This window comes from Podarcis vaucheri, assembly GCF_965113315.1.
Source record: "Podarcis vaucheri genome assembly, chromosome: 6".
In the NCBI taxonomy this organism is placed as follows: Eukaryota; Metazoa; Chordata; class Lepidosauria; order Squamata; family Lacertidae; genus Podarcis; species Podarcis vaucheri.
The window spans coordinates 15,107,656-15,251,080 of record NC_138764.1 but is presented as its reverse complement, the minus strand read 5'-3'; the positions used below and the strand labels follow the sequence as shown (position 1 = coordinate 15,251,080).

The 143,425-nt window shown below is 45.8% G+C and overlaps 3 protein-coding genes and 1 long non-coding RNA gene across 6 annotated transcripts; 2 read left to right on the top strand and 2 right to left on the bottom strand.

Moving 5' to 3' along the window:
* Window positions 1-26,430: 26,430 nt before the first annotated feature.
* On the bottom strand, window positions 26,431-54,840 carry NUF2 (NUF2 component of NDC80 kinetochore complex). The gene is made up of 14 exons (XM_082225525.1): window positions 54,675-54,840; window positions 53,469-53,609; window positions 52,375-52,449; window positions 49,847-49,923; window positions 48,994-49,055; window positions 46,553-46,650; window positions 44,587-44,660; window positions 36,057-36,153; window positions 35,235-35,297; window positions 33,674-33,811; window positions 33,034-33,174; window positions 30,433-30,608; window positions 28,553-28,688; window positions 26,431-26,749 (listed from the first exon to the last, which is right to left on the bottom strand). The coding sequence occupies exons 2-14, from the start codon at window positions 53,589-53,591 to the stop codon at window positions 26,630-26,632; spliced, it is 1,380 nt and encodes a 459-aa protein (XP_082081651.1). The 5' UTR covers window positions 53,592-53,609; window positions 54,675-54,840; the 3' UTR covers window positions 26,431-26,629.
* Window positions 54,841-57,508: 2,668 nt separating this feature from the next.
* ADCY10 (adenylate cyclase 10) lies at window positions 57,509-132,213 on the bottom strand. Of its 3 annotated transcripts, none has more exons than XM_082225403.1 (35): window positions 132,151-132,213; window positions 131,255-131,359; window positions 127,885-127,923; window positions 126,771-126,914; window positions 122,864-123,069; window positions 121,290-121,386; window positions 119,022-119,110; window positions 117,072-117,263; window positions 114,238-114,359; window positions 112,225-112,301; window positions 109,554-109,743; window positions 109,313-109,368; window positions 108,000-108,153; window positions 106,190-106,382; window positions 104,246-104,332; window positions 98,269-98,552; window positions 96,583-96,719; window positions 95,239-95,355; window positions 94,264-94,545; window positions 90,345-90,701; window positions 89,469-89,549; window positions 86,569-86,625; window positions 86,405-86,464; window positions 86,177-86,216; window positions 81,251-81,482; window positions 79,311-79,418; window positions 76,439-76,614; window positions 73,168-73,327; window positions 70,694-70,898; window positions 70,519-70,615; window positions 67,378-67,493; window positions 65,729-65,846; window positions 59,830-60,025; window positions 58,775-58,963; window positions 57,509-57,894 (listed from the first exon to the last, which is right to left on the bottom strand). In XM_082225403.1, exons 2-35 carry the CDS (start codon window positions 131,328-131,330, stop codon window positions 57,700-57,702), a joined length of 4,929 nt encoding a protein of 1,642 aa, XP_082081529.1. In that variant the 5' UTR covers window positions 131,331-131,359; window positions 132,151-132,213; the 3' UTR covers window positions 57,509-57,699. The 3 variants fall into 3 exon arrangements, with proteins under 3 accessions (XP_082081529.1, XP_082081528.1, XP_082081530.1); XM_082225402.1 differs by having other exon boundaries at window positions 131,935-132,206; XM_082225404.1 differs by lacking the exon at window positions 90,345-90,701 and having other exon boundaries at window positions 131,935-132,207.
* Window positions 79,903-83,001, top strand: LOC309533925. The gene is made up of 2 exons (XR_014220536.1): window positions 79,903-80,272; window positions 82,322-83,001. It is a non-coding gene; the product is annotated as an uncharacterized lncRNA (long non-coding RNA).
* A 3,705-nt stretch (window positions 132,214-135,918) lies between the features above and the next one.
* On the top strand, window positions 135,919-139,446 carry LOC309534680 (leucine-rich repeat-containing protein 52-like). The gene is made up of 2 exons (XM_082226994.1): window positions 135,919-136,648; window positions 139,184-139,446. The coding sequence occupies exons 1-2, from the start codon at window positions 136,012-136,014 to the stop codon at window positions 139,438-139,440; spliced, it is 894 nt and encodes a 297-aa protein (XP_082083120.1). The 5' UTR covers window positions 135,919-136,011; the 3' UTR covers window positions 139,441-139,446.
* Window positions 139,447-143,425: the final 3,979 nt, after the last annotated feature.

The window sequence follows — 143,425 nt, the reverse complement described above, 5'->3', positions numbered from 1 at the left end:
ACTGAGGCTATACTGAGCCCAGTCTCTTGCCTCCAAAGTAGGACCATTTGTAAGTCAGACCTCTCAAAACTAAAGCATCTCAATACAGACTTGAGAGAGCCACACAAAGAAGCACCGCAAGAAGACTGTTTTGTTTTCATTTAAAAAACACACACAACATTTTAATGATGCTTTAGCAACAACCAAGGCTCTACTATTCCTATTTTACGCATAGGAAACCGAGGCTGAGGGGAAGGATCTGTCAACGACCCATAACAAATATGGAGCTTCATCCTGAACCTGCCTGCACCAATTCAACTCCTTGGCTCCTGGATGCTGCTTGGGTCTTGTCCCTTTCCTCCTTCTTCATCTGTGATTTACAGACAAAGCGAAGCTAAAACCTCAGCGCTCCAAAGGCATAAATTCAGAAAAGAGCAGCAGTAAGTCTTTCGGGAGCACCACCAGGGCTCCACTCTCCAGAGTAAGGATCCACAGTTCTTTCCGTGCAGCTCCTTACGGAGGGGGGGGGGCGGGAGGAAAGAACGTATCACGGGCTGCATTGAAATGGAAATTTGTTCAAATTATTTAGCACAAGAGAGCAGCTCCTTCCAGCCCTTTGTGCCAGAGCCGGAATGTGTAATCAAGGAGAATAAATAGCATTAGATCTTGGCAAAACACAGAGCCCCAGGCCATACATATTCAGCACCTCTCATGCTGCTTAAGACATTTCTCCTAGTTCTTCTTGTGCCAGGGCTTGGGTGCTTTCTGTGGCCCAGGAAGAAACCCAGCAATTCAGACCGTGCCTTTCATGGAATGAGTTCAATGGGACTTGCACCCTGAGATAAGCAAGTATAGCTGGTGTACCGAACGTCGCACCCTTAAGCCTCTTCACACACCCCTTTGCCACGAGATGGGGCTGTGGTTACTTTCCCCTCCTGAAAAACACCGTATTTATTGCTCTATAAGACTCACTTTTTCCCTCCTAAAAAGTATGGGGAAATGTGTGTGCGTCTTATGGGGCGAATGCAGGCTGCACAGCTATCCCAGAAGCCAGAACAGCAAGAGGGATCACTGCTTTCACTGCGCAGCGATCCCTCTTGCTGTTCTGGCTTCTGACATTCAGATTTTTTTTTTCTTGTTTTCCTCCTCCAAAAACTAGGTGCGTCTTATGGTCTGGTGCGTCTTATTGAGCGAAACATATATCCAGTAAATTGGACCCTCTTGAAATTGCTTCATTTTTCTTTTCTTTTCACTGAAATCATTATTATTAGATTTTACAAATCTAAGTTTATAACAATAATAAATCCATATCCATACAAAGAGATTTCTCTGAATCTCAAGACTTCCGCCTCATCCCCTCCATGGATCCCATTGTCAGCATTTTCAACTGCATATTATTTCATAATCTATATTTTATATCTATCCATATTGCCCATAGTATTTGTTACATTACAAGTGTAATGTTTTCATCCTGCTAATGTTTTCATCTGCTTACAGTGGTCCCCTAAATAAATTACAAACTTTTCCCATTCTTTCTTAAAGCTTTCGTCTTCTTGGTCCCTGAGCTTTCTGGTCAGTTTTGCCGTTTTGACACAAGCCATCAGCTTGGTTTGCCATTCCTCTCTAATAGCGACTTTTTCTTCTTTCCATTTCTGAACTAGTAGTATCCATGCTGCTGTTGTCGCAAACATAGTCTTTTCTGATCCTTTGGGATGTCGGTACCGAAAATTCCTAATAAAAAGGCTTCTGGGGTTTTTTACAAAACTTATTTCAAACATTTTTTTCAGTTCATTATTTTTTTCAGTTCATTATATATCATTTCCCAGAAAGCCTTTATTGACTTACATGACCCCCACATATGATAAAAGGTACCTTCTTTCTCCTTACATTTCCAGCAGGTATTTGTACTTGCTTAGTTTTTCAACAGCTCTTCTCCCAACTGCTACCAGTAGATCCCGTGCGCCTCCATAGACTCATGTCCACTGTAGAAATCATAAATTGGGCACTTTATGGCACTTTTAGCTCCAGGTTTTTGAGTCACCACCAATAAGCTGGCTTGAATTTTGCAAAGTACCTGGTGGGTCTGAATTCTCAATGGAGGTATCACTGCAGTGGTAGATCTTGTAGTTTTCTTCCCTTCCCCCTGCAGTGTGTGTGTGTGTGTGTGTGTGTGTGTGTGTGGCTTTGGGTTTGTTTAGATGTTATTCGAGTAACATGTTGTGCAAGGATTGACACTGGCACAAGGGGATTTTCCCCCTGTCTCCTCCCCTGTGCTCCGGAACAGATGCAAGGCTAAGAGATGGGGAGAATGTTCTGTTGTGCAAGGAAAAATCCCGGTGCTGATGGAACATTCGCTTTAGTGCTCTGTTGAATGCAACCCTTTTAAGTTTAGTTTCATGAGCACTTATCAGTCCCCCTTGAGGGTTTGCCTGAGTTTGTCAATAACACTTGGGGGTGCCATTGATTTTCAGAGCAAGAACAGCTACTCTCACCTATCCGTAATTTATTCTAAGCTGTGCACAAATGGACTCTCAAAATTCTCCACGCTCTTTGTGGGACAGAGACGTTCACTGGCATGGATGGGGAGAGTCATTTAAACAAATTTCTCCACGGGGAGAAGAAATTCTCCCATTTTTCTTCAGGAGCAGGGCACACTGTTAGCAGGGGCAATAGCACAGCTTTCTCTTTTCCTGAGGTCTGTTTCTTATCATGCTCTGCTGCTGCAAATGTGTTGCCATTCTTGCCCGCTGTTTTGCCTGGCCCATGGTGCCCTGGGCTTGTGGTTCCATGGTGCCCTGGGGTATTGTCATGGAGAGATGGTAGCTGCCTCTAAAACAAAACAAAACAAAACAGTTGAGAGTATTCAGAGAATACTAGAGCCAGGGCTTTCTCGGCTGCAGCTCCAATCTGGTGGAACACTCTTGTCACAAGAGACTAGGGCCCTGCGGGACTTGACATCTTTCCGCAGGGCCTGCAAGACAGAGCTGTTCCACCAGGCCTGTGGTCAAGGCACAGCCTGACTCCCTCCTCTGGCAACCTGCACAGAATTTTTCTTAACGGTTGCCATCAATTTGATTTTAATTAATTTTTATAATTGAAATGTTTTTAGAATGTTAGATTATTTGATTGTTGTTAGCCACCCTGAGCCCAGCTTCGGCTGGGGAGGGCGGGATATAAATAAAAATTTTTATTATTATTATTATTATTATTATTATTATTATTATTATTAAAATTATTCCAGGCGGGATGAGGAAAATAAAAATCAGAAAAACCTCCTGACGGGAATTTCAGCTTGGCTCTAATTTATTTAGTCCTGCTCTCTGCTTCCAGTTCTTTTAAGTTGCTACAGAGACTTGCCCTTCTATTCCACGACAGTTTAAGGTTCCTTAGGCACTTTGGGGGAGATAGTTTGTCGGGAGTTTTTGGGAAGTACAAATAAGGAATTGTTGTTGTTTGTTCACACTCCTAACTAAACCAAAGGACGAAGCAGGACTTCCTTTAAGGATGCTTTTTACCCCTTTGTTTTCTCTCTCTCTCCATGGCTCCCCACAGGGAAACCTAAGGAAATAATTACGCAGAGAGGTTGCCCCGACATACAGTTCCTTGTGCTGCTTGTTTGCCTCCCCAGAACTTCACTCTCCATATTGTCAGATCAGCTTCCATCCAACAGCACTAAATCCACTTGCAAGATTTACAGAATGTGGAAATGAAATCAATGTGGCTGTGTTTTGAGTTATGTGAATATAATAAACTCGGAGTGTCCTGCTTTAGATGCAGTTTGTGCTGCCCATAACTCATCGGCTTGTTCATTAAATAAACAAAAAGGAGAGGTAGGCAGCTGAGCTATTAGTAGACATCCCCAGGGGGGGAGGCAAAGGCAAAGGCAAAGGCAAGCAAGTCTGGCCAGGAATACCCTGGGCTCTATCCAAATCCCACCGCATTAGCATTCTGCTCTCACCAACATCCTTTGCAAGCTCAACCAAATAGTCTCCCCAGGCAGAACGGTCAAAGGGCTGTCATGGAATTCTACTCAGTATGATCCAGAGCAGAACTCCAGCGTATAGTTAGCAAAGTAAAAACTTAAACACACTGCGGGGTTCCCACCAAAAATAGACCAGAGGCAATTGTATTTCAATTGTATTTAGACCAGAGGCAAAATAGACCGGAGGCAATGGTATTTACGCGATAAACCTAGACAGCATCTTAGAAAGTAGAGACATCACCTTGCCAACAACGGTCCGTATAGTAAAAGCTATGGTTTTCCCAGTAGTGATGTATGGAAGTGAGAGCTGGACCATAAAGAAGGCTGATCGCCGAAGAATTGATGCTTTTGAATTACGGTGCTGGAGGAGACTCTTGAGAGTCCCATGGACTGCAAGAAGATCCAACCTATCCATTCTTAAGGAAATCAGCCCTGAGTGCTCACTGGAAGGACAGATCGTGAAGCTGAGGCTCCAATACTTTGGCCACCTCATGAGAAGAGAAGACTCCCTGGAAAAGACCCTGATGTTGGGAAAGATGGAGGGCATAAGGAGAAGGGGACGACAGAGGACGAGATGCTTGGACAGTACAGTGGTGCCCCGCAAGATGAATGCCTCACAAGACGGAAAACCCGCTAGACGAAAGGGTTTTCCATTTTGGAGGTGCTTCGCAAAACGAATCTCCTATGGGCTTGCTTCGCAAGACGACAATGTCTTGCGAGTTCCTGCTGGTTCCCCCCCCCTTTTTCTAAGCCGCTAAGCCGCTGATCAGCTGATCCGATCAGCAGATAAGCCACTAAAAGCCGCTAATAGCGCTAATCCGCCAATGGGCTTGCTTCGCAAGACAAAAAAACAGCTAGACGAAGAGAATCACAGAACGGATTCTTTTCGTCTTGCAAGGCACCACTGTATTCTCAAAGCTGCCAGCATGAGTTTGACCAAACTGCGGGAGGCAGTGGAAGACAGGAGTGCCCGGAGTGCTCTGGTCCAGGGGGTCACGAAGAGTCGGACACGACTAAACGACTAAACAACAACAACAATTGTATTTCATCCTGCAGAGCTTTACTGCTCCTGAAGGCAAATGAGCAGCATGGTCGCAAATCCAAAATGTTCAGGATTGGCCCTGTCCATAAGAAATCCAGTTGCAGCACTTAAACTTACATAACTTATAATAAGTCTAAACCTGAACACTAAGCATACTATGTACAGAACACCACACCAGAAGGAAAAGAGATAGAAAGAGAAAATGAAATCCAGGCTCCTTCTGGCCTTATTATCATACAGTGGTACCTCGGGTTACAGACGCTTCAGGTTACAGACTCCACTAACCCAGAAATAGTGCTTCAGTTTAAGAACTTTGCTTCAGGATGAAAACGGAAATTGTGCTCCAGCGGCGCGGCAGCAGCAGGAGGCCCCATTAGCCAAAGTGATGCTTCAGGTTAAGAACAGTTTCAGGTTAAGAACAGACCTCCAGAACAAAGTAAGTACTTAACCCGAGGTACCACTGTACAGTAAAATCTCGGCTCCCGAACGACAAAAACGTGGAAGTAAATGCTCCGGTTTTCAAACATTTTTCGGAAGCCGAACGTTCGCCACGGCTTCTGCTTGAGTGCAGGCAGCTCCTGCCACCAATCGGAAGCCACGCCTTGGTTGTCAAACATTTTGGAAGCTGAACAGGCTTCCAGAACAGATGATGTTCGACAACCGAGGTTTGACTGCAGTCAGCATAAAGGTAAAGGTACTCCTGCCCGTACGGGCCAGTCTTGACAGACTCTAGGGTTGTGTGCCCATCTCGCTTAAGAGGCCGGGGGCCAGCGCTGTCCGCAGACACTTCCGGGTCATGTGGCCAGCGTGACGAAGCTGCTCCGGCGAACCGGCATCAGAGCAGCACACGGAAACGCTGTTTACCTTCCCGCTATAAAACGGTACCTATTTATCTACTTGCACTTAAGAGTGCTTTCGAACTGCTAGGTGGGCAGGAGCTGGGACCGAAAGACGGGAGCTCACCCCACCGCGGGGATTCAAACCGCCAACCATGCGACCGGGAAGTCCTAGGCGCTGAGGTTTTACCCACAGCGCCACCTGCGTCCCTGTAGTCAGCATGACCTTGACTAAAGAGCTAACAGAGCCAGTTAAAGCCAGCTGTACTCAGCTTCTCTGAGGGAATAACCCAAACATCATGAACCTTCTGCTTGCTTCTTTCACACAGAGAAGCTTGCAGGACCCTCTTGAATTAATTAGAACCAGAAAGATCTCTCTGCACACCTCATCAATACTTTCTGTACCAAGAAATGCAAACTGCTGTGCATCAGCTGATACTTGATGCTGTCATTTCTGCAGGTCCTTAAATCTTAACAAAATGACCTCTCTTTGAATATTATGTTTAGTGAATATGCATGACTATAGCTGCACATATATTAGGGTTGCCGTACAGCAGGCTGGGCTGAAATCAGGAGAATGTCTGGGGAAATCTGGACATATGGCACCCCATGTTGGCAGTGCCATATTTCCATAAAAATACCGTATTTTTTGCACCATAACACTCACTTTTTTCCTCCTAGAAAGTAAGGGGAAATGTCTGTGCGTGTTATGGAGTGAATGCCTGCGGGTGGCAGGGGGGATCTGCTGCAGTCGTGAGCAGAGGATCCATGGTTCCCCTTCCTTCCCTCCTCCGTGGTTACAAAGCATGGATCCACATGGATCCTCAGGATTTTTGCATTGGGCTACTCCAAACTCACTGTCAGGTCACATGTCTGTGGCCACAGCATGAACCACAAAAATCATATATCCACTATTTCGTTTAGAATATTTTTTGCTTATTTTCCTCCTCTAAAAACTACGTGCGTGTTATGGTCTGGTGCGTGTTATAGAGCAAAAAATACGGTAGTTGAAAAAACAGCTTTTTGTGATTTTGCCCCCCCCCCCATTGCTTCAGGTGGGAAGAAAACTTGCTAAATTAGGGTCTCTGGGAAGTATGTAGGTTGCAGTAAAGTGCCATTGATCGAGTTGTGACCGTGGTCCGAATTTCATTTTGGAGCCCAGTACAAACATGTAATTTGGGTCCCCTTTCACAACCCCAATTTTCCACAAGTCTGAAATCATACCATACATGGGGTTTTCTGCTATGCCCCCTCCCCCGTTTCTTTTCTTTTTGCTGTTTTTGTAAAACATAACAGTCTGTTTGACTGTTTGGTAACATTTTCACTTACATTAATAAAGGTATTGTCCTGTTGGTGTTTTGATTTTTAAAAATATCCTTATTATAGATGGACATGACTGCAACCTGCTTAGAAACAGATCACTTTACTTCATAGCTTGATTTTTCTGGTCTTTTTCATTTCATTTCTTTCCGCTTGTTCTTCAGCTTAAAAGATGGTCGGGTAAAAATAATGAATTAGCCCTCAAAGTCGATCTCCTTTGCAAGTTCACATTTACTAGACAAAGTAACTTGGTTAATTGCTGCCATCAGTCAAGCACCAGCAATTTGAATTGCACTTGGAAACATACTGGGAGCCAGTGTAGGTCTTTCAGGTGTTATGTGGTCTCGGCGGCCACTCCCAGTCACCAGTCTAGCTGTCGCATTCTGGATTAATTGTAGTTTCTGCGTCACCTTCAAAGACAGCCCCACGTAGAGCGCATTACAGTTGTCCAAGTGGGAGATAACCAGAGCATGCACCACTCTGGCAAGACAGTCTGCGGGCAGGTAGGGTCTCAGCCTGCATACCAGATGGAGCTGATAAACAGCTGCCCTCGACAGAGATTCGACCTGTGCCTCCATGGACACCTGTGAGTCCAAAATGACTCCCAGGCTGCACACCTGGTCCTTCTGGGGCACAGTTACCCCATTCAGGACCAGAGAATGAGATTCCAAAAACTATCAAGACCAATACTCATTCAGTGTGAGCTCTTCTTTCTTCTCTTCTTCCCTTTACTATGCATTTTCCTCACAGATGAGGTCGCTTGTTATTCTGCCTTGTTCCCCACCTGAGCCCCATCGTTGCCTCTTCCCCTCTTGACACAGCAACCAGCGGCTGGTTGTAAACTGATTAGGTATATTAGTAGCCATTTAACATTCAACACTTAGACTTCATAACTCTTCCCACGTTGTCATTCTTTATACTTATAAGACATCTGGCAAGTAATTGATCCTTGGTGGGACCTGCTGGTCATTCGTATTGGCGTATCTTTCACACAACGGGGCAAACCAGAGATTTATAGCAGCCACTAAAGGTTGCTTCCAAAAGTACAGTCTCTCTCTCTCTCTCTCTTCCCCTTTGTGTATATGCTAATTTCTAATAACTCTTAGGCATGATAGCAATTACTGACAAGAGCCAGCCTCCGTTAATAGTTTATCACAGTTCATCATACATCCTTTGTCAGTGGAAGCACTTTGACAAGCCTGGGGTTAATTAAAACCAAGAAGACAATAAAATACACCTAATCAAACATTACAGGTACAGAAATCAATTAGCAGATTTATGGTTCTTTGGAACTTTCTATAATGTGCCAAATTCAAAGAAAACTGTCAGCCCCGTCTCCCCAAGACAGTGTAATTGAATTTTTAATTGAAACTACCTTTCAATGAGTAACACAATCTAGCAAAGTTTGGTTTGCATAAAGGGAGGTCTACAGAGGCCAAAAGAAGCCCAAAAGAACCTGCATCCCCCAAGCTGCTTCCTCATTATAGCATGATTTCAAGTGTTTGGAATCAATACGATGTAGAGGAATTGCTTCTGATGGATCTCAGATGGTGTCAGATCCTGGCCAGGAAAGCTGAACTGTTCCTCAAAACAAGTGCTTGGAAGACTCACCCCATTAATGCAAACACACTAATCAATAATTCCTATGCCAGACCTATATGATAGATAGATAAAACTTTATTCACATTAGCCAATGGCCATAGCAACAGTAAAACATTACAGTATACGCAGAAAAGGAAATTTGATATAACAACACAATTTAAAGTCCTGATTCAGCCGTCAGTTAGTGGCCCTTATTCTGTTATCTGCTCATTTTGATCTGATAGAAGAAAGGACATTGTGGCAGTGGTTGAGTGGGATGGTTAGTACGAGTGGGGTGATGATCTCGCTCCTCAGGTCTTTGTAGAGAGTACAAGACAGGAGGACGTGAGCCGCTGTTTCGGTGCAACCATCTCCATAGGGGCAAAGACATTTCTCAGGCGGGATCTTTTGGAATCGACCCTCAAATACCGCAGATGGCAAAACATCCAGACTTGCAAGTGTAAAAGCACGTCTGTATTTTGGGATAATAAGTTTGTGCAGATATGGGGCCAAAGAATGAAAATGGAGAGGTGGAAAATGAACATACCAAGGGCAGAATTTCCTTATAGTGGCCAGGTTGTTCTGATGCTCGATATCTTTTAGACATTGACCAATTAGACTGTTTGCTTTGTAGGCTGATCCAGACCTATATGGATTAATGATCAACAGGCTTTCATTCCTCTTGCCCCTTCTGATATATGGCATAATGAAGACTCCATTTCCAAACAAGAACCCCAAAGCTCAGGGCAGTCTCAGACTTGCACCGCCAGCTCCTGACTCTCCTGTCCCAAATATGCGGAGTGGAGACCACTTCTGGTAACTTGATGATGAAGGAAAAGCACTTGGTATTTGCTGAGGGCACTAGTGCTTTACAGGAGATGCCAGTGTGGTGTAGTGGTTAAGAGCGGTAGACTCGTAATCTGGTGAACCGGGTTCGCGTCTCCGCTCCTCCACATGCAGCTGCTGGGTGATCTTGGGCCAGTCACACTTCTCTGAAGTCTCTCAGCCCCACTCACCTCACAGAGTGTTTGTTGTGGGGGAGGAAGGGAAAGGAGAATGTTAGCCACTTTGAGACTCCTTAAAGGGAGTGAAAGGCGGGATATCAAATCCAAACTCTTCTTCTTCTTCTTCTACTGGATCTGAGTATGAAAGCTGGTGCCAAGGTTAATGCTTGGCTCAAATTAAGCCCTGGAAGGACCAAGAGTCTGGCCGGTTTGGAGGGAGCATGGTGGGGCAATATGAAGAAGAAGAAGAAGAAGAAGAAGAAGAAGAAGAAGAAGAAGAAGAAGAAGAAGAAGAAGAAGAAGGTGAAGAAGAAGGTGAAGGTTTATACTTCACCCATCTGGTTGAGTTTCCCCAGCCACTCTGGGCGGCTCCCAACAGAATATTAAAAACACGATAAAACATCAAACATTAAAAACTTCCCTAAACAGGGCTGCCTTCAGGAGTGAAACAGACAACGTCGGGGTTTTTTTTTGGCAAAAACGTGACCCAAATTAGACCCAAAGTCTAATTTTCTGGGGTGCTGTGAAACATGGGGTTTTCACTGCCAAACATTTCAGGGGATCTTTTGCGAGAGTTTGGCATCGCTTTTGACTGAATCCTACAACGTTGGGTTTTCGGCGAAACTGTGACCCTTCAGGTTTGGGCGTCGAGGGCTCATTTTGTGGGGTGCTGTGAAACTTGGGGGTTTTCTGAAAGCAGAAATCTTGCAGTGGAATCTGACTAAGTTGTTTTCAAAGTGGACCCCCAAAAGAAATAAGCAGAGTTAGTCATTATGATGAAGTCTATTGATTTCAACACATCTACTCAAAATATATCATACATTGGAATTAATGTTCCACTGCTCCATGATGTCACAGAATTATTAAATCTTTTAAGCTGCAATCCTAACCCCAATTACCTAGAAGCAAGACCATCTGAATTCAATGAGACTTGCTTCTGGTTAGATATGGTGAAGCTTGCAGCCTTGCTTGTATATCCCCGCCAAGCTTTCACAACGAGGGTGGCTAAAAATCTGAACGACTTACACCCTTGTGCAAATTAATTGAAATAAGCAATGTAGTTTATTGTACAAAACTCACATATAAGTATACAAAACTCACATATACGTACATTAATAATGACCTCTGCTATTTTTAAGCAGCATTTGAACATGGTTTGGCATGGAGTCTACTAGTTTCGAAAAGTCACTGTTGATTTTCGGATCCCTGTACCACACTTGAATCAGCGCCTGAATGAGCTTCTCCATAGTCGTACAGTCTACAGCACGGAGGCGACTTTTGCATATAGCCCACAAATTCTCAATGGGATTTACGTCCGGGGAATTTCCTGGCCAATCAAGTACCTGTATTTGCTGCTCTGTCATGAATTGCTTCACCACTTTCAATGTGTGACAGGGGGCTAGATCCTGCTGCAATATCCCTTTCGTAGAACCTCAATATATTGTGGTGAGCGCATCATTCCTTCTATTGGCTGCAGACTTCCGACACCATAATGATCAACTGACTTTTCGTGTTTGTTTTGAGTACAGGATTACGAGTAAGATAGAAAACATGCTTTGTTTCAATTAATTTGCACAAGGCTGTAAATGTGTTTGGATATGTGTAAAAGTAAAGAGAAAGGGAATAAGAGCACAGTGCAGTTTGAACAATTGCCCTGTCCAAACAAAGAGTTGCAATTACCGTTTTTAAAGGTGGTTTTGCCAGTTCACAAGAAAGTTTTGGGGAAAGGACTGTCAGAAGCGTGAATATGTTTCAGCACTAGATTTACAGTGTCAGCATTATATCATAGCAAATATTGGCAACTACTGCTTTTCTTTTTTCTTTTTAAAATTTGTTTATTTGGTTTTCAAATCAAAATTTTACAATAACGTATCCAAATATATAACCTAGAAACAAGATTCCAAGGAAGCTTCTGGACTTCCCCTTTGTGGGTCCTATTGTTAATCATTTCCTTCTACATAGAATCATAGAATCATAGAATCCATCTTTTATAATAAACCAAATATTTTACATCTCCATTATATCCAAAATTCACCATTGAACTACAAGTGGTATTCCAGTCCTGCTAACAGTTTTAACTGTTTACAATGGTTTTTAAGATAAGTTGTAAATTTCCCCCATTCCTTATTGAAATTTTGGTCTTCCTGATTTCTGATTCTTCCGGTCATTTTGGCCAATTCAGCATAATCCATCAACTTGATCTCCCATTCTGGTAGGGACTTTATCTTCTTTCCATCTCTGGGCCAATAACATCCACACAGCCATGGTCTCATACATAGTCCTTTCTGCTCCCTTGGGATTTCGACAGCTAAGATCCCTAAAAGAAAAGCTTTGGGGTTTTTTAGAAAAAGTTAGTTTAAACATTTTTTTCATCTCATTATAAATCATTTCCTAAAATTCAACTACTGCTTTTCAACACATTTAGTATCAATGATGTGTTAGAAATATACGGCAACGGCTTGCCGAGCTTAGGGTCAGCCTATGTTCTGTGAGAGATTTGCTAAAGGAATGTGGGCAGGTGGGGGAAAATGGAGGTGCTTAACGGGTTCATAAAATCGTAAGATTGAAGAGTTGGAAGGCTCCCAGGTGATCATCTGGTGCATCTGTTTCTCTGAGGTTCTGGACTAGCATTACAAAAATTCATTTTAGATAGAGAATGGTTTAGATCCTTCCCAATCATTATTTTTTAAACACCTATTTAAAAGCATTTATAGAATGCTTAAGATTTCAAACATCATGGTATTCCCCACACAAACGTTTATGGGAAGAAGAGTGAAACAGGCTATTTTGGAAAGATCTGCCTGTAGACATGTTTTTTAAAGAACCAGACAAAGATGGCTAAAAAGACCCTTCTGCTTTGGCAATCCCTCGTAGCCATAAATTCCATAAATGACTGTGGAGGCGAATTCTGGATCCACGTGTCCTTCCATAGTGGAGACATAGATTTCCGGGCGGGAGTTGATCACGGTGAGGGTTTGCCAAGTGTGCCTTCCTCTTAGCACGTTTCTTCCTTTCGTCTTGAGTTTGAGAGTCTTCAAAGCCCATGACACCTTTGGTAAAGGCTGTTCTCCAACTGGAGCGCTCGCAGGCCAGTGTTTTCCAGTTGTCAGTGTTTATACTACATTTTTTAAGATTTGCCTTGAGAGAGTCTTTGAACCACTTTTGTTGACCACCAGCATTACGCTTTCCATTTTTAAGTTGGGAATAGAGTAGTTGTTTTGGAAGAGGATAATCAGGCATCAGCACAACATGACCAGTCCAACAAAGTCGGTGTTGAAGAATCATTGCTTCGACACTGGTGATCTTTGCTTCTTCCAGTACAATGGCATTAGTTCGCCTGTCTTCCCAAGAGATGTGTATAATTTTTCAGAGACACCGTTGATGGAATCTTTCAAGGAGTTGGAGATAGTGTTTATAAATGGTCCATGTTTCACAAGCATACAGTAAGGTTGGTATTACAATGTAAACAAGCATTTTGGTTTCCCTGCAAATGTCCTGGTTCTCAAACACTCTGCACTTCAATCGGGAGAAAGCTGCACTTGCAGAACTCAGGCGATGCTGGATGTCAGCCCTTGTGGAAAGATAACTGCCCAGGTAGGAGAAGTGATCAACACTTTCCAACGTTACACCATTGAGTTGGATTTGTGGCGCTGCAGAGGGGTTATTTTGTGCTTGTTGGTGCAGCGCTTTGGTTTTTTGGATGTTGAACGACAGGCCAAGTTTTTTGTAAGCTGCTGCAAAGACAAGCATGGTATTAGATCAGGTGGGAATGTTAGGCAGTTGGCAGGCAGGCACTGAATTTGCAGCTGAATTTCTGTTAAAGCAGAATTTTTAGATGAATTTAGAGGTTTTTGTTTGAAAGGAATTCCAAGGAATTTTGAGCAATGCAAAAAGAAAAATGATTTGTTACGACGAGTGAGATTCCTGGGGCAAGGTCCACACATCCCTTGACCATGATAAAAGGGCAGAGTAAAGTTGGGTGTGTTTTGACTCTGGCTCCAGAAGGCTGCCCTTTCCTTCCACTCTTTAATGTGTTTTGCTTAGAAGTCTGCATCTTTTGTATATCTGCAATTTATTCATGTTCCTTTGCAGTAGATAAAATTACTTGAATGCCATTCTCTGTGCTCGCAATAATGAGATTGAAGAGAAAATGCTTCTCCCCTTTCACCCTTCTACTTCCTACATTAAAAAAAAACCCGACTCGCAACCCAGCACTTCACAAATATTACTCATGTCATTTGCGTGAAGAAAAGGGGAGCTGAATTAAAAGTGTTCAAACTGCACACAAGGAACATTGTTTGCATTATCAGAAAAATTAATCTCCATAGAAAAGCACGAGAGCCTGCAATTCAAAAAGCAAAGAATTAGGACAGCCCAGCTGAGGAAAATTTTCTAGCCAGTTAATTTAATTGCATAAATCATTCCTTTGTTAGCAATAAAGAGATATAATTAAAATGAGATTGCTTCTCATTTCTATTCTCTGGAAACTAAAGGAATTGATTCTGGGGCACGCATTCCCGAATACCACATTGGCAAATTACACACACCTTTTCAGAAAGGCTACACCATCTTGTGCCAATATTGTGGAGAGGTTTAATTAATTATAGATATGCCATATGATCTTAAAGAAATAATTTACTTAATACCTACTGAACTGAAGTTTGCAAATGTGTGCGTACCCTTTGGACAGAAGGTGCTCTGATTTCTACAAACGGGTTAGGAAGTCTAACTGGTAGATGTCAAGGGAAATGCAAGGAAGCACAAATTAATATAATGGTAACCAGGGGAGGAAGCAGCAGCCAGGAGCTGCTTTGCCCTAAATGAGACCAATGGTCCATTGCATCCCCATCGGCTCTGTTAAGTAGCAACTGCCCTTCGGGGTTTGCAAATTACAACTCCTCCATCTTCATACGACTGTTTGGACCATCTGACTCAACGAGCGTTGGTTTTGCTGCATCAACTTTTCATTTCAACTCGCTAAGAAATGGTGATCCAAAGCGTTTCGAGGATCTTCAAAGATTTAGCAGATTAAAATGGAAGATGCGTCAGAGAGAAGCGACGAAATACCAGCTAAAGAACAACGGCAAGAGAAATTGATGGGATGTGCTGAAATGGCAAAGTTAACTGAAAGACTTAGAGATAAAGACAAAAGAGACTTTTAAAAAGACCGGGAACCATCTACCGTATTTTCGCTCCATAAGACACACCTGACCATAAGACCCGCCTAGTTTTTAGAGGCGGAAAGGGGGAAAGCCCCGTTTTTTTGAGGATCAGCTTAAAGTTGTGCAGCTTCTTTTGCAAAGACGAAAAGCCCCGTTTTTTTGAGGATCAGTTCAAAGTTGTTGAGCTTATGTTGCAAAGGGGGGAAATCCTGTTTTTATGGGGTTCAATTCACAGTTCTGCAGCTTCTTTAGGAAAGGAAAGGGAGCTGTTTCTACAGTTTCCAGACAGATCATCTAATCAGCCAGTCACATGTCACTGGGGAAACAAACAGCCTCCATCTGCAGAACATTCAACAGTGGAGGCCTGGGCCAGAAATGGAGCCAGCGATTGACCACACATTCACTCCATAAGACGCAGAGACATTTCCCCTTACTTTTGAGGAGGAAAAAAGTGCGTCTTACAGAGCAAAAAATACGGTAGGTTGCATTTACAGAATCAAAGTAAAGAAATGGACTCACTAGTAGGGTTTCAGTAAAGACTTACAAGACCAACATAGAAGCTATAAAGATGAGGTTAAAGTGATAAGAATACCACAACATCTGATTCAAAGCACATAATTTTGTAGTATAGTATTGCAAGCAGGGCAAGTTCATACATTAAAAAATCCAGAAGGGGAAGTTGAGGGAAGTCACGGGGGGGGGGGATTCAAATTTTTATTATTTGTTATGATGTCATTGTGACAAACATGCAAAACACAATAAAAATATTTTAAAAAGAAGATATGTCAGAGAAAATTATATGAAAATGATATATCACTGAGTGAACGGGCAAAAATGTTGAAATAAAAATAAAAATTAAAAAATTGTCCAGTAGCACCTTAGAGACCAACTAAGTTTGTTCTGGGTATAAGCTTTCGTGTGCATGTACACTTCTTCAGATACACAAAAACATATAAATCTAAATCAAATAAGTGTTTGAAATGTAAAGAGAAAGAAGGTTCTTTTTAATCATATGTGGTGGTCTTGCAGTAAGGTTAAAGCTTACTGGGAAATGATATATAATGAAATGAAAATGTTTAAAATAATGTTTGTAAAAAAACAACAATCAGAAGCTTTTCTCTTGGGAATTATAGGGACAGAACTACCCAAATTGTTTGGAAACTTATTCATGTATGCCAAAATGCAAAGAAGCAGAAGTCCCAGCAAAGGAAGAATGGCTACAAAAGCTTATGGAACATGCAGAAATGGCGAAACTTACCAGAAGAATAAGAAATCAAGACAACAAACTTTTTATAAAAGAATGGAATGGTTTATTGAATATTTGCAGATAATTTGTAAACAGATAAGAACATTGGCAGGATTATTGTAAGAACCTGCAGTTTGATAAGAGTATATATTAGAAGCTGCTTTCCTTCTCAATATTCTCTGGCTGGCCTCTGTTATTTTCTCCTTCCGACAGGGAACCTACGTAAGGAATCTGTTCGGGCTCTTAGATACCCCTTAAGGGAAAGGGAGCAGTATTTTTCTTATAACACCTACGATGTAATTGTTGTTACCAGAATCTCCATAAAAAGCATGAGAGCTTACTAAGCATGTCGGCAGCTACCGTATTTTTCGCTGTATAGGACACACCGGACCACAAGACGCACCTAGTTTTTAGAGGGGGGAATCTAAAATCTGCTTCTCCCAGAGCTTCTCGGGGCTGCAGGGGAAGCCCGGGTTCCCCAGCCCCAAAGAGCAAAGAAGCCAAGACAGCGAGCGGGATCCATCCCGCTGGCTGTCTTGGCTTCTGCCATAGCCGCGCAACCTCTCCAGCCGGGAGCTAAACCTCTCCAGCGCGGCTAAAGAAGTGTAGCTAAAGAAGCCAAGGCAGCAAGCGCGATCCATCCCGCTCGCTGCCTTGGCTTCCTCTTTAGCCTTGCGCAGCTTCTCCCAGCTGTAGAGGCTGCACGCGGCTATGGCAATTCCCCCACCTCACGCAAAAGCCCACAGGAGTGTGCGGCTCCTGTGGGCTTTTCTACGAGGAGGGAGAAGGGACTGACTGGCTGCGTCAGTCCCTTCTCCCTCCTGGGGAAAAGCCCCCAAGAGACGCGCGGAGCTTGTGTGCGGCTCTTGGGGGCTTTTCCTGCCTGCCTCCCCCCTGCATTCGCTCCATAAGACGCAACACATTTCCCCTTACTTTTTAGGAGGGAAAAGCTGCGTCTTATGGAGCGAAAAATACGGTACCCATAAGACTGGCGGTTTTGGAAATGCCATAATTTGTGCCGGATATCTAGATAGCCAGACCTTTCGTATCTTCTAATGTTAATATTATTACTTTAATACTAGGCTCTTGAACTAAAAGCAGCATGTGTGCTAAACAAAACACTAAAATTAAAACCACTTTCAATCTATTTTTAACTATGGTCTTCTACTTCCTCCATGGAAACAGAGACTGTAGCTTTCTCAAGCACCTTTGCAGAGGTCCAGCTCCCAGCGTTCGGAGAATTTCAACTGCAAATACTTTTCCATTGCAACATGTGTCAAAGTGGACAAGAAAAAACCCAACGGTCAGTTTAACATATAGAATAAGAGAACAAGAAGAACATATGTTTAAAGAAGATTGGAAAACGTTTATTGAATATATGGGAAATAATTGTGTACACCTGAAAACGCTGGCAGCATTAAGATAAATTCAACAGTGTACCGTATTTTTCACCCTATAGGACGCACTTTTTCCCCTCCAAAAATGAAGGGGAAATCTGGGTGCGTCCTATGGGGCGAATGCAGGCTTTTGCTGAAGCTTGGAGAGCGAGAGGGGTCACATTCGCAGCCTAGGCAGCCCTGTGGGAGGTCCCGCAGGGCTGTCTAGGCTGCGGATAGCAGCCTGCCGCCCGGCATGACGGGCGCCCTGAAGCAGAGCGCCCCTCACGCCGGGCAGACATCTGCAGCGTGGGGAGCCCTGCAGGAGTTCCCCGCAGGGCTCCCCACGCTGCGGATAGCAGCCTGCCACCCGGTGGGCAGGGCGCCCTGAAGCAGCGCACACCTCGCGCCGGGCAGACATCGGCCAGCCCCACAAGCTCAGGGGACAGCAGGGAGGCGCAGCGCCGCCATCCCGCTGTTCCTCGACCTGGTTTGATTTCCCCGACCTGTTTTTTTTTGCGGGGGGGGGGGGAATAAAGGAATTTCCCCCCCTTTATTCCCCCCCCAAAAAAACTAGGTGTGTCCTATGGGACGGAGCGTCCTATGGGACGAAAAATACGGTAAATAAGTTTTGATGGATGTACTAATGGAATACTGAAAGGTATAGTTTCTGTAAACTATTCAGGGATTTATGTTATGCAGAATGAACCATGGAAAAGAGAAGAAGGGGGGGTCATTGATATCTTAAGGATGTAAAATGAGTATTTTAAATTGTAAAACAGAAAAATTAATAAAAATTACATACAAAAAGAAAACCCAACAGTCAACATTTGACTTCAAATGAGGAAACATCTAAAAAGGAGGAGATTGGTAAAACAAAGCTGAAAGGGACAGTCAAGAATTCAAAATCTTCCCAGAACGCCAAAGACAGCAAAATGTCTTCAAAATGCGGCCAAGAAGCTTTTCGAAGCAAACACTTCTGCTGTGCTGATAATTTCGGCTGGTTTGGGCTGTGTGAGTTTCACCATTTGCCGTGGGAAAGGGATGCAAAGAGGCTGTTCACAAAAAGTTCAGACGTTTGTGTGCACATTTCTGGCACAGGGTGTGTGCTTTGAAGGTTTGTATACTCTTGATCTTGCTTTAAAATCACAAGGTGTCAAAACAGAAATGAAAACAGCATTGCACCAGCTTCTCTGCCTCCTGTACTTTTAAAAAAATGCCCATCTTGATGACATTACACCAGAACCCCATATAAAGTAGCCCTCTGAGAGTCCTAAGATCGGGGCCTCTGGGCTTCGGGTGAGAACGAAGAAATAGCTAATGGGGAGGAGATGCTATACAGAGAATGCAGAGATTGCTTCTAATATGGCAGCAGTTAAAAGGGTAAAAAGGTAAAGGGACCCCTGACCATTAGGTCCAGTTGTGGCCAACTCGGGTTCTGGCGGTCATCTCGGTTTATTGGCCGAGGGAGCCGGCGTACAGCTTCCAGGTCATGTGGCCAGCATGACTAAGCCGCTTCTGGTGAACCAGAGCAGTGCACGGAAACGCCGTTTACCTTCCCACCAGAGCGGTACCTATTTATCTACTTGCACTTTGACGTGCTTTTGAACTGCTAGGTTGGTAGCAGCAGGGACCGAGCAACGGGAGCTCACCCCATCATGAGGATTTGAACCGCTGATCTTCTGATCGGCAAGTCCCAGGCTCTGTGGTTTAACCCACAGCACCACCCTAGTTAAAAGGGTACCAATTTATTAACTTGCTGAAAAAAGCAAAAGCCATCCAACGTCACAGAAGACTCAGCTGAAACTCATACATCTCCAAGCCTGTGATATGAATTGCACAATAGGTGTTTGCACCGACTTTTACTCAGTGGCTATTTTTTGTTTTTAACCTTAGCTGCTTGTACAATTTCAAGTAAAAAAATTTAACTGAGTGTGGTTTTCATCAGAATCCGTTGACGGCCCAATTGCTTCTACTTCCTTCCTGCCCACCCCGTCCTTTTTTCTCCTCCTTTAGGAATTTATTCTGCAAACTCCCGCTGCCTGTACCTTGTTACTCCTATAGAGCACTGTGCATATCAATGGTGCATTATCAATTATACCCATAATTGCTTAGAAATTACAATAAAAATAAATTGAACTGTTGCGGGAACCTTAAGACTCTGGATGGCCTTTGGCTAGGACAAATTAAGTTTCACTTGGAAGGAGCTACGTGTCACAGGAACTCCTAGTTTAAAAGAAAATTAATTGACTTAAAGGCTCTTCTCATTTGAGACACGCTGGATGCAATACACTTCGTTTTTAAAAGTTGCCTTTTCAGGTGGGGGATTCAGCAGAATTTCAAATCTTGCTAGCCCCTTTGCTGGAAGTTCTGAGAGGCTTCCTACATGAGACATGGTCCCCTCCCAAGAAATCCCATCGTCCTAGAACAGCAGTGTCCAGAGAGCCAGCGTGGTGTAGTAGTTAAGAGTAGTGGACTCGTAATCTGGTGAACCGGGTTCGCGTCTCCGCTCCTCCACATGCAGCTGCTGGGTGACCTTGGGCTAGTCACACTTCTCTGAAGTCTCTCAGCCCCACTCATCACCTCACAGAGTGTTTGTTGTGGGGGAGGAAGGGAAAAGGAGATTGTTAGCCGCTTTGAGAGTCCTTAAAGGGTAAAGGGACCCCTGACCATTAGGTCCAGTCGTGGATGACTCTGGGGTTGCGGCGCTCATCTTGCTTTATTGGCTGAGGGAGCCAGCGTACAGCTTCCGGGTCATGTGGCCAGCATGACTAAGCCGCTTCTGGTGAACCAGAACAGCGCTGTTTACCTTTCCGCAGGAGTGGTACCTATTTATCTACTTGCACTTTGACGTGCTTTCGAACTGCTAGGTTGGCAGGAGCAGGGACCAAGCAACGGGAGCTCACCCCGTCGCGGGGATTCGAACTGCCGACCTTCTGATCGGCAAGCCCTAGGCTCTGTGGTTTAACCCACAGCGCCACCCTTGTCCCTTGAGACTTCTTAGGGTAGTGATAAAGCGGGATATCAAATCCAAACACTTCTTCTTCTTCTTCCAAGCTTTTTTCAAAGAGGGCCAGATTTGATGAAGTGCACATGCATGAGGGCTGACCATTTTGCCTGACATTATTTGATTGTTCCCCCAAAGCTGTTGGCATTTTTTAAGGATTGTGCAGGGTCTCACAATTCTTAGGAAATACTTTTTGGAATAGCGGAAACTAGGTTCACAGGCAGAACAGGGCCGAACAGCAGGCGGCAGAGCAAGCAGGCAGTGATCTAAGGTGAATGGCTGCATGCGGGAAGGGGAACAAAGATTCCAGGGGCTTCGGCGCCTGATCCCCGCGGGTGGCAGCTGCAGAGCTGCTGCTGCAGAATTCCCTTCTCGCTTCGCCTTGCCAGCTTCATTCGCGCCACACCTGCGCGCTGAGCTCCCGACAAATGGTGCAACAAGAGCAGCACTGCCCAAGCGATTAATCACGCAATGCCACCGCTGGAAATGCACCAATCACAGCCCGCCCTGCCCACCTCTAAGGTTCCTTGGCAGAGTGTTGGCTCCAGGGAAGAGCAGAACAGAAGGTGCTCAGGGGCAGCAACAGATTTACTTTTCAAATCGCCTGTGGGGCTGTTTTAAACCAGGCCGCAGACCGGAATTGGCCCCCCTGATGGACTTCGGACGTGCCTGTCCTAGCACAAGTACAAATATCTGCTGGAAATGTAAAGAGAAAGAAGGTACCGTTTACCGTACATGGTGGTCGTGTAAGGTAATAAAAGCTTTCTGGGAAATGATATATCACAAACTGAAAAAAATGTTTAAAATAACTTTTGCAAAACCCAGAAGATTTTTTATTAGGAATTCTAGGTGTTGATATCCCAAAGGAGCAGAAAAGACTTTTTATGCAATGACAGCCACACGGATGCTACTAGCCCAGAGATGGAAAAAAAGAGTCCCTACCAGAGAAAATGGCAAACCAAGATGTTAGAATACGTCGAAATGGCAAAACTAACCGGAAAACGCAGGAAGCAAGAGGACAAAAACTTCAAGGAAGAAAGGGAAAAGTTTATAATTTATTTAGGAGACCACTGTAAGCAGATGAAAACATTAGCAGGATTTTAATCTCACTTGTAAAGTAACAAATACTATGGATAATATGGATAGATATAAAATATAGATATAATATGCAGTTGAAAACTTTGACAATAGGACCCATGGGGGGGGGAAATCTCGATATTCAGAAAAATCTATTTATATGGGAATATAAAGAGCCCGCAGACAGTCTCGTCAAAGTGGTGCATGCTCTAGTTATCTCCCGCTTAGACTACTGCAATGCGCTCTATATGGGGCTACCTTTGAAGGTGACCCGGAAACTACAACTAATCCAGAATGCGGCAGCTAGACTGGTGACTGGGGGCGGCCGCCGAAACCACATAACACCCCAAGGCTGTTTGTCTCTTGCCCTCTCTATCCTCACCGCACCCCAAACTCAGGACTTGTGCTGGCCCCGGGGGGGGGGGGAGGTACTAATACCGTAGCCGAAGTTCAGTCCAGAGTCACTAGCAGGGTAGACGAACACTGGATGAGACGTGAGGTCCGAAACAGGAAGCCAGGCGGGGAACAGGAACACTGGTAGAGCAGAAGCAGGGAGCCAGGCAGGGAACAGGAACACTGGTGGGTCAACAGCGGGCAGCCGGGCGAGGAACAGGAACACCGGAGAGTCAGGAGCAGGAAGCCGAGCGAGGAACAGGAACACCGGAGAGTCAGAAGCAGGAAGCCGGGCGAGGAACAGGCACACCGGGAGTGCAGGTCTAGGTCTGGGTAAAGCAGGTACTCCACAACGACGTTGCTCCCGCAACCTGGGACCGGGCTGCCTGACCTTTATCTTCTTCTAAGGCCAGGGGCGGTCCTGGCCCCCAGGAGCCCCGCCTCTCCTGGCCTTAAGGCGAGCACTCCTCCTGGGAGAGACCAGTTCCCTTCGCCTCTCTGCCCTAAGCCTCTGCAGTTCAGGAGAGGCCGAAGGGTTACTGGGCCCCGGGGAAGGCTCACCTGTAGCCACTGAGTCCTCCAGCACCTCTGGGGCCAGAATGGTCTCACCTGATGCCTGCCCCCGAGGATCTGGCACAGGTGCAGGCTCCTCAGCATCTAGGCCTTGCCCCAGTTCAGCCGGCCCTGGAGGCGGGGACTCCTGTGCCAGCTGGGATTCCTCCGGTTCACTCTCAGACTCGGAATCCCAGGCCATCACAGGACTCTTTTTTCAGTTTAAGAAAAACCGGGTAGCAATTCAAAGTTTGCATCAACTATAACCCAGCATACTTTTTGCTCTGCTTCTGCATGTTAATTTAAGAAATTGGTCACAGGCATTTTGACTAAACCCCTCTGGATCACCCGCAAGAGCATATAAATGGGCAACGGAAGCATGCAGGCTTTTTGGAGCAATCACGGTGACGTGCAGGTCTAGCGGTGTTCAAAGCTTCCTTTTGAGGAGCTGGCAAGAGGATTCACCTTTGTCCTGGAGGGTGGAAATAAAGATTTGCTCAGCTCTTGCCGAATATAAATTTCAGGGTGCAACAGTGTCACCCAGTGGACACACATGGAACTTATTTGTACAGGGACACTTCCTTATTCTATCTATGCTAGAGAATGCAAAGGGAGGTGGGATATCACAAACATAAAAACTTGGGCATCCCAACAAAATGTAATAATGCAACATTCTTAGTAGCACAAGTGACCTACTTCACAGCAAATAAATTAATTCCAAGATCCAAATTCTATTTTCACCACTGAATAGATTTAGAAGAAATAATATATAGCATCTACATAGTGGCGCTGTGGTCTAAACCACAGAGCCGAGGGCTTGCCATTCAGAAGGTTGGTGGTTCGAATCCCCGCGACAGGGTGAGCTCCCATTGCTCAGTCCCTGCTCCTACCAACCTAGCAGTTCAAAAGCACGTCAAAGTTCAAGTAGATAAATAGGTACCACTCCGGCAGGAAGGTAAACAGGATTTCGTGCACCGCTCTGGTTTGCCAGAAGCGGCTTAGTCATGCTGGCCACATGACCTGGAAGCTCCCTCAGCCAGTAAAGCGAGATGAGCACCGCAACCCCAGAGTCGTCCGCAACTGGACCTAATGGTCAGGGGTCCTTTTACCTTTACACATAGCATTTTCTGTGAATTACCGTATTTTCCGCCCTATAGGACACACTTTTTCCCCTCCCAAAATGAAGGGGAAATGTGTGTGCGTCCTATGGGGCGAATGCAGGCTTTCGCTGAAGCCTGGAGAGTGAGAGGGGTCAGTGCGCACCGACCCCTCTCGCTCTCCAGGCTTCGTGCAGCTCTCCACAAGCCGTGGGAGCCCGGCGCTGGGCTCCCACGGCTTGCGGAGAGCTACCTGTTCTGTGGGCTGGGGTCAGGGGAAGCTCGGGCTTCCCCAGCCCCACGCCTGGGGGGGGAAAATAATTCCTCCCCTTTATTCCCCCCCCCAAAAAAAACCTAGTTGCGCCTTATGGGCCGGTGCGTCCTATGGGGCGAAAAATACGGTACATGCACTCCACAAACACGCATCACAGTAATCTTACATCAGCCTCTCTCTTGCAGATGAGGGACTTGGGCTCCTTTTTATTGTGCTAATGGAATTCTAAGGTCTCAAATATAGAATAAATGTTGATAATTTCACAAGGTAAACACACGTATATAACGGACGTGTCTAAAATAGTGCAGGAGAGCAACCCAAAAGCCATCTTGGTTTTTCTTTACTCCGCCTCCTTAATCCCCCTTGCCTGAGAACACACAGGCAGATAGCAGTCAGTGGGAGTTCCTGAAAGGATTCCTCTCCTATATCTATGAACCTCCCTGGTATTGTTTGCCCAGATCCTCTGCATTGAGGGATGTCTGAGGGGGATCCTGATTGTCTTATCAAACGCTAATGTTTTGTGTAAACTGTGTCTAGAACTATATGAAATTTGCTAAGTCCTCAGGAATATCACACCTCAGCCTACCTGCGCCAGTCACTCCACCTTAGGTGGGATGTAATTTCTGACTGTTCATAGAGGGGAAAGTCCTCCTTCTCCATGCCATAAGGCAAACCCTTCAAAGAGATGTTTCTTCTTGGTTCTGGGTCTCTCATGCCTCCTTGCAAGGAGGGGAGGGAACTCTGTTGCAACAGAAAAACAAAGACCTGCCTTGCTTTCATTGCATCCTGCCTCCATCCAATCCTCTCTGACCAATCATGGACTTAGGGGACTCGGTGTCCCATGGGGAGTTGGTCAGCAAAAGCCGAACACCCCTATTTTTCTACATCAATAGAAAAAGGCCTCATAGTTAAAGCTATGGTTTTCCAAGTAGTGATGTATGGAAGTGAGAGCTGGACCATAAAGAAGGCTGATTGCCGAATAATTGATGCTTTTGAACTATGGTGCTGGAGGAGACTCTTGAGAGTCCCATGGACTCCAAGAAGATCAAACTGATCCATTCTGAAGGAAATCAGCCCTGAGCGCTCACTAGAAGGACAGATCGTGAAGCTGAGGCTCCAATACTTTGGCCACCTCATGAGAAGATTCCCTGGAAAAGATCCTGATGTTGGGAAAGATGGAGGGCACAAGGAGAAGGGGACGACAGAGGACGAGATGGTTGGACAGTGTTCTTGAAGCTACCAGCATGAGTTTGACCAAACTGCGGGAGGCAGTGGAAGATAGGAGTGCCTGGCGTGCTCTGGTCCATGGGGTCACAAAGAGTTGGACACGACTAAACAACAAAGGAAAAGGCTGGGGAGGAAGCAGTCTGGGGAAAGGGCAGCTTGCACAGAATAGCCTGATCTCAGTCACAACACAGAGAGAAACCTAGAATCCTAACAGGTACCTCGTTTGTCGACTCCAACACACCCAAACCCCTGGGAATGCTAGGACAGAGCACTCTACACAGGTAAGGGGGAACACAAGCCTTATAGGATAACCACCGCAACCCCCTCTCCTATATTCCCCCAACCCCATCCCTGTGTTACATGTGAATGCTGTGAAAGTGTGCTGCCTAATCCTTCTCTCTCCCCAAAGCAGCGAACAGTGTCCTCCAAACAGTGGGAAGGCACACCCGTTGCCTTATGCAGGCAAGCCCTCCTCCACCTCAGCTTTTTTCTTCTTTGGCGATCACTCGTAGCTGAGTAAGATTGTCTTCCATGAACACAGTCTTAGCAGTGAGTCCATAAGTGACCAAGGAGGCAAATTCTGGATGCACACATCCTTCCACAGTGGGGACATAGGTTTCCAGGCGGGAGTTCATGGTATGGATTTACCAAGCATGCCTTCCTCTTAGCACGTTTCTCCCTTTCATTCAGAGTTTGAGCGTTTTCAAAGTCCACGACACCTTTGGTAAAGGCTGTTCTCCAACTGGAGCGTTCGCGTGCCAGTGTTTCCCAATTGTCAGTGTTTATACTACATTTTTAAAGATTTGCCTTGAGAGTTTTAAAATCTCTTTTGTTGACCACCAGCATTACACTTTCCATTTTTAAGTTTGGAGTAGAGCAGTTGCTTTGGAAGACGTGGCTTATACCAGATATAGTGAACATGTGCGTGTGTCAAGAAAATATTGGGGGAAATGGTTTCAGATTACTGTACTGTAATAAAGAAAACTGATTATCTCCATTTGTATTAAGCTTTACTGCATACATTAATTTTTTTAAAAAAATAATGGTTCCCAGTTGTAGCGACAAAATCACATGCTTCTATTTTCAAGTTGTAGGTAGCTTCCAAAGCTTACTAGCAGAAACTGACATGAACTGGAGCTTGCATTTTCTGACATCAAGGACATGGCTTCTTTGCGCAGCACAGCCATTCCTTAGAGAAGACCAAGCCTACCACTAAAGATCTGCAAATGCTAGAATGGTTGTAGCATAGGAACAAAATGAAATAGCAAACAGAAATAAAGTACAGATGGCCTGAACAAAGCACTCCAGCAGGATTTATTAGTTGGTACAGCTAGGTCTAGTTTTGCTCCCCTTCTGCGCCAATCAAGGCCAAAAGAATGCTTATTTTACCATTGATCACGTGCAGCTGAAATACAACCTTAAAGATGAACGAGACAGAACAAAATATGTACAAATCAGTTGCAGAAATATGAACTCAAAGCAGTTTAGTTAACTTGGCGATCTTCTCTTCTCTTCCAGATGTCGTCTTTTCCACTATACTTGCCAGAAGTTCATGGTATTTATCCAAGCCAACCCTCAGGCTAAGGCAAATCTCCTTTTGGGGTCAGGGTGGGGGAGAGATAGGTAGAGTTACTTGTTACGAGCGAGGAAAAAACATGCTGGACAAACCTATAGGTGTCAATATCCCTCTGCTATAATCTATATAGCTCAGAATACTTCTGACATGTGCTAAGCTCATCAGAGCTGCACAAAACTGGACCGCTGTCTTCAAAGCATTACATATAATGGTATCATCTGCAGCCTCATCTCATCTCTGCCACATCAATTCGAGGACTTTATATGACTTATCACATGATGCATAGTGAAGCTCTATAAATGACAGCCGGTGTTTTGTTGCTGGCCATTATGGAATTCTGGGACGCGGGTGGCGCTGTGGTCTAAACCACTAAGCCTAGGGCTTGCCGATTGGAAGGTCGGCGGTTCGAATCTACACGACAGGGTGAGCTCCCATTGCTTGGTCCCAGCTCCTGTCAACCTAGCAGTTTGAAAGCACGCCAGCGCAAGTAGATAACTAGGTACCACTCCAGCAGGAAGGTAAACAGCGTTTCCGTGCGCTGCTCTGGTGTCGCCAGAAGCGGCTTAGTCATGCTGGCCACATGACCCGGAAAAACTGAGGGCAAATGTTGGCTCCCTTGGCCAGTAAATGAGATGAGCACTGCAACCCCAGAGTTGTTCGCGACTGGACTTAACTATCAGGGGTCCTTTACCGTCACCTTTATTATGGAATTCTATACAAACTGCACCACACTTTCTGAGCTGGGTCCTAGTGCTTCAATGATATTTCCCAAAATTTTAAGCGCATAACTCGGTCATTTATCTTGGCAAAGGCTTTACCAGCATACCCACCATTTTACAATCTTGGAATAGTAATAATAATAATTATAATTTATTATTTATACCCTGCCCATCTGGGCGGCTTCCAACAAAATATTAAAATACAACAATGCGTCAAACATTAAAAGCTTCCCTAAACAGGGCTGCCTTCAGATGTCTTCTAAACGTCTGGTAGTTTTTATTTTCCTTTGACATCTGGTCAGAAGGCATTCCACAGGGCGGGTGCCACAACCAAGAAGGCCCTCTGCCTGGTTCCCTGTAACTTTACAGGCAATGAGAACATGTTTTATATTGGGAACCTAAATATGTTCAGGGCCATTGGCATGTGTGTTGTGTGTGTAGGAGGATGTGTTGATTTCAAGCAGAAAGAAACCTCTATAAAAATGTTTCACAGGTTCCTCTCTGGGTCCACGCATGTTAAGTACTAGTGTGTACCTCTTCTCACCAGCAGAAGCCCCATCAGCATGACCTACATTGGCTCCCAGTACTTTTCCAAGCACAATTCAAAGTGTTGGTGCTGACCTTGAAAGCCCTAAACGGCCTCGGCCCAGTATATCTGAAGGAGCATCTCCACCCCCATCGTTCTGCCCGGACACTGAGGTCCAGCTCTAAGGGCCTTCTGGCGGTTCCCTCACTGCGAGAAGCCAAGTTACAGGGAACCAGGCAGAGGGCCTTCTCGGTAGTGGCACCCGCCCTGTGGAACGCCCTCCCACCAGATGTCAAAGAGAACAACAACTACCAAACTTTTAGAAGACATCTGAAGGCAGCCCTGTTTAGGGAAGCTTTTAATGTTTGATGTATTATAGTATTTTAATATTTTTTTGGAAGCCGCCCCGAGTGGCTGGGGAGGCCCAGCCAGATGGGCGGGGTATAAATAATAAAATTATTATTATTATTATTATTATTATTATTATTATTATTATTACTACCCACTTGGCTTCTGTGAAGTTTGACCTATTCCACTTATGCATGTGTCAGCATCATGTTTAATCTTTGCACTCACCTGAGCTTTCAACTTCTCTTTCTCCGCATTGTAATTCAGCTGCCGAATAGCACTTTTGAGCTGCTTGATTTCTGCATGAGTTGCTGTTAACTTCTCACAGACAGCTCCTCTCTTCTCCTGAAATTTGTTGCAGTACCTAGAAAATAATTAACTAGTTATTGTAGCACTAATCGCAAATAAAACCACATAGATAAAAATTGTAGTAGCAGCAAATGTCAGTTCACATACTGGCAATTCACTACATCTGGGTTTTTTTTCATGCTTCATCTTGAAATAAGACAAAAGCAGAACTGGGTTTCTCTACTCGTGAATGTTTAGACCAGTTCCCCAGACTTGGTTCTCCAGCTGTTTTGGGACTGCAAAACCCATTATTCCTAGTTCTATTAGGTAGTAATGATGGGAGTTGTAGTCCAAAAACAGCTGGAGCAGCTTCTCAAGTTTGGGGAACCCTGGTCTAGATTAATATTACTCTATTCACAAAAAATACCGTGGAATGAGGATTTTAGAATATGAAACATATAGCTGAGTTTACTAACAATGTCAATTGTTTCTGAAGTTTTGAAAATAACTTTGGGAGAAGTTTTGCTTGAATTCAGTTCTATTGGCATGGCAATAGAGCTACCTTATTTTTTTATCATAGCTATCTTTTTTAAAAAGCTCCTTTTTCCAAAGGAGAACAGTTGTAAGGATTATTCTTGCTTCTCCTATTCCGTCCCTCCATGAGCTCTCCCTGTCACTACTGCCCAAATTTACCAATTACAGTGGTACCTCAGGTTACATACGCTTCAGGTTACAGACTCCGCTAACCGAGAAATAATGCTTCAGGATGAGAACAGAAATCGTGCTCCAGCAGCACGGCAGCAGCAGGAGGCCCCATTAGTTAAAGTGGTACTTCAGGTTAAGAACAGTTTCAGGTTAAGAACGGACCTCCGGAACAAATTAAGTATTTAACCAGAGGTGCCACTGTACATAGGTCCGGTCGTGACAGACTCTGGGGTTGCAGCGCTCATCTCGCTCTATAGGCCAAGGGAACCAGCGTACAGCTTCCGGGTCATGTGGCTAGCATGACTAAGCCGATTCTGGCGAACCATAGCAACACACGGAAACGCCGTTTACCTTGCCGCCGGAGCGGTACCTATTTATCTACTTGCACTTTGACATGCTTTCGAACTGCTAGGTTGGCAGGAGCAGGGACTGAGCAAAGGGAGCTCACCCCGTCGCGGGGATTCGAACCGCCGACCTTCTGATCGGCAAGCCCTAGGCTCTGTGGTTTAACCCACATCCCACAGACTTTTGCTTATTTACTCAAAGACCTGCTGCTCACCTTGAGCCTCCAATCCCCTTTCTGCCCTGAGGGCTGAGATGGAGAAATAAGAATGGGCCTTGCATTCTAAGTAACTCGGGAGCTAAACTGCGTCAAAGTCCTAATTCCTTGGAGGGGATTGGAACTGTGATGCGGCAAGTGTTGCCATATGAATCTGCTGCAGCAGAAAGAAGAAACAAACCAACGAACAAGAGATGTGTTGCATCTCTTTCGGAAACAAGCACAAAAATTCCCTACAGGTCTCGAGATTCTTGATAACCAGAAGAGGCAGAAAATTATGAAAGATTCATGAAAGGCAAACGGACTTTCGAGGGAGCCTTTGTGGCTTTTTTACAAGAGAAAGAAAGAAGCCTTAAATGAGGACTGTGCTCAAAGTCAACTTGCATTCTGACAAACCACCTGCCAGAAGCAAAACTGTTTTCACAAAGCAGCAGAACCCCTTCCCAAAGGGTGTCATAAACATGTATGCTTTTGTCAGAATGCAAATTTTGAAGCTGTATGATGATGTTTTAAGATACCAAGCAAAATAAGAACAGAAATATTAACTCATTCTTACTGAGTTATTGCTTGCTTGCGCTGTTCAATATCCTCACATGTCTTTTTAAGTTTGATTTCAGCAGTGGTGAGTTTCTCCCGCTTCACAGTCACTAGTCTCCTCAAGGTTATTTCCTCCATCTTGGCATTCTTTAATTCACTTTTGTTGCTCTCTATCTGGTCCTCTAGGGTTCGGATCTGATATGCAAAAAATACAAACAGCGGTTATATAGAGTCACTTCACAGTATTGTTGAGCTACTGAGTTATGTTTGGAATTTGTTTGTTTTTTTAGAAAAGAGCGTACCTGCCCCCACTCACATCCGATTGGCTAGGATATAAGCCAAGCTATTTATGGTCAAATCAGCAAATAGGTCAGTTCATTGCGCAGAAATGTTTCTTGTCTTGCTGGGGGTAAGAGGGGAATAATTCTTCCTCAGTTTAGATATTAACCCAAACTAAACTGACTTTGGTGGAGAGCCACAGTAGAAATGTTAGTTCCCAATTACATTAACATTTCTTATTCTCAGGCAGAGGAAAAATGCCTCTATAGTAATAAGCTTAGCTAATGTAGACGTTCTGATCATAGAACAGTCGAGTTGGAAGGGGACTCAAGGGTCATTTAGACCAACCCAGGAATCTCAACTAAACTATCCAAGAAATATGGCTGTCCAACCTCTGCTTTAAAACCTGCAAGGAAGGAGTCCACGACCTCTTCAGACCGTTCCACTGTTGAATAGCTCTTATTGTCAGAAAGTTCTCCCTGAGGTTTAGTTGGACTCTTCTTCCTTGTAACTTGAACCCATTAGTTCGTGTCCTACCCTCTGGAGCAGGGGAAAACAAGCCTTTTCCATCTTCCATGTGACAGCCCTTGAGATATTTGAAAATGGCTATCATATCTCCTATTATGCAAGGCTGAACATATCCAATTCCCTCAACCGTCATTCAAAAGCCTGGATTTCCAGAGCCTTGATCATCTTCGTCTTTCCTTTCCACATGCTCCAACTTGTCAATATCCTTCTTAAATTGTGATGCCCAGAACTGGAAACAGTACTCTAGGTGTGGTCTGATCAAGGAAGAACAGAGTGGAATTTGCTCCTCTCGATCTGGACACTATACTTCTGTTGATTGCAGCCTGTAACAACGCCAGCCTTTTTTGCTGCTACATCACATTGTTGACTCATGTTAAGCTTGTGGTCTAAGACCCCTAGATCCTTTTCACATGTACTACTTCCCTGTCTTACATTTGTGCATCTGGTTCTTCCTGCCTAACTATAGAAGCTTTATCCCTATTGAAATTCATTTTGCTAGTTTGGGCCTAGTCTGTTAAGGTCTTCTGCGGCATTAGCTACCCCTCCCAGTTTGGTGTCATCTGCAAATTTGATGAGGGCCCCATGTGCATAATTCCTTTGTCCAAGTCGTTTATAAAGACGTTGTACAACAACAGGCCCAGGACAGAACCCGAAGCACCCCATTTGTCACAGGGTGATGAGGGACCATTATGGACTGGACCAGTATGCAGATGATACCCAGCTCAACCTCTCATTTGAATTGGAACCAGGCACACAGGCAATGTGAGTTTCTGGATGCGGTTGGAGGAGGGATGGCGTTCAATGGATTGAGGTTGAATATAATACTACTAATATAATGAATATAATACGACATAATACTACAATTCTGGGGGCATTAATTAAACTGAATGTTGAAAGATTCAAGAAAGTCAAAAGGAAGTACTTTTTCACACCGCTTCATAAAAACTACATTTGCTCTCACAATATGTAGTGATGGCCACTAACTTGGGTGGCTTTAAAAGACAAAATCACAGAGGACAAGACTATCAATGGCTACTAGCTACAATGACCAAGTTCTACCTCCAGTCTCAAAGGCATCTGAATACGGCAAAGGTAAAGGATCCCTGGACACTTAAGCCCAGTCAAAGGTGACTATGGGGTTGCGGCATTCATCTTGCTTTTAGGCCGAGAGAGCCGGCGTTTGTCCGCAGACAGCTTTCCGGATCATATGGCCAGCATGACCAAACCGCTTCTGGCGCAACGGCACATCGTGACGGAAACCAGAGCATACAGAAACGCCGTTTACCTTCCCGCCACAGTGGTACCTATTTATCTACTTGCACTGGCATGCTTTTGAATTGCTAGGTTTGCAGGAGCTGGGACAGAGCAACGGGAGCTCACCCCATTGCGGGGATTCGAATTGCTGACCTCCTGATCGGCAAGCAACCTGCAATCTACATCTGAATACCAGAGAAGCGCAAGAGGGGAGAGCGCTGCTGCACTCTGGTTCTGCTTGAGGACATTTCATAAGCACAGGGTTGGCCACTGTGAGAAGGTTGCCGGCCCAGCAATTTCCTTATGTCAGAAATATATGGCTGTGTGCTGCAAAGATTGCTCTAAGTCCACAGCCCCTTTTTGACTTTGCCCTTCCTCTGCACACACACAGGGACTGCCACACGATGCGTCTTATATTTCTCATTTCCCCATCCAGTCCTCCATCTTGGTACCAGGAACCTACAAGGAATTAACCTCAGAGTTGTGCTAATACCAAAAAAATAGATTTAGCAACAGTTCCATAGCTAAAATGTAAGGGAGAGAAATTTGGAATACATACCTCTGCAACTATATTTGACAGTTTAGCCACATTGGCTACTTGGGTTTCCATTTTTTTCTGGTACAACTGGATCTCCTGCTGGCACGGTGGTAAGATTTCTACCAGGTCTCTGTAACTTTCATACTTCTTAATCACTTCTTGCTTTATAAATTTTTGAAAAATTGAGCAGAATTTTAGCATCCCATGCACTTTGTATAGCAACACTTTTCAGAAAACCTACCATACCTGGCCACTTTCAAGAACTTAGCACAATTTTCTGAAGGATTTGTATGCATTTATTATTTATTTAATAAAATTTATCTATAAAAGGGAAAAGAATAAAATGAAATTATTAGCAAACGCCATTAAAAGATTCAAAAAATTAAAACAGCAATAAGCTATAAAAACACATCAGCATTCTAGATATTCTAGGTAGATATTCTATTATACTTTTTCCAAAGGGTGCAGAAAAAGCATTCAATTCCTCCTCTGATGCAATCATACAGATAAGCAATCATAAGGCAGAAAAGGAAGATTTTCTGCATGTGAAGCATACAACAAGCAAGAGGAAAGTTGTTTTTGCTCACTTGTCCAGCGGGCTTAATTGCTGGTGATATATAAAATACAAAGAGGGGAAAGACAGGGTAGCAAGAGGACTCACCTTGTCTTTCTTGAGTTTTTGAACAGTCTGCTGAAGTTGTTCTTTACGATTAGCCAGCTCCTCTGGATCCTCTGCGATTTTGGACTTTAGTTGTTTTTGTTCTTCTTTTAGATTACATAGGATTAGTTTTTGCTCATTCTAATTAGCAAAAGAATATAAATATTCTTAATGTTACCACAGGTTTAAATTAGATATTGAACAACTGTTTTGAAGCACATCTTTTACTGGACTGAAGTTAGTGACGATTAGACTTTTTTTGCTTACAAAACAAAACAAAGCCATTTCACTTGATTCAAGTAGTCAAGGCTTTCATTTCCATGCACAGCACAAGGAGTACAACATGCAGCCATTTCTGAATTTCCAAACTTTGGAACCTGTTCTACAAGGAGCTGCATGCCGGTAATTCTGCCTTAAAGTAGAGGAGATGCCTTATTCAACACTATAAAGAATGGTAAACAGCTGAATACAGAGGTTATCAAAGTTTTACTTTACAAACTAATAAAAGGTATTGGCATTACAGTGTCCATGATCACATGCTAATTTAAAATATAACCTCCGAGATTAAAAGGGCTGTTGCTGTAAATTAGGCGCAAAACTACCTCATGTGAACCTTGGGTCACTCAGAAGAATGAAAGTAGAAACCAAAACCATGAGATATTTCAGGACTTGTGGAATGTTGAGAGCATATTGTCCAGAGAAGAAACGTGTGGCTTAATGCCAAACACAGAAATTCCTCTCTTTGCTGCTACACTTTGTCTGGGGGGTGAGCCTTGCTACTGCTCTATCACAATAAACACACAAGACGTAACTGGCTGTACTTTTGAATAAATAAAGTATACTATTCATTGTATCAAATTGTAAATTTCAACGGAAGTCTCAAAGTTCAACGAAAAAAGTAGACAACCCAGTGGATCAGTTCATTCTCTAACAAAGAATTTCTATCTGTGATTTTCTTAGAAGGACGCACTTTAATTCTTGATTCATCCACAAAAAATTCTAGATGAAGAAAAGGTAAATGACGTGGGTTTGATGGATTATTGGACTCCAGGAACAGACAAGTGGAATAATAGACACGTATGGACCTTATGCATGAACTGATTAGAGAATGAACTGATCCACTGGGTTGTCTACTTTTTTCGTTGAACTTTGAGACTTCCGTTGAAATTTACAATTTGAGACAATGTATAGTATACTTTATTTATTCAAAAGTACAGCCAATTACGTCTTGTGTGTTTATCAAGTACGTTTCACGTAACCATAGGTTTGTTGTTGTTTTGTTACTGCTCTGTCACAAGCATCACGAATCTTGGGGGGGGGGAGGGGAATGAAAATTTGTAAATGCTAAGAACAGAATTTACTCCATTTTTCAGCAAATCTGTTGTCGTAAGCTGCTGATGGTAACCAATAACAAAAACCTCTCAAATGAAAATTTCAGTGACAGGCATTTCTTAAGACTACTTTAAAACTAAGGATTCCCATATCAAATATAGCTATTGGAGATCAATATATGCTGATATTTCTTCAAGACTACCATTCCGGCTCCCCACTGAGCTCCACTTACCAGCTTCTGTGCTTTTTCTGCAACTTCTGTTTTCTTCTGGGAGATCTCTTCTTGCAAAATAGCCTGGTATGAAAGAACAATCACTTTTGCTAGTCAAGAAATGAAATTTGAAGGGGCTCATTCTGAACTCTAGAAGAACCTAGACTTTTACCTCACATGTCGTCCAGATTATAGAGGCGTTTTGTAGAAAGCTAGGGGAATAACATACCCACAGGACCATAGATGAAATAATGGCAGTAGGTAGATGCCCAATGCAAAGTAAGCTGGTCTCTTTCTCTTTCTCATATTGCTCCTGCTTTCCTAAGCCCCCACTCAAATGAGAGAGATGCCAGCATGTTTCTATGGCTAGCTCTAGTAATTCAGAATTATTCCTGGAATCAGTTACCTTTTATTTTCTTGCTCTTATCTACAGCAACACAGCATAATGAGCAAGAACATGGAAAAGAAGCAAGATTTTCCAAACATATTTTGTTAATAAAAAAGTGAATAGATTTTTCCATATTTGAACCATTTTATGTTCCCATCTCTTTTTTCGGTTATTTTGGAGGTGGAAACCATTTTGCTCAGCTGCACCTCTAGCAACAGCCATTTTGTGGCTGGTGCCCATCATCTTAAAATTCCAAATGCACCCCCGAAAAGAGAGGCAACCACTCATGCCATTGGCTTTAATGTTCTGCAAATGGCAACAAGAGAAATTTAAAGGACAAAGTGTTCAACACTCTCTAGCAAAGACAAAAACAAAACAAAAATTATTTAATAGCAAATTTTAATGGCAAAGCAACTTTGTATCCCCAGCTGACTTCTGTGAGAAAGAACACACACCGTCTTCTGCCGATATTCATGGTTCAGTTTTTGCTCCAGCTCTTGAATATCCTGGGAGAGCTCCTTGAACTCTGCCTCTTGATCTGCAGGAACAGTACTGCACATACAGAGAAAGGGTATTTGTACTTGCCATGCATGTTCACAAAGACCTACTTGTTTTCACTTAGTTCTAAAGCTCATTTTAATGCAATTGCCTTACAATCTTAGGGGTGGTATAATAATAATAATAATAATAATAAATTTTATTTATATCCCGCCCTCCCCAGCCGAAGCTGGGCTCAGGGCAGCTAACAACAATAAAATAGTACAACATTCTAAAATCATTTCATTATAAAATTAATTCAAATCAAATTGATGGCAACTATGAGGGGATGATTAGCTGCTTGTGCTTAAAATTGTGCCCCCTCAGAGTTTGTGCGGCTCCACAAACCTCTGTGTGTGACAGAGCTCCTCAGACATGTCTGCTCTAGTCACTCGTAGAGTCTGACAGTGGCTGCCTGCGGAAGCGTTTCCAGCAAAGAAGCTCCTTAACGGAAACGCGTCTCCTGGACTCACGACGTGGCAGCTTCCGGCGAAGTATGGGTCTCCCTACGGTTGCTTCTGACACCTCCCCGCTGTTTTCGCTGGACGTGTCTCTCACCCCTTTCTCTCCCCTGCTGGTTCCTGCCTTGGCTGCTGCGTCTCGCTCAGCATTACTGAGATCCTCCTCCAGAGACCCCTCGCTCCCCCTGCTGGTCCCTGCTTTAGCTGCTGACTCTCTCCCAGCCTCTGGGAGCCCTACCACCTCCCTTTCCTCTGATGTCAGTTCCCTGACATCCACCTCCCCTCCAGGGCCCCCTTCCCCCCCGCCCCTACTCTCTCCTCTGGGCGGTGAGGAGCTAAAACCCCGAAAAGAATCCTCTTCATCTTCAGACGTCTCGAACATTTCCCTCCATCGGTCTTCGTTCCGGCTCGCTGAATACTCCTCCGCCTCGGAATCAGAGAACCCCTCCAACTCTTCTTCTTCGTCGGTGGTGGCGAAGTATTCCCTCCGGAACCTCGCCACTGGCTGAGGTTTACGAGGGAATCTCTGATGAAAAGTTTCTATCAAAACCTCGTCATCTACATCCTCTGCCATGACCCAGGTGTTTTCCGACTCCGGCTCCCCTTCCCACATTACCAAATACTCTACTTGATCTCCCTTCCACCTGGAATCGAGAATCTCCGCTACATGGTAGCTGTGTTCTTTTTCCTCCATAGCTGGTCCCCTATTGACCCTCCCTTCTCTGTCCCCTTTATACGGTGACAGCAACGACCTGTGGAACACTGGGTGCAGCTTCATGTGGTTCGGTAACCGGAGTCTGAAAGCCACTGGGTTGACCTGCTGCGTGACTTCAAATGGGCCCAGCCTTTTGGGTCTTAACTTCTTACAACCCCCTTTGAATGGTAACCCTTGGGTGGACAGCCACACCTGGTCCCCCACCCTGATGCTTTCCCCTTCCCTTCTGGTTTTGTCTGCCTGCCTCTTATATTCCTCCTTAGCCCTGTTTAAGTTAAGTTGGAGCTGGCGATGGATCGCTTCCATTTCTTCAACGAACTGTTCTGCAGCTGGAACGCTCCAGTTCTCCCCTTCCCCCCCTGGGAAGGCTCAGGGATGACACCCGTGATTAGCCAAAAAGGGGCTCATCCCCGTGGACACGTTCTCTGCATTGTTGTAGGCAAATTCTGCCAACGCCAGCTTCTCCACCCAATCATTCTCTCTGTCATTCACATAACACCTCAAATATTGCTGGAGGACACCATTAGCTCTTTCCGCCTGCCCGTTGGTTTCTGGATGACGGGCAGTTGAGAAATTCACCTCTACATGCAATAAGCTCATGAGCTTCCTCCAGAACCTGGAAGTAAATTGTTTCCCTCGGTCAGAAACCACCCTCAAGGGGGCGCCATGCAGCCTAAACACATTTTCCACAAACAATTTAGCGGTTTCTTCCGCTGTGACCGCATGTGAGCAGGCTATAAAGTGGGCCATCTTGGTTAACAGGTCTACCACAACCATGATGGCTGTTTTCCCTCTGGACCTTGGCAGATCAGTCATGAAATCTATTGCCACTGCCTCCCATGGTCTTTCCGGCGTGGGTAGTGGTTCTAATAAACCTGCCGGTGCCCGCCTCTCCCCCTTGGCTCGTTGGCATTGGTCACACCCTCTCACATACTCCCGCACATCTTCCCTGACCTTGGGCCACCAGAATTCCCTGGCAAGCAGCCACATGGTTTTGTGTTGCCCAAAATGCCCTGCTGTGGGGCTATCGTGCAGTTGCTTGAGTACCTTTTCCCTCAATTCCCCTTCAGGTATATATAACGCTCCCTTGTAGTACAACGCCCCGTTACTCTCCTCAAAACCCCCGGGTTTGTCTCCCTCCCTCCTGAGACCCCTGAGTTTGTCCTGGGCGTATTCATCCTGCACCGTTCCCTCTACCAGTTCCCTTTGCCCCACCAATGCCGCCCCACACACCCAGCGGTCCTCTGGAATGACATGGGTCTCTTCGGGTGCTCCCTCCCCCTCCAAATATTCAGGTTTGCGTGAGAGAGCGTCCGCCCTAACGTTCTCTGGGCCTGGCACGTAACAAATCTCAAAGTTAAATTTGGAGAACTCCTGGGCCCATCTCAACTGCCATTGGTTGAGCACTCGCGCAGTTCTCCAATACTCTAGATTCTTATGGTCCGTGCACACTTGCACCTTATGTTGTGCACCAATTAGCAGGTGCCTCCATCTCCGGAAAGCCTCATGAATCGCAAGAAGTTCCCGGTCGTACACCGTGTAGTTCCTCTCGGATTTGTTCAGCTTTCGCGAAAAGAAGGCACACGGTCGCCACTCTGACTCCTCCTTCCCCGGCTGCAGAAGAAGCAGCGCCCCTATGGCTCTGTCAGATGCATCTGTTTCGACCCTCAGCTTTTTTTGTAAATCCACATGCAGAAGTTGTTCATCAGAGGCGAAGGCCCTTTTCAGTTCCTCAAACGCTCGCTCCGCCTCCGCCGTCCAAACGAACTTCTTTTTACTGCTGAGACAGTCCGTGATGGGCGCCGTCAGGTGGGCGAAGTTTCGGATGAACTTACGATAAAAGTTTCCAAACCCTAGGAACCTCTGCACATCCTTCTTGGTTTTGGGTGTTTTCCATTCCAGCACTGCTTGAACCTTGCCGGGGTCCATGGCCAACCCCTTGTCTGACAAGCGGTACCCCAGGAATTCCACCTCCTTGGTATGAAACTGACACTTCTCCAGTTTCACCCACAGCCTGTTGGCTTGCAGCCTGCTCAACACTTCTGACGTCTCTCACATGTTGCTCCTCATTCTCCGAATACACCAACACATCATCTAGGAAGGCCACGCAATTCTTGTAGAGCAAAGGCCCCAGTACGTGGTTCATGAATGATTGAAAACACGCGGAGCCTGTTTGTAATCCAAAAGGCATCACGAGGTATTCAAATGCCCCCAAAGGGGTGAACATGGTGGTTTTCCATTCATCCCCTTTCCTTATACGTATCAGGTTGTACGCCCCCCTTAGGTCCAGCTTTGTAAAAATCTTTCCCTTCCGCACCCTGGTCAAAATATCATCAATCCTGGGCATAGGAAAAGCCGCCGGCTCTGTCACTGCATTTAACCGCCTGAAATCACATACAAGTCTCGGCTTGTCCGTGTGCTTTTTATCCACAAAAAACACTGGGCTACCCCCCGCTGCCTTGGACTCTCTGATGAAGCCCCTCTTCAGGTTCTTGTCAATGAACTCTCGCAACTCCTGCATTTCCCTGTCTGACATGGCATACAACTTGCCTACAGGAAGCTGTGCTCCAGGGAGTAAATTGATCTGGCAATCAAAGGGCCTATGCGGGGGTAGTTGGTCAGCTTCCTTCTCGCTGAACACGTCGCTGAGATCAGCATACTGTGGTGGCACCTTCCCCTTCTCCATTACTTCAGTCCCTGCCAGGGTGGCTTGGGCCCCTGCTGAACCCTTTTCCCCCCTGCAGTGTTCTAAGCAATGTGCTGAACCGAAGGAAACCACTCTTTGATGCCAGCCCACCAGCGGATCATGTAGGGCTAGCCAGCTCATTCCCAAAATGATGGGAGCGCCTCCCAAGGTGGCCACATTAAACGCTATCAGTTCTGTGTGCCTTGCCACCCTCATTATCATTGGGACGGTCTGCAAGCTGACTCCTCCTCCCAACAGTTCCCTGCCATCGATCGTGGTCACCTGCAGGGGGTTGCTTAAAGGGATCGTCTGTATCTGGTGTTCAGCAGCAAACTCCTTGCTCATAAAATTGCAAGAGCTGCCTGAGTCCAACAGCGCCTTTATTTTTAGGGGGTGTCCATTTTGCAGCTCTAGCGACACTTCAATCACTAGAGCAGGTCGAGGAGCTTCTGGCACGGGCACTTTCACTGCTCTTTGGCCTGGCTGCAGTGCCCTGACGGTGGCAACCAGGCGTTGGCTTTTACCTGCTCCGTTTCTCCCTGCTCTTCCCCCTCAACAGCTCCCACCATCCCTTGCCATTCCTTCCTCTGGGGGCAGACTCTGGCAAAGTGGCCTGGCTGTTGGCAGAGATAGCATTTCCGGGCTCCTTTTCCCTCCTTCTTAGCCCCCTCACTGGGCTTTGAAACTGCGCGCGCGCGCTGTTCCGATTTCCATCGGCTCTGCCGGCGGGAAAGCTGGCTCAGGAATGTCTGGAATGCGGAACTCCTTCCAACGTTCCCCTCTCCCTTCCCGCCTCTCCAAGGCTCTTGCCTCCTGGCGCGCTCCAATGGTCAGCGCAGATTTGGTCAGCTGATCCATAGACACCGCCCTGGGGCTCCGGGACAGCTCGTCTTTCACAGCCGAAGAAAGACCTTCTTCAAATAGCATCTGAATGGGTGCCGCCGATAAATCCCACCCCAATCTGTGAATCAGCATGGTAAATTCAGTCCAGTACTCACAGACAGATCGGCTTCCCTGCTTGCAAGCCATTAGCTGTCTGCGCACCACCCCTTCCTCAATATCGCTGGAAAACATGATATCCATTGCACGAAAGAACTTCATAGTGTCCTTTAGGATATCATTGTGCGTTGCCATCAGGGGTCGAACCCAGTCTCGCGCCCCCTTCTCAAGATGCCCAATTACGAAAGCAACTCGCGATTCCTCATCAGGGAACTCATCAAACTGCACATTAAGGGCATATTGCATCTCTGTCCTAAAGGCATGGTAATCCTTGGGGTCCCCCCCAAACTTCTGCACCAATCCTGGTACCTTTCTGGGGAACTGAGTGGTTCTCCCCTTCGTGTCTGCATCCTGAGCCCTTCTCTCCTCGAGCCTCGCCGTCTGCAGCGCAAGTTGGATCTCCAAAGCTTGATACCTTTCTTCCAAGCTTGGACCAGCTCCAACCCCTGCCTCTCCGGTTCCGGCTGGGTTGCTCATGATGCTTTCTCCTGCACAGGCAGCGTACAAAGACTGTCAGACTGCTATGAGGGGATGATTAGCTGCTTGTGCTTAAAATTGTGCCCCCTCAGAGTTTGTGCGGCTCCACAAACCTCTGTGTGTGACAGAGCTCCTCAGACATGTCTGCTCTAGTCACTAGTAGAGTCTGACAGTGGCTGCCTGCGGAAGCGTTTCCAGCAAAGAAGCTCCTTAACGGAAACGCGTCTCCTGGACTCACGACGTGGCAGCTTCCGGCGAAGTATGGGTCTCCCTACGGTTGCTTCTGACACCTCCCCGCTGTTTTCGCTGGACGTGTCTCTCACCCCTTTCTCTCCCCTGCTGGTTCCTGCCTTGGCTGCTGCGTCTCGCTCAGCATTACTGAGATCCTCCTCCAGAGACCCCTCGCTCCCCCTGCTGGTCCCTGCTTTAGCTGCTGACTCTCTCCCAGCCTCTGGGAGCCCTACCACCTCCCTTTCCTCTGATGTCAGTTCCCTGACAGCAACCATTAGGCTAAAGTTCTGTGAAGATTGCCAAAGGAGGGGGTCAGACTGTGCCTTGGCCAAAGACCTGGTGGAATAGTCTTGCAGGCCCTGCGGAAAGGTGTCAAGTCCCACAGGGCCCTAGTCTCTTGTGGCAGAGCGTTCCACCAGATTGGAGCCACAGCCGAAAAAGCCCTGGCTCTAGTTGAGGTCAGCCTAACCTCTCTGTGGCCTGGGACCTTCAGGATGTTTTTGTTTGAAGACCGTAAATTCCTCCGTGGGACATACCAGGAGAGGCGGTCCCGTAGGTACAAGGGTCCTAGGCCATATAGGGCTTTAAAGGTTAAAACCAGCACCTTAAACCTGATCCTGTACTCCACCGGGAGCCAGTGCAACTGGTATAGCACCGGGTGAATGTGATCTCGCAGCGAGGACCCCGTAAGGAGTCTCGCCATGGCATTCTGCACTCGCTGGAGTTTCTGGGTCAGTCTCAAGAGCAATATCCCACCAAAGGCTCTGCACGCAGCTGAGCTTTCCCTTGCCCATTCCCTATATCTGGTGGCAGGGAGAGCAATGTAGGAGAGAAGAGAGGGGACGTCCTGGTGGGTGAGCTGAAGTTCACAAGTGCAATGACTTCACTGGATTCACCCCCAATTCTCACAACATACAGGATGCTGCTAAATTTAGGATTTATTTTTAAGCGTATAAATGTGAAGCATTCTCTCAACTAACGTCTCTCAGATAGATTTGCTTAAAAGACTTGTCTAAACCAAATGTAATCCTACTGCATATGAGCTGTCCAGTCTTCTTGGTAGTGGCGCCCTCCCTGTGGAACTCCCTCCCATCAGATGTCAAGGAGATAAAGAACTATACAACTTTTAGCGGATATCTGAAGGCAGCCCTCTCTAGGGAAGTTTTTAATGTTTGTTATTTTATTGTGCTTTATATATGCTGTGAGCCGCCCAGAGTAGCTGGGGAAAGCCAGCCAGATGGGCAGGGTATAAATAAAAAAATTATTAGTAGTAGTAGTAGTATTACCACCGCCACCCATTCACTCAGTTTAGAGAGGTTTTGAAGCTCTTCGAAATCATCATCTTTTTTTTAATGACCCTGTACAATTTAGTCCCAATTTTGGGAAGCGAGTGGCGCTGTGGGTTAAACCATAGAAGCTAGGACTTGCCAATCAGGTCGGTGGTTCGAATCCCTGAGACGGGGTGAGCTCCCGTTGTTTGGTCCCTGCTCCTGCCAACCTAGCAGTTCGAAAGCATGTCAAAGTGCAAGTAGATAAACAGGTACCGCTCCGGCGGGAAGGAAAACGGTGTTTCCGTGCGCTGCTCTGGTTCGCCAGAAGCGGCTTAGTCCTGCTGGCCACATGACCCAGAAGCTGTATGCTGGCTCCCTCGGCCAGTAAAGCGAGATGAGCACTGCAACCCCGGAGTCGGCCATGACTGGACCTAATGGTCAGCGGTCCCTTTACCTTTACCTACAATTTAGTATCATCAGCAAACTTGGTCATGTCACTGTTCACTCGTAACTCTAGGTCATTTATAAACAAGTTTAAAAGCATAGGTCCCAGTGCTTGCTAGCACGGTAACCTATTAGCATGGTCAGCAGACCTCTGCCTGCAGATTCCTCTGATATTGCATATAAATTCCCTCCCACTTAGAAGACAGAAGTATTTATGCACAAGGAGAAAACAGAACAGTCCAAAAGTGAGCTGGAGATTAGGCTTTACTTTACTCTCCTGTAGGCAGGGGCTGACTTCTGTGGGAGAAAGGTTAAATGATTCAATCTGACAGCACCCCCTGAACTTGCTGTCTGTTACTCCCTACCAGAGAAAAAGAGAGTTACAATTTCCTTAAAGTTTGTAGGTTCAAGAATGCATTGGCACACTGGAATTAATGTTCAGCACTGAACAATTCAATCTAAGGTTAGTTGGCACATCAAACTAGCATGGCTTTATATGCAGCGGGATGTTAAAATGTAGTGGGAGGAACGAGCTGCATTGGCCCTGGCCCTGTGAGGCACCAGGACGGATGCAATTTGTTCCTCCTTTAGCTGCCGTTCCCACCTAGGGAAATGAGGTGGTTTCCCTCCGTTGCCTTGGAGGGACAGAGATTGCACAGAGGACAGATAAGCACTGTTTATTCTTGCCAGTTCCAAGTAAGACTACAGATTGTATGGAAAGGCATGTATGTCTTAAGGCATAATTCATGTATTTCCATACTCTGGAGCCCTAGGAACTGTCCCTTAAATTCCAAAGGTTGCTTTAAAGCATGGGTAGGCAAACTAAGGCCCAAGGGCCAGATCCGGCCCAATTGCCTATTAAATCCAGCCCACGGACCATCCAGGAATCAGCGTGTTTTTACATGAGTAGAATGTGTCCTTTTATTTAAAACGCATCTCTGGGTTATTTGTGGAGCCTGCCTGGTGTTTTTACATGAGTAGAATGTGTGCTTTTATTTAAAATGCATCTCTGGGTTATTTGCGGGGCATAGGAATTCATTCATTCTTTTTTTCAAAACATAGTCCGGCCCCACACAAGGTTTGAGGGACAGTGGACCGGGCCCTGCTGAAAAAGTTGGCTGACCCCTGCTTTAAAGTGAGGTATCCAACCCTTAGTTGACTTACTCAAGTTTCTCCAACTTCAATGTTGCCTCCTGAATTGCTGTTTGAAGTCGCTGCTCTTTTTCCACAGCTGATTTCTGCAAAACAAACAAAAAACAAAAACAAAAACGGTTTACATTGCATGCAACTCAAAATGTGCACTTGGGTCTACAAAACAGTTTGATCTTACAGGCCAGAGAACTTGCATATTACCTGGGCCTGTGCTTAGGTCCCACTGAAGCAGGGACTGTTTTTAGCCTATAGTACTGTACTTTATACACTCAAGATTCCACGACTTTCTGAAGACAGTTGAATGTCATATAGAGTGATGACTGTCTGCAAGGTTCATTAACCTAGAGGCCTATCATGCTGGGGGAGTCAAAACCATGAGTGGCTCTTCCTAACTCCCACAGTGGAAATAGGAGCACTTTCCATACAGGGAGAATCGCTGCCGCTGCTGCTACAAAAGTAAGGTGTTCCAGCCCCCAGAGGTAAGAGGGCTGATTGTCTGAAGGGAAGGCAGCTGGGGAAAATATTTATTCACTTTCTTACATTTATATACTGCCTTTCTTCCACCATGGGACCCAAGGTGGCTAGCAAGGAGTTCACAGACATTCATGTACCCGGGCACTAACTGCACCCAGACCTGCTTCGCTTCAGCAAAGTGGCATTTCAGCCCCATCAGACCACATTGTGGTAGGCATATTTAGCAGAAGCATGAGGAGAAAGGCGCTGCAGTGCGGTACCTCTAGGTACAAGAACTGGGAAGAAACTCCTGCTGCCAGCTAGGGCTGGGGGATGTCTGGTTTTCAACATCACGATGCATCACCAGCCAAACATTGTGGTCTGGCAATACATTGCACTGCTGCATTGGCCCCAGCCAAGGCACTTTTCACCCCGGTGCCTCACCGCTGGAACAACACAGCTTGTTTGCAAGGCACAACTGGGGAGAGGGAGGGTTCCTGCCCCCCAGCTGAGCGAGCCCTGTACCTCTTCAGCTTGCATGTACATTGTACCCCCAGTGGTACGTTGCAGGTGAAACCACCGCCGAGTCCCTCTGCTACCAGCAGCCCGATGTTGAAAGCAGCGCTGGTAGCAGAGGGACTCAGGAGCAACATCAGTTTCACCTGCAATATGCCGCCAGGTAAAGCTGCCATCAGTCTGCCCCTTATACCGGTCCTGGGCGATGCCCCGTTACATCGCCGAGGCCTGCTACCAATTCTACTAAGCCCTGTCTCCAGTGACTGATGTGAGAACTCACATTGGATCTCCTCCTCCTGTTCTGAAAGAGAACCAACTGGGTAATCATCAGTCTGTGAAATTCAGATCCCCATATCCTTCCCTCACTGCCTTTTGGGTTTTGCCACACTTGTTAGTCTTTATATCCAGAGTCCTGTATCTTAACTAAAAGGTTGTTTAAAAGGGAATAATTTCATTAGGTGTGGATTTTTCTCTTAGTTCTGGCAATAAATAAATAAATAGGTGGCATTCCAAAAGAACAAGAACCCACCTGGCAATCCTGTATCTCCCTTGGCTTCCTACGCCATAACCACCAAGTCCCTAAACGTTGCCTCTGAAGTCCCTTTCTGCTGTCACCTATTACCCCTCCTATCTCTGTCAGAATCTTTTTCCCCTCCTTGACCTGCCTTTTGTTGAAACCCATGCGTCCACCACCCACTATTTCTCATAGTTGCTGTTGAAAGGAAGATTTGAGGTGTCCTGTAGAACAAAGAGCTGGTAGAGAGTTAGGCAAACTAAAGGAAGTAGGATCAACTTTCTAAACTGGGATATTTTTATCTTGCCTCCTGCTGTCCCACTTTCTGCCAAACTGACCTTTATTCAAAAGAAACTGAAATACTGCATATATCCTATTGCCCACAGCTTCATTTTGTCAGTACTAGTCTATGATTCTATGAAATGATGTTATAGAGTGATCTTTGTGTTGTGACATGCAAAGTCTAGAAACCCCAAACCCTGTAATTAATCTTACAAACGTGCTCTGGATTTCCAGGTAGACCTCACGACGCGAGTCACGGAAGAAAAGGAAGTTAATGAGGCCACTCAAAAAACGAGCTGTCCTCTTGGCTTCTGGAAGAGCAACATAAAAGGAAATGCTTTTGTAAGACATATGGGGCATACAATTTTTCAAATTCAAAAAGCCGCCTGAAGTTTAAACCCACAATAGATGGAATCTACCACATACAAATGATACGTAGAAACTCTGGAAGCCATGAATATCGTGTGCGGGGTACAATCAAGGGAGTTAATCATAAAGTTTCAGAAGAGAGATCCCCTTTGAGCTGGCCACAGCATGTCTAATGGAATATTTTCAGGAACTGTACATGTAGTTCTGCTATTGTTTTTTCAGACTTTATCCTAATGCTGTTGTTGGAAACTGCAATAAGAACCGGAAAACTGAACTTTCACAAAAAAATTCATCACAACTCCCGCCCAGTGACGTAGCGTGGGTTGTCAGCACCCGGGGCAAGGCAAGTAATTTGCGCCCCCTAACCCGTGGATTTGCGCCCCCTAACCCTAACCCCCAGATGTTGCGCCCGGCCCCCCCCGCACCCCCCACGCTACGCCACTGCTCCCAGTATCCCAATTCAACAGCCTAAAATTGTGGGAGGTGGGGTGGGTGAGTTTTAACTATTATCATGCAATCTTGCTAACCTTACTGAAAATCACCCAGAGATCAACACTAGCAGATCCTGATCAATCTCTGCAATAAACAATATGGCTCTTTTTGCACTTAGCACCAAGCCAAAACCAGGGCTTTACACAAATGCACAAGTTCCCAGAAATAAGAACGGCACCTATGCATTCTGCCCCCGCCATCTCCTGCTGCCATGCTACTAGAGCTAAGCCACGGTTTGGCTCAGTGTGTCATCCAAACCTGGATTCATAGTTTGCCCCCTCCAGACAAATCATGAATTGTAAACCAAGAACGAACCTTAATTACAGCTAAATTACTAAAAAAATGTGCAAGCTAGTGACTCTTATGGGCTCATTTATGTATTAAATATCTGTACTGCTTTTCATCTGAGGATCACAGGGTGGTTTGCAATATGAACACAAAAACACATAACACAGTAACTAACAAAACAATATTTACAGGGCTGTTGTAAAGATCCATCAGGAAAATGAATTAATTAAAACTTCAGTTTTCACGCTGGCGGGGTCGTAAGACGAGAGGAACATACTGGCATACATGGGGGGATGTATATATGCCATGCATGTACACAATTTCTAGAAGCAGGCTGCTATGGAGATTGGTATTATTGTTGGCAGGCAGGTCGCCTTGGACGCTAAGGCATGTCTCTTATCCGTTTTTGATGATAAAATGTTAAGGGAATAAAGTTCAGGACTTGTTTCCTCCTCCTGTAGCAAGATGCGCCTTCCGCTTGGCTGCAATTCTACCCTGTGACGGCAACAATTGTAACCGGAAGACCTGACTGGCCCAAGGTTCCCCCGTGATCTTTACAGCTTAACCAGCGATACAATAATCTTTATTGTCATTGTCCCATACAGAACGCCGAAACTGAAAATCTACATCAGACATTCAGAAACCAACTAGCCTGCTATCCCAGCCTGGTTAGCCCCCTAAAAACTCTGATACCCCATAATTAAAAACAATATACTCCCATAGAGATTACCTTTAAAGGTAAAGGGACTCCTGACCATTAGGTCCAGTCGTGACCGACTCTGGGGCTGTGGTGCCCATCTCGCTTTACTGGCCGAGGGAGCCGGCGTACAGCTTCCGGGTCATGTGGCCAGCATGACTAAGCTGCTTCTGGCAAACCAGAGCAGCGCACAGAAATGCCGCTTACCTTCCCGCCAGAGCAGTACCTATTTATCTACTTGCACTTTGACATGCTTTCAAGCTGCTAGGTTGGCAGGAGCAGGGACCGAGCAACGTAAACTCACCCCATCGTGGGGATTCGAACCGCCAACCTTCTGATCGGCAAGTCCTAGGCTCTGTGGTTTAACCCACAGTGCCACCCGCGTCCCTAGAGACTACCTTACACTGCGTTTAAAACCAAAATCGCATTTGAATAGAAACTGTTTCTCAGGCGGCTAGTCCTAGTCTTTATAACCCTGTACCTTCTTCCAGAAGGCCAAAGCTGAAAGAGATCATTTCCGGGGCGCACACTATCCTGCACTAATTTGAACCTGGGCCTCAGCAGTCCTAACAAACTGTAGGACAGGCAGTCGTGCAATAAAAATCCATGACTGCACAACACATCCTGGGTAGTGCTAGTGCGGAAATTCCCCCAGACGAACCCTTGCTGTGGGGAACACCGCAACTGCGAAACAGAATCCCAACCAAACTGCAACCAGTGAGCCCTCGGTGGCAATTCCCTCAAGATGAAACCGAGAATTGTCCAAGACACAACACATTAGAACACACAAGAGACATTAAAAGCTTACTTGGATTTAGAAGGTCAGCAATCTGGAAGTCGTTGACACGGCAGAGCGGAAAAAAGCGTTCCCTGTCAATTGTACAAAACATTAAGCATTTTTAAAATAGACTCTACATATACTTATAAACTTATAATTAGGGCAAACGATTAGAACCTGACAGATCTTTTAATGGGGTTACTCCCTAGTAAACATGTTTAGGATTGCAGATTTTATCTTAGCGCTCTGAATCCGAAGAATTAAAATTTGTTGTTTTTTAAATAAAGATATCTAGCAGAAACATGTGCTTAACTCTATGAAACACATTGCATGTGACACAGCACTTTGAAAAAGCTGTGGTGCAAAGCTAGGCTGAGTAGAACTTTGAACTCAGCTTGCAAATTTAGCAGAACAAGATCAGCCATTACACAAGATTTATGTATTTGAGAAAATGTATGCCCTGCTCTTCCCTCACTATTACAATGCCCAGTGTAGCTTCAAGAAAATTTAAAATTACAAAAATGAGTCATGAAAACAGTACAATAAAAGCAAGCAATGGGCACAACAGATTAAAAACACACTGAGGACGAAGGATCATTAAGCTATTAAAAACTCAACAGCCACAGCCTGCTGGAACAAAGAAAAGTTTTTTTTAAAGCATCAGGAGGGGCTAGATAGATCTCCTGAGCTAGGCAGCTCCATAACCCAGGCACAGCCACAATATCTATACCTGAACTCACAACACCTGCAACAAATTTAATGTCTTACTAGAATAAAAGATGAACACAATGAAAAAAATTGAATCAAACCATACAAAATACATTTGCAGATCCATTTCAAAGGATAAAAATGAGTTTACAGAATGTGATTTCAGCATACTCACATGTTAGTAAAGAGATTCGCTATTGGCAGGAAGCCATCAAAAATCTGGGGATATGGAGTTTCAAAGGACACTGGCATCTAAGAATATAACAGAATCAGTAAAGAGATGCAGTTTCTTTACTTAATTCTTCAGACAATCCTGCCGGAAAAAAATCTTTTTGTAACATTATTATCCGCTCACCCTCTCCTGGGGTGATGCGGCTTTTGCGGGCCAGTACCTTTACTGCCACCATCTGCCATACCGCTGTGGGTCTTGCTTCCGGTGACCAACAGGAGCCAAATGTCCAATCATGTGTGGATAGAGCATGTGGGCCTAAGGCTGACTCTCAGGAGTCTTCAGGACTCCCGGCATTTAAAAGCCAGAATGGCCCTCACTCAACACTTTGTTTTTCAATTGCCTTGCACCTTTATGGACTTTGCTGCGGTCATTACTGTCACCATATTTGGGTCCAGGCAGGAATTTCTCCCATCAGACAAACTGGGCCCGTCTGTGGGTTTCACCTTCCTTGCGGTGAGCCAGTGTGGTGTAGTGGTTAAGAGCGGTAGTCTCGTAATCTGGGGAACCGGGTTCGCGTCTCCGCTCCTCCACATGCAGCCGCTGGGTGACCTTGGGCCAGTCACACTTCTTTGAAGTCTCTCAGCCCCACTCACCTCACAGAGTGTTTGTTGTGGGGAGGAAGGGAAAGGAGATTGTGAGCCGCTTTGAGGCTCCTTAGGGCAGTGATAAAGCGGGATATCAAATCCAAACTCTTCTTCTTCTTCTTGCAGCCATCGTCACAACACAATGCCAACAGATATGGCATTTGGGTTGGTTCCTAGTCATTGGCAAAGAGGGAACTGGGAGCCTCTGCTTCCCCCTCCAGGGTGGTGGGGTATCCCATTAAAGGAATCCCAGGGAAGGGGCTTCTGTCCATAAGCCACAAACTTGACATGAGCCAACAGTGTGACACGGCAGCTAAAAAAGCCAATGCAATTTTGGGCTGCATCAATAGGAGTATAGCATCTAGATCAAGGGAAGTAATAGTGCCACTGTATTCTGCTCTGGTCAGACCTCACCTGAAGTACTGTGTCCAGTTCTGGGCACCACAATTCAAGAAGGACACTGACAAACTGGAACGTGTCCAGAGGAGGGCAACCAAAATGGTCAAAGGCCTGGAAACGATGCCTTATGAGGAACAGCTAAGGGAGCTGGGCATGTTTAGCCTGGAGAAGAGGAGGTTAAGGGGTGATATGATAGCCATGTTCAAATATATAAAAGGATGTCATATAGAGGAGGGAGAAAGGTTGTTTTCTGCTGCTCCAGAGAAGCGGACACGGAGCAATGGATCCAAACTACAAGAAAGAAGATTCCACCTAAACATTAGGAAGAACTTCCTGACAGTAAGAGCTGTTCGACAGTGGAATTTGCTGCCAAGGAGTGTGGTGGAGTCTCCTACTTTGGAGGTCTTTAAGCAGAGGCTTGACAACCATATGTCAGGAGTGCTCTGATGGTGTTTCCTGCTTCGCAGGGGGTTGGACTCGATGGCCCTTGTGGTCTCTTCCAACTCTATGATTCTATGATTCTAAGCCCAGGCAGGGGCTGAGGGCCACAGCACTACACAACGCAGCAAGACTGTGGGGTCGCATCCACTTGATGTATGTCATGGGTCAATCCTAGATTCAGCCTTGACCCCTGGTATCCCTCCAGCCTGCCTGCTGGATGGTGACTGATCCAGTGCCATGCCAAACTCACTGACATTTGCAATCAATAAAGTTGTGGACCAATTTTAACCCATAAAATGTAGCCTGTGGTTTTGGTCTACTGAGATGTCCTGATGTTCATGGCACCAAGGCACACAAAACTAAGCCGCTTCTGGCAAAACCAGAGCAGCGCACGGAAACGTCATTTACCTTCCCACTGGAGCAGTACCTATTTATCTACTTGCACTTTGACGTGCTTTCAAACTGATAGGTTGGCAGGAGCTGGGAGCTCACCCCGTCGCAGGGATTTGAACTGCCAACCTTCCAATCGGCAAGCCCTAGGCTCAGTGGTTTAGACCACAGTGCAACCCTTGTCTGCTATAACTCTGCATAAATACACAAGAGCTTCAAATTAGCATTATCTCCTGCGTTATGAAAATGACTGACTCTTCTGAGTGGGGAAGCCATGTTTGCTGTAATAGGCTAAGAATGCTGAAGACTCCTTAAGGCCTAATGTTATTTCTTGCCGCCTAAGCCAAACAACGGCTGCACTCACACACCACAGAAAGCCCTAGTGTGGATCCCAATAAACAAGGATCCCTGGTTTGGATGCAACACTATGTCACAGATTGTGGCTTGCTTTTCCTCCAACGTGAAAAAGGAGAGGCTAAATGGGCATAATTTGCTTGTGAGTGCTGAACAATTATTTATAGTTTACCACGACTGGCAAATATAGCAAATAAATTTGTTGTTTTTTAAGGTGCCCCAAACTCTTCACTAAAAATAACCACGGTTCCATTATACTCTGGATTCATTGCACTTTTCCCCACGTCCTGTTTATATACTTACCATATAAAAGTGTTCCAGGCGGATTCCATACACAACTTGCAAGGCTCTCATGAAGATCATCTGCAGCACTTCAGGCTAAGAAGAGGCGAAATTTTATTTGCCATGGCAAACCAGACTAAGTTTAGATTTTATTTATTTCACTTTCCACTGCCAGAGGCAATTTTTTTAACAAATGCATATATTTAATAATGCATTATTATTATTATTATTATTATTATTATTAATATGTTTAATAATTAATAATAGTATGTTTCTGCACAATAGCAACATTTGAATGCCACACTAAACCATGGGGAATGAGCTACAGGAAGCCTCAGGTTCACACTTCACCCTCATGACCACTACAAAAATAGAACATAAGAAATTTTAAAAACAGCCACAGATCTTAACTATGGCTAGTTGAAAGTCAGCTTGGTAATCCACAGTCTGACGCTGGTTGGTTTCCAAGTAGCAAGTATTAACATTAACCAGTTTGTTGGTCCAGATGATGCAACAAGCTATGGTTAAACAAACACAGAACAAAATGCTTCGAAACTCCTCCCTGAAGCGTGGGAAGCGGGTTTGTGGGTGCCAGTCCAATACTTGCTGCATCTCATTGATATTACACTAGCCATATGGAAGATGGAGCAAGCTTATTTTTTTCCTGATCCAGAGGCTAGAACACAAAGAGATTCAAGTAACAAGAAAGGAGATTCCAACTAAACATCAGGGAGGTCTTTCAGAAAATAAGAGCTATTCAACAGAGGAATGGACTCTTTAAGAAGTTGCTCAACTCCTTCCTTGGAGCAGAGGGTGGATGACCACCTGCCACGGCTGCTTTAGGTGAGATTTCTGCATTGCAGGGGGTTGGACAAAGATGACTCTTGCGGTCCCTTCCAACTCTACAATTCTACCCCCTGAGCTGGGTCTGTTTTGCCATACAGTCATACACAGCACTAGCATAGCGGTGAGTTAAAGCGACATATATTTACATGCAAACAGCTACTTTGGCTAAATTCACTCATTCTGGGAGGGAAAAATCAAATGCGTATTTTACCCACCACAGTGCTGCACTTTGATTCTGTGCCATAAATCCACTCTCTTACAGCACTTACCTTGACGTTTGGAAATAAGTCACCCTTGGAGAAGGTTTTGGCCTCGTTTGCTGTGAGCAAGCAGCTGCGGATGTGTGTGATGATGTCATTCTCACTGTACCTTGGAAAGGTGCAGTTATCCATCTTGTAAGGCGGTCTGCTCTAAAAAGAAAGTCAAGTACAACTTTTAAACCGCTGCCAGGTGGGGAGGTGGGAGGAATCAACAACCAGTTTCTGCAGTCCCTGCCCAAATTCTCTCATCAACCTTTGTGAAATGTATGTGTGCAAAGGGGTTGATACCGAACAGGTGATTGCTTATTTTTAATTTCAGGGGTTCTTGGAAGTGGGAGCTATTGGGGGGGGGCGGTTAAAGGTTTCCCTCCTGCCTGCTTATTTTGCCCATGTTGTGTGTTTCTTTTCTTTTCTTGAATTTTTATGCTGCGATGTTGGGACCGAGAGCTGCCTGTGACTTTAACTAATACAGTGGTACCTCAGGTTAATTACTTAATTCGTTCCGGAGGTCCGTATTTAACCTGAAACTGTTCTTAATCTGAAGTACCACTTGTTTAGATAAGGCTGGGCAACCAAAACAAAAACAAGGCAACCTCATTTATCAGTGTCATGGAATTGTGTTTAAATGTTAGTGTATGGTTCTGCTTCATAGCAGCACTTTAACACCATTAAACACTTAATAAAGAAAAAGAAAAGTTTCACTGGAATAATAATAATAATAAACCTTGTTCAACAAAAAGCCAAAAACAAGGTAGCGTCATTTAAGCAGTGCAGTGGAATTGTGTTTAAATGTTAGCCTATGATTCTGCTTCATAGCAGCACTGTAACACCATTAAACACCTAAAAAAGAAAAGTTCCACCGGAATATTAATAAATCGTGTTCAACAAAGAGAAAAAGCAAGGTAGTGTCATTTAAGCAGTGCAGTGGAATTGTGTTTAAATGTTAGCCTATGGTTCTGCTTCATAGCAGCACTGTAACACAATTAAACACTTAAAAAAGAAAAAAGAGCTTCACTGGAATAATAAGAAGCAAAATAAAATAATATGAATAATAATAATAATAATAAAAACCCAATATAACAACAGCAGCAGCAGCAGCAGCAGCAGCAATAAACTATGTTCGCGGTGGGGAGCTATAACAATAATACTAATAATACTAATCCATGTTTTTGGGGAGGGGGCCTCTTTCTGGCTCCTGCCGAAAAACATTCCTACCCGGAGGCCTATGAAGTCGCCGTTTTATCCTCGCCTGTCTGTTTGCCGCAACCGAGCAGCGGAAGTTCCTCTCTCGGGAAGCGCGGCCTCCTCGGCGCTGAAGCCTCCCTTCTTCAAGCCCGGACGAGCCGACGCCTCCTCTTCGGCGGTTTGAATTTGGCGGGTAACGCCTCGCGTACGCGCGCACAAACACCAGCCCGGCGTCTCAGATGACGTCACGCCCAATCAGCGGCCCGGCTCGTGTCGTTCCGCTGCTTCCCTCGCTCGCGCGTGCGTGCGTTTGCGTCTTGCCGTTGACGTCACGCCCAATCGGCTGCCGAGAAGCCTTTTGTTTTCTCGCTTACCTTCTCTCCTCCACGCCCCCTCCCCCGCTATTCGGTCCTTGAAAGTAACACGTGTCAGGATTTCTGTTGACCGCCCTCAGATTTAAAAAGGTTTTTTTTAAAAAAAACATAAGTTAAAAAGAGTGGAAGTTACGAGACAAAGGGGGGGGGAAGGAGGTGGGGAAATTTCTCCGCTCTTTATTTTCCTGACGAAGCTGTGTTCATTCTACTCAGCTGCCAGGAGGGTTTTCCTCTCTTGCCTCTGGTGTCATGGCGGCGGAAATTCACGGAGTAGAGTGACGAAAAGGTCAAAGGGAAGAGAGCAGTGCTCTGAACACTGAATTCCCTTCCTGTTTTCATTTATTTTATCTTCCACCTCGCGGGGAACAACAACAACAACAACAACAACATAAATTAATAATAATTTTATTATTTATACTCTGCTGAGCAACCTTGGGAGCTTACAACACATAAATTGTAAAACATTAGACATTAAAAATTTCCACACACAGGGTTGCCTTCTGATGTCTTCTGTAAGTGAAATAGGGGAGTAATAATAATAATAGAAATAAAATTTTATTTATATCCCGCCTTCTCCAGCCAAAGCCGGGCTCAGAGCGACTAACAACAGTAAAATAATACAACATTCTAAAATCATTTCATTACAAAATCCGTTCAAATCAAATTAATGGCAACTATTGGGCTAGAGTTCTGTGAGGATTGCCGAAGGCTGTGCCCTGGCCAAAGGCATAGTGGAATAGCTCTGTCTTGCAGGCCCTGCAGAAAGATGTCAAGTCCCACAGGGCCCTAATCTCTTGTGATCTTCTCTGATTTTTATATGTATATAATAGTTGCTGTAACTGAGACTGTTAACCCTGGGAATGCCTTTCCCACCTCCTGTCTGGGTTTGGGGGGGGGGGGCTTTCTCCCCTTCCTTATTTAATTCCCACAACAACCCTGAGATGTAGATTAGGCTGAGGGGATGACTGGCCCAAAGTCGCCAAGTGAGCTTCATGGCCAAGCGGGGATTTGAGTCCTGGTTTCCCCAAGTCCCTGTCCAACACACTGAGCGCCACACTATGCTGACTCCCTGTCTATTTACCTGGGGAAAATATTCCAAAACAAGGCTAGATTTAAGATGCTACAGCCACAGGGTGTCACTGTTGTATTTTTTCAGTGTCTATCCACTTGGCATTTGGGAAGACAGGCAAACTAATGTCAGTGTACTGGAAGAAGCAAAGATCAGTGTCAAAGCAATGATTCTTCAACATCAACTTCGTTGGACTGGTCATGTTGTGTGGATGCCTGGTTATCATCTTCCACAGCAACTACTCTATTCCAAACTTTAAAATGGAAAGTATAATGCTGGTGGTCCACAAAAGAGGTTTAAAGACTCTCTCAAGGCAAATCTTAAAAAATGTAGTATAAACACTGACAATTGAGAAACACTGGCCTGCGAGCGCTTCAGTTGGAGAACAACCTTTATCAAAGGTGTTGTGGACTTTGAAAACGCTCAAACTCAGGATGAAAGGGAGAAATGTGCTAAGAGGAAGGCACGCTTGGCAAATCCTCACCATTATCAACTCCCGCCCAGAAACCTATGTCCCCACTGTGGAAGGATGTGTGGATCCAGAATTGGCCTCCACAGTCACTTACAGACTTGTTGTTATGTTCATGGAAGATGATCTTACTCAGCTACGAGTGATCGCCAAAGAATCCACTCAGAGGCAGTTAGTCTTGGGGGAATCTCTATGACTTCTTCTGGTGCCACTCCAATATAAGATTTGGAGCCACAGGGAACAACACCCTGCTGCATATGTCTTGCATATGTCTTGTCAGGAGGCAGTTGGAGGATGGATGGCGGCGAACAAATGAAGGTTGAATCCTGACAAGACAGAAGTACTTTTCTTGGGGGACAGGGTGTGGGTGGGTGTGGGGAACTCCCTGATCCTGAATGGGGTAACTGTGTCCCTGAAAGACCATGTGTGCAGCCTGGGAGTCATTTTGGACTCACAGTTGTCTATGGAGGTGCAGGTCAATTCTGTGTCCAGGGTAGCTGTCTACCAGCTCCATCTGGTACGCAGGCTGAGACCCTGCCCGCCCGCAGACTGTCTCGCAAGAGTGGTACATGCTTTGGTTATCTTCTGCTTGGACTACAGCAATGAGCTCTACGTGGGGCTACCTTTGAAGGTCACTTGGAAACTGCAACTAATCCAAAATGCGGCAGCTAGACTGGTGACTAGGACTGGCCACCGGGACCATATAACACCGGTCCTGAAAAATCTTCATTGGCTTCTAGTACGATCCCGAGCACAATTCAAAGTGTTGGTGCTGACCTTTAAAGCCTTAAATGGGCCTCGGCCCTGTATACCTGAAAAAATCTGCAGGACTGAAAAAAAGGAATCTGAACAATCAGTTTGTTCAGAAGCACCCTCAGCCAAAGGCAAGCAGTACATGTAGGTTTTGGGTTTTGTGGAATGAAAGCATGCAAATATGCTTAAATAGATATCGTCTCATTTCGAAGTTTTACTGAAATCCACATTGAAGAAGCTGAATTTCAGTGTTCTGTTGCAAGGTTTTATGGGATGCTATCTATTTGAAAAGATAAAGTGACGAGGAAATGGGACGGACAGGCTAAATATTAGAGTTTAGCAAAGGACGAAAGGATTTGCTGAAGAGAGTTGGTGCACTTGAGAATTATCTCAGCTTATCTCATCCTCACTCACTGAGTCTGGGAATGGATTGTCTATGTCCAGCTCTGGTACATTCAGCAGATACTTGTTTTTATGGAAGGCTCCCACGTCTTTTTCTGCCATTCCTACTTCCCATATGGGAAAATCAGGAGCCGTCTTTAACCAGTAGTCTTCCATGGGACTTTTTCCAGTGAACCACCACTCCTAGGAGAAATAAGGAAACAGGAACTGCTCAGAATGTTACTTGAGAGAGTCCATTTGGGATAGAGAGAGAGGAGTGGAGAGGAATCCATCTTTTGCCTGGTACTATCTCTGCACCTTAGAATTGTGACACAGTTGTGAAAGAGCCACTTTCTGGCTAGCACACCACTCTGCTTGGTGGGAATTGACAAGGAACATAGCCGGTGCTATTTTTATAGGGAAAGAGGTGTCAGAACTCACCATGAACTCCTTCCTTGCTGGGACTGAGTTCTGGCAGAAAAAAAGGTTCCTAGCATATCACATGGAAAAGAGCAGGCTGCGCAAGATATGAAGCCACTCTGATGTTTAATCATGTGCAATTGAGGTTTTTCAAAGTTGTTGCCTTTTTATTAAGAAATACAGATCAGTCAAAATTCCGCGCCAGCCATGCCATTCTGTATCTAGTCATTTCCCAGGAATATTGGTGCAATCTCAGGATTGTCCCATTTATATCTATATCTATATCTATATCCCCTATTTCATTTACTCCCAATCTGTTACATACCACCATGTTATTCTTGGGCATCACTAATAATAATAATAATAATAATAATAATAATAATAATTTTATTATTTATATCCCGCCCATCTGGCTGACTTTCCCGGCCACTTTGGGTGCCTTACAACATGTCTAAAAACATAATGAAAACATTCTTAAAAACGTCTCTAAACAGGCCTGCCTTCAGATGTCTTCTAAAAGTCAGATAGTTGTTTATTTCCTTGACATCTGAAGGGAGGGCATTCCACAGGGCGGGCGCCACTACCGAGAAGGCCCTCTGCCTGGTCCATCGTCCATTGTCCCTGGAGAAATATTTTTTACTGACTGGCGATCTCAAGACTTTACCTTGGTAATTTCCAGCCAGGATTGCTCCAAATGGTTTCCATACATCTCGCTGTCCTTGAATGCCTTCTCAAGGAAGCTTTGGCTGTTTTCGTCCTGCCCAAGCATGAGTTGGACGTAGGCCTTCATATGGTAAACCCTGGAATAGTAGACGGGGCTTGTGGAGCACTGCGTAATTGCTTGTTCCAAATTCTAATGGGAGCAATAGGAGAATCATGCCAGGCAGAGTCAGAAGAACGGCGAGGTTGAATAGGAGAAGAAGGTTGGGAAGCAAAGACAAAACACGACTTCTCCCTTTTTAGTTCGCACAAGACAGGGAGCCAAACTGCTGTCCAAACCGTGGCTTGCGATGAAGCCCTCACCTCACTAAAGACAAACTGTAGCCAAGGTTTGTTCTTGGATGCAGCTCAGGGTTAGCGAGGAGATAGCGTAACCGCAGGTCACAGCTCAGGCAATAAACCTCAGCTTTGCTCAGTATGGTGAGGAGCAAAAAGCCAAGGAGAAGCAACATAGCCCATCTCAGAATCAGCTGTTTGGTGGCCATTATCTTGTATTTAATGCCTTGCAAAAGTATAGTCTCAAGAGGCTAAGGGAGACAATACATGCTGTGACTCCTATACTGTAAAGGTAAAGGGACCCCTGACCATTAGGTCCAGTCGTGACCGGCTCTGGGGTTGCGCCGCTCATCTCGCTTTATTGGCCGAGGGAGCCAGCGTTTGTCCGCAGACAGCTTCCGGGTCATGTGTCCAGCATGACTGAGCCACTTCTTGCAAACCAGAGCAGCACACGGAAACGCTGTTTACCTTCCTGCTGGAGCGGTACCTATTTATCTACTTACACTTTGTGCTTTCAGACTGCTAGGTTGGCAGAAGCTGGGACCGAACAACGGGAGCTCACCCCGTCGCAGGGATTCAAACTGCCGACCTTCTGATCGGCAAGTCCTAGGCTCTGTGGTTTAACCCACAGCGTCACCCGTGTCCCTTGGCGTACTGTAGGGGACTCTTAATTTCAGTACTTAAGACAGAGAAAATTTCCAGAGCCCACCTCCAAGCCCTTACCTTTGTGATCTTGTTGCGCATCTCACGAGCCTTCCCGGGCCTTTCCTCGATACATTTCCTCAGCAGCAGAGCCTCACACTCCACAAACTTGCAGAATCCATGGTTAGCATAAAGCGACGCGCTCGTTCTCCTCACCAACCTTCTCGCCTGTTCAAACAGCTCCATAAAGTCATCCCACTCTTGAAGTCTGCCACACCTGCAAGACGGAGCGATGTCGGTTACAGGTCAAGAGGAGAGTCCTCTTTCTAAAGCTGTAGACTCTAAGCTCCAATTTCCAGCACAAAAGGACAATACAGTGGTGCCTCGCAAGACGAAATTAATTCGTTCTGTGAGTTTTTTCATCTTGCGAATTTTTCGTCTTGCGAAGCACGGTTTCCCATAGGAATGCATTGAAACGGTTTCCCATAGGAAAAGGAAACAAACTTGCAAGACGTTTTCGTCTTGCGAAGCAAGCCCATAGGGAAATTCGTCTTGCGAAGCAACTCAAAGAACGAAAAACTCTTTCGTCTTGCGAGTTTTTCGTCTTGGAGGTACCACTGTAGATCAAAAATACTGTCAGAGGCGGATTTAGGGCAACGCAATCAGATTCCTCACAAAGGGTTCAGAGGCCAAGTGGACGCCTTTCCGCCATATTCCCAAAGGCCAGTAAGCACTTGCTTTGGGAAGGGGGACTACAGCGCGAGGGTGCTGACATGTCCTAGAATCCCCCCTTCTTCTTCCTAAGAGGCACCGGGACACCACTGCTGCTGCTGCACTGTGAGTTGGGAAGGCCGCTCCCTCCTCAGGCTGATTCCACCAGGCCCAGGGGGCGGGGCCCAGACTGACTCATCACCGCCACAGCTTAAGAGGCCTCATGAGGCACCGGGACACCACTGCTGCTGCTGCACTGTGAGTTGGGAAGGCCTGGCTTGTGTGACGGAGACCTGGGTGCGCGAAGGGGAAACTGTTACCTTTCAGGGCTCTACCATCGCCATCGATCCCCGGCATTGAATGTGTTGGCCTAGTGTGGGGCTCCAAGGTGAGCTTGGCTGTCTGGCTGGTGTACCGGCCACCTAGCGCACCAGCAGCCACCCTGTCAGGCCTGTTGGAGGCGGTGGCCGACTGGGCCTTGGAGTTCCCCAACCTATTGGTACTGGGGGACTTCAACATCCATGCTGATGCCATTCCCTCATCACAGGCTTTGGACCTGGTGTCTTCCATGGCGACACTAGGGCTCTCCCAGTTTGTTTCGCGCCCCACACATAAAGCAGGCCACACGCTGGATTTGATCTTTGGCGCCGGTATAGATGTGATCATGTCTCCTTCGATTAAGGTGCCATGGTCTGATCACTACACTCTGAAAGCCAGGATTGACTTTCCACCCCCACCCCACCCTGCTTAGGTGGCGAGCCGATTTGGGCTCGCCCGCAGAGGCTGATGGACCCTGATAGATTCCGCCAAGCCTTGCGGGACCTTGCTCCCCCTGGCGACTCATTGACTGAGCTTGTTGAGGGCTGGAATATCCAGCTCCTAGCAGCCATCGATGAGATCGCACCTAGGCGCCCTCTGCGACCCCGCAGAAACCGGGCTCCCTGGTTTACCGAGGAGCTTCGGAAAATGAAGCGGGACCTCAGACGGCTAGAGCAAGTATGGTGGGGTGCCCGTGACGGAGCTTCAAGAACATCTTATAGGGTTTTTATGAAAACCTACGAGATGGCAGTGAAGGCCGCTAAGAAGTCCTACTTCTCTGCCTCCATTGCCTCCGCTAGCTCTCGCCCGGCGCAATTGTTTAGTATAATTAGGTCTTTAACGTCCCTTGAAGGACAGCCAAATTTAAATAACAATTCGACACACAGTTGCGAGGCATTTGCGAGCTTTTTTGCGGAGAAGGTCCTGTTGCTCCGCCATGACCTCCCTGCCAATTTGGATACAATAAAGGAACTGGAGGCCCCTCGACTGTCCTCGGGTCCAGTATTGGACCACTTTGACTGGATATCCCCAGCCGATGTGGACAGACTCCTCCAAGCTGGAAAGTCCACCACTTGTCCTCTTGACCCGTGCCCGTCCTGGCTGATTAGAGCGTGTCCAGACGAGGTGCGGGCCCCCCTGGGTCATATCATCAATTTGTCCCTTGGCACTGGGATATTCCCAGGGGAACTGAAGGAGGCAGTGGTGCGTCCGCTCTTAAAGAAAACATCATTAGATCCTTTAGATCTATCCAATTACCGCCCGGTTTCGAATCTTCCATTCCTGGGTAAGGTGATTGAGAGAGTGGTTGCTGAACAGCTTGGTAGGTTTCTGGATGAAACATCTGCTCTCGATCCATTCCAGTCCGGCTTCCGCGCTGGTCATGGGACCGAGACGGCTCTGGTCGCCCTAACAGATGATCTCCGCAGGCAGCTGGATCGAGGCGGGTCGGGGCTGCTGATTCTTCTAGACCTGTCAGCAGCCTTCGACATGGTCGATCATGAACTTCTGGACCACCGCCTTGCCGACGTGGGGATCCAGGGCACAGTCCTTCAATGGCTGTGCTCGTTTCTTTCCGGTCGGGGACAGAGGGTGGCGCTTGGGGGGGAATTGTCATCGCGCCACTCCTTGGTGTGTGGAGTGCCTCAGGGTGTGATTCTCTCCCCGATGCTTTTTAACATCTTTATGCGCCCCCTCGCCGAGCTTGTCCGGAGTTTTGGGCTGGGTTCCCATCAGTATGCCGATGACACCCAACTCTATCTGTTGATGGATGGCCATCCTGACTCGGCCCCAGATACACTGACCAGATGTCTGGAAGCTGTGGCTGGATGGTTATGTGGGAGCCGGTTGAAGTTAAATCCTTCGAAGACAGAGGTCCTCTGGCTGGGACGGAGCAATATGGGATTGAGGGGGCAACTCCCATCTCTTGCGGGGGTGCAATTAGTGCCAGCATCATCCGTTAAGAGTTTGGGTGTAATCTTCGATACCTCCCTCTCTATGGAGGCGCAGATTACAGCTATAACAAAGGCGGCATTTTTTTATCTCCGCCAAGCTAAGCAGTTGGCTCCTTATCTCTCTCGCCCTGACCTAGCCACTGTGATCCACGCGACGGTCACCTTCAGACTGGATTATTGTAACTCGCTCTACGTGGGGCTGCCCTTGAGACTGACCCAGAAACTCCAACGGGTGCAGAATGGGGTCTTCGCTGCGAGATCATATCCATCCGGTACTATACCAGCTGCACTGGCTCCCGGTGGAGTACAGGATCAGGTTTAAGGTGCTGGTTTTAACCTTTAAAGCCCTATATGGCCTAGGACCCTCATACCTACGGGACCGCCTCTCCTGGTATGTCCCACAGAGAAATTTACCATCTGCAAATAAAAACACCCTAAAGATCCCAGGCCACAGAGAGGTTAGGTTGGCCTCAACTAGAGCCAGGGCTTTCTCGGCCACGGCTCCAATCTGGTGGAACGCTCTGTCACAAGAGACTAGGGCCCTGCAGGACCTGACATCCTTCCGCAGGGCCTGCAAGACAGAGCTGTTCCACCAGGCCTTTTGTCAGGGTGCAGCCTGAACCCCTCCTCTGGCAATCTGCACAAAATTTTGCTTGATGGTTGCCATTAATTTGATTTTAATTTGATTTAATTAATTTTATAATGAATGTTTTAGAATGTTGGACTATTTTGATTGTTGTTAGCTGCCCTGAGCCCGGCTTCGGCTGGGGAGGGCGGGATATAAATAAATTTTATTATTATTATTATTATTATTATTATTATTATTATTATTAAGACCCTCCTAGAGCTGCTGCTCCTCCTACCCAAAGCCCAGCGCCCTGCTTACTGTGCTTTGGGGAGGCAGTGGATAAGGGGCATGTCAGATTTTGGCCTTGCGGAGGGTGCCCTATTACCAAAGTCCACCCTTGATGCTGTGATATTTCTAAGGTTGCAAGCACCTTGCATTATCTACTAATAACAACAGCAGCAGCAGCAGCAGCAGCAGCAGCAACAATTTATTATATATACCCCGCCCATCTGGCTGGGTTTCCCCAGCCATTCTAGATGGCTTCCAATAAAACCCTAAAATACAATAACCTATTAAACATTAAAAGCTTCCCTAAACAGGGCTGCCTTCAGATGTCTTCTAAAAGTTTGGTAGTTATTTTTCTCTTTGACATCGGATGGGAGGGCGTTCCATAGGGCGGGGGCCACTACTGAGAAGGCCCTCTGCCTGGTTCCCTGTAACTTGGCTCTCACAGCAAGGGAACCGCCAGAAGGCCCTCGGCACTGGACCTCAGTGTCCGGGCAGAATGATGGAGGTGGAGACGCTCCTTCAGGTATACTGGACAAAGGCCATTTAGGGTCAGCACCAACACTTTTAATTGTGCTCGGAAACATACTGGGAGCCAGTGTAGGTCTTTCAAGACCAGTGTTATATGATCTCGACGGCCGCTCCCAGTCACCAGTCTAGTTGCCACATTCTGGATTAGTTGTAGTTTCTGGGTCTCCTTCAAAGGTAGCCCCACATAGAGCGCATTGCAGTAGTTCAAGCGAGAGATAACCAGAGCATGCACCACTCTGGCAAGACAGTCTGCGGGCAGGTAGGGTCTCAGCCTGCATACCAGATGGAGCTGATAAACAGCTGCCCTGGACACAGAATTGACCTGTGCCTCCATGGACAGCTGTGAGTCCCGAATGACTCCCAGGCTGCGCACCTGGTCCTTCAGGGGCACAGTTACCCCATTCAGGACCAGGGAGTCCTCTACACCCGCCCATCTCCTGTCCCCCAAAAACAGTACTTCTGTCTTGTCAAGATTCAACCTCAATCTGTTAGCCGCCATCCATCTTCCAACCGCCTCCAGACACTCACACCTTCACCACCTTCATTGGTTCCGATTTGAAAGAGAGGTAGAGTTGTTCGACAGTGGAATTTGCTGCCAAGGAGTGTGGTGGAGTCTCCTTCTTTGGAGGTCTTTAAGCAGAGGCTTGACAACCATATGTCAGCCGTGCTCTGATGGTGTTTCCTGCTTGGCAGGGGGTTGGACTCGATGGCCCTTGTGGTCTCTTCCAACTCTATGATTCTATGATTCTATGATTTCAGAGCTGTGCAACCAAAAAGCGCAACCTCAAACACTGCCCCCTCCAAACAGAGTGGCAAATAAACATAGTACTGTATTGCCCCTAGAATAAATGGCTAAAACATGGAAATTAGTGTGTTGCTTAAATATTTTTCGGCCTTTATCGCCCACGACATTTTGTTTCTTTCTAAGAAACAAGGCAAGTATTGCAGGGATGCCATCTATGGGGCAGCCCCCCCGCAATTCTTTCTCTCTCTCTAATTTTTATTAGATTTTCTGCTTTGCAATTTAAAAAATTCGTTTTACATCCTTAAAATATCAATGACTTCCCTTCTTCTCTTTCCATGGTATTTTGCATATCATAAATCCCTGCATATTTTACATAAACTATACCATTCAGTATTTTGTTATTGCATCCGTCAAAACTTATTTACACTGTTGAATTTATCTTAATGCTGCCAACGTTTTCAAGTGTACACAGTTTCCTCCCATATATTCAATAAACCTTTTCCAATCTTCTCTAAACGTATGTTCTTCTTGTTCTCTTATTCTATATGTTAAGTCTGCAAGCTGCACATATTCCATCAGTTTAAGTTGCCATTCTTCTTTGCTCATTTTCCATTTGGGGGCTAACAAAACATGGGCCACAGTAATAGCATACATAAATAAGCTTTTCTGACACCTGGGAATTTCAGTCCGAATTATCCCCAACAAAAAGGACTCTAGGTTTTTTTTTTTTAGGGGGGGCGTTGAAAAGTACTTTTAAACATTTTTTTTTAATTCATAGTGGATTATCTCCCAATACTCTTTTACCCTTTTACAAGTCCACCACATGCAGTCTTAAGATTGAGATGAATAACACCGAGTGCTAAACTTTACCAAATCGCCAGAGAAGAATACAGGCCAAGCATGATGCTGTTTTGAGACATAAGGATGCAGTTCATTTGCTGGTTCAAAACAAAGTCCAGGCAGAACTCAAAGGACTTAAATGAAAAACCTGCAAAAGGAAAGACACCTGTAAACAGGCAGCCTGCCTCTGATCTCACAGGGAATGAAATAAACGTATGCAGTGCTTTTTCTGGGGGTACGCAGGGGTACGCATATCCCTAAACATTCTGTGAATTTAAGTTTGGCCTCATTGAGGGGCAGTATTTCAATATGAGTAGGAAAATGAGAGTACCCCCTAACAATTTTTTTTATATAGAAAAAAAGCATTGAACGTATGGATTTCAATTCTGAAATGACATCCTCTGCATTTATGAAATTTCATCGTGAAATTCAGTTGGGACATTCCAAGTATTCCCCAATGCAGAGAGCCGGCCCGCCCATGAGGCAGGGTCATGCACCCGCCTCAGGCAGCGGAAGTCCAAGAGGCGGCACTCTGTCTGCCGCACCGCTTTCGTAGTCTCGAGGGAGGTGTTGCCTACAGAAAACGCTTTTCCAACTTGAAAACATGCCCTTTGGTACAAACCTCATCCTTCTTTTCCTCCAACCAACTCCTTACCAGCCTTAACAGCTGTACATTTTGAGACCCATGCTTTCCAGTTACAGTGGTACCTCGGGTTACAGACGCTTCAGGTTACAGACGCTTCAGCTTACAGACTTCGCTAACCCAGAAATAGTACCTTGGGTTAAGAACTTTGCTTCAGGGTGAGAACAGAAATTGTGCAGTGGCGGTGTGGGAGGCCCCACTAGCTAAAGTGGCACCTCAGGTTAAGAACAGTTTCAGGTTAAGAACGGATCTCCGGAACGAATTAAGTTCTTTAACCCGAGGTACCACTGGACTTGCTTCTCTTCTTTGGCATTCCTCTGTTTTCTTCTTCTCAAGATGCCTTGAGAATATTTTGCTACAAGGTGGGCTATCGATGTTTCAGATAGCGACTTGTTTCTCGGAAGTCACACGCAGTGCTATTTTTCTAGAAAAAGAGGTGCCGGAACTCACCACGAACACCTCCCTTGTTCTCTTGGAATGGCAATGGCGCTGTGGCGTTTGCCTCCTAGGTGGGTCATAAGGAAAGGGTTAAATGAGTGTGAAGTGATTGGCCGGTGGGAACCCAAGGGGAGGAGTTAGAGTTGGAGCTGTGTGGAAGTCAGCTGGGAGTTGGAGAAGGAAGAGGGAGGATAAGTCTGTGGGTTGGTGTAGTTTTAATGTGAGAGAGTGAGAGGACCTGTTAGGTGGAGTCAGATAGATAGTTGGGATAATCAGTTTGAAGTTGTTAGGAACGTATAGGTCAGTAAAGAAACTAAGATTAAGAAACTGCCAAGAAAAATGAACTGAAACCATAAACTTGTTCATGCTTATAAAATAAATTGATGATTTGTTCATATTAACAACTGTCTGGACTCGTGTGTACCCGAGAGAAACGGGTTGGTGGCAGCGAGGAGGCAATCACAGTGGTGGCACAGGGTCAATAGATCGTCAAACGTCCAGGGACCCTGTGTGCCCACCTGAGAGGTGTCGGAAATAAGTTCCAGCGAGTTCCAGCTGAAAAAAGCCAGCCACATAGTGATAAGTGCACAGTTCTTACCAGCATAAAGCATGAGATCGAGACAGCCAGTCACAAAGCAGGCCTGCCCAATGACATTATCATCTCGCATGGATAAGTCCTCCAGCCAGCTCAGCACATGCACAGAGTCCTGGTATCTAGAGAGAAGCACAAGGGTTGGGGGGAAAGTCTCTCCAGGTAATTCTGGTAAGGTACTGCAGTTCTTCCCAAGGCTGGCTTAGTTTGTTGCCAAAACTGTTAGAATTCCTGCTCCGTGGTTGCAGTCGTGGGATTTTTGTATATCACATGACGGTACAGTGGTACTTCGGGTTACATACGCTTCAGGTTACATACGCTTCAGGTTACAGACTCCACTAACCCAGAAATAGTACCTCGGGTTAAGAACGTTGCTTCAGGATGAGAACAGAAATCGTCTTCCTGCGGCGCGGCGGCAGCAGGAGGCCCCATTAGCTAAAGTGGTGCTTCAGGTTCAGAACAGTTTCAGGTTAAGAACGGACCTCCGAAACAAATTAAGTACTTAACCCGAGGTACCACTGTATATGTTTTGACTCCACAGAGTGGGAAGTGACAAAGACAGGATATTTGTGTTCCTGTGTTCCGTGAAGTGGGACTACTGTCCTTTGTTCTTTTTCTCTTTGCTGTCTGATGCTAGAGAGAGAGGGAGCCATGTTGCAGTGCTTTGTGTGTATTTATATTTAAATAAAGTAGATTAGCCAAAATGCTGAGAGGCTGAGGTCTGTTACGCAACTGCGCAAACTCTGTGGATCCCTAAGTGTGCCGGTGTCGGTTCGCATCGGTCGCTGTGATGTTCGGGCTGAAGAAAGCTTTTGAAGCTCCCGAACGATCGACCAGGAGGGAGGGAACATGCTAGTCGGACATGTGTCTCTGCCAGGGTCCTACTCAAGTGTAGGCTGACCTCCTGACAGCAACATGGTGGATGTGCATTTTTCTGACCATACTAGGCAGCCGCTAACTTATCATAGCTATGCACTTCATGTAGGTTTTCCAAACCGTTTGTTGCCCAAAGCGTTTTGTTTGTGAGAATGCAAAAGCTGTGTTGTCCTCCTTGCAGTGCCATTCACAAGAAATAGCATGTGAGGGGCTTAAAGGTGACTTGAACCCAGTGCCGGCTTTATGTATAAGCTAAACAAGCTATAGCTTAGGGCCCCCAAAAAAAGTTAAAGGGGAAAAAACCCACTATATGTACATTTCCAAAATATAAGATAAAAAACAAACAAAATAAAACCTACATACAGCAACAGTGTTTTGCGTTGTGTAGGCTCCTATGATGTAAGTAATGGGGGGCCTCTGCTTGCCTGCTCCCTAAAATATCACTGGTTTGCTCATTTCTATATACAGTGGTAGCTTGGTTCTCAAACTTAATCCTATTTGTTATGTGCAAATGGCTTTAGATACCTATTAGGTCCATAAATTACAGTGGCACCTCGTGTTACGGACGGGATCCGTTCCGGAGGCCCATCCGTAATGTGAAATGCCCACAACTCAAAGTGCTGCATCTGCGCAGGCACACAGTGTGATTTGGCGCTTCTGCACATGCGCAGAGCATGATTTAGTGCTTCTGCGCATGTGCGATTGGCGGAACCCAGAAGTAAACTGTTCCGCTACTTTCGGGTTGCTGTGGGACGTAACGCGAAAAGACGCAACATGAAGCGGAAGCGAGGTATAACTGTACCATATAGCATATATTCAACACAAAAAACAGTGACAATTTGTTGTCGACAAAGGACAGCTGGACATATAAAGGGCCCCATTACCTTCAGTAGCTTAGAGCCTCATCAAACCTACATCCGGCCCTGATAGAGACTCAAGGATGAAAGCACACTGAGTTGTATCTACACTACAAACTGGTGTCAACACGGGGCTTGAAAGATCTGTGCATAACATTCACCCGTAGTATTGTTGCTACAGGAAACATAGGTATCCCTCACCAGATAATGTCAGTGTATCCCACTGTAATTCATGTTTCTGCATAAAGTGTAGAGCTACTTTTTGTGGTTAAGAAAGTCAGGCAGCCTACTGGGCATTGCGATTGGGCTTGATTCCTTCTCATCTTAAGGGAGGAGGGTCGTTCTCTGCGACAGAAACTTTAAAACTGCCGTTTTAGTGTATGGGCGATCTATCTGGAAGATAAATTGTACTTTGAGGAGTTCGTGATCTTCCTGCCTCTGTTCCTTCGGTTCTTTGATGGCATGAAGAACAGCATTTAATGCCCTAATCGGTTGGAAGGAAGTAATAGTGCTGGGTACTGTTAAGTTGTGGGTGAACATATCAAACGACACAGCGATTCTTCAAACAGCTCTTGTTTATTCACAGGCCAGAACAGAACTGAACTGAAGGGTTCAGCCAGCCTGCTTATATAGAGCTCCACTAGAACGCAACAGTAACCATTTTCTGTAACTATCCAATAACTGAACGTCACTTTCAATCCCTTATTTGCATATGTGGACCTGAGTGAAAACTATCTACAGTATCCCCCTGCTGGCCCAGGGTGAGAACTTCAGTACATAACAGGTACCTTCTTTGATGTTGGACATTGTTTTGAGAAAGTGGGGCATTGGGAGAGGGTAGCGGAGAGGGTAGCTAACGAATAATCTGCATGTAACCAATAATGAATGATCTGCGCATAGCCAGTCGGGCAAGCCACACAAGCTAGCTAGCTATAAATCAGATGATTTTGGGCAGTCTTTAGAGAGAAGCTCATGAATGGCAGTTGTGTAAACTGAGGCTACCTGGGGGAGTCACTTCACCGCTTCTTGAGAGCTTCCAAGTGGCAGATTGAAGTGCTTGCTTGGTTTTCAAACAGCTTAGTTTTCTAACGTTTTGGCTCCCGGACGCCACAAACCTGGAAGTGAGTGCTCCAGTTTGCAAATCATTTTTAGAAGCTGAACATCCAACAGGGCTTCTGATTGGCTGCAGGAGCTTCAGATGCCACGCTTTGGTTTTCGAACGTTTTGGAAGTTGAACGGACTTCCGGAATGGATTCTGTTCGACTTCCAAGGTACGACTGTATATTGCTTGCTGTTTAGAATAAAATCTTTAATCTTCTCACTCACTTGTGTTTTATATTACTTCTGAGTCTCATTTTAAAAGAACCACCTTCATTTGGCAAGACAACAATGGGAGATGCACGAGGCAAAGTACCTTGTCCTGAGAAAAAGAGCGTTGAAAAGGTCATTGAGAACAATGCAGTCGAGTTTGGGCTTCTTCAGTTGAACACACAGCTCGTGCGCCCGGTAACCTGAAAATAAATCAATGCATAAAATTGCCTCTCTTTCAATCCCAAAAGTCATATTTGGGAGCCGGCCAGCTGACTTACCAAGCTGGACAGCTAAAGGCAAGTTCCCCAAGCAGAGCTTCATGTAGGCTAGTGACGTTGCCAGCTTAGCTATGATTAAGAGCTCTTCTCCAACAACTCGAAGGTGTGTGCTACGTTGGATAGCCATTAACTCATATTTCATCCATTCATGCTGGTAGCCCATCAGCTGACAGCAGAGTGAGAATTCCATGTAGGAGGAGATTATCTATGGCGATGCAAACAATAAGACAAGTGAACTTTGTCGCCTATTGAGAGCTCTCGATCACAGAGCACTCAAAATGGATTTAAGGAAGCATCTTGAGAGATCAGAAGCCCTCTGAACTGATGCTGTTCTTCCCTTGATAACTATAACTGTAATTTTCAATAAGGCTATGATTTATGTTTGTCTGTTTTGTGTGTTCGTTTGTTTATAATATTGTGAAAACTAATAAAATTTTTGGGAAGATGCTATTCTTCCTTTGACCCTTTTCATTTTTTAAAATTTTTATTATTAAAATAATTCAACATTAATACATACATGTTACGAATATACAAACATACAAACATACATTTCGTACAATCCTTAAGAACATTCATACATACCTACACTCAATCCCACAAATACTTCCTTTTCCCACCACCATCCCTCACCCCTCACCCCACCCTTGTGATAAACTTCCAATCTACTCAATTGCAATTTCTTTCCACTTCTATTACTTTCTTTCACATACTTTTAAACAAGTTTTCTGCTTCTTTTTCTGTTACACGTTGTTATCCATCTTATGTAGTATTTCAGTATTTATAATGGAACTTGTTTATTCTAATAGGAGTTTTGATTTTTCAATATAATTTTGCAAGTATCCTTTAAACACCTTCCAGTCCTTGTCTATCTTCTCTTTTGAGATCCTTCCAATTTCTCCCATTGTTTTGGTTACATTGCAATACTCCAATAATTTGGCAAGCCACTCTGTTTTTGTCGGTATAATACCACTTTTCCAATTTTTCGCAATCAATAGCCTTGCAACTACTGTTTCGTATAAATATAATGTCTTGCCTTCTTCCTTTAGACTTCCTGGTACTAGGGGAATAGGAGCCTTTTCATTCTGACTTCCACCCCAGTGAGAGGGCCAAGGGGGGAGTCAGTGACTCTGGTGGGTGGGTAACATTTCTCTGGAGATGACCCAAGTTTAGGATCCTGTGCACACTCAGCCCAGGAAGAATAAAGGGCCAGTGACAAAATATGAATCTCAGGGGGCTCCTGAGGTGCACTAATGCAAACACATACACACACGCTTCTGGTGGCTGGGCAGCTGGTATGCCTTCCTGGACTTGTTCTCTGAGCTCGACTGTTGGTAAGGTAAAGGACCCCCGGACGGTTAAGTCCAGTCAAAGGCAACTATGGGGTTGCGGCCCTCATCTCGCTTTCAGGCCAAGGGAGCTGGCGTTTGTTCACAGCTTTCCAGGTCGTGTGGCCAGGAGGACTAAACCTTCTGACACAACAGGGGACCGTGACGGAAACCAGAGCGCACAGAAACGCCATCTACCTTCCCACCGCAGCGGTACCTATTTATCTACTTGCACTTTCGAACTGCTAGGTTGGCAGGAGCTGGGGCAGAGCAATGGGAGCTTACCCCGTCGCAGGGATTCGAACCGCTGACCTTCTGATCGGCAAGCCCAAGAGGCTCAGTGGTTTAGCGGCAGCTGTGCCAGGACTGTTGGAGCAATGGATGGCAATGTCTACACTACAAAATCCAGTACCCTCGTCTGACGGTCTAGCACAGACCCCTCACCATCTTCCAGCTCTGGCACAAAACCCCATAAATCTCTACTCCCTTCCCCTGCATCGGCCTCCTGCCCCCCCAGCTAATCCTGCCGCTCCTCAGAGCCCTGCTATTCCCTGACATTTAGAGGCGATAAGCCTACTTCTGAATGATGTGGTCGGTGTGACCTTTTGCTTTGCTTTTGGAGAAATAAAGAGCTAGGTGTGTCCTTTTTGGGGGTCTCTAATTGTCACTGTGGGTTAAACAACAGAGCCTAGGGCTTGCCGATCAGAAGGTTGGCGGTTCGAATCCCCACAACGGGGTGAGCTCCCGTTGCTCGGTCCCATCTCCTGCCAACCTCGCAGTTCGAAAGCATGTCAGAGTGCAAGTAGATAAATAGGTACCGCTCCAGCGGGAAGGTAAACGGCGTTTCCGTGCGCTGCTCTGGTTCGCCAGAAGCGGCTTAGTCATGCTGGCCACATGACCCGGAAGCTGAACGCCGGCTCCCTCGGGCAATGAAGCGAGATGAGCGCCGCAACCCCAGAGTCGGTCACGACTGGACCTAATGGTCAGGGGTCCATTTACCTTTACCTAATTGTCCAGGAGGCTTTCCCCTCTTTTAGACAGCTTAGATTTTGCTATGCTGGTCGTGCCAAGGGCTGCTGCACACCTCACGGGCAAATTTCCCCATGAAGGAGCAGCCGGCAAAAAGTCGGGAGCAAAAGCTTTCTGTACCTGGGACTCGTCTTGAGATTCTTCTGCACAGTTCACATTCATGAGAGCCGCTAAGCGGGAGAACTTTTTGCTGCTGCTGGCAAGATCCAGGCTGAAGAGCTGCCACAGCAGGGAAAGGCAGTGCCCTTGCTGGTACAGAAAAGCTAGTTTCTTCTCCCTGCTATAAAAGATACCATAGGAGTGCAGGGGGTCAGAAAGCCTCAGGCTACCCGCTCTCCTCACAACCCCCCTTCCTATCTTTGAGATAATCCAGGAAGTTCCAATTTACTGGTGCAATAAGTCCGTTTACCTGCTTTGGTCGCAGGGCAGCAGAGGCTCACCTGGGACCCCAACGAGAGAGGCATGGCCTCAGTGCCCCTTCTGGAAGGCCGTAAGGTTACCAGACGTCCCCGTTTCCTGGGGACAGTCCCCTGATTTACAAATCAGCCCCCATACAAAATCCATCGAAGTTGAAAAATGTCCCTGGATTCATTGGAAAAAATCTGGTAACCTTACTCCACCACCTATCAGGAGCCGGATCCTATCCTGCACCCCACTTTGGCGAATGGGGATGCAGCCTCGGACATGGGCTGTGCCAGGGGGCAGAGCTGCGGAGCAGGAAGGCTTCCCTCGGGTCCGCCCCCTGGCCATTTAAATAGTCCTCACCCAGGGCCCTGCCAACTTTCCTTTGTTGGGTTCCCCTGCCCGCCCGCCCTAGGTTTAAGCTGTTAGTCAAGGACTTTGCTGTGGCTACAGCGGTCGCCGTTTTATGGGGCCGGGTAGGAATTTGTCTGATTGCCAAAGAATTGATACTTTTGAATTGTGGTGCTGGAGGAGACTCTTGAGAGTCCCATGGACTGCAAGAAGATCAAACCTATCCATTCTGAAGGAAATCAGCCCTGAGTGCTCACTGGAAGGACAGATCCTGAAGCTGAGGCTTCAATACTTTGGCCACCTCATGAGAAGAGAAGACTCCCTGGAAAAGACCCTGATGTTGGGAAAGACTGAGGGCACAAGGGGAAGGGGACGACAGAGGACGAGATGGTGGGACAGTGTTCTCGAAGCTACCAGCATGAGTTTGACCAAACTGTGGGAGGCAGTGGAAGACAGGAGTGCTCTGGTCCATGGGGTCACGAAGAGTCGGACACGACTAAACAACAACAACAACAACAACAACAGGAATTTGTCCACTGGGCTAATTGGCACTGTGAGCCGCTGGTTTTGCCTACCTCATAGCAATCGTCACAACTGATTGTGCATTGGGGCAATCCTTTGTTTTGGATGGAGGGGAGATTGTAGTCTCCGCCTGCCCCTCCAAACGCTGGGGTATCCCATTAAAGAGATCCAGGGGGAGTGGACATGTCCACCTGTCCAGGCGGGGCCAGGGCCAAAGGCACTCCCCCAGACGTCGGTCCCTCTGGGGGTCACCCTATTGATGTAAGTCTTAGGAACCCCCACCCTGGATTGACCTATGCGTCATAGCTGATGGGACAGGTTGGAATTACAAGGCTGCAAACTGACCTGTCTTGCACCAGGTGATGTGGGAGCACAAACATAGGTGCAGATGCAGAGAAAAATGTACAGTGGTACCTCTGGTTGCTGATGGGATCTGTTCCGGAGCTCCCAGAGGGACCGATTCTGCACATGCACGCGGCATGGTAGAGCGCTTTTGCGCATGCATGTGCTGTGAAACACTTCCAGGTTTGCTGCTTTTGCAACCCAAAGTTTACGTTACCCTGAAGAAGCGTCTCCACCCCCATCGTTCTGCCCGGACACTGAGGTCCAGCACCGGGGGCCTTCCGGCGGTTCCCTCACTGCGAGAAGCCAAGTTACAGGGAACCAGGCAGAGGTCCTTCTCGGTAGTGGCGCCCTCCCTGTGGAACACCCTCCCACCAGATGTCAAAGAGAACAATAACTACCAGACTTTTAGAAGACATCTGAAGGCAGCCCTGTTTAGGGAAGCTTTTAATGTTTGATATATTACAGTATTTTAATATATATTTTTGGAAGCCGCCCAGAGTGGCTGGGGAAGCCCAGCCAGATGGGCGGGATATAAATAAATTATTATTATTATTATTATTATTATTATTATTATTATTATTATTATTACCCGAGGGTAGCATAATCTGAGGAGGTACTGTATTTCTCATCTTCTCTAAGAAGATGAGAAACAATTGTCCATCCTATGCATAGTGACTGGGATAAAATCCAATCCAAGGCCTTACTCTAAGGTAGGTCCCAGCTAAGTATATTATGAGAAAAGTTTATGGCCCAAGCAGCAGTTGAACAGAACAATATGCTTCCTAGAGGGGGACAGAGTTGGAACAATTCCTCGACTTGAGAAGCCTTCCTACTAGAGGCTTGACAGGCACCCAACTCTAATAATAATAATAATAATAATAATAATAATAATAATAATAATAATAATAAATTTTTATTTATATCCCGCCCTCCCCAGCCGAAGCCGGGCTCAGGGCGGCTAACAACAATAAAACAGTACAAAAGTACAGCATAAACAACACTCTAAAATCATTCATTATAAAATTAATTAATTCAAGCCGCTGGCAACCATTGGGCCACAGCTCCGCGAAGATTGCCGAGGGAGGGAGTCAGGCTGTGCCCTGGCCAAAGGCCTGGTGGAACAGCTCTGTGTTGCAGGCCCTGCGGAAAGATGTCAAGTCCCGCAGGGCCCTAGTCTCTTGTGACAGAGTGTTCCACCAGATCGGAGCCACAGCCGAAAAAGCCCTGGCTCTAGTTGAGGTTAGCCTAACCTCTCTGTGGCCTGGGACCTTCAAGATGTTTTTATTTGAAGACCGTAAGTTTCTCTGTGGGGCATACCAGGAGAGGCGGTCCCGTAGGTACGAGGGTCCTAGGCCGTATAGGGCTTTAAAGGTTAAAACCAGCACCTTAAACCTGATCCTGTACTCCACCGGGAGCCAGTGCAGCTCGTATAGCACCGGGTGAATGAGATCTCGCAGCGAAGACCCCGTAAGGAGTCTCGCTGCAGCATTCTGCACCCGCTGGAGTTTCTGGGTCAGTCTCAAGGGCAGCCCCACGTAGAGCTACAATAATCCAGTCTGGAGGTGACCTTCGCGTGGATCACCGTGGCTAGGTCAGGGCGAGAGAGGTAAGGAGCCAACTGCTTAGCTTGGCGGAGATGGAAAAATGCCGCCTTCTAGGTTACTTGAGATCTCGGCAGTGGACCTGTTGATCCACAATACTCCTTTCAGTTCTATAACTCAGCAGCACATCCACTCCACCTTCTAAAAACAATTTGCCAGAATCACCATACCCATTGGACATTTGCCAAGGAACCTGCTTCTTCTGATGAGACAAGTGTTTGGAAGTTTCCACCATGGACTTGAAAAAGACTCCTATAATAGTCATTGGGAAGCTTCTCTTCAATAAACGCAAAGCCTTCTTCACCAGTTTTTTTGCCAAATTGATTTGACCCATGTTGTAAGAGACCTACAGAGACGTGCGGGAGACAACAATGCAATGGTTATTGGCGAGTTCTTTAGTATCACCTGATAACTTCGCTTCTCGCAGTGAGGAAACCACCAGAAGGCCCTCAGAGCTAGACCTCAGGGTCCGGGCTAAACAATGTGGGTGGGGATGCTTCTTCCGGTATACTGGGCCGAGGCCATTTAGGGCTTTAAAGGTCAGCACCAACACTTTGAACTGTGCTCAGAAACGTACTGGGAGCCAATGTAGGTCTTTCAGGACCAGTGTTATATAGTCCTGGTGGTTGCTCCCAGTCATTTGTCTAACTGCCACATTCTGGATTAGCTGTAGTTTCCGGATCACCTTCAAAGGTAGCCCCACGTAGAGCGCATTGCAGTAGTCCAAGTGGGAGATAACCAGAGCATGCACCACTTTGGCCAGACAGTACGCGGGCAGGTAGGGTCTCAGCCAGCGTACCAGATGGAACTGGTAGACAGCTGCCCTGGACAGCTGTGAGTCCAAAATGACTCCCAGGCTGCGCACCTGGTCTTTCCTGGGCATGGTTACCCTGTTCTGGACCAGGGAGTCCCCCACACCCACCTGCCCCCTATCTCCCCAAAACAGAACTTCTGTCTCAACCTCAATCTGATAGCTGCCATCCATCACCCAGCCACCTCCAGACACTCACACAGGACCTTGACCGCCTTCACTGGCCTCCCCCTGAATCCCAGACACCTTGTTTAACGCATGAACCTGCAAGAGAGCCTCTTGGGCACATCTTTTCATGGGGGTGGGTTGATATGGCGCAAGGAGTATTGCATTTGTGCAGCAAGACTCCAATGGAGATAATGTTTGCCCATGATCATTCATGTTGCCTACGCAGCGATTGGGAGTATGTGCCTACAAGAGGGGCTGCTGCAAGAAGCAGCGTGAAGTTGCTCATAAAAGTGAACACCACTACTTAATTTTTGCAAACAAAATCATAGGGTGTGCACCAGCTCTGCTCACCACACAGCAGCAATGACTTCTGTAGGAACTATTGTAGCCAGTTTTCCCAGAGGGGGTGAGAAAAAGAAGGAGCTTACTCTCAAGGGGTGGGAGCTGAAGGTTATCCCAGTGTGGAATGCCCAAGAGATGGGTTCATAGAATCATAGAATCATAGAATCATAGAGTTGGAAGAGACCACAAGGGCCATCGAGTCCAACTCCCTGCCAAGCAGGAAACACCATCAGACGGTTGGTTACCCTCAACCACACCACAAGGGACAGATCAGTTGGTGGAGCACAAGACTCTTAATCTCTGGGTCGTGGGTTTGAGCCCTGCATTGGACGAAATATACCTGCTTTGCGGAAAGTTGGACTAGATGATCCTCACGGCCCCAGAGCCATCTTTCCCATAGGGCTTAGTGGTTCGTTGCGCCAGGGCGTCGGCCTCTCAGGGGCGCCCCAGCGAGTGGGGGAGCTGCGCGGCTTTGCTGGCGGCCTCCCCTTTCCCTGCACGCCTGCCAGCTGCGCCTCGCCAACTATACGGCTGGTGGGCACGCAGCTTGCCTCCCAAGCCTCCACGGGAGGAGAGCGATCCCTGCAGAGGATTAGGATGGAAACTGCACCCCGCCAACTATATGGCTGGTGGGCTGGTGTGCAGCTTACTTCCCAAGCCTCCCTCCCTCCCTCACCCCACACCCCCAGTCTTCCCTCCGTGAAAGTAGCAAGATGAACATTTGGGGGTGCTGGGCAGATCTTTGCACCCCGGCACCACATATGCTAAAGACGGCCCTGCATGGCCCCTTGCAATTCTACAATTCTATGATTCTATTATCTGATTTTGCCTTTGCAGGGTCTTTTTCCTGCCTTCATGTGAATTAGTGGCTCCATTAGTTCCTATGGGGGTGGAGAAACAGCTTGTGGGAGGAGCAAAAAGGTTAAGCCACCCTCGCCAGTCATCCACAGGGCAGTGGCTTTCTGTCTATACTGTCCAGTATTAACCAATTTGATTTTTAAGAATTGAGAAGGTTGCTATTTTTAAAACCCTTCATGGCTTAATGAATAGTAATTTCAATTTTAACAAATAACTTGAGTGGAATTTGCATCTCGGCCTGCACAAGACTTCTGACAGAGCAACTGGGTAGGAAATGATGGATGGATTTAAAAATAGAAATGTGAGGAAAGGGGTCATACTTGAGAAGAAAGGGAAGCCCCATAGCTCTAGCCCTCAGGCCATCTCTATGGGCATGTGTGCACCAAGTGATAAGGTGCACATTGTTAGTCCTGATTGCAGACCAACCATTAAAAGCTAATAGAATAGAATAGAATTAAGGGTGTGTTTGTGCATGTGTGTAAGATCTATTAAAGCCATAGAAATAAATGCAATTTAGAAAGCACAGTGTCAGCCCCCCATTAAAAGCAGTCAGCTCCCAAAAGACTGTTGGAAGAAGGAGGTCTTCACCGACTGATGATGCGACAGCAAGGAACGAACAAGTCGGGCATCTCTAGGGAGGGAGTTCAAGAGTCTGGGAGTAGCCACCGAGAGGGCCCCCACCCCAGGGTGCTTGTGAGGGTGGCAGGACCAAGAGACAGGTCTCCCCTGAAGATCTCAGAGCACAGGGAGGATCCTATGAAGGAATACAGTCTTCAAGAAAGCCTGGACCCAATCCATGTAGGGCTTCGTACTTTGAAATCACCACCCTCCCCGTATCAACCAAATCCAGCAGGTCCTCTTACCTCTCCCTTGAGGCTGTGCAATACTGACTCCTCAAACAAGCTAATGTTTCTTTGCTTGGGACTTACAGATTTCAGCATGAGCTCTGCTGTGTTCAGATACGTAAAAGCCTGAAAGAAGAACAACACAGAATAGAATATTTACGTCATTGGTCCCTGTTTGCTCCCATCCCTTGCCCATATTCCAGTGCATCTGGGGTTGAGCTCAACGTTCACACACTCCATTCATCAGAGGAATGCGGGGAAACGGGCGAGGGGACAAGATTTCCTCTTTGCCTTTCTGACAAGTCCGCTTACTCCTCTTAGTGCCACAGCATCGCGGGACGGCAGAGGCTTCACTGGAGCCCCAAAGAGGGAACTGGAACTTCAGGGCCCTTCCTGATAGGTGGTGGGAGCATAAGCCCCCTTCGCCTATCAGAAACCAGATCCTAGCCTGCATCCTGCTTTGGCAAATGGGGCTGCAGGCTGAGATTTGGACTGTGCCAGGGGGCAGAGCCAATGGAGCGAGTGGGCTTCCCTCGGGTCTGCCCCTTGCCCATTTAAGCAGCCTACACCTGGGGCACTACCAGTTTGTTCCTTCACCAGGTTCCCCACCCACCCTAGGTTTAAGGTGATAGTCAATGATTTTGCTGTCGTTACAGTCATCACCACTTTATAGGGCCAGGTAGGAATTTGCCCACTGAGCTAATTGGCTTTGACCTGGTGGTTTTGCCTACCTCATAGCAATTGTCACAACTGATTAGGCATTGGGGCAATCCTTTGCTTTGGATGGAGGGGTGGTTGTAGTCTCTGCCTGCCCCTCCAAATGCTGGGGTATCCCGTTACAGGGATCTGGGGGGAGTGGCCATGTCCACGTGCCCTGGGGGGGGGGGCCCAGGGCCAAAGGCACTCCCCCAGACGGCAGTCCCTGCAGGAGTCACCCTATTGGATGTAAGTCTTAGGAACCCCTGCCTGGATTGACCACGGTGAGCGGGCCAGAAGTACTGTATTTTTCGCTCCATAAGACGCACCTGACCATAAGACCCACCTAGTTTTTAGAGGAGGAAAACAAGAAAGAAAATATTCTGAACGAAACAGTGGATGTATGATTTTTGTGGTTCATGCTGTGGCCACAGACATGATATGTGATTTGATGGTGAGTTTCTCTCCTCATTGCTTGCTTTAGTATTCCTGTTTCCCCCCTTTGCAAGTTCGCTGTCTTTACCTCCCCCCTCTCGGGCAGCCTCCTTTATCGCCTGAGTCCTTTATCTCCCTCCCGATCGCTTGCTGATCAGCTGCTCAGCGGCTTTGTTTCAACACCCCCTCCACTCTTTCTGGAAAAAAAGCACAATCTGCTTTTTGCCCCTGGGCAATTTGGCTCCAGGGACCACACACTCACTCCATAAGATGCACAGACATTTCCTCCTCCTTTTTAGGAGGAAAAAAGTGTGTCTTATGGAGTGAAAAATACGGTATTTAGATTGCCCCATGCCCATGCCAAACCTCTTTCATCTGTATCCAATAATGTTGTGGCCTGTTTTGACCCAAAACCAGTCTTATTGGACTCTTATTTATATGGGTTGGGGTATGGGGAGCCCAGTGCCTGGTTGGTCCTACAAAGCTTGAATAGTTGCCCAAGCCATTTTTGTCCATTGACAAAACTGACCCTCTCACCCACTCAGCCAACAGAAGAGAGGGAGCAAACTCGCTGAGCAGGGGAAACTGCCCTGCAGTAGGGTAAAATAAAACTAGCAACGGTTCTGTTCCCCACGTGGAACTACAAATAAGAGTACAAACTTCTACCATACACAGTTTTGCCCTACCACTATCCTGCAGCTTGGACTTTCACAAAACTTGACACATACAATGTTGTGCGTTTAGGGTAGCCTCTGACTGTGGAGAAGGAGAGAGGGGTGAAGGACATGGGCAGCTGGAGTGGGGAAGTTTGAGTAGGTCTTACTCACCATATAATTGTTGGAAAGGTGGACATAACCACATGCAGACTCCAACAAGTAATAAAGGGCCCGAGGTGTATCTTCCACAGCCACGCAGTGTTGAGACAAAGGTATGATGATGTACTCCACAATCGCTTCACATTCACAGGAGCTCAGGTTCTTGATTCTTTTCTTGCCCTTCTCAGTAAGCATGATGATTTCATCCATCCTCTCTAAAAACTTCATTTCTATATCTTCCGCTCTGACCAAATGGGGACAGTGGGGGGGGGGGAATCTCAGCAACTTCTAACGTATGCTTGGCTCCTCACCCCAGGACAGAAAGACTTAAGGCTTGTCCACCCTTACCTTTGCTCCGCATTTCTGATACAGTGGTACCCCGGCTTAAGTACTTAATTCGTTCCGGAGGTCTGTTCTTAACCTGAAACTGTTCTTGACCTGAAGCACCACTTTAGCTAATGGGACCTCCTGCTGCTGCCGCTGCGCCGCCGGAGCACAATTTCTGTTCTCATCCTGAAGCAATGTTCTTAACCCGAGGTACTATTTCTGGGTTAGTGGAGTCTGTAACCTGAAGCGTATGTAACCTGAGGTACCACTGTATTTAGAATATACTGGAGCCCATTACGTTTGTTTAAAAAAGGACTACCTAAAGCAGGCATGTCCAGAGTCTGTTTCGGGGGCCTAATCCGGCCCGCTGGTCGGTTTAATCTGGCCCCTTTGGCAGTTTATTTCCTGGGGTAAAATCCTTAAAAAAGCCACCTCCATAACTTCAATCCTAAAACAAAACCCCCCACAACTTCAACCCTAAAAGAAGCTGAACAACCCCAATCTTAAAAAAAGTTCAAAAACTTTGCGGTAAAATCTTAAAACAGCTCAACAACTTCAATCCTTAAAAAGAGGTCCACAACCTTGGCTGGCCTTTGGTCGGCCCTCACAGCCTTTCACTTCATCAAATCTGGCCCTCTTTGAAAAAAGTTTGGACACCACTGATCTAAGGTATCTAACTGCTGGAGATGCAATAGGGATAATGCTTCTCTAAAATGTATGTCTTTTGATTGTCCTATACGGAAAGATTTTTGGCAGAAGGTAACTGAAACCATCAACGGAAGTGTACGGAACAACCTTACCTTTACAGAGCAAAATATCCTTTTGAATTATATGCACATGGAAGCATACAAAAGGACAATGTGTGTGGATTCTCTGTGCCCTTACCACAGGCAAAAAGACTGATACTGGTGAGTTGGAAAAATAAAAGTGCCGCTCCCCTTCTACGATTGGATTGAAGACTTCTACAAACCCTCAACATATGAACAACTTGCATATAAAGGCAGACTTGCCAAGGACAAATTCAATGATATTTGGAATTCACTTGTCATGGACACGACAGAAAATCGTGAAGAGTAGCCGGAGCTAGAAAGCAGGCAGGCAGAGGAAGGACAGGAGACTGACAGATTTCTCAGGCAGCAAGAGACAGGGGGTGAATGCCTCCCCTTTCTGAAGCTGTTAGGAATGTTGCTTATCAGCAGAGCGAAAGCGGGCTGGATGAGAGCCAGCTCTCTGAACCTGTCAGTCCCAAAACTAGGTGAATGGAAAGGGTCAAAGACAGAAGGAAAACCAATAAACGTAAGGGGAGAAAGTTCAGGATATTCTGCAGTAGCCGGAAGTATTCTTCAGAAGACTCAACTTGATTGTGATTTATGGACGCTCTGAGAGAGAGCAGCCAGAGGCTAATTGCTTGTATGCAATAAATCTTCTGTAAATTACCGCTTGCATGTTGTTTTCTCAAGCCGGCAGCTGGCCAGCTCCTGACACCACTCTTACAAATACTGTAATAGGTTGAAATCTGGTGCAGTACAATAACAACTTTGTAAAGTATACAGTTTTTTGGGGGGCGGCGGTTTCCCCTGCCCCTTTTATTTTCCCTTCTACACAGGTACTGTTCACCCCTCTTTTATTTATGTCTCATGATGTTTAGTTGTACTTTTTGAACTTTTTTGAAAATTAAATAAATAAATACAACCTTTGCTCCTCATTTCTAGGCACAAGTCCAAGTTTTTCAGGTCCAGGTCCGAGAATCCTTTTTATTTTTATTTTTTTGCCCCAATGCTTTCCCCATGAAAATCAGCTCTTTACGACTGAATTGGAGCAAATAGCAATCGGTGGAAAATCCAAGTTGCTGTTTCCTCCAGTTAAAAGAATCTCGTGAAAATTCATCAGCCTTCATGCACAAATTTCTCCTAATCAACATTCTTATTTGCGCTTTTGCCTAATATATACATTTCTGTATGATATTTGCACTAATATAGCCAGCTCCTTCAACCGTTCCTCATAAGGCTTAGTTTCCAGATCCGTGATCATCTTAACAGCCCTTCTCTGTAAACATCCCAGCCTGTCAACATCCTTCTTAAACTGTGATGCCCAGAATTGGACACAGGACTCCCAAGTGTGGTCTGACCAAGGCAGAAGAGCACTATTACTTCCCTTGACCTGGGCACTAGACTTCTGTTGATGCAGCCTAGAATAGCATTAGCTTTTTTGCGGCTGCATCACACTGTTGACTCATTTTAAGCTTGTGGTCCACCAAGACCCCTAGATCCTTTTCGCATGTACCGCTAGTAAGCCAGGTGTCCCTCATCCTATATTTGTGCACCTGGTTCTTCCTGTCTTAAGTTCAGAGTCTGACATTTGTCCCTACTGAAATTCGTTGTGGCTCAGTTCTCTAGTCCAAGGGTAGGCAATCTAAGGCCCGAGGGCCAGATCCAGCCCAATTGCCTTCTCAATCCGGCCCGCAGACGGTCCGGAAATCAGTGTGTTTTTACATGGGTCGAACGTGTCCTTTTATTTAAAATGCATCTCTGAGTTATTTGTGGGGCCTGCCTGGTGTTTTTACATGAGTACAATGTGTTCTTTTATTTAAAATGCATCTCTGGGTTATTTGTGGGGCATAGGAATCCGTTCATATTTCCCCCCCGAAATATAGTGCGGCCTACCACCACTGACTGAGGGACAGTGGCTGAAAAAGGTTGATGACACCTGCTCTAGTCTGTTAAAGTCCTTTTGAATCCCGATTCTGTCTTCTGCGCCATTAGCTACCCCTCCCAGTTGGGTGTCATCTGCAAATTCGATGACCGCCCCCACAATTCCTTCATCCAAGTCATTTATTAAAAAAAAAACCAACGAGCCCAGGACAAAACCCTGTGACACCCCAATCCAGACAACTGCTTTGGAGCAGAGCAGGAAGTTAATTAACTGTCACAGATAGAGAGAAAAAGAGGGAGCGCCTGAGAAATGGGGCTTCAGGGAAACCATGAAGAAACAGGGTGAGGTGGGGAGGGGGAGATGAGGAGATGAAAAAGTGAAAAAGTACAGAACTAGCAGGGAAGCTAAAGCATTCTAGGGAAGGGAGAGAGGGAAGGAAAGGGGGCAGTGGGGTTCCAAAGAAACCTGTGGAGAGGGAAGTATATTTTGGGGTTATGAAGAATAAAGATGATTAATAGAGAATGGCTTTAAAAGAAAACATGGGATTGAAAAATCAACAAAATATTTTACTATATTGTGACTGAACCATCTTTTGAGTCAAAATATAAAACTGGTAAAGGTAAAGATAAAGGGACCCCTGACCATTAGGTCCAGACGTGGCTGACTCTGGGGTTGCGGTGCTCATCTCGCTTTATTGGCCGAGGGATCCAGCTTCTGGGTCATGTGGCCAGCATGACTAAGCCGCTTCTGGAGAAACCAGAGTAGCGCATGGAAATGCCATTTACCTACCCACCAGAGCAGTACCTATTTATCTACTTGCACTTTGATGTGCTTTCGAACTGTTAGGTTGGCAGGAGCAAGGACCGAGCAATGGGAGCTCACCCTGTCGCAGGGATTCGAACCGCTGACCTTCTGATCAGCAAGCCCTAGGCTCTGTGGTTTAGACCACAGCGCCACCTGTGTCCCTATAAAACTGGACCTCAGAGCAATTTCAGTTGAAAAGAGCTGAGTCCCCAATTCTAACCTCTAAGGAAGCTCACTGTGCCATATTTATCATGACATAATCATATCATGAGTTTCCCCATTTCTGCTGCACGTAATTACAACTTGGGGGAAAAACAGGGAGTAGCAGTGTCACATCAAGTGATGAGTTGCACCAAATTATGGGGAGCAGACTGCCCTGTGTCTCCCAGATCTTTAGTTCTGCCCTAAGCTACTGCCCTACACTGGTGGCACTGTGGGTTAAACCACAGAGCCTAGGTCTTGCCGATCAGAAGGTTGGCGGTTCGAATCCCCACAACAGGATGAGCTCCCGTTGCTCGGTCCCAGCTCCTGCCCACCTAGCAGTTCGAAAGCACGTCAAAGTGCAAGTAGATAAATAGGTACCACTCCAGCGGGAAGGTAAACGGCGTTTCCGTGCGCTGCTCTAGTTCGCCAGAAGCGGCTTAGTCATACTGACCACATGGCCCAGAAGCGAGATGAGCGCCACAACCCCAGAGTTGGTCACGACTGGACCTAATGGTCAGGGGTACCTTTACACCTTAAGCTACTTTGCACTCTTTGGAGAAAGGGTGGTGAAATGCAGTCAAGAAAACTGAACACAGAATCTGCCAAGATACATCGGATATGGATTCACGGATGGCAAAAAGCCCTGCCTGTAAACTCTCTATTTTCTGACTCTTAGTAGACAACCTCTGGTAGTCTTCTGATCGTGACAACTATCAGTGGGCTTCTTATTTAATCCCCTGCATTATCTCTAAGCTAAGGGCTCTCAGGTGAACAGAGCTGAAAAAGACCCCCAGTTGATCAACCAGATATAATAACAAATACCAGCCAACGTTTTTAGTACCAGGTAAGATGAACTATTACTCTGATTTCATATAAGAGAAATTCTTAGACCCTTAAAGTACCCCAGTCATAGCAGAATGCCAAAGAATATAGAAGTTCTTTTCATCAAACCTAAAGGACTCTTGCAAGCTGGGTCTCCCCTGAAGCTCTTCTAGAAAAGGAAGGGAAGAATGATAAATGCATTGCTGCAGACATTATGGTTTCTTGTTAAGTAAGAAAAGGAATGGAATTCATAGGTATAAATGAGACTAAACCAAGCACTCATTTGTGTGTGTGTAAACATGGAAGCATCATATGGAGATTTTTCAGTCGTGAGCTGTTAAATACGGTTGAGCCTACCTTTGCTAAGATTGCGTCTTGTGATTCTATTTTCCATCCCGGTGTCAGAAACAAGAATTTCTGAGGGAGGGAAAGAAAGCAAAGGAAGATGCATCTGATACGATTCCATCATTCAAGAAAGCGGTTAATTGTGTACATCTGGGGTTTCGGTGAAATCCGTTTACCGTTACTTGATCCTAGAAAACGCTCTGAAGGACACGGTTTAATCCTGGTTAGGTATGCTGTAAAGCAAACAAAATTCAAGAATAAGTCCAGTGTTAAGCCTGCTAGCATCTCTCAGTACCTGCATTAACACCACTGTTTCTTGGTTATGGGTTTCTTGGTTTTCAATCCGTTTATTGTGCATAACCAAAGGCTGCTACAATGCATAGCAGATGGCAAGGCAAGGCTTTCCCCTGAAATCGCATGATAGATATACCCTATAAAAAGTTTACAGCATAAAACTTTAAAATTAACATATCAAGAACAGAGCTTCTTGGGTGTCAGAGCAAATTTGGCTACCAGGTGCATAATCTGTAGGTCTTTATCAGCTAGGAGCTCAAGCATCCCCTCCTGGGGTATAAGGCTGCCGCAATGTACACAGAATTATTTGACAATTAAAAGAAAATATACTGAATTGATACAAAAGACTTAAGACATTTATATTATCAAAACATTACGTACTCTAAACAGAGCTATAAAAGTACCCCAATGTACAAATCAAGACATTAAACAATAAAATTCATAAGCTAAAATCATCGCATGGCCACTAATGTTAAAAACAATGTCAATTAATACAGTTAATACAGTGTGCAATTTATACTCAGAGTTTGGTGACAAAGATAGAGCATAGCCTGAAGTAGATAGATAGGATCAAATAAATTCATCTCCTTTACAGTTAATGGCTACCTTGGCTATATAATTTGCTCTAATTTTCCTAGCAGCAGTTGCAAAAAGTGCTACCCGCCAGGTCACATACTTATCTGTGTCTGCAAGGAGATATAACATCATGTCAAAGGGGTTCTGGCCAGGGGACCTTGTCATTATAGGTACTAAAAATCTTTTTCTTGCATCATTATATAAGAGACAGTGCAAGATATAATGCATAAGGTCCTCTACTTCAGAACATCCCCTAATGCAAACACGTTCGTTTTTTGGTATGCCTCTGTGTCTCCCATCTCTATAAGCAGAGTTTATTGTATTTAGTCTTAACTCTGTAAAAGCTTTCCGAAGTTGTGCAAAAGTCAAGAGAGACAGTCAAGAACAGGGGATAAAAAAATTTCTCTGGGGATTGAATATAAGGGGCAAAGTAGCAAGTAATGCATGACACTCTTAACCTGATTGCATTCATAAATGCGCTTGCGTTCCATATGGGCAATTCCGAGGTATTTCCCCTCTAAATACACTGAGGACATCTGTTGGAACCTTAGTTCAACAAATGCCCCATGCAGCTGCAGTAAGTCAGTGTCTCAAGGTAATGAGGCTTTAAGTGGTTCATCTTGATTTGGGGGTACCAAACAGAATAACGGGCAGCCATAATGAATGCCCTATCTTGGTGGGCATCCTGACCAAAGATCCAGTTTCGCATGGACTGAGGGCTAACTCAGGGCTAAGCCAGGTTACAGGGAACCAGGCAGAGGGCCTTCTCGGCAGAGACACCCGCCCTGTGGAACGCCCTCCTACCATATGTCAAAGAGAACAACAACTACCAGACTTTTAGAAGACATCTGAAGGCAGCTCTGTTTAGGGAAGCTTTTAATGTTTGATGGATTACTGTATTTTAATATTTTGTTGGAAGCCACCCAGAGTGGCTGGGGAAGCCCAGCCAGATGGGCAGGATATAAAGAATAAATTCTTATTCTTATTCTTATCATCATCATCATTACTATTTCTCCATTTAGAGATTATAAACCCTAAGCTTATCATGACACTTTTGTGCCCAGCCACCTGTCCTTAGTCGCTCTGTCCAGCAGAGCTTAGTAAGAACATGGTCATCTGAGACATTTAGTCTGTGCCAGTATCAGGGATGCTGGTGTGGGCGGCTGACATGCTCTGAGCTGTTGAAAATTCTCAAGTTGCTCAGCAGAGGGACCAAGAATCTTGGACTCTTCTCCGTAAGGGAGATTCAAAATAGTGACATTACTATACTCGAGAGGTTGGGTGAGCCCACTGTTTAAGATCAGTTATCTATTATGTTCCCATCACCCTGCATTCCATCTGCTGTTGCAATAATTTTAAGGTCTCAAATATAGAATAAATATTCATAGATGCACACATATCTAAATATATGAACCATGTGCCTGAAATAGTGCGGGAGAGCAGTCCTGAAGCCATTTTGTCTCTCCCAATGACCTCAAATATTCCTCTGCAGTAAGGGAGGCAAATGGGGAAAGCCTTCTCATTGTCTTTTCGCTTACAAATCCTGTTTTAAGGGTGTATTTGTGTATGAATAAGGTGAGCCTGTGACCTGGATTTAGGAGCTAAAGTATTAACCATCACCAAAGAATGGCCATGCTGCCCAGGTAATGCAACCAGCCCCCTTTATCAGGTATCTTGGCAGACAGGGTTTCTGCTGTAGACCTGCCTCCTATGCTGCATGTATGATGACTTTGGGGTGGTCTTTGGCTAAGGGGGTTGGGCAATGTCCAAAGTCTTTAAAGGTCCCTGCACACTTTTGCTCAGGGTCTCTCTCTCCTTGCAAGGAGGGGAGGGAACTCTGTTGCAACAGAGCCATAGCTGTCAACCTTCCCTTTTTTTTGCGGGAAATTCCCTATTCCAGTGCCGTTTCCCGCTGCTTCCCGCTGCCATCCCAGATTGTTAGATATCCTGTAGACTGTCCCTGGGACAGGTGAGGCTGCTAACCCCTTATGTTCGAGGCTGATGATCCCTTATTTTCAAATCTGAAAGTTGACAGCTATGAACAGAACAACTTTCCACTGGGTCCTGCCTCCATCCATTCTTCTCTGACCGATCATGGACTTAGGGGAGCCCCATGAGGAGTTGGGAAGCAAAACCCAAACCCCAAATTTCTACATCATGCAATCCCATTCATCAATCAATATAAAACTTCCAGAAGGAGTTTTACCTGTTTCTGATGTTGGAGAAGATCCTGCAGTGCTGGCTGAAGATTGGAACGGAACAAACATTGAGGCATCTTCATTCAGATCTGCAGTTAAAGGGAGACAGGAGCTGATGTGAACACTTCTTGCATTTGTATTTACCATCAGTACAAACTCTGGGCTGCACTACAGAGGGGTGGAGAACCTTTTGCTCCTTGGGCGACCATGGCCCCATGAGGGTGAAGCAGGGCCACAGCACAAGCTGGTGGACCCAAAGCACAGATAATAGGCATATATCTCACACAGCACATAGATATGTTTAACATATTAAAGGTAAAGGGACCCCTGACCATTAGGTCCAGTCGTGACCGACTCTGGGGTTGTGGCGCTCATCTCGCTTTACTGGCTGAGGGAGCCGGCGTACAGCTTCCGGGTCATGTAGCCAGCATGACTAAGCCGCTTCTGGGGAACCAGAGCAGCGCAAGGAAACGCCGTTTACCTTCCTGCCGAAGTGGTACCTATTTACCTACTTGCACTTTGACGGGCTTTCAAACTGCTAGGTTGGCAGGAGCAGGGACCGAGCAATGGGAGCTCACCCTGTTGCGGGGATTTGAACTGCCGACCTTCTGATCGGCAAGTCCTAGGCTCTGTGGTTTAACCCACAGCGCCACCTGCGTCCCTTATGTGTATATATAGCTCACAATAAATATACTGCACCGAAGAACCTGGAACTCTGAGCGTTTCTGCTAAAGCGCTGTGGAGAATTCACGACAGAGTTTCCGTCCGTTACAGATTACTTCCTGCCCTCTGGGCTCTCTGCAAAGTGACAACGCTCGCACCCAAACACTCCCGTCCTTCAAGCATCACCAGAGTTTCGCACCTGCTAAGGCCATGGCTTTTACCTCCTTGATCTGTTTGCTCCAGTTTTTTCAGCGTTGCGGAAACGATGACGGAGGCGGCCTCGTTCAGGATGCTTTCCTTGCTTCGGGTCGCTTTCGTTCCCTGCGGGTCTATGTTGTGCAGCATGCCGTCCACGGCATAGCGGTGGAAGGGAATGAAGTCTCCTCCTCCACAGCACAGGCATCGGTGAGCCTGGCTCTCCAGGTAGCTGGCGCATTTGAGATGCAGGGCTCTCTTCTGGCTCTTAAGCCACAGCTCGTAGGCTGCTTCTTGCAGCAGCGGCGTGCAAAATCCCATCACCTTACACTGCATCACGGACTCCTCTTGCTTCAGCCTGTTGGCAACGACCATTCCAAGATCTGAAAGCCAAGGCAGGGTTTGCGCTCAGCTCTATTATTATTATTATTATTATTATTATTATTATTTTGACTATTTTATTAGTTGAATATAAGAACAACATATAATCAAATACAGTGGTACCTCAGGTTACATATGCTTCAGGTTACAGACTCCGCTAACCCAGAAATAGTACCTTGGGTTAAGAACTTTGCTTCAGAGTAAGAACAGAAATCGTGCTCTGGCGGCACAGCGGCAGCAGGAGGCCCCATTAGCTAAAGTGGTGCTTCAGGATAAGAACAGACCTCCGGAATTAAGTACTTAACCCGAGGTACCACTGTACAGTCATACCTCATGTTATGTCCGCTTCATGTTACGTTCTTTCAGGTTACGTTCCGTGGCGACCCGGAAGTACCGGAAAGGGTTACTTCCGGGTTTCACCACTTGCGCATGCGCAGACATGCAAAATGATGTCACGTGCATGCACAGATGCGACGAATTGCGACCCACGCACATACGGACGCGGGTTGCGTTCTGCTCATGTTGCAAAAGGGACTCCGGAATGGATCCCATTTGCAACCAGAGGTACCACTGTATTATTATTATTATTATTATTATTATTATTATTATTATTATTGAATTATTATTAATATTTCATTAGTTGAATAGAAGAACAACATATAATCAAATACAAGCAATCAAATACAGTTTCCCCCCTAACTACCCCCTCCCAAAACAGCCTCAACTACAGCCAGGTAATTACATTAGTAATATAATCAGAGAAAAAAATATTTCTACAGTTGCTGGTTTAAAAAATATCATTCCACATGCCCCCCATGTGTCTTAGGTGGTTTAAATGCATGCTCTTTCTTTGATGCATATGCAATAAAGGAGGACCACATTATGTAAAAGTTATGTAGTTTCTCACGTTGATTTCTTTCACGTACCCTTTCTGTTAACTTTTCCATCAAAATTAATTTTATTATTATTATAACATCTTTATTGAAAGTTCAAAAGTACATAATTATATGTGCACTAAACATTGTGAGACGTAAATAAAAGACAGGAAAAGAGAAACAGAACCCATGTAGAAGAGGAAATAAAGGCGGGAGTTGAAAAAAACCCCAAACTATATTTTACAAGGTTATTATTGTACTTCACAGGACCTTAACCTATTACAGTTTTTGTTAGAATGGGTTCCAAATATCATTGAATTTGTCCATGGCAAGTCTGCCTTTATATGCAAGTTGTTCATATGTTGAGAGTTTGTTTAAGTCTTCAATCCAATTGTAGAAGGGAGTCACACTTTTATTTCCCCCATTCATCAGTATCAGTCTTTTTGCCCATGGTAAGAGCATGGGAAGTCCACTTATATTGTCCTTTTGTAAGGTTCCATGTGCTCTTAGCTCTTATCAAAGCACAGAATCCCTCCCACACAAAACTGCCACGGCTAGAATTTCAACAGTTCTTAAACAGTAAAAGGTAAAGGGACCCCTGACTGTTAAGTCCAGTCACAGACGACTCTGGAGTTGCGGCGCTCATCTCACATTACTGGCCGAGGGAGCCGGCGTACAGCTTCCAGGTCATGTGGCCAGCATGACTAAGCCGCTTCTGGCGAACCAGAGCAGCGCATGAAAACGCTCGTTTACCTTCCCGCCGGAGTGGTACCTATTTACCGTATTTTTCGCTCTATAGGACGCACTTTTTCCCCTCCAAAAATTAAGGGGAAATGTGTGTGCATCCTATGGAGCGAATGCAGGCTCCTTGGCTTCAGCGACAGCAACGCGAAGCCTCCGAAGTGCAGAGGGAGCGCTCCCTCCGCACTCCGGAGGCTTCGTGTTGCTTTCCCTGAAGCCTGGAGAGCGAGAGGGGTCGGTGCGCACTGACCCCTCTCGCTCTCTAGGCTTCAGGGATAGCCGCCTGAAGCATTTGGAGCGCAGCGGGACCTTGCGCTGCGCTCCGGAGGCTTTGGGTTCCTTTTGCTGAAGCTGAAGGGGCGCTGAGCAGAGAGGGGGAGATTTTTCCCCCCTGTTCTCTCCCTCCTATAGTCCAGTGCGTCCTATGGTCCGGTGCATCCTATAGAGCGAAAAATATGGTATCTACTTGCACTTTGACGTGCTTTCAAACAGCTAGATTGGCAGGAGCTGTGACCGAGCAACGGGAGCTCAACTTGTCACAGGGATTCGAACCGCCGACCTTCTGATCGGCAAGCCCTAGGCTCTCTGGTTTTTAGACCACAGCATCACCCATGTCCCTTCTTAAGCAGTAAGGTAAAGGTAAAGGTACCCCTGCCCGTACGGGCCAGTCTTGCCAGACTCTAGGGTTGTGCGCTCATCTCACTCTATAGGCTGGGAGCCAGCGCTGTCCGCAGACACTTCCGGGTCACGTGGCCAGCGGGACAAAGCTGTATCTGGCGAGCCAGTGCAGCACACGGAACGCCGTTTACCTTCCCGCTGGTAGGCGGTCCCTATTTATCTACTTGCACCCGGAGGTGCTTTCGAACTGCTAGGTTGGCAGGCGCTGGAACCGAACGACAGGAGCGCACCCCGCCGCGGGGATTCGAACCGCCAACCATGCGATCAACAAGTCCTAGGCGCTGAGGTTTTACCCACAGCGCCACCCGCGTCTTAAGCACTAGGACCAGCTAAACTCATGATTGATTAAGATAATTAAAAGCTGGTGTCTAACACCGAGTAAATTGGCAAAATAATAATAATGTATAAATCTAAATCATATAAGCATACGGCAGGTCAACAGAATAGGAACTGTCCGTGTGAGTATGTGTTTCAGGCTCAGAGAATCAGGTATTGCGAAGACATCCCTGCTCTCATTTCTGCTCCCTCTCTGGTGTGTTCTGCAACAGGAAAATGCATCCTGAAACTCAGCAAGGGAAAGCAGCCTCACTGTGTTTTAAGCCACTAATACATACAGAGCTTAGGACTCCTTAAATACCGTATTTTTTGCTCTATAGGATGCACCCGACCATAGGACGCACCTTGTTTTAGAGGGGGAGAACAAGGAAAAAAATTCTCCCCCTCTCTGCTCAGCGCACCTTCAGCGAAGCGGCAGGAGAAACGGAGCCCCTTCCATTTCTCCTCCCGCTTGGCTGAAGGGGCGCCGCATAGCTCTCCCTCTCTGCTGAAGCCAGGAGAACCTGAAGCCTTTGGAGTGCAGTGCGAGTTCCCGCTGCGCTCCGGAGGCTTCAGGTTCCTTTTGCTGAAGCCAGGAGAGTCTATCCCTGAAGCCTGGAGACCAACCCCTCTCGTTCTCCAGGCTTCAGCGAAAGCAACGCGAAGCCTCCGGAGGGCGGAGGGAGCGCTCCCTCTGTGCTTCGGAGGCTTCGCGTTGCTATCGCTGAAGCCAAGGAGCCTGCATTCGCTCCATAGGACGCACACACATTTCCCCTTAATTTTTGGAGGGGGAAAGTGCGTCCTATAGAGCGAAAAATACAGTACATATACAATACCAGTTCGACATGAAATGCACATATAGAAACACCCAAGATTTTGTGAAATCACCCTTTTCCTTTTGAGTAACCGACTTGGAATATTCTGGAAAGCATCAGTTTCCTAGGAATGTGCTTACCGGACTCTTGTCCCATTGATTTCACAGCTTTGGGGGAGAAACAGAGCTCATTAGAAAGTTCATCCTGAATTTGGTTGGTGTTCATTTCTTTCCTTTCCCCAAAACACTTGAAGATGTGAGATTCCACCAGGGCTGCCAAGGTCTGGTTCATCTTCATTTTGGTCCATTCAGGGAGGATGTGAAACAGCAACTCTGTAGAGAAGGTCACACCAATAATAGCTGCACATTTCACCACCATCTGCTCAGAAGGGTTCATGTTGTCCAACTCAGCCAGAGCAATCCCTAGACAGGGGGGGGGGGGAATTAAGTCATGAAGTGAGAAAACAGGTCAACATTAAAAATGCCGCCGAAGGATGAATAGCACAATCAAATGTCAGCTTTATCAGAGAGGAAAGCTGGATATTCTGTCTAAAATCCTTGGACTTATCTAATTTGTACAAAGATACTCAGCTGGCTAAAAACCCCTCTCAGGGAATTTCCTCCATATGTGGTGGACCTGTTCTAAAGTGAAAGCCTTCTGGGACACAATATATAACAAACTGAAAAAGGGTTTAAAATACAGTGGTGCCCCGCAAGACGAATGCCTTGCAAGACGGAAAACTCTCTAGACGAAATAGTTTTCCGTTTTGGAGGTGCTTCGCAAAACGAATTTCCTATGGGCTTGCTTCGCAAGACGACAATGTCTTGCGAGTTCCTGCTGTTTTTTTCCTCCCCCCCCCTTTCTAAGACGCTAAGCCGCTTATCAGCTGATCCGATCAGCAGATAAGCCGCTAAAAGCCGCTAATAGCGTTAATCCGCTAATCCTTCAATGGGCTTGCTTCGCAAGACGAAAAAACCGCTAGACGAAGAGAATCACAGAACGGATTCTTTTCGTCTTTCGAGGCACCACTGTATAACTTTAATAAAAAGCCAAACGTCCCATGCTGTACATACTTCAGGAGGAAGGATTTCACAGAGACAGGCCCAATGCCTCACCTTTTAATGTCGGAGGGAGCATTATGTTGTGCATCTTCACATTCTGTGTGATGGTGCAAATGTATGAATCCGACTCACTGGAGGTCCTGGAGGTTTGAGTCTTGAGAGCAGTAATAGCTGCACGGAGAAAGAACAATGAGATAACAGGGTTTAAATACCGTGTTTTCAAGGGTTTGGGGAACAAATATCACAACTGGAGAGAGACCTGTTGGAATGTAATGCAAAAGTGCTGTCTAAAATGTGTAAAATATTATTGGAATGGGGGACAAAGGATGAGCAAGTAAAATCCTCAATGAAACATTGGGCAATAGATATTGGTCATAATATAGACATGGAAGCGTGGGAACAATTGTGGAATAGGGATATAAAATTTACAGCATATAATAATCAGAGAGAAAATGATATGAAAATGATATACCGATGGTATCTAACACCAAGTAAATTGTCAAAAATGTATAAATCTCAATCAAATAAGTGTTGGAAATGTAAAGAGAAAGAAGGTTCTTTTTATCATATGGGGTGGTCTTGTAGTAAGGTTAAAGCTTACCAGGAAATGATATATAATGAATTGAAAAGGATGTTTAAAATAACATTTGTAAAAAAACCCAGAAGCTTTTCTATTGGGAATTATAGGGACAGAAAGACAGTACCTAAACTGTATAGAAACTTATTCATGTATGGGTCTACAGCAGCAAGAATGTTACTCTCCCAGAAAGAAAGAAGCAGAAGTCCCAGCAAAGGAAGAATGGATATAAAAGCTTAGTCATGACTAAGCAGTGTAATAAAATAATAACAATAACAATAACAATAATTTTATTATTTATAGCCGCCCATCTGGCTGGGTTTCCCCAGCCACTCTGGGCGGCTCCCAACAGAATATTAAAAACACGATATAACATCAAATGTTAAAAACTTCCCTAAAATGGGAAGTTAGACCGGACTTCCGGTTGGCTGCGCGATTAATGGCGGGTGGGAGTTCTTTCGGTTGAAAGAACCCCAGCGCTTTGAAGATTGGGGTGACCGCGAGAGTGTCGTGGAACCCCGAAAAAACCTCAGATTGAGCATTCTGAGGACCTGGTGTTCCTGAGGGTACCCCTTGTGACTCCCCTGCTCCCCGGTAAGCAGTGACTCCTCTTGGATTTCCTTGCAAAATCTGCTGGTCTGCGTCTTGTTGCACGGCTGGCTCCTGCTGCCGTTGCAGGCCAGCTGTGTGTCATTGAGCCTTTCCTAAAGGAGATGTTAGGATGCTGCCAAAATGGGAGAGCCATCACTAGCACTGAGCGCCGGCCATTCTACAGGAGAATTGGCACAGAAATCCACGCCAGTTAATAAGCGGCCACTTACTGAAAAGGTTGTCCCATTCGTCTTCTCTCTCTTCGTCTTCCTCTAGCATGTGGAACTGAAGGACGTTGTTTAAGTGGAGATTCCGCAGGAGTTCTTCGCAGTACAATGGGTTCCCATGGCTTCTTTGTATTAAGAACCTGGGGGCAGAGAGTCACAAGTGAGTTCTAGGATAAGGTTACCAGATTTTTTTGAATGAATCCGGGGACACTTTAATTATTATTTTTTTAATTTGCATTTTATTTATTTGTTAACTTTCTTATATAAAATCAGTACATGTTGTCACATTACATTACAGGACTTACTATAATATAATTTCCAACATGTATACAAAAATTATATACAAATTTTATATACCTAGAAAGAAAATGAAACAAAAAAGAAAGAAAGAACAAAGAGAAAAAACAAAAACAATTCCCCCCAAAAAATCATATACATACCAACACACTAGACTTCCTGTCTTTCCTGTTGTATATTCCTTTTTTACAAATGAATGTACTCTTATTACAGTATTGTATATTTCTTTACATATTATCTAATACATGCATATATCAATATGGGCTCTTAGTCTCAGGTTACATATGCTTCAGGTTACATACGCTTCAGGTTACAGACTCCGCTAACCCAGAAATAGTGCTTCAGGTTAAGAACTTTGTTTCAGGATGAGAACAGAAATTGTGCTTTAGCGGCGTGGCGGCAGCAGGAGGCCCCATTAGCTAAAGTGGTTGTCAGGGAACTGACATCAGAGCTAGAGGCGGAGGGAAGGCTCTCAAATGATGCTGGAGAAGGGCCCAGCAGGGAGAGAGACAGCTCCACAGATGGGGAAGCAAATCAGCGCAACACCAGGGATATAGAGGGGCTGATGGGGGAATCGGCGAGAGGGCTCCAGGACTCTTCACCGGACACCAGGGGGGAGAGCACGGGTCCTCCGCTACCCATGCCCACCCTGCGCAGAAGACTTCCGCGCAGAGAGAGTAGGAGGAGACTGGGTGTCAAACAACTTTTATGTTGGAAAAGATTTAAGAAACGCCCACTGATGGATTCTGCTAGCGACTGAGGCAGCCACGAAGTGAAGGGCTGCCCAGACTGAAAGGTTTAGCAAGCAACAAAGCCTGGAGAGGTGCCAACTTACGCACGAGCAACCCATACACATTACAGTGGTGCTTCAGGTTAAGAACAGTTTTAGGTTAAGAAAGGACCTCCGGAACGAATTAAGTACTTAACCCGAGGTACCACTGTAGTGATGTATGGAAGTGAGAGCTGGACCATAAAGAAGGCTGATCGCCAAAGAATTGATGCTTTTGAATTATGGTGCTGGAGGAGACTCTTGAGAGTCCCATGGACTGCAAGAAGGTCAAACCTATCCATTCTTAAGGAAATCAGCCCTGAGTGCTCACTGGAAGGACAGGCTCCAAGACTTTGGCCACCTCATGAGAAGAGAAGACTCGCTGGAAAAGACCCTGATGTTGGGAAAGATGGAGGGCACAAGGAGAAGGATGAGATGGTTGGACAGTGTTCTCGAGGCTACCAGCATGAGTTTGACCAAACTGCGGGAGGCAGTGGAAGACAGGATTGCCTGGCTCTTCTGGTCCATGGGGTCACGAAGAGTCGGACTAAACGACTAAACAACAACAAAATGGTTCAAGAGAAAATTTTAAAAGATCCACTGGACAAGCACTTCCCACTTACGTCTCAAGCTCCCTGGCAATGCTGACCACCCCAAGATCTTGGCAGGCCTTCTGAACGATGACTGAAGGGGTCAACTCCCTTAGCTGAACGTAGGTGGTGTCTTCGCTGCTCATGAGCCGCGCTGCAGCAGCGCAAGGCAGTCTCCCCTTGCGGGGTGATGGAGACAACGACATGACCACAAAGATGCCGATATCGCTTAGCAAGTTCTCCAGGAAGTACCACGAGGCCGGGTCCATGAACTGAGCTTCATCAATGACAAAAATGAGAACTTCTTTCATCACTGCCTAAAATGACAACAAACCCAACAAAAAATGAAGTGATAACTCCTGCAGGGAGCTGTACTTTTTAACTCTTCCCTGCATTACCAGGAGTTTTTATCTTAGATGGTTCGTGTCTGGTACGCATTTTAAATTGTTTCATTTTTTCTTTACATTGCCTGGAAGGCATTCTAATAAATAAACTCACTGTTTAGCCTTTGATTTAGTCACTACATATATTTGTTGTTGTTGTTCTTATTTTATTACTTATCAAATTTATAGCCCACTCTTCCAAAGAATGTACCTAGAGGCAGAAAACTGAATTTCCTTAATCCAGTCTGCATGATGCTGCTGGTGGTTTTTAAAAAAGCAACTGCAATATTTTCAAAACCACCCTGCAACCTGATGGTCCCCTCTCTTTCCTGTAGTTACTACTATTTTTCCTAATACTGTACCAGTCATTGTAAAACTAAAAAAAAAAAAATTCCCCCTCCTTACAGCTGAAACTATGACCAAAGCAGTTTCCACACCATGATTAAAATGTGTGTGGCTGTTAAGAGAGAATTACATGAAAATGATGTATAGATGGTATATTACACCAGTGAAAATGGCTAAGATGTTTAGGAAAGAAAATAATAGATGTTGGAGATGTAAGGAAAAGGAAGGAACTTTTATCATATGTGGTGGGAGTGTAAATGTATTAAAAACATTGGGAAATGATATATAATGAATTGGAAAAAATGTTTAAAATGAATTTTGTTAAACATCCTGAAGCCTTCTTGTTGGGTATTTCAAATCAAGAGCTGCCAAAAGAAAAATGGACACTGTTTATGTATGACACAACAGCGGCTAGAATCTTAATTGCACAACACTGGAAGACAGAAGAGATACCACCAAAGGAACAATGGCAAGAAAAACTGATGAACAATGCACAATTGGCTAAGCTAACAGATAAACTACAAGAGAAGGACAAAACGGACTTTAAAAGTGTCTGGGAACCATTTACAGTCTATTTGCAGAAAGAACAAAACAGACTGGATTCATTGGCAGGTTTTGAATAAACGTTCCCAACTTTATTACAATAACATATACAGTGGTACCTCGGGTTACATATGCTTCAGGTTACATACGCTTCAGCTTACAGACTCCGCTAACCCAGAAATATTACCTCAGGTTAAGAACTTTGCTTCAGGATGAGAACAGAAATCGTGCAACGGCGGCACAGTGGCAGCAGGAGGCCCCATTAGCTAATGTAATGTGTATGGGTTGCTCGTGCGTAAGTTGCCGCCTCTCCAGGCTTTGTTGCCTTGCTAAACCTTTCAGTCTGGGCAGCCCTTCACTTCGTGGCTGCTTCAGTCGCTAGCAGAATCCGTCAGTGGGCGTTTCTTAAATCTTTTCCAACATAAAAGTTGTTTGACACCCAGTCTCCTCCTACTCTCTCTGCGCGGAAGTCTTCTGCGCAGGGTGGGCGTGGGTAGCGGAGGACCCGTGCCCTCCCCGCTGGTGTCCGGTGAAGAGTCCTGGAGCCCTCTCGCCGATTCCCCCATCAGCCCCTCTATATCCCTGGTGTTGCGCTGATTTGCTTCCCCATCTGCGGAGCTGCCTCTCTCCCTGCTGGGCCCTTCTCCAGCATCATTTGAGAGCCTTCCCTCCGCCTCTAGCTCCGATGTCAGTTCCCTGACATCCACCTCCCCTCCCCAGGACCCCCTCCACCCCCGGCCTGACCTGTTGACCCAACTTCGTCCCTTTCTTCGGCCGACGATGCGGGGAACCCCTGGAAGGAGCTATCGCCATCCTCTGAGGATTCAAAACCCGCTTCCCACCTGCTCTGATCCCTTCCCGCGGGGTGGGCCTCCCAGTCTGATTCTTCTTCCTCAGAAGCCTCTTCTCCCTCCCCTTCGGAGGCAGAAAACCCCACAAAATCCTCTTCATCGTCTGTGGTTCCAAATTGCTCCTCCCAGAATCTCGCTAGTGGTTTGGGTTTGTCCGGGAACAGGTGGTGGAATTCCTCCACCAGATACCCATCAGTGATTGCCTCCGCAGGAACCCACGTGTTCTCCGACCCGGGTTCTCCCTCCCAAGCCACCAAGTACTCCACCTGGCACCCTCACCACCTTGAATCGAGTATTTCCGTGGCCAAGTGGTGCTCCCTCTCTTCTACCTGCGGGTGTGTGGTGACTTCTCCCTCTCGCCCCGGGAATCCCCTTCCTTCCCTGTACGGCGAGAGTAGGGACCTATGGAACACCGGGTGTATCTTCATGCTGTCTGGCAATTTGAGCTTGAATGCCACGGGGCTCACCTGCTGTGTTACCTCAAACGGTCCCAACCACCTGGGTTGCAACTTCTTGCACCCCCCTTAAAAGGTAACCCTTGGTTTGACAACCACACCCGATCTCCCACCCGTATGGTCTCCCCTTCCCTACGGCGCTTGTCTGCCTGCCTCTTGTAAATTTCCTTGGCCCGCTCCAAGTTCATCTTAAGTTGCTGGTGCAGGGCTTCCATTTCTTCCACAAACTGCTCTGCTGCCAGTACGCTCCAACCTTTCTCCCCACTCCCCGGGAAGGCCCTGGGATGACACCCATAATTGGCCATGAACGGGCTCATTCCTGTTGACACATGTTCAGCGTTATTGTACGCAAATTCAGCCAGCGCTAGTTTTTCTACCCAATCGTTCTGCCTCTCGCTGACGTAGCAGCGTAGGTATTGCTGGAGAATACTGTTTGCTCTTTCTGCTTGCCCGTTGGTTTCCGGGTGTCTCGCCCTTGAGAAGCCCACTTCGACCTGCAGCAAGCTCATGAGCTTCCTCCAGAAACGGGAAGTAAATTGTTTCCCGCGATCGGAGATGACCCTCGAAGGATCCCCATGCAACCGCAAGATGTGATCTACAAACAACCTGGCTGTTTCCTCTGCCGTGACCGCATGTGAGCAAGCTATAAAATGGCACATTTTTGTTAGTAGATCGACCACTACCATGACCGCTGTCTTCCCCCGGGACTTGGGCAAATCGGTCATAAAATCAATTGATACCACCTCCCAATGTTTCCCCAGTGTGGGTAAGGGTTCCAGTAATCCTGCTGGGGCGGTCTGCTCCCCCTTTGCCCTTTGGCAGTGGTCGCAACCCCGTACATATTCCCGTACATCCTCCCTCACCCTGGGCCACCAGAACTGCCTGGTGACGAGCATCATGGTTTTGTGCTGTCCAAAGTGCCCCGCTGTGGGGTTGTTGTGGAGTTGTTTGAGTACCTTCCTCCGGGGTCTCCCCCGGTACATACAGCGCCCCCTTATAGTACAGCACCCCTTCCTTCTCCTCAAACCCTCCTTGGGTTTCTCTTCCGTCTCGGAGTTCCCGGATTTTAGTTTGTGCGAACACGTCGTTTCTAGTAAGTCCAGCCAGTTCTGGTTGCCCCATCAAGGTTCCCCCCCACACCCATCAGTCCTCGGGGATCACGTGTCGTATCTCCAGTGGCCCCTCTCCTTTCAAGTACTCCGGTTTCCGGGAGAGAGCATCTGCTCTCATGTTTTCCTCTCCTGGCACGTATCGGATTTCGAAGGAAAACTTGGAGAACTCCTGTGCCCATCGAATCTGTCTCTGGTTGAGCACTCGTGCGCCCCTATTAGTAGATGTCGCCATCGACGAAACGCCGCATAGATCGCAAGCAGCTCGCGGTCATACACCGTATAGTTTTGCTCCAACTTGTTCAGCTTTCTTGAGAAGAAGGCACACGGTCTCCATTCCTGCTTGCTCCTCCCTGGCTGCAAAAGAACTGCCCCAATGGCTCTGTCGGACATGTTGGTCTCTAGCCTCATGGGTTTCTCCAGATCCACGTGCAGGAGCTGCTCTTCCGATGCGAACGCCTTCTTCAGTTTTTCAAAGGATTGTTGGGCCTCCTCTGTCCAGGCGAACTTCCTTTTGCTACTGAGACAGTCTGTGATGGGTGTTGTCAAGTGGGCGAAGTTCTTGATGAACTTCCTGTAGAAGTTGCTGAACCCTAGGAACCTCTGCACGTCCTTCTGGGTTTTGGGAGTCTTCCACTCCAGCACTGCCTGCACCTTGCTTGGGTCCATCGCTAAGCCTTTGTCTGACAACTTGTACCCCAAAAACTTGACTTCTCTGGCGTGAAACTGACATTTCTCCAGCTTGACCCACAACTGGTGCTTCTGCAGTCTCTTCAGCACTTCCCTGACGTCTCTGACATGTTGCTTCTCATTGTCCGAATAAATTAAGACGTCGTCCAAGAAGGCTACGCAGTTCTTGTACAGCAGGGACCCCAACACGTGGTGCATGAAAGCTTGAAAACAGGCGGAGCCTGACTGTAATCCAAATGGCATAACTAAGTACTCAAAGGCCCCCAGGGGGGTGAACATTGTGGTCTTCCATTCGTCCCCCTCCCTCATCCTAATCAAATTGTAGGCTCCCCTGAGGTCCAGCTTGGTAAAAATCTTCCCCTGCCTCACCCATGTTAAAATGTCATCAATCCTGGGCATTGGGAAGCTAAAGTGGTGCTTCAGGTTAAGAACAGTTTCAGGTTAAGAACAGACCTCCAGAACGAATTAAGTTCTTAACCCGAGGTACCACTGTAATTTAGAGAAATGATAAGGGAAGTTACTTTTATATAAAAAATGCATGAGACAATAAATAAAATCAGACAGAAGAGGGGGAGTTGAGGGAAGTACAGGGGGAAGGGAGGGAGAATAAATGTATATAATATGACTGAGATTTGAATTTTTATTTGTTATAAAATTCAATAAATATTCTTGTTTTTAAAAAATGTGTGGCTGTCAGGGGTGAGATAAAGATTGTATTGAGAAATGGATCCATGTCACAGGGACCCTGTTGACCAGCCATGTTTCAGTGGTTAGGATCTATGGGTTTGCCTAGAGATAGATTCCCATATACCATGGTCTGGTTCTACAAAATCAACTTCAAGCCAGAAAGATTACGGCATCAACTGACTGCAGATGGTTCTGGCGTTGTCGTGGGGTAGTAAATGTGATAGAGATCAGTGGGTCAGTCTTTCCTTTTTATATATAATTTTATATATAATTTTTATTAAATTTTCTATTTTACAATTTCAAATACTCGTTTTACATCCTTAAGATATCAGTGACTTCCCTTCTTCTCTTTCCATGGTTCATTTCACATATCATAGAATCCCTGCATATTTTACAAAAACTAAACCATTCAGTATTCCATTATTACAGCCATCAAAACTTGTTCACACTGTTGAATTTATCTTAATGCTGCCAGCGTTTTCAGCTGTACACAGTTATTTCCCATATATTCAATAAACGTTTTCCAATCTTCTCTAAGTGTATGTTCTTCTTGCTCTCTTATTCTGTATGTTAAGTCTGCGAGTTGTGCATAGTCTGTCAACTTAAGTTGCCCCTCTTCTTTGGTTGGGACCTCAGACTCTCCTGAACTTGGGTCGTCAGGTGTTTTGGGACTACAGCTCCCATCATCCCTAGCTAGCAGGACCAGTGGTCAGGGATGATGGGAATTGTAGTCCAAAAACAGCTGGAGACCCAAGTTTGGGAAACCCTGCAATGGGTGTTAGCCATACTTGGAGCAGACCCAATGAAATCAATGGACATACTTAGGTCCATTGATTTCATTGAGCCTACTCTGAGTAGGACCTAGTTGTAGATCACCAAGCCAGTTTATTGGGAGCTGCCAAGAACATAATAACTGCTGCCCACCGTGCATGAAAAGTATCACTTACATTCTTTAGAATATTGACGAGAATGTTCTCCAGCTTTTCATTCTTTGCTTCATTACTCATTTTGGAAACCTCTTCTGATGTGGGGAACTGACCAGAGAAACCAAACAGAGAAATCACACGTGGTTTTGTTAGCGACAGAATGCCCTACATTCCTTGTCAGAAGTGCATATGGTAAGAAGCAACCTCAAATCCATTTGAAGTCTCAATGTATTGGTTTCTCACCCTGTGAACTTGGGACTCAGCCAGACAGATAAGGAAAAAATTGTTTTATATGTGTTGTATATGCATTATAAAGATAAAGGCACCGCTGACCGTTAGGTCCAGTCGTGGACGACTCTGGGGTTGCGGCGCTCATCTCGCTTTATTGGCCGAGGGAGCTGGGTACAGCTTCCGGGTCATGTGGCCAGCATGACTAAGCCCACTTCTGGCAAACCAGAGCAGCGCACAGAAACGCTGTTTACCTTCCCACCGGAGCGGTACCTATTTATCTACCTGCACTTTGATGTGCTTTCAAACTGCTAGGTTGGCAGGAGCAGGGACCGAGCAACAGGAGCTCACCCCGTCATGGGCATTCGAACCGCCAACCTTCTGATTGGCAAGCCCTAGGCTCTGTGGTTTAGACCACAGCACCACCCGCATCCCTCTATATGCATTATAGGCAAAGGTAAAAGACCCTAGAAGGTTAAGTCCAGTCAAAGGTGACTATGGGGTTGTGGCGCTCATCTCACTTTCATGCCGAGGGACTCAGCATTTGTCCACAGACACCTTTCTGGGTCATGTGGCCAGCATGACTAAACAGCTTCTGGCGCAAAGGAACACCATAGCGGAAACTAGAGCACATGGAAACGCCATTTACCATTTTGGGGATGCTGGCGGCACTGTGATCTAAACAGCTGAGCCTCTTGGGTTTGCCGATTGGAAGGTCGGCGGTTCGAATCCATGCAACAGGGTGAGCTCCCGTTGCTCTGTCCCAGCTCCTGCCAACCTACCAGTTCAAAAGCACACCGGTGCAAGTAGATAAATAGGTATCGCTGCGGCAGGAAGGTAAATGGCCTAGGATCTCTGTTTCAATGTTTGCTTTAGCTGAGAGGCCTGAAATACTGGGAGCTGGACTATTCAGGGCTCTTTTATTTTGCGTAACTACAGTCAGCAACAAGGAAGAAAACATTGGTGGGAGTGTCAAATTCATTTAGCCGCCACAATAGGAGTGTTTTTCACTTCTTCATTGGCTTCTGTAGTGTATTAGTGCTACTGGTTTGCCACCCCAGAAACTGCCTGAGGTGCCACCTGCCCTCTCCATTTAAAACAACACCATACAATTTTAATCAGTCATGGCTTCCCCCAGAGTATCCTGTAAAATGTAGTTTAAGGGTTCTTATGAGAGATGTTAGGAGACATCTCCCATTCCCCTCAATGAAATATAATTTCCAGAGTTTCCTGAGAAGAACAGAGAATCTTCTGCAAACCAACATGGTTGCAGCTTTTTTTATACTATGTCAATGTATTTTATATTAGTTTGTGCTATCGGAATACATAAAACAAACAAACAAACTGTTATGAACTAACCTTGGATCCTAGAACAATAGGCAAGTAGGATCCTAGAATGCAACAACTGATTGGCTTGCAGGAGAAGACCAATCAGGCTCCAGGAAGAAGTTAATCAGCCTATTAGGCTGGTAGGCTCGTAGAATGCAACAGGTGATTGGCCTGCAGGAAAAGACCAATCAGGCTCCAGGAGGGAAGCAGAATCAGCCAATCAGATGGGACTCATTGTGTAAATAATGTGTATAAAAGCCTGAGGTTTGGGGGGCAATTCAATCACTGTTTTACAAGCAAAGAGCATGAAATCACTACAGGACTCCGAGTAGATTTCACAAACAAATCACCAAGCACGAGGAAAATGAATTCAGAAGAGATAAAGGTCTTGCCTGCTTGCATCTTTACCTTAACATGATAGAGATTGTTGAGAAGGCAGAAATACTCTTCCTTAACTACCCCTCGGATTCTGGTCACAAGGATATACTGTCTTGCATCGTAGGTCTTGCAAGTATCAATCCCCAGAAACATAGCCATGAGGGTCCGGATGACAAAGAAGTTCTGCCATACATTGATCTTTGTGAGCTCCATCGCCACCACCCTGCATGATGACAAGAACTATTGGTGAAAAGGTTTCACTGCCTCTTCCACGACTGATGGAGAAACATTTGCTGCTGGGTGGGGGAAGATCAGACCCTTGAACTGGGTGGTTAGCCTCCTCTGCCCGAACGTACAAGGGCACAGGTGGCTGTTGCCCACCAGAAAGTAACAGCTGGGAAGGGCTTCTGGAACGGATCCTGTTGGGAAACTGTGTACGTGCAGCTACTCACACAGAGTCAGTTAAGGTTTGGCAGGCAGCCAGAAGGCAATCTGAAGGAGTAAGTCTGCCTGGTGATAACAGAGGCATGGAGACAGCTCCCTGATTGGTCAAGTTCTTTCAAAGGAGTGATAATTAGAAGAATTTGGATTTGATATCCCGCTTTATCACTACCCGAAGGAGTCTCAAAGCGGCTAACATTCTCCTTTCCCTTCCTCCCCCACCACAAACACTCTGTGAGGTGAGTGGGGCTGAGAGACCTCAGAGAAGTGTGACTGGCCCAAGGTCACCCAGCAGCTGCATGTGGAGGAGCAGAGACGCGAACCCAGTTCACCAGATTACGAGTCCACCGCTCTTAACCACTACATCACACTGGCTCTCAATTAATTTATGGCCTACTAACTGGAATGTGTTAGTTCAGAGGTTCAGAGTTCTGTGTGTCAGTGTAGGAGTTGTGAGTCGTGTCAGAGAGAGCTAGCAAAAGATCCGTGTTCTGTTCCTGTAAATAGTCCACTGTACAGTGGTGCCTCGCAAGACGAAAAGAATTCGTTCCGCGAGTCTTTTCGTCTTGCGATGTTTTTCGTCTTGCGAAGCACGGTCCGTCGCAACTGCGCTTCTTCAAGCGGCTTTTAAAAAAAACCGCAAGACATTTTCGTCTTGTGAAGCAAGCCCATAGGAAAATTCGTCTAGCGAAGCAACGCAAAACCGAAAAACCCTTTCGTCTAGCGAGTTTTTCGTCTTGCGAGGCATTCGTCTTGCGGGGCACCACTGTATATAATAAACACCTAACTACAAGTTCCTGGTTCCTGCTTCGTCTATCCTGTCTGAAGCCAAGTTGCCAATTGCTTCCGTGGATTCTGCGTTTACTCTGCTAGGTCTGGCTAAGGTCCTGCAACTAGTCAGAAAGTTGCGAAACACCAAATAGGTTTTACCAATAGATCCTGCTTGCATGGGGGACAGGGAAGTGTTTCTGGAGTTAAAGACTCTTGCTGCCCAGCCCTGAGTCAAGAGAGTTTGGAATACACAGCAAAGTACAGTGGTGCCTCGCAAGACGAAATTAATTCGTTCCGCGAGTTTTGTCGTCTTGCAATTTTTTTTGTCTTGCGAAGTACGGTGTCGGAAAAGTTTTGGAAAAGCTTCAAAAATCACCAAAGTCTTCAAAAACCTCAAAAAAGGCTACCACACCACGTGCTATGAGTTGCTCCTCGAAGTCAAGTCGCAACTGTATTAACGGTGTTAAGAAAAAGGAAACAAACTTGCAAGACGTTTCCGTCTTGCGAAGCAAGCCCATAGGGAAAATTGTCTTGCGAAGCAGCTCAAAAAACCCTTTCGTTTTGCGAGTTTTCTGTCTTGCGAGGCATTCGTCTTGCGAGGTACCACTGTACGGTTAAAAGCATTAACCTGTGTCCTGTGTCTTGTCCTAAGAAGGCAATCTCAGCCAACAGCTGGCTTTTACCATATCCCATGAGGCCTTCGTAGATGATAATGCGGCTTTTTCTGTCGGCTTTGAAATCACTCAGCAAGTTTTCAAAGAGGTCCGTCTCCTTCTTGCGGCCTAGGGGAAGCAAATAAAGCCAGTGGGACATCTTCAAAAGAGGAAGCCTCGCACGACTCAAACAAATATTCATGAAATTGTTCATATTTTGAATTCAAAATTTAAATTTGCGTTCTGAATGCAAAAAACTTCCACCGGTGCTAACATTTCAGTGTTATCCTACATCAGAGTTTTTGAGTGCTTATTTGTTTTTGTTTGTTTGTTTGTTTAACCCATAACCCACTTCTTACGTGCTGTTAGCTGCAAGTCTACGCTTTAAGAAGCTTGTGTTGGGAAGGACCCAGGAGTCGAGAAAGGAGGTGGGAGGATGGAGAACAAAGAGGCAGAGAAAAATTTTCTGAGGATGTGGCAGGATATTATGAAGTGTGTTCTTTATGGACCATTTCCTGGTTTTTGCTGATGACGCACTGTTTCTACATGCTATCCCCAGAACGAAAGCCTCGCGTAAGATGCGAACATAATGTATATAAATAAATGCTGCCAGCTTTTAAAAATAAGCCGTTTTACATGAAAGACATAATCAAGTCCAGGCTTAAGCATGCGGCAGCCCCATTGCTCTCAGTGGGAGAGTTAAGCCTAGTGGGGTTTCAAAATCTTTTAACTCTCACTTGATTAAGATGTCACTGGTCTGGTCTGGTTTTGTTTTGTTTTGTTTCTACGGGTTAGCATGGCTCCCTCTCTGAAATCTGGCTGGATTGTATTCTTGGTACTTAATGATATCATTTGATCTTCTAGGGCAGTGATGGCCAAACTTGGCCCTCCAGCTGTTTTGGGACTACAATTCCCACCATCCCTGACCACTGTTCCTGTTAGCTAGGGATGATGGGAGTTGTAGTCCCAAAACAGCTGGAGGGCCAAGTTTGGCCATCACTGCCCTAGGGCATTGCAGCTTTTGAAAGTTCCCCTCTTAAGATTCCTTTTGGGGAGGAGGGAGGGTGGGGGTTATGTCTGCAAACCTTGCCCCCCCTTATTGGTACCTCTTTCTGCATGGGTGGTGCTGTTTGGGCTACAAAGGCAACAGCAATTGCACCTGAACATCAATAACAGAGCTGATTATAATACGTAACCATTTGAATATCACAGATCCATAGCCTTTTCTCTCTCTTGCTCCAATAAATGATCATCATCAATGTCGCTGAATGAAGAATATGTCACCTACCGAGCAAAGGGTAATATTCGCATCTCTCTCTGCTCAGATATGCTTTGTAAATCATTCTAAAGGAATGGGGACAAGAAAAGGAAACCTCGTAAGTTCTTCAACTGAAACTGGGAGCTGCTTTCGTTCTCTGAGCCTATTCTTCATTCAAAAGTGTCCCACGCCAGGGTTTTAGTAACCCATCATGACAAAAAAAAAACACCCACCCTTTTATTGCCCGGCTGTACACGAAGGTAATACTTACGTTTTCTCCGTGACCCCAAGGAATTTATAGACTGTCCCAGGGTTCAGAACACCTTTCATCTCAATTAACGGGAGCTCTTCAAAGAAATAGGATGGCAACTTGGATTTGACGCAAGTGACAGCATCGCAGGTCACCAGCCCAGGATAATACATCATCATCCGGGCCGCAAGGTTCACTTTCCGGCCGATGACTGTGTCACGGGAGAAACAACAAGGACAAAACATACTTTGTCTTTCTTCTAGCTGGTCTCTTAACACAGAGAAACAGGAGTGGCATTACGTCTGGGCCACCTCAAGCACTGCCTTGCGCTGGACAACATTTCTGCCAGACCAAGATGGAACGTCCTGTGGCACAGCAGCGCAGTGGGAAAATAAATGACAGAAGTCCCGCAGGCCCATCTCATGGAAACCTGCTTGATTCTCTCCGTTCACAGCACCAGGTCTCAACAAGATGGGGGACTCTCTCTGGGAGGGAGCGCCCATAGTGCCAAACAATCTGTGTAGAAGTGGCAGCAGGGCAATTTAGAGGTGTGGTCTGGCGGTTAGGGCACCAAGTCTCTTTCCTTGTGGCCGCTTACTCGGGATGTCTCAGGGCTCGCCCAGACTTCTGTGTACTCCTTGCTTAGAAAGCACAGGGGCCAAGTGGTTTTCTGCTTTTCCAGTACAGTGGTACCTTGGGTTAAGTCATTAATTCGTTACGGAGGTCCGTTCTTAACCTGAAACTGTTCTTAACCTGAAGCACTACTTTACCTAATGGGGCCTCCTGCTGCCGCCACGCCTCCAGAGCACGATTTCTGTTCTCATCCTGAAGCAAAGGTCTGAACCTGAAGCACTATTTCTGGGTTAGCGGGGTCTGTAACCTGAAGCATATGTAACCTGAAGCGTATGTAACCCGAGGTACCACTGTAGTGGTTTTACCTTTGCTGCACAGCTTCCCCACAGGAAACCCACCGCTCTTTAGCACTAAATCAGAGCAAATGGTAATTTGTGTTAATAATAATATTAATAATAATAATAATTTATTATTTATACCCCACCCATCTGGCTGAGTTTCCCCAGCCACTCTGGGCGGCTCCCAATCAAGTGTTAAAAACAGTACAGCATTAAATATTAAAAACTTCCCTAAACAGGGCTGCCTTCAGATGTCTTTTAAAGATAGGATAGCTGCTTATTTCCTTGACATCCTATGGGAGGGTGTTCCACAGGGTGGGAGCCACTACTGAGAAGGCCCTCTGTCTGGTTTCCCTGTAACCTCACTTCTCGCAATGAGGGAACCGCCAGAAGGCCCTCGGCACTGGATCTCAGTGTCCGGGCTGAACGATGGGGGTGGAGACGCTCCTTCAGTATACAGGACCGAGGCCATTTGCTTGAATTCAGTGTTAAACCATGGGATTTTCCCAGGAGAAAGCAGCAGGGTGAACAGAAGAGTGGATGAGCACTGCATCTTGTTGTTTCTTTAATGTTGCTGTGCATTCTAACACTTTATTTGGTTTTTTTATTATTGAACTATTTTGTTGCTGCAATATGTTTCTTTTAATGTAAGCTACTTTGGAGGCCTAAACATTTGCATAAATAGAGGACATGGGGAAATGAATAAATAGAGGACATGGGGAAATAAATAAATAGAGGACACGGGAAAAGCCAATGCTATAAGCCAAAAGGATTTCAGCAGCAAGATTCCTCCCCCTTTTTTTGGTATATAAATTTTGCTTTTTAATTATTATTATTTTTAATTTATTATATTGTTTTGACAAAAATAATAATACATAAATAATAATAAAATGTGCACTCCACCCCCATGACGATTCCACTGTAACTATCCAACCTCCCAAAATTTCAACACCTCTTACGATGGTTTAACCCCTTTCCATTTTAACAGTACAAGTTCTACAAATACCCTTCAAAATGATTTCTCCTGCATAATCACCGTTTTACCTTAGTGGCACATGTTAATTTATCATTAATAACTATATCCCACACATCTTTATACCATTTTTGCATTTTATATTCTGCTTGCGCCTTCCACTTCCTAGCTATCATAATTCATGCAACTGTCAATAAATTTGTGAGCAATGCAAACTTTCCACCCCATTGTAAGCAGCAAGATTTCTGCCCAGTTTTGCGGTACGGGAGAATCCTTAGAAGCAACAACCTAGAGAAGGCAACCCACCAAGAGATGATGATGATGAAGAAGAAGAGTTTGGATTTGATATCCCACTTTATCACTACCCGAAGGAGTCTCAAAGCGGCTTAAAATCTCCTTTTCCCTTCCTCCCCCACAACAAACACTCTGTGAGGTGAGTGAGGCTGAGAGGGTTCAGAGAAGTGTGAGTAGCCCAAGGTGACCCAGCAGCTGCATGTGGAGCAGCGGGGAAGTGAACCCAGTTCACCAGATTACAAGTCCACCGCTCTTAACCACTACACCACACTGATGAAACACTAGTTGGGTTGAGCAGCAAGGCAAAGGCTCCAGGCAGCGGTAACAGGAGCAGGAGTCTGCAGGTGAAGGAAGCCGGTGCTGGGAGTTTGCCAAAGCACAGGCCATGAGGGGGCGAACAAGGAAGCACTGCTGGGAAGCACTGAGGTGGGAGCGAATCTTTCACTTACTGCACCAACATCCATAAAACTGGCCTTGAACACAGGAAAGGTACAAGAGGCTACAGTCACGATACCTGTGTATTCATGTCTCAAACGATGGCCAACTACTCCACAGAAAACTGGCCCACTGGTGACTCCAATGGAGACAAGTCTGAAAGCACAAGAGAGAGAAAAGGTAAAGGTAAAAGACCCTTGAACGGTTAAGTCCAGTCAAAGGCGACTATGGGGTTGCAGCGCTCATCTCGCTTTCAGGCCGAGGGAGCCAGCGTTTGTCCGCAGACAGTTTTCTGGGTCATGTGGCCAGCAGGATTAAACTGCTTCTGGTGCAACAGGACACCATGACGAAACGAGAGCGCACAGAAATGTCATTTACCTTCCTGCCACACTGGTACCTATTTATCTACTTGCACTGGTGTGCTTTCGATCTGCTAAGTTGGCAGGACCTGGGACAGAGCAATGGGAGCTCACCCCGTTGCGGGATTCGAACCACTGACCTTCTGATTGGCAAGCCCAAGAGGCTCAGTGGTTTAGACCACAGCCCCACCTGCATCCACCTGTGTTGATGTGCTCCCCAGCCGTTCTGTAGCATCGTGTGAACTTTTTGTCTCTGGCGAGTGCTTTCATTCCCATGGTATGCAATATTGCACCTACAGCGAACTTGTAGCTTATGTGAGGGTTCACTTCTGGGGGGGCCACACAGAAATGCAAAACTGCATAAAGCCAGGAACCCCAAGTACTTCCCCCAGTGAAACCATCTCTACCTGTCCAGAGCAGTTCTCACCCTCTGCCTTGCTTTCTGGGCAAACGAATACAATTACGTAGATGAAACATTCGTAACAGTGTGGTGTTGACTCCCGCCTTTAGCTTCTTTCAAATTCTAGGGACAGGATTAGAGTTGACCCTGCGGGCCAAGGAGTCAGATAGCCAACACCTTTCCTGGACCTCTGAGGCCCACTTTTTCTTAAACCATAATGGAAACTCAGTTTGGAACTGGTTCAGCAATTACAAGCATCATTGGGGTGGGAAGGGCGAATTAGCAAAAATCAGTTTCAAGAGTCCTGGATCAACTGGCGATTTTGGCTGTATGCCTTATTGTTATGTACTGAGCTGAATCCTAGAACAATAGGATCCAGAATGCAGCAGCCTGATTGGTCCGCAGGAGTCACTCAATCCAGCTCCAGGTGGAAGTGAATCAGGGACCTGATTGGCCTACAGGAGTAGCCCTGAATTAGCCAATCACGTGGGGCCCATTGTGTAAATAATGTATATATAGCCAGACGTTTTGGGGAAACTTTCATTCATTGCTACTATGAGCTGAATGAAGAGCATGAAATTCACACTCGACTCTGGGTATATTTCACTAAGGGTCCCCTGACCATTAGGTCCAGTCTGGGGTTGCAGCGCTCATCTCACTTTATTGGCCGAGGGAGCCAGCAAGTCCTAGGCTCTGTGGTTTAACCCACAGTGCCACCTGTGTCCCTTCATTTATTATACTGGCTTCCTATTATATCCAACTAAGCTTGCACCAGGATCCAGCAATGCTGCCGTGTTCCTCATTGGAATGCCTGTTAGAAAACATAAAACAGACAGTCTCCTCCCCTTTGGAGCAGAAAGAGACCAGCCAACCACACCCAACCGCCGAAACTCCTCAGGGTTGCTCAGCCATTCTGGTTTGCTTTCCTTCCCCTAGCACAGTCCTTTCCCTTCAGCACTGAGTGACATGTCTGGGCGGAGGGCTGGGGCCTCTACTCATCACCCACGTCTACACTTCCACCCCTTTCCACTCGAAGCAAATAGTACTGCGATAGAGGAGTGGGAGACAACGGCCAACCACTGCCCGCTGCAATCTAGGGCATGGTAGAAGGTGGGCATGCCAGACACCTCTACAAAACTTGGTGGGCCCTAGTTTCCCAGTACCTTGCTCTGTTGCATTGAACCCACATCCCAGCACAAGCGTCACCAGGAAGGAGTAAGAGGGTGGAGTTGTCAACAGTCCCGTTGGGTGGCAAGCCGGGGGTGGTGATTCTGGTGTGAGCGGCACCAGTAACCCTGCCAAAGACATATCCCCAGCCCAATCAGTCACTTACCTTACTTTTGTGAGAGCCGTGGAACAGAAAGCATGGATTTTATTGGCACTGTCCAGAGCATTTGCACCTTCATCAGACTGTTTATCCCCAGGGAGGCCAAAGATGCACAGCAACGTGCAACCCTTATGGGGGCAGGGGCAAGAACATCGGAGAAGTTGTTATAAGAGCAGCTTATTGCCATTTGCAAAATGCAGAGATTTAGGCATGTAGGGTTCCTGTGTGCAGATTTTCAGGCTATGGTCTCCCGAAGCCGCCATATAAAATTCTAAAATAATTGTCCCATAAAAATAATACATGAAACAAAGCTAAGGACAGTGATACCTCGGGTTACAGACGCTTCAGGTTACAGACTCCGCTAACCCAGAAATAGTACCTCGGGTTAAGAACTTTGCTTCAGGATGAAAACAGAAATCACGCAGCGGCAGCGCGGGGGCAGCAGGAGGCCACATTAGCTAAAGTGGTGCTTCAGGTTAAGAACAGTTTCAGGTTAAGATCGGAGCTCCAGAACAAATTAAGTTCTTAACCCGAGGTAGGTAAAGGTAAAGGGACCCCTGACCATTAGGTCCAGTCATGACCGACTCTGGGGTTGCGGCGCTCATCTCACTTTATTGGCCGAGGGAGCCAGCGTACAGCTTCTGGGTCATGTGGCCAGCATGACTAAGCCTCTTCTGGCGAACCAGAGCAGCACACACAAACGCCATTTACCTTCCCGCCAGAGTGGTACCTATTTATCTACTTGCACTTTGATGTGCTTTCGAACTGCTAGGTTGGCAGGAGCAGGGACCGAGCAACAGGAGCTCACCCCGTCACAGGGATTCGAACCGCCGACCTTCTGATCGGCAAGTCCTAGGCTCTGTGGTTTAACCCACAGCGCCACCCGCGTCTCACCACTGTAGTAGGGGAACCTAATGTCAAGTAAACCATACAATAAAATAGAAGAACACTATGTTTTCAGCACTGGCGGTTAGTTCTGATAGAGAGCGCTTGCAGTGAGGATGTCCTAACGCCAACTGGCCATCGACCAGCTCTGTGGGTGATGTTGCCATGATTCAAATCCTGGCTCATTCATGGCACTCACTGGGTGATGTGGGCCAATCACTGCCTCTCAGCCTACCTTGTAGACTTTTGCAGAGGATAAACTGAGAGGGAGGAAGAAACTGTATAGAAATTTATTCACGTATATGACTACAGTGGCAATAATGTGACTTGCCCAAAAATGGAAAGAAGAAGAAGTTCCAGCAAAGGAAGAACAGATGCAAAAACATATGGAATATGCAGAAATGGCGAAACTTACCGGAAAAATAAGAAATCAAGATAGCAAACTTCTTATTAAAAAAATGATAATGGTTTATTGAATGTTTACAAACAAACTGTAAATAGATAAGAGCATTGGCGGGATTATTGTAATAACCTGCAGTTTTATAAAACTAACTTAATTTGCTCATTTATTCATCTATTTTAAAAACATACTCTTATAATATATATTTAAAGTAGATGAATAAATGAGCAAGTTAAGAAGATATTAAAAATAAATTTAAGGAACCGCAGAAAGAGGGGGAAGGAAATCGAGTTTTGAAATGTTAAAATGATTGTAAAATTATTGAAATGTATACAACTGAAAATCATAAATAAAATAAAATTAATAATAATAATAATAATAATAATAATAATACTGCACTGTTAACAGTTGCAGAATGTGGAGCAGGGAGGGAATCTGAGGCATGTTTGGTTGGCATTGCCACTGACACCTCTGCCAACCCCAGAAGCAGGGTTGGTACATCCTGTTTCACTGCTTGGGCGATACAGGAAGTACCACTTCCCCCTGCCGCTGCCACCATATCTGTTGCCACAAGCCCCACTTCTCCTCCTGCTCTGCCGCCTTTGCCGCTGGCAGAGGAGTGCTGCCAATATTGCCGCATGCCCAAATTACACACGATCTCGTGCGCTTGCGAGATCTCTCATAATTTTGGGTGTAATTTAGCCGAAAACTGTGCCCCTACCAGCGACGTTACCGTGTCCGCGTTGGGGGCAAGAGGTGCACCCACCGGGCTGCTGCCTCGGGAGCTTTCATCACGTGCTACTCACACCACATGACTGCAACAAAATTTCTCAAAGACCTACATTGGCGCTCAGTACGTTTCCGAGCACAATTCAAAGTGTTTGTGTTGACCTTTAAAGCCCTAAACGGCCTCGGCCCGTTGGTGAAGGAGCATCACCAACCCCATCATTCAGCCCAGACACTGAGGTCCAGCGCCAAAGGCTCCTGACGGTTCCCTCACCATAGCTGTCAACTTTTCCCTTTTCTTGCGAGGAATCCTATTCGGAATAAGGGAATTTTCCTTTTAAAAAAGGAAACAGTTGACAGCTATGTCCTCACTGCGAGAAATGAGGTTACAGGGAACCAGGCAAAGGGCCTTTTCAATAGCGGCGCCCGCCCTGTGGAACATCATCCCTTCAGATGTCAAGGAAATAAACAACTATCAGACTTTTAGAAGACATCTGAAGGTAGCCCTGTTTCAAGAAGTTGTTAATTTTTGATGTTTTATCGTGTTTTTAATATTCTATTGGGAGCCGCCCAGAGTGGCTAGGGAAACCCAGCCAGATGGGCGGGGCATAAATAAATAAATAAATTATTATTATTATTATTATTATTATTATTATTATTATTATTATTATTATCTGAGGGCACAGCTCAAAAGTGCCCACAGCTACCCTGATGACATGAGTACATCATATAAAGAATGTCTGTAGGACCTTCCATCCTACAGTGATCTGTGCCAACCCCAACTCTTGCCATGCTTTGCTGATAAGGACCATGCCTGAAGGAGACTCACTTTGTCAAACATGAAGACCTTGTTAATCTTGCCACTGAGCGGGTATATGATCGCCGCAATCTTCGTGTTGGCATCCTGGATGGCCTTACAGAGATGGTGAGTGTTGGCGCTTTCGTCAAACTGCAAATTCACAAAGACGATCGTCACAGGTCGAAGCTCTGATAAATATTCCAGGGGCTGGTTGTCATCGATCTGAAAAACAGGACAGGAGAACGTACAAGATGAGTAGTAAGACATGTTGGAAATGCAAGGATAATAATCCTGCCACTGTTCTCATTCTTGATTTTTTATTCTTCTGGTAAGCTTCGCCATTTCTGCATATTCCATACGCTTTTGCAGTTTTACGAGTACATATTTAAAGAAGATGAATAAATGAGCAAATTCAGTTAATTTGGATATGCAAAAGAAGAGATTAAAAAGAAATTTAAGGAACCGCAGAAAGAGGGGGAAGGAAGTCAAGTTATGAAATGTCAAAATGACTGTAAACTCAGTGAAATGTGTAAAATTAGTGAAATGTATAAACTTGAAAAGTATAAATAAATAAATAAAATATCAGACAAAAAGGCGGAGTTGAGACTAGAAGTTAGAAGCTGGGCAGCTGAGTGACAGAGCCGTGCTTGATTTCTTTTGGAATCCAAGGCTGTGGCTATGAGATAAGCAAGACCCTCTTGCGGTGCTGATGCTGTAAACCCTCCATCGTAGGCTCAGGTAGTTGTTGTTGTTTAGTTGTTTAGTCGTTTAGTCGTGTCCGACTCTTCATGACCCCATGGACCAGAGCACGCCAGGCACTCCTGTCTTCCACTGCCTCCCGCAGTTTGGTCAAACTCATGTTAATAGCTTCGAGAACACTGTCCAACCATCTCGTCCTCTGCCGTCCCCTTCTCCTTGTGCCCTCCATCTTTCCCAACATCAGGGTCTCTTCCAGGGAGTCTTCTCTTCTCATGAGGTGGCCAAAGTATTGGAGCCTCAGCTTCAGGATCCGTCCTTCCAGTGAGCACTCAGGGCTGATTTCCTTCAGAATGGAGAGGTTTGATCTTCTTGCAGTCCGTGGGACTCTCAAGAGCCTCCTCCAGCACCATAATTCAAATGCATCAATTCTTTGGTGATCAGCCTTCTTTATGGTCCAGCTCTCACTTCCATACATCACTACTGGGAAAACCACAGCTTTAACTATACGGACCTTTGTTGGCAAGGTAATGTCTCTGCTTTTTAAGATGCTGTCTGGGTTTGTCATTGCTTTTCTCCCAAGAAGCAGACATCTTTTTATTTCGTGGCTGCTGTCACCATCTGCAGTGATCATGGAGCCAAAGAAAGTAAAATCTCTCACTGCCTCCATTTCTTCCCCTTCTATTTGACAGGAGGTGATGGGACCAGTGGCCATGATCTTCGTTTTTTTGATGTTGAGCTTCAGACCATATTTTGCACTCTCCTCTTTCACTCTCATTAAAAGGATCAGATTGTGTATATGTGTAAATAAACCATGTATTCTGGAAACACCAAGGTGTGCCTCAGTCTGAGGAAACCCAACCCTCGGGAAGCACAAAAAAAACCCTGGAATCTCACACGGCTCAGAGATCAGGGTGTTGTGGAACAATATATAAAATTGCCACAGCGATCATTCACTAACCAGGCTGATGGTAACACAAACAACACAGAATGGATAAGCTGATGATAGACATTATCTCAATTCAGACCATTGGGATAGAACTGGACTTATTGATGAGGTGCAGTTTAGCGGTTTTATGTCGGAGACTCCTTTTGAAGTTCCTTTGTTCAAGAAAGGTAACTTTCAGATCTGTGACTCAGGAGACTTCATACATGGAAGAAATACGCACATTACCTTAATTTTAATAATAATAATAATAATAAGACTCAGAGAATGACAATAGCGCTGCCTGTTTGCAACACGCCACGTAATAGTAAGAAAGCAACTGTCAAGCACTGAAGTACCTTTTTTAGGATATTCCTCATCACGTATTTTCTCAAACACTTCTCAAGTTTGTCATTTGGAGGCAACACAGAGGCATTTCTCAAAATCTCTAGGGAGGAAAGGTGAGAGCATTTTCATGGAGGAAAGGAAGACGTGATTAGGAAAGTTTAGAACAGGATGGAAGTTTCTCCTGATATGCGCAGCAGCCATGCACCCACTTGCGTATTTGTGCAGGGCTGTGCAAAATGTATGGGGGCCAGTTACAGCCCCATGAATTGCCAGTTGATTATACCTGTGCTAAATAATTTTGGGGTGATGGAGGGTCTGGTGCCATTTCCTCGAGCCACTATGATGTATATATCACTAGACATCACACGTATTTATGTTAGGCAACTATTACACCTTCTGCCCAGACACTGTGGTCCAGTGCTGAGGGCCTTCTGGCAGTTCCCTTGCTGTGAGAAGCCAAGTTACAGGGAACCAGGCAGAGGGCCTTCTCAGTAGTGGCGCCCGCCCTGTGGAACGCCCTCCCACCAGATGTCAAAGAGAGAAACAGCTACCTGACTTTTAGAAGACGTCTGAAGGCAGCCCTGTTTAGGGAAGCTTTTAATGTTTAATAGATTATTGTATTTTAATATTCTGTTGGAAGCCGCTCAGAGTGGCTGGGGAAACCCAGCCAGATGGGCAGGGTATTATTATTATTATTATTATTATTATTATTATTATTATTATCAATATCAACTAACGAAATGCCCAACCAATGTTTAAAATGTAAAAAGATTCAGGCGTTTTTGCTGCAACAGGTACTAACCCTCTGCAATATCTTGGACTAAATGAGTTGTTCTGTGAACACAGGGAATAAGTGAATGAGTTAAGAGTTTCTTGGTCTGTCTGAGTGTGTTTGAGGAGGAGATTTAATTTTTTAAGATAACGCCTTAGAGCTTCCTTATGGCGAGAGGCCTTTTCCTCTCCTTGACAAGGGCAAAAAATGATTGCATAAGCTCTGTCTGTGCACGTGAAAGAAACAGTCGCTCTGTGTTGCCATCTTTCAAGCACAGGTGCTTTGTGCCCCATCTCAAAACTGGGCATATGTTTCCTAGGAAATCTACATTTGCAATTTATTGCATGAGGCATTTAATCTGCGGTATGACTTGAACCTGTGGCTTGGCTCCTTTCTTGATAGTTCTGCTCTTTACAAAGGCCATTTGCTGCCTTTGATATTGGTAGTGCAAGCGCAGTGGGTTAAACCACAGAGCCTAGGACTTGCCAATCAGAAGGTCGGCGGTTCGAATCCCCGTGACGGGGTGAGCTCCTGTTGCTCGGTCCCTGCTCCTGCCAACCTAGCAGTTCGAAAGCATGTCAAAGTGCAAGTAGATAAATAGGTACCACTCTGGCGGGAAGGTAAACGGCGTTTCCGTGTGCTGCTCTGGTTCCCCAGAAGCGGCTTAGTCCTGCTGGCCACATGACCTGGAAGCTGTACGCCGGCTCCCTCGGCCAATAAAGAGAGATGAGCACCGCAACCCCAGAGTTGGCCACGACTGGACCTAATGGTCAGGGGTCCCTTTACCCTTTACCCCTTTAAATAGCCTGGTCTGAGTTTTACCATGTGTGAATAGTACTGTTTGGTACTGCAGAGCATTTATGAACACATAGATAAGGAAGGCCTTACCCAGATCTGTGTAATAGACAATAAAAATTTGTGTTGTCTTAAGGCTTGTCTACACTTCCGCTTCTGTTCCCATGCCTAGAAAGCATAGTTTCAAGCAGTTTTCAACTTGACTTGCACTTTCTAGGCATGAGTCCAAGCAGTTTTCCCCTTGCCCCTGGGAAAGCCCCACTCTGTAGCTTTAAATCAGAACAAACCTCAATCTGCAGAAAACCCGACTGCTATTTGCTTCGATTGAGCACTAAAAGAGCTGTTTTCCCTGGGGGAAAGAGATGTGGATAATCCCGAATGGTGGGTAAATCCGGGTATAATGCAATCCCAAATATCCTAATGTGTTTTTTGTGATGTATGCAGATTTAAAAAGTACTTACGGTAACAATGACATGACATGTGCTTTGTATGCAGATAGTTTCAGGTCCACTCCATAGCACTTATTTAAAGTATTTTAGGGCTCTTCCCTATTTTTAGTGCCTTTGCCTTCTGGTTCACATTGGGAGGCAGATTTCGCCTGCAGAAAATGAGAAGGGGAGCCCCCACCATACGACTTGCCCCAGCCCAGCACCCCTTCAAGGGACATCTATGGACCTCTTTCTAGACATCTTACTATAGCCAAAGAACTCACCAAAATTGTCACAGATGCGATTTTGGTACAGGTACTGTGTGCATCTATCAAAGAACTCGTCAGTGTTAAAATCCAGGGTATTTCTAATGTATCGAACCTGGCAAACAGAATTACAGCTGTTTAACCATCTTCACCCCTGTTTCTGCCAGATATGACCTTTGTCAGTCAACTTCCCAACATTAATCTCTCCCCGCACCATGAGACCCCAAGCACATTTCCTTGGATGCAAATTACCATCACATTCCCCCCTTATCTGTCTCCTCATGTCCCAACCCTGTTCAGCACCAGTATGATTTAAAGAGTGGGCTTTTGCAGGGAAAGCTCGGGGCAAACAGCAGCAGCAGCAGCAGCAACAACAACAACAAATGCTTGGTCACAGAGTATTAAAGTGTGGACCTCTACCTGGAAAGAATGGAGCCAAAAGTAAGTGTGAATAAACCCTAAGATCACAGAGAGTATCTGCCTTTTCTAACAAACAGTACTAACCTGGGAGGGCTAAGGATCTTGAACTCAGCCATGTTCTATTTCCTCCACCAGACGTTTAAACTTTGTCTTTCTTTGTTTTCCAAAAAAAATTATTGATTTTCCAAATTTATAAACAAACAAACAAACATAAATCCTAACTGTAATAATTCTACTTTTGTTGACATTAAGTGACTTCCTCGAGTCCCCCTGGCTGAGTTTCAATGTACCGTATTTTCCGCTCTATAAGACGCACCAGACCACAAGACACACCTAGTTTTGGGAGGAGGAAAACAAGTTAAAAAATATTCTGAGTCTCAGAAGCCAGAACATCAAGAGGGATCAGTGTGCAGTGAAAGCAGCAATCCCTCTTGCTGTTCTGGCTTCTGGGATAGCTGCGCAGCCTGCATTCGCTCCATAAGATGCACACACACTTCCCCTTACTTTTTAGGAGGGAAAAAGTGAGTCTTGTAGAGCAAAAAATACGGTATATCATTGTGATGGTTTTCCAAAACTAATTTCTCATAAAATTTACTTAATCAAATAACATCTTTCTTTCTTTTCATAATAAGTTTAAACATATTCCAGCAGAGAGGAACTGAGAGACAATTAAGAGCCTCAGATGTGAGATCTCCAGGCTGATAGTAGACTAAGACTGATGGATATTTGTTGGGGATTGAAACCGGGAAAGGGGATGGGGTGGGATTTGGGGATCCAAAGGGTGTATAATTATATTTTGGGGTTTTTTTTTCTTTTTTTCTGTTTTGTTATTAATATGAAAAGTGGGGAATTCATGGAAGGGAATTTGGGCTGATCTTAGAGAAAAGGATTTAAGAATGAATATGGTAAATTTTGAAGTTTATAAGGTATTTTAAAATGAATTAAGTATAAAAAGGTTAAAAGTTGGGGATAAGAACTTTTTAAATAAATTTTTATTAAAAAAAAAAAGTTTAAACATATTATTCTATAACATCACATATTTAAATCCTAAGCCAATCTGGTACTTGCAATTATTTCTAATTAAGTTATTAGAAGTTTAAACTTTTGGTAGAGAGAAAGGATGCCACAACAGGCAGCGGCAAGCGTGTTGTCCACCGCCGGCACCCACCCACCTTAACAGCTCGCTCATCTTTGATTTTTTCCACCTCAATTAGTTTCCGGTCGCAGAGCTCCCAGCAATTTGGCGACAGGATAATTTCACTTGCTTTTGCCAAGTTCTGGGCCAACCGCACTTCATCCACTGCTCGACCAATTACCAGGAAATACTGGTGCCTGTTGTCTCCTACCACAACTTTTGAGATGTGACCTGCAGATAGTCCTGGAGAAAGGTACAACATCGTAATCCATTTGAACACCTCACAGAAATGGCTAGATTAACAATGGAGAGAACGCATGGATGAAAACATATAAATAAAACAAAATCTAAAGGGGCAGCATACAACACGGACAAAAATCAGGCAAGATTGCTTATTAATTGTCCAAGAGCATTTATTAAGTAGTTGGGGATTGAAATAATATTTGCTGCAGCAAAAGACGTTTGTTAAGCATCCCAGGTATAACATGAAATCATACATGGCAATGGCAATTAATTCAATAGTTCTCATTTTGCATGGAAATAATTCCCACCATATCCAGGGCCATAGCATATCCTCTAGTCAGTGGTGCAGCTGGGACTTAATGGTCTTATTTAAAAATAATCTTTATTAGTTTTAATTAGAAAAAGAGAAGTCTATATATAACACAATATTCAATATAAAAGCTGGAACAAAGAAGAAAAAAGAAAAAAGATAAGGAGAAACAAGTACATAATTTTATACAATTGTTCTGCACGAATATAATAACAAATTGTCCTTTATGTTCATACAAATACAATTTCGTAAAAAGAAAGCAAAAAAAAAAAGATTTCTATAAATAATCTTTTAAAAGGCTTCCAAAAATTATCGTTTACTATGTCTATTCTTTCCTTTATAATATGCAGCCTCATATTACATTCAGTTATCTTCATATGTCCTAACACAATATTATTTACACTTTTTGTTTTGCAAGAATCAGTCTAGCTCTGCCAAGAGAATTTCATTCTTATAATGATTTTTTAAGTATTCTTTAAATATTCTCCATTCCTTATAGACTCTCTGTTTCGTGTCGTTTCTTACTCTTCCTGATAACTTTGCCAACTGAAGGTGTTCTGCCATTAGAGCTTGCCACTCTACTATTGTGGGAACAGTTTCGTTCTTCCAATTTCTCCCTTAATGGTCTTAAGGGTGAGGGGGATTTAGGTCTATTAAACTATTGTCTGATTTTCTGACTTGGCCCTTCCCTTAGGGTTGCCATATTTCAAAAAGTGAAAATCCGGAAACAAAAGTTGTTGAGCTATTTTAAAGGCATTCACCACAGAATCTACACTCCTGACATGGGAATTTCCTAGACATTTCAGCGATTACTGCCCGGACACTGTTTCTGACGGCCAATTCCCAGGTATGTCTGGGAAATTCCAAATGAATGTGACAGTCCGACGTTTCCTCCTTATGGCTCCTTACAGTCTGGAGAACAAGGAGCTACTCTGTCTCAAGGCAAATCTTAAAAAATGTAGCATAAATACTGACAACTGGGAAACACTGGCCTGTGAGCGCTCCAGTTGGAGAACAGCCTTTACCAAAGGTGTCATGGGCTTTGAAGACACTCAAACTCAGGGCGCAAGGCGCAAGGGAGAAACGTGCTAAGAGGAAGGCGCGCTTGACAAATCCACACCGTGATTAACTCCTGCCTGGAAACCAATGTCCCCACTGTGGAAGGACGTCTGGATCCAGAATTGGCCTCCACAGTCACTTACGGACTCATTGTTAAAACCATGTTTATGGAAAACAATCTTACTCAGCTACGAGTGATCGCCAAAGAAAGTGTTATGTACTGACGCTCTCACCCTGGGCCAGCAGGGGGATACTGTAGATAGATTTCACTCAGGTCCACATATGCAAATAAGGGATTGAAAGTGACGTTCAGTTATTGGATAGTTACAGAAAATGGTTACTGTTGCATTCTACTGGAGCTCTATATAAGCAGGCTGGCTGAACCCTTCAGTTCAGTTCTGTTCTGGCCTGCGAATAAACAAGAGCTGTTTGAAGAATCGCTGTGTCGTCTGATATGTTCACCCACAACTTAACAGAAAGAAAGAAGACTCTGTGAAATGAACAGTTAAGTAAAGGCTCGTCGACACCTTGCAGGGGTCCATGAGGTTTTCCACACGCCCCATGCTTTTTAGCGGTTTTGACTTTAACCTGCCTCTTTCCCCGGGGAAAGCCACTCCTTATCACTGAATTGGAGCCCACGCCAATGTGTGGGAAACCTAACGGATGTTTGCTCTGATTCCGCAGTAAAGAGCTGGTTTTCCTGGGGGCAAGCATCAGGCCAAGCGGGACTGTGGATGAGCCCTGGCAGACCATGGGAGGAATAGAAGAGGTTTAGGTAACTTCTGTGTAATGCATGGCTGTTAAGTGAGAGGGATTGCCTGCTGGCTAGAACCAGGGGTTGATTCCATCAACATGTCTCCGAAAAAATTTACCCATCACTTGGGAAGACAGGTGAACTAATGCTAATGTACTGGAAGAAGCAAAGACCACCAGTGTCAAAGCAATGATTCTTCAACATCAACCCGGTTGGACTGGTCATGTTGTGCGGATGCCTGATTGTTGTCTTCCAAAGCAACTACTCTATTCCGAACTTTAAAATGGAAAGCGTAATGCTGGTGGTCCACAAGAGAGGTTTTAAAAAATGTAGTATAAACACCGACAACTGGGAAATACTGGCCTGCGAGCGCTCCAATTGGAGAAATCATGTCCTCCCTAAAAGAGGGCACGTGTTGCGGTGAAACCTGGAGACTGACCACCTCTGTTGTGGGTGGGTAAGATTGGTCAGCCACAACACCCACTTGGTAGGTCCCTCAATGTTGGGTTCAATCTGGCCAATAGGACACACTCCAAACAGATTGAGGGACCTATATATGCCCATGCACATGACTCAGAACTTCCTCTTTCGGCTCATGCAATTGGAACACCCACCCACCTCTCCCTACTTTAAGGGCATTTTGCGCTTGACCTTGCTATGCCGTCGTGTGTCGTCTGTCGTTGGGACAGGGGCATGGCAGGAATTTTCCCCACTTGGCTGATTGGCTGTTGCCATTTGGGTTTAACCTGCTACACAGCAAATTGTCGCAACTTGTAAGGTTGCGGATAGGCTCTGGTTCAGGTGGTAGGGATGGGAGAACACTCTCACCATCCCTATGTGAAGGGTATTCCATTAAAGGAATCCAGGGACTCAACTTGGTTTGGTCAACCCCTGAGAGGGGGTTGCGCCCATGCCTGAGTCCAGGGGGGCATCTGGGTGGTAAACGTAGTCTGTTCCCGGCTTTTTGCCTACCCAGGTGTTCACCCTTGGCTGACCTATGCTGGTGCCCTGGGTCAGCGCTACCTGTATGGCAGGGAGCTAGTCGAACCAGAGCCTATGCAACCACCCACCTTCTGTAATCAATAAAGTTGTGGCCTAAATTCTGCCAAAAACCAAAACTAACATTTGAGTCAAGTGTGAATTTATTTAGGGGGGAGGTCTCTGGGTCTGAACACGCAACAGCCTTTACCAAAGGTGTCATGGGCTTTGAAGACGCTCGAACTCAGGTCGAAAGAGAGAAACGTGCTAAGAGGAAGACACATTTGGCAAACCCTCACCATGATCAACTCCCGCCCGGAAACCAATGTCCCCATTGTGGAAGGACGTGTGGATCCAGAATTGGCCTCTACAATCACTTGCGGACTCACTGTTAAAACTGTGTTCATGGAAGGCAATCTTACTCAGCTACGAGTGATCGCTAAAGAAGAAGAAGAACCTGGGGGAAATTATAGCAAGGACCCCTGAGAGCTCCTGCCTTGCTGTGCCAGTCTGTGCTCCTGTCTCTCTCAGGCAGAGGCACACATTTCGACTTTCCAAGCATCACAGGCTCTGAGCTCCACGTAGGGGAGGATGCATTACCTATCTTAACGCGCAGTTCCAGTCCCACCTCCGTATCGCGAACCCCGTATTCTTGCTGGATGCTGAAGCTACATTTCAGTGCCAGAGTGATGATATCATTTATATGGCATCGCTCCACCTTCCAGAGTGCCAGCAATGCATCCCCTACAGAAGCCAGAGAGAATAACAATAATAATTATAATAATAATTTATTTATACCGCACCCATCTGGCTGGGCTTCCTCAGCCAGTCTGGGCGGCTCCCAACAAAACATTAATAATAATAATAATAATAATAATAATAATAATAATAATGATGATGATGTGATGAAACATCAAATATTAAAAACTTTCTTAAACAGGGCTGCCTTCAGATGTCTCCTAAAAGTCAGATAGTTGTTTATTTCCTTGACATCTGATGGGAGGGCGTTCCACAGGGTAGGTGCCAATACTGAGAAGGCGCTCTGCCTGGTTCCCTGTAACCTCACTTCTAGCAGTGAGGGAAAAACCAGAAGGCCATCAGCATTGGATTTGAGTGTCTGGACTGAACGATGAAGGTGGAGATGCTCCTTCAGAAAGACTTGGATTTGTGACTGAAATACCCAGGGGTCAGGAAAGGTTATTTATGCATGTCACTACTGCAGCCCATGTTTCATTAGCTCAAAAGTGGAAAAATGATTGAGGTCCCAACCAACGAAGAAAGGCAACTTTAGTTGACAGAATATGCGCAGCTTGCAGACTTAACATATAGAATAAGAGAACAAGAAGAACATACGCTTAGAGAAGACTGGAAAACATTTGTTGAATATACTGAATTGTGTACAGTTGAAAACGCTAGCAGCACTAAGATGAATTCAACAGTGTAAATAAGTTTTGGTGGATGCAGTAATGGAATACTGAATAGTTTAGTTTTTGTAAAATATGCAGGGATTTATGATATGTCAAACGAACCATGGAAAAAGAAGAAAGGAAGTCATTGATATCTTAAGGATGTATAAATGAGTACTTTAAATTGTAAAACAGAAAATTTAATAAAAATTATATACGAAAGAAGAAGAAAGACTTGGATTTGTGGAACATACAACTGAAAGCACACACACACACAGGTGTGACACCCACCCACAGAAGGGTCCTACCTGCAAATTTCAAGACATCGCCTCCAAACACCAAGACCTCTGCAAGGGAAAAACAAAGGGAGAAGGGTTACAGAAGTAGCTTCCATTGCTTCCACAGTTCTTCTAACTCTCTGTGTGTTCTAAATACCTTAGGAAGACAGACAAGGGTATAAAGTTTTAAATTGGGGTTGTTTACTTCACCACCTCAGCCCCTAAGGTAAAGGTAAAGGGACCCCTGACCATTAGGCCCAGTCGTGACCGACTCTGGGGTTGCGGCGCTCATCTCACTTTATAAGCCGAGGGAGCCAGCGTACAGCTTCCGGGTCATGTGGCCAGCATGACTAAGCCGCTTCTGGCGAACCAGAGCAGCGCACGGAAACACCGTTTACCTTCCCGCCAGAGCGGTGCCTATTTATCTACTTGCACTTTGATGTGCTTTCGAACTGATAGGTTGGCAGGAGCAGGGACTGAGCAATGGGAGCTCACCCCGTCATGGGGATTCGAACCACTGACTTTCTAATCGGCAAGCCCTAGGCTCTGTGGTTTAACCCACAGTGCCACCCGCGTCCCACCTCAGCCCCTACCAGGAGGAAAAAAGAAAGAGAACTAAAGTTACAACCCAGAAAGGGCACTGCCACATTCTGCTGCTTTTCCTCCCTGTGGGCATTAATTAGAGGCTGTTATTAGTCCACCAGTATCGATCGCCCTTATAGCAACTGTGGGTGCTGGTGGGCCACAATTCCCAGTTTAAAATCCAGGCTCGAGCCCTCAGGAGAGTTCAATGATCCCAAGATGATCTGAGATTTGAACCTTGATCCAATCAAGAGAGTGTTCTGAACTTGGGTTCAGCCACGGGATAGTGCCAAAAGGGGGTGCCCTCCACTTGCTCCCCCATTTCTGGACTCCTGGAGTCCAGCTTTTGGTCCATCTGGCCCTCGACTGCCTGTCATGACTGGCAGTGGCAACAACGCGCCAACCTTTTCGGCCGAAGTCTCTCCTAGCCCTGCCGTTGGAAAACCTTTGAACAAAGGTGGCAGCGACTGAAGCCCATTCCAACCTGTGATCTTTCATTTTTGACTTAGGACTTTAAAAAAAGGTAAAGGGATCCCTGACCATTAGGTCCAGTTGTGACTGACTCTGGGGTTGCGGCGCTCATCTCGCTTTATTGACCGAGGGAGCCGGTGTACAGTTTCCGGGTCATGTGGCCAGCATGACTAAGCTGCTTCTGGCAAACCAGAGCAGTGCACGGAAACGCCGTTTACCTTCCCACTGGAGCGATACCTATTTATCTACTTGCACTTTGATGTGCTTTCGAACTGCTAGGTTGGCAGGAGCAACGGGAGCTCATTCCGTCACAGGGATTCGAGCCGCCGACCTTCTGATCGGCAAGTCCTAGGCTCTGTGGTTTAACCCACAGCGCCACCCACGTCCCTTACTTAGGACTTAGGTCAGCTCAGAATTGGCCCTGGCCATATTTTAGCCCTTGTAGGATGGCGTGGCACTTCCCAGCACTGTCTGAGTGTTGGAATGATAGAATATCCTTGGAACCAAAGTGAGGGTTGTGAGGGGAGGTTGTAGCCTCCGCCTGCACCTCTGTGATAGCTTGTGAATGCTCTTCACAAGAAGTACCTCTGCTCACTCAGAGATACATACAGTTCTTTATTTTACATATGTACAAGCAGTGTATTACACTCATGCATCTGAATCCTCCAGTTCAGATTCTGGGAGTGGCCTACGCCGGCTTCTTCTCCAACAGAAAAAGTGGGGAAGTTTCATGTACAGTGGTGCCCCGCAAGACGAATGCCTCGCAAGACGGAAAACTCGCTAGACGAAAGAGTTTTCCGTTTTGGAGGTGCTTCGCAAAACAAATCTCCTATGGGCTTGCTTCGCAAGACGACAATGTCTTGAGAGTTCCTGCTGGTTTTTTTCCCCTCCCCCCCTTTTTCTAAGCTGCTAAGCCGCTTATCAGCTGATCCGATCAGCAGATAAGCCGCTAAAAGCAGCTAAAAGCCGCTAATAGCGCTAATAGCGCTAAGCCGCTTATCAGCTGATCCGATCAGCAGATAAGCTGCTAAAAGCCTCTAAAAGCCGCTAATAGCGCTAATCCGCTAATCCTTCAATAGGCTTGCTTCGCAAGACGAAAAAAACCGCTAGACGAAGAGAATCACAGAACGGATTCTTTTCGTCTTGCGAGGCACCACTGTAGTGCCTCTCCCCCCTCCTCTTTAACGCTCTCCTCTCCTTGGCAGATGGAATAGGCATTGTCTCACTATCGGTGCTAGAACTTCCTGTGCGGAGCTGGGGCTCTGCTTCAACATCTTAGGGCCTTCCCGCCTCCTGGCATTCCCCTCTTTCCTCCATCGCCACTTCCTGCCCACCTTCCTCTGCCTGTTCCTGTTCCTGCTCGGCATTCTCTGGCAGTACCATGATACCCTCCTCATCAAGGGTATACTGTTCAAGGGATCTGGGGGTGTGGATCCTGTCCAGTGCCTGGACGTGGGCTTGGGACATCCCTATGATGTAAATCATAGGGCTCTATTGGTAGTTTACCCTTAGTTGGACGCCCTGCAGATGGGCAGGAGTCAAGATATAGCCTAGCTTCACCCCAATGCGTAAGCCAAACCGCTTACATCTGTAGCCAATAAAGTTGTGGCCTATTTGAACCCATAAACCAAAATGTGGAGTGATGGGAATGTACAGTCATATGTGGTGGGATTGTCTGTTAGTTAATGAATTTTGGAAGCAGATTGGTATAGAAATATCGGGAATTGTGGGAAGGAACGTGGAAATAAATTAATGGTTCTTATTACACTGAGTAGTACCGAGTTAAAAACAAAAGAGGAATGCAAATGGGTAAAATTGATGGTAATTGCAGCCAGACAGGTTATAGCGAGTAATTGGAAAAATGCAGAAGAGCTAGGGGTGAACCAATGGAGGAAAAAACTGAATAATATTATAATTTTAGAATACCTGACTGTGAAATACAGAGAATGAAAGGGTTTGAGGTCAGTGAGAAAGAGGAGGATTGGTTTGAGAAGATATTGAATTATTTGAGTAGGTTTGAACAATTTGGGGCTTATTAAAATGTTAAAAGTTAAATAAACCTTGTGGAGGGAGGAGTGTTAAGGTATATGGAAGTGTACATATGGTTAATTTGAATATGTTATTATTGAACATTATTGAACATGTATATTACTGAATATGTATATTACTGAATATTGTATACCCAATGTATCAGCCGCCGGGGGGGGGGGGGGTTCACTGTTTGTGTTTTGGTGGTTGGTAAAAATAAAAAATATGTAAAAAACCAAAATACTTGTGTACGTGTGCTCATTATCTACTAGAGAACTGCAGGGTCACGGGGTCTTGGCATTCAGGTTGCTCTACTTACCTTCCACGATGTCTCCCACATAGTTATTAAGGGCCAGCGTTAGCTCATCAGCACCGCGGTCGAGGTTGGTGGTCATGCTGAACTTTTCGGTCAGTGCCGTGAAACCTTTAAGATATGTAAGCACTTGCTATTAGTGAAACACAGCTTGAGTTACAGCCAAGAGGATGGAAGTGGGAAAGGCAGGCAGAAGGTTTCACATCACTTTGGGAGACGGTTTCTTTTCTTCCCTCCCCCCCACCCCCCAATATTTTATTATTGGGGGCTGACTGCTTTTATGCATGGCTGGCTTCTGGTTTGGATCCAAGCCTATGAGAGAAGCGAGAGAGCCTCTTGGGGGGGGGGGCAACGCTTTGAACTCCTCCCCATCAGGCTCAGGTTGTATATCTGTGTAAATAACCCATATGTCATAAAGACACCACAGTCTCCGCTTTGCTGCATTTCCAAACTCTGCGTAAGCACTGGGACCCCTGGATTCTCACCCGGCTGAGGAGTTTGGGGTGGCATGAAGCAATATGAACGCCTGAGAAGCTGGGTTTATTTTCAGTATGGAGGGACTTGCGCATCCTTTACCCATCAGGACAACAATTTGAAGTCCCTCAACTCTCTTCCTTTCTTTCTTTGAGGTGCCTCCGAAATATGCTCCCGTCCCTCCCTCCCAACGCCGATCTCCCTTTGCCTACCTGAAATGTCCACAAAGAGCAACACGCCATCGAAGCTCTCAATGAAAGGCACTTCCTGGGAGAAATCACCATAAACTATGAGGTCGGGGACATGAGCGGCTACTTTGCCGAGGTTAGAGATCTCAAACTGCTTCTTGTCCTCACTCGTCATTCCTGCTGAGCGTTTATTGGGACACTGTCTCAGAGCTGCTGGAGAGAGGCATTGGGACTTCTTACCTGGTGCCTAGGGACCGGGAGGGGAGGGCTCCTTCCCACACCTGTGTCGGCAGCATCTCTTTTGTCAGCCACATGTCACAATGAAGTGACAGAGGGCTCTTCTCCAATAGCAGTTACTTAAAGTTGTCTCCTTCCTAACAACGGTTGCTAGGCTAAACGTACTCGTTTTGCCAAAGAACCTACTGGGACGCAGGTGGCACTGTGGGTTAAACCACAGAGCCTAGGACTTGCCAATCAGAAGGTTGGCGGTTCGAATCCCCGCAACGGAGTGAGCTCCCGTTGCTCGGTCCCTGCTCCTGCCAACATAGCAGTTCGAAAGCACATCAATGTGCAAGTAGATAAATAGGTACCACTCTGGCGGGAAGGTAAACGGCATTTCCGTGCACTGCTCTGGTTCGCCAAAAGCGGCTTAGTCCTGCTGGCCACATGACCTGGAAGCTGTACGCCGGCTCTCTCGGCCAATAAAGCGAGGTGAGCGCCACAACTCCAGAGTCGGCCACAACGGGACAAAATGGTCAGGGGTCCCTTTACCTTTTCAAAGCTGTTTCCTTCCTAACAATGGTTGCTAGGTTAAACGTACTCGTTTTGCCAAAGAACCTACTGAGCCAAGGGCCACTGCAGGCCCCCACCCCACCCAAAGGGCAAGCTAAACTCCAGCAAAAAAATTTAGACCCGGGCAAGTCCACTGTCCCTCAGACCTTGTGGTGGGCCAGGAAAGCGGCAATGGGGGGCGGAGCTGCAAGAAGAGGCGAAGGGGGCAAGTAGTACTCTCCACGCCCACCCCCAGCCCCTGCTTAAAATGGCGCTAAGCCAGCTCAGCCCAGCCCCCTTCCTCCTCTAGGCAGGGCGGGGGAAAGCCATTTTGCACCCTTAAGATATCAGTGACTTCCCTTCTTCTCTTTCCATGGTTCATTTTACATATCATAAATCCCTGCATATTTTACAGAAACTATACCCATACAGCATTCAATCATTGTTGTTGTTGTTTAGTCGTTTAGTCGTGTCCGACTCTCTGTGACCCCATGGACCAGTGCACGCCAGGCACTCCTGTCTTCCACTGCCTCCCGCAGTTTGGTCAAACTCATGCTGGTAGCTTCAAGAACACTGTCCAACCATCTCGTCCTCTGCCATCCCCTTCTCCTTGTGCCCTCCATCCTTCCCAACATCAGGGTCTTTTCCAGGGAGTCTTCTCTTCTCATGAGGTGGCCAAAGTCTTGGAGCCTCAGCTTCAGGATCTGTCCTTCCAGTGAGCACTCAGGACCGATTTCCTTCAGAGTGGAGAGGTTTGATCTTCTTGCAGTCCATGGGACTCTCATAAGTCTCCTCCAGCACCATAATTCAAAAGCATCAATTCTTCAGTGATCAGCCTTCTTTGTGGTCCAGCTCTCACTTCCATACATCATTACATCCATCAGAACTGTTGAATTTATCTCAATGCTGCCAGCGTTTTCAGCACTACACAATTATTTCCCATCTATTCAATAAACATTTTTCCAATCTTCTCTAAACATATGTTCTCCTTGTTCTCTTATTCTGTATATTAAGTCTGCAAGCTGCGCACATTCTGTCAACTTAAGTTGCCAATCTTCTTTAGTTGGGACCTCGCTCGTTTTCCATTTTTGGGCTAACAGAACACGGGCCGCAGTAGTGGCATGCATAAATAACCTTTTTTTGACACCTGGGAATTTCAGTCTGAATTATCCCCAACAGAAAGGACGCTGGGGGTATTTGGGGGGGGGGGTATTTTAAACATTTTTTTCAATTCATTATAGATCATTTCCCAATACTCTTCTACCCTTTTACCCTTCCGAGGGCAAATCTATAGCACAGACTTAAAGTAGCTTTACTGTCCTTCCCTCGCCCCAGGGAACTTTGGGAACCGGCACTCTGAAGGGATGCCTCATCCCCCCCCCCCCCAGTTATAATTCCTGGGATATTTCGTGGGAAGCCTTGTTAGGTAAACTTACATAAGACCAATATTGGCTTATGGTGTAGACAAGTCCAATGAGAAATAAAGCCAGTTTTACCCATAGCCTAGAGAGCCTTCTTGGCATGAAGGTGAAGAACAAGTCTAGTACACACCAAGGAAGAATGGCAGTGTAAAATGTTCAAATATGCTGAACCGGCTGGTCTGGCGAATAGGATAAGAGAAAACGAAGATGAGGAATATAAGGAGGAATGAATAATATTTATTGAATATTTTAAGAACCAGTATAGACAAATACATAGCTTAGCAGGTCTCGAGTAAATCCAGCAGATAGAATATATTAAAAATATTTTAAAAAATTGTCCAGTAGCACCTTAGAGACCAGCTAAGTTGGTTCTGGGTATATAAGCTTTTGTGTGCATGCACACTTCTTCAGATACACTGAAAAAAAAGTCAACAGACCCTTATATATAGTGGGAGGGTGGGGTGGGGTTTTTCTCAGAAGGGTAGTAGGAGATGGGTGATTGACTCAATGGGTATGGTAAACCTGTTGACAACTGTTAATGACTGCAATAGTCCTATAGGAAAAAACAAGGGATGGTATGCAGATGATTAACATATGTAATAAGGCGGGAATCCAATATCTCTATTAAGACCAGGTCTCTCCATAGTTTTCAGTTTAGTGATAAACTGCAGTCATTAACAGTCGTCAACAGGTCTACCATACCCATTGAGTCAATCACCCATCTCCTACTACCCTCCTGAGAAAGAAGTGTGCATGCACATGAAAGCTTATACCCTGTGATGGCCTGGGATTCGGACTCAGAGGCTGAACCTGAGGAATCCCAGCCTGCACAGGAGTCCCCGCCTCCAGGGCCGGCTGAGCCGGGGCTGGGGCCTGAGCCTGAAGGGTCCTCACCTGTGCTGGATCCTCAGGTGCAGGCACCAGCTGAGACTGCTCTGGCTCCTGAGGTGATGGAGGACCCACTGCCTGCAGGTGCTCCACTCTCAGCCCCGTCAGGGGAGGAGGAGGCTGCCTCTGGGTCCAGTAACCCTCCAGCCTCTCCTGAGCTGCAGAGGCTCAGGGCAGAGAGGAGGAGGGAACTAGGTTCCTGCAGGAGGAGCGCTCACCTCCAGGCCAGGGGAGGCGAGTCACCTGTGGACCGGGGCCGCCCTATGCCTCGGGGCAGATAAAAGCCAGCCAGCCCCAGTCCCAGGTTGCGGGAGCAATGTTGTTGGTAGCCAGTTCCTGTCTGCACCCTGTCCTGCTCTTCTGCCAGAGTTCCTGACCTCACCCGACTCCCTACCTTGGACCCCACCAGCTTTGACGGACAGCCTCCGTACCGTACCATCGACCTCGGACTGGACTCGGACCTCGCCTCTTGGTTAGCCCCTGGGACTAGCACATACCCAGAAAAAAACTTAGTTGGTCTCTAAGGTGCTACTGGACAATTTTTTTATTTTTTATTATATCTTTCGACTGCGTCAGACCAACATGGCTACCTACCTGAATCTAGCAGATAGAGTTTTTAATAGATAACAGATTGGATGATTAAAAAGATGTGGATTACGTGAAGCAGTAGAAAAGCAAAATGAACTAGGAAAAGGATGGAAGGGAAGTCATATGGTATATGTATACAGGCTGTATTTGGTATGAAGTTGTAAGTGGGACAGGGGGAGGGGAGGAGTTAAATATGCTCTTTGTTCCTGTTTTTGAAAATGCATTTTTTTTTTATTTTAAAAAAATCCCAGAATATATGACCTAGGCAGTAACTCCTTGATACATCATCACTCCAGATTTGTGGGCCAAACTGGTGATGTCATAAAGGCACCTGGTACCAACTGGGATGACATGGGAGCTGCTGCAGCAGGAGGAAACACTTCTCCTTTAGTGCTGAAGGGAAACCCTTCATTTTCTGTTTAAGGTGTATAGGATGGGACAGCTTCTGCCCTCTTTCCGTACTTCCACACCCTTGTGGATAGCCGTTCTCATTGTAATAAGATGGACAGGAAAGGGCCTTAGCTGTCCATCAAAGTGCAGCTGTGAACAAAAGGCAGTGAATTGCAGCATGAAGGCTTTAGACAAAGTTCTGGACTCAATTCCGCTGACCACCAGGGAGTTGATTCTGTCCTACAACAAACTTATCACGTTGCCGGTATTAGAGATGAGCTATCTGAACGAACTGGTCTATCTGGACTGCAGCCACAACCTGTTAGAAATGGGCCTGGATTTCACCTTTCCCGGTATAGTCAAGTTGACGTACCTAGACCTCAGTTTCAATAAGCTTTCCTTTGTAACGCCTTACACTTTCTCGCAACTCAACAAGCTGCTGCTGCTGAATCTCTCAAGCAACCCGATGTTGGTGGAAGTGAAGGAGAAAGCCTTTGACAGCAACCCCCTTCTGAGATTTGTGGATATGAGCGACTGTGGCTTGACGTACGTTGGCGGCGAATTATTCAAAGATCTGCACAACCTTCATAGTTTGAGACTGAAGGGGAACCCCTGGAATTGTGACTGCAGTTTCTTGGAGTTTTGCAACTGGATGAAGAAAGCTGATGTTGTGTATCAAGGTGAGACCTTTTCCCAGGTGTGAATTCCGTGGGGCGCCTTCTCCTGTTCGCAGGCACCAAGGATGCGGGACGAGGCATCCTGAGAAGTGGTACCAAGGAGGAAGAGGAAGATAAGCATGAGGAAATGGGAGACAAAGGATGAGCAAGTAAAATCCTCAATGATACATTGGATATTGCTCATAATATAGACACGGAAGCATGGGAACGATTGTGGAATAGGGATATAAAATTTACAGCATGTTATAATCTAAGAGAAAAATGATTTGAAAATGATATATCGAGGGTATCTAACACCAAGTAAATTGGCCAAAATGTATAAATCTAAATCAAATAAGTGTTGGAAATGTAAAGAGAAAGAAGGTTCTTTTTATCATATGGGGTGGTCTTGTAGAAAGGCTAAAGCTTACCAGGAAATGATATATAATGAATTGAAAAGGATGTTTAAAATAACGCTTGTAAAAAAACCACAACAACCCAGAAGCTTTTCTTTTGGGAATTATAGGGACAGAACTACTTAAACTGTACAGAAGTTTTTTAATGTATGCTACTACAGCGGCAAGAATGTTTTTCTCCCCAAAATGGAATGAAGAAGTCCCAGCAAAGGAAGAATGGATGCAAAACCTTATGGAATATGCAGAAATGGCAAAAATTACTGGAACAATAAGAAATCAAGATAACAAACTTTTTATAAAAGAATGGAAATGGCTTATTGAATATTTACAAATAAATTGTAAACAGATAGGAATATTGGCAGGATTATTGTAATAACCTGCCATTTCATAAGAGTATATATTTAAAGCAGATGAATAAATGAACAAACTAAATTATTTTGGATATGCAGAAAATATTCAAAATAAATTTAAGGAACCGCATTATACATTTCACTGATTTTACAATCTTTTTGACATTTTAAAACTTGAATTCCTTCCCCCTCTTTCTGCAGTTTCATAAGTTTTTGTATCCTTCTTCCTTTGCTGGGACTACTTACTGTATTTTTCGTCCTATAGGACGCACCGTCCCATAAGGCGCACCTAGTTTTTTTGGGGGGAAATAAAGGGGGGGAAAATTATTTTTCCCCCAGGCACGGGGCAGGGGCGGCCCGAGCTTCCCCCAACCCCAGCCCCCAAACAGGCAGCTCTCTGCAAGCCGTGGGAGCCCAGCGCTGGCTCCCGCTGCTTGCGGAGAGGTCCGCAAAGCCTGGACGTGCTGAGATCAGCGCGCGCAGGCTTTGGGATGCCGGCAACTCTCCCCAAGCAGCGGGAGCGCTCCCGCTGCTTGCGGAGAGGTCCGCGAAGCCTGGACACGCTGATCTCAGCGCGCACAGGCTTCGGGATGCCGGCAACTCTCCCCAAGCAGTGGGAGCGCTCCCGCTGCTTGCGGAGAGGTCCGCGAAGCCTGGAGAGCGAGAGGGGTCGGTGCGCACTGACCGCTCTCGCTCTCCAGGCTTCAGCGAAAGCCTGCATTCGCCCCATAGGATGCACACACATTTCCCCTTCATTTTTGGAGGGGGAAAAGTGCATCCTATAGGGCGAAAAATATGGTATTTCCATTTTCGGGCAAGTAACATCCTTGCTGCAAATATTGCTCTATTTCCTTCACCGCCCCCTTTTGACACTTGAAGTGTAGATTTTTAAGTATTGTGTTTTAATGTTGTAACTCATCTTGGGACCTTAGGGTGAAGGGCAGGTTAGTAACGATGAAGATATGCTGATGAAGATGATGAAGAAGATGAATAATACAGTGGTACCTTGGTTCTCAAACTTAAACTATTCTGGAAGTCCGTTCCAAAACCAAAGCATTCCAAAACCAAGGCACGCTTTCCCATAGAAAGTAATGCAAAATGGATTAATCCGTCCCAGACTTTTAAAAACAACCCCTAAAATAGCAATTTAATGTGAATTTTACTATCTAATGAGACCATTGATCCATAAAATGAAAACAATAAACAATGTACTGCAGTCACACAATCAATCAGTAGCTGAACTGGGTTCTACAGTCACACACAAAAAGGAGCCGCAAAAACAAAAATGCAAAATAAATAGCAAAAACAGGCAGACCTCAGAGTAACACTCAAAACGGAAGTGTAGCACTCAAACTGGAAGCGTAACACTCAAAACGGAGCACGTTCAGCTTCTGAAAAAAGTTCTCATACCGGAACACTTACTTCCGGGTTTGCAGGGTTTGGGTTCCAAGTTGTTTGAGTACCAAGACATTTGAGATCCAAGGTACCACTTTATATTAAACTTTAAATCTAGCTTATGCGGAGGAAGGTCAGAGAAGGTGGAGATTGTTCATAATATACTGGTGGTGGAAGAGGTCTGCTCTAGAGCATGAATGTCTGACCCAACTGAAGATGCCCTGGACTTCTGTGAGCCAGAGAAGTTTCCTCCCTTCCATGATCTCTCCAGGGTTCTTCATTAGTTTTTTGCTTGTCCTTGGTCTGTTAAGGTAAATCCTATTATAGATTTACCAGCCACGATTTTAAATGCCGACTGTAACTCCTCTTAAATTTGTTTGGTTTTCCCCCTCCCCCAGACTCTGAGGAAATGACTTGCAACAAACCAGAACTTCTCAAGGGTCTGACAGTCAATGTGGCCGAAACGAAGCTCCACTACCTCTGCCTTGTCCATTTAGACTTCAAAGATTTCGTCTTCTTGGGTCTGATGGCCATCTGCATCTTTTTTGGAGGAACTCTGGTGGCCTGGCTGGTTGGGCTAGCCACAGTGATCTATTATCACCCCATAATGAAGGTGGACGAGGAATTGGACGAGGAGGAATACAGAATGATTTAGACCTGCTGTTTTGGAGCTCTGAGAAGTGTCAATGGCTTGTAGCCCTTCTGTTTCATTGCAAAATCCATTTGCTGGCATTTCCCCACCTTTTGAGGATGGTCTCACTTTGCCCCTCCTGTGTGTGCACAAGTATAACCTTGCAGTATAGAACGGGGCCTGACTCTGCCAGGTGTCAGCGCCAGGGTAGAGGACATGGGAGACTGGGTGCTTCCAGATGTGCTGGGCCCAGGGATTAACCTGAAGGAGCGTCTCCACCTCCATCGTTCTGCCAGACACTGAGGTCCAGCGCCGAGGGCCTTCTGGCGGTTCCCTCATTGCGAAAAGTGAGGTTACAGGGAACCAGACAGAGGGCCTTCTTGGTAGTGGTGCCCACCCTTCAGATGTGAAGGAAATAAGCAGCTATCTTCTTTTTAAAAGACATCTGAAGGCAGCCCTGATTAGAGAAGTTTTTAATATTTAATGCTGTATTGTTTTTAACACTTGATTGGAAGCCGCCCAGAGTGGCTGGGGAAACTCAGCCAGATGGGTGTTAGGAAATTCAAGCCTTATCAGGAGAAACTGGCCACTCTCCAGGCACCCGGCTTGATCTCCTTGTTGACCTCCCTGTCTGCGTTTCCCGGCAGGATACAGGCTAGGTCACGATCGGCGATCCTCCTCAACGTGAGGAGAACACACCATTCTTCCCTGCTCCCTGCTCCCCCCAGGGAGGGGAAAGAGATAGACAGAAATGTATTTACATGCCTTTATTTCTGTCTTTGCAGCATTACAGAGAAACGCATCTGCTCTCCTCAAACTCCAACAGCAGAGAGACAAACTCCACCACCTGTACTTCCTGTACAGGTCAAATTACACTCTGAGCTAATTCCGGTGCTCAGCACTGTGAATAGACTGTCCCTTTGTTCCCACGGTACAGTCCCAGCATTCCCTTCCTGTTTTGATTTCCAGCCAGCTGCAGCTCGCTGCCGCATTGCTCCTTTTCCGTAACAATGGGCGGGGTATAAATAATAAATTATTATTATTATATAACCCAAGCAACGTGGTCCAGGTCCGGTCACGAATCCAAGGGTTCCATGAGGAGTCAGTCCGACAGGGCCAAGGCAGGACATGAGGCAGGAAACCAGGCAAGGTCAGGCACAGGGTCTCAGGCAGGTTCTAGCACACAACAATGTTGCTCCCGCAACCTGGGATGGGGTCCAACAGCCTTTAATCTTTGTTGGGGTAGCGGCCGGTCCTGATCCCCCGGTGACTCACCTCCCTGTCTCGTCTGAAAGTGAGCACTCCTGCGAGTACTCAGGTCTCTCCATCTCTCAGACCTTAGTCTCTGCAGCTCGGGAGATGTCGGTGGGTTACTAGACCCAGAGGCCGCCTCAGCCTCCCCTGACCCAACTGGTAGTGGAGCAGCTGTAAGTGATGGCCCAGCTGAAGGGAACAAGGTAATCCCCGCATCTGGAGCCAGGGCAGGCTCAGGCCCCTGACTTGGCCCAGCTGTGCAGACTGGGGCTCTTCAGGATCAGGCCCCAGACTTGGTTCAGATGTCGCCTGAGGCAAAGGATCCGGTGCGGACTGAGACTTCTCTGGTTCTGAGTCTGAGCCCAAGTCCCAGGTCATCACACCGAGGTGCAAGTCCAAGTCTCGGTCCCCAAGGCGTCAAAGGAGTCAAGTGGGAAGGAGGTTCCTGGGGGGTGAGTGTGATAGCCAATAACTGGTGGCCCACCTGCTCCATAAGAGCTGAGGACATTTCTGAAAGGACCCCCAAGCAAAGGACAACTGCGGCCGTTGATTTAGAGGAGTGGGGTCAGATGTTGCATTAGTCTCCGGGAGTCTGTGCGCTTCACACATGACCTTCAAACATGCTTGCACGAAGGGAATCTTTTATGTGGGTCAGCTGCCCACCATGCTGGGAAAAAATGTCAAAAAGAGCTCCAAAGTCAGAAATTCTTATCCATGACATGAGCACAAATTTAAATGGCATTCCTTACAGGAGATTTAGAGGGGAGAATTCTGTTAATCAATGGGGTGCAGCATTGAAACCAAATCACGAGTGCCTTTCCCCTGATACCTGCTACATTCACACTCCTAAACTAAACAATAAATTCCTAAAAGAGAGAGAGTACTCATACTAACAATATGGGGTGGGAGCCTGTCCATTCAACAAGAAAACTCCCCAAAATAGAGGAAGATTGAAAGTTACCTATTCGGTGCTTAGAAGAGCTCTTGCAGATGTAAACAGGTTGCAAAGCCATGTGTGTGTGTGTGTGTTTTATTACATATTATTTTATTTTGATAAAGTCATAATCAGAATAAAAATCTGCTCTCCCCCCACCGAGACCATTCCATTGTACGCTACTGGCCAAAATTGTGGAAACCTTTTGGGTAAAATGTATTTCCGAGGTTTGATGGCTCACAACACCACTTTTGGGGGGAGTAACACCATAAAATTATATATCAATGGAAAGTATCAATGGAAAGATAATTTAATGAAGAACGTAACTGAAATACTTTCTTGTCACTTGTACAACTTGTATACAGTGAGATTACATGAGCACCCTCACTCAGCTCTCTTAGTTTTAATTCCCCTCGTTTACTGACGCATACCCACCAAACCCAAAAGTCAGTTGCCCTGTTGTTATCTTTTCATTCAGCAGCCTAACAGCCCACGGACAGAAGCTGTTCTTTACCCTGTTGGTGCTTCTATATCTTCTGCCTGAGGGCAGGAGATCAAGAAAGTGCCAGCCAGGGTGTGAATCATCCCTGAGAATTTTCCTCACTCTCCTGAGGCAACGTTCTTCCGCTATTTCTTCCAGTGGATTCACGGGACAGCCCATAATATCTTGTGCTGTATTCACCACCCTCTGTAGGCACTTCCTGTCAGATGATGTCAAACCAGCGTACCACACCGTGATGCAGTATGAACGGACACTTTCTATTGTGGACCGGTAGAAGATCATCAAATGTTGATTGGCAATGTTCTTTCGCAATACTCTGAGGAGGTGGAGTCTCTGTTGGGCTTTCTTAACCACCTGGGCATAGCTGTCAACTTTTCCCTTTTCTTGCGAGGAATCCTATTCAGAATAAGGGAATTTCCCTTTTAAAAAGGGAAAAGTTGACAGCTATGCACCTTGGTTGTATTTATTTATGTAATGCACTCTAAAAGATGGGGGTGTGTGTAGAAGTCTTAATTAAGTTCCATCACACAAGTCCTGCCTGCCTTCTCAGCCTTGGACTCTCTAAAATTTTCTTGGTGATTGTCAGGCACCCTAGTCTCCCTCAGGTACAGAAGACGGACACTTTCTTTTTTTCCAAAAAGTTTTTATTGGTTTTCACAATATTATAAACAAACAAACAAACAAACAAATAAGACAAACATAAATCATAGCCTTATTGAAAATTACACTTATTAACTTTGTTAAGTGACTTCCTTGCTTCCCCTTGGTTGAATTTCACTGTATATACTTTTAACGGTTTTCCAAATCACAATTCTTATAAAATTTAACTTTAACATCCTTAAATCTTCACATTATGAAATTAAACATATTAATTCATCACTTAACATAAATAAAATCCTAAGCCAATTAAGTATCTGCAAGCTGTTTTCAGTTAATTTAACTTAACATATTTAACTAAATAATCATTAAATTTAATCCACTTTTGCTGATACTCCTCCTCCTTCCAGTCGCGGACTCTTCCGGTTAGGTCGGCTAGCTCCGAAAAATCCATCATCTTCATCTGCCAATGGCAGAAGACGTAAACTTTCTCTTGTGCATACACACAAAGCATGCCCAAAACCTGTGTAGGGATGAACCTTGGATGACATAAAGGTGTCAACTGGCAGTCAACACGATACAGAGCAGCAAGTGGCCGTTTTGCACATTCAAGAAAGTGAGCTCTCTGCCCCAGGTGCTTCAGTTGGCAGTTTGCCCGAGATGTTGACGAGCAAAGAGTTTGCAGAAAGCAGAGCACCTTGAGCTCTCCACAGGATCTGTGC

Excerpts from the sequence above, each read along its gene's own strand:
- NUF2 (XM_082225525.1), bottom strand. The coding sequence starts at position 53,591 with ATGGATAACTGCACCTTTCCAAGGTACAGTGAGAATGACATCATCACA. Across the intron at positions 49,056-49,846 it reads GCGAATCTCTTTACTAACAT|GGAACGCTTTTTTCCGCTCT; the intron begins GTGAGTATGCTG and ends TACAATTGACAG. Across the intron at positions 30,609-33,033 it reads TGTCAAATATAGTTGCAGAG|ATCCGAACCCTAGAGGACCA; the intron begins GTATGTATTCCA and ends TTTGCATATCAG.
- ADCY10 (XM_082225402.1), bottom strand. The coding sequence starts at position 132,085 with ATGACGAGTGAGGACAAGAAGCAGTTTGAGATCTCTAACCTCGGCAAA. Across the intron at positions 114,360-117,071 it reads AGGTCTTCATGTTTGACAAA|GGTTGCACGTTGCTGTGCAT; the intron begins GTGAGTCTCCTT and ends TGCCCCCATAAG. Across the intron at positions 109,744-112,224 it reads TTTGAGACATGAATACACAG|TCATCGGCCGGAAAGTGAAC; the intron begins GTATCGTGACTG and ends CCCGTGACACAG.
- LOC309534680 (XM_082226994.1), top strand. The coding sequence starts at position 136,012 with ATGGGACAGCTTCTGCCCTCTTTCCGTACTTCCACACCCTTGTGGATA. Across the intron at positions 136,649-139,183 it reads AGCTGATGTTGTGTATCAAG|ACTCTGAGGAAATGACTTGC; the intron begins GTGAGACCTTTT and ends CCCCTCCCCCAG.